This window comes from Maylandia zebra, linkage group LG12 (genome assembly GCF_041146795.1).
Source record: "Maylandia zebra isolate NMK-2024a linkage group LG12, Mzebra_GT3a, whole genome shotgun sequence".
Taxonomy (NCBI): Eukaryota; Metazoa; Chordata; class Actinopteri; order Cichliformes; family Cichlidae; genus Maylandia; species Maylandia zebra.
Window position 1 is genome coordinate 20428289 of NC_135178.1, and position 123394 is coordinate 20551682.

The window sequence follows — 123394 nt, forward strand, 5'->3', positions numbered from 1 at the left end:
CCGCTTATATCAGCTAGTTTTTCTTCCCATGTGAAGTGGATGTTTCTATCTTGCTCCAGCTTTCCGCTCTGAAGACTCCAGTTTAAGATTTCGCTCTGATCTTGTTCATACTTTGTGCTTTGACTTAAGATGTCCTGCTGGGAGACTTAACCTGCTTTCAACACAGACTTTCAACCTGCTCTCTCATTTCTGCCTAAATATTTTGATAGTTTATTCAGCTTATTTTTAAAGGGTAAATCTTTATGTCTGTGAAGCAGCCCCTCATCGCAATAGCACAGTGAAATGTTCAGCTTTAAAGTGTCTATAATCAACAGCCTTTTTTACTACATATTGTTATAGAACAATAGCTAACGCTACAGTCATACATACAGTGGTTGGATCACCAAAATAACTGCGGACGTTTGGAATGAACTTGTGATCTCGTTGGTTGAAAATGGTTCAGTGATGGGAACCATGCCTGCTACTACTTCCAGTCAGTTGCCGTCTTCCAAGTGATTTTGGTGCATCAAGATGGTGATAAAACAGCAATAAGATGGACAGTCTTCTATCAGGTCATGATTAAATGGATTGGCATTTACATGCAATTTGCTTGCGAGAATATGGTAATAACCAAAATCTGTGGCTGTCTATGTAAATTTCCTAATAGTATAGACTCTGTATGGAACTTCACCAAACCTTTTGAGACTTGAGTTTGTCATTATTTAAGTTACATGTTTTTTCATCATGAAGTGACCATGTATGGAAGAGAGCGTAGAGTGCTATATTTTCAGCTAACACTGTCCATCTGTAGCTAATGTTAGCTAGTCTGAATAGCAACATTGCTATGCAAGGATTTTTTTTTTTGATAACTTTTTAATTTTACTTCCTACATTTTGATACAAACATCTATAATTTCTACTCCTTGGATTTTCAAAACAGGCTCCTTACTTTATGTTCAACTGTATCATTTATAGTGTTTTATTCAAGGATTAAATTAAGTGAGTTAGATTAAGTACCGGTGTCCATAAGTGGTGGCCTTTGTACTTTAGCATTTACAGGGAGTGCAGAATTATTAGGCAAATGAGTGTTTTGTCCACATCATCCTCTTCATGCATGTTGTCTTACTCCAAGCTGTATAGGCTCGAAAGCCTACTACCAATTAAGCATATTAGGTGATGTGCATCTCTGTAATGAGAAGGGGTGTGGTCTAATGACATCAACACCCTATACCAGGTGTGCATAATTATTAGGCAACGTCCTTTCCTTTGGCAAAATGGGTCAAAAGAAGGACTTGACAGGCTCAGAAAAGTCAAAAATAGTGAGATATCTTGCAGAGGGATGCAGCAGTCTCAAGATTGCAAAGCTTCTGAAGCGTGATCATCGAACAATCAAGCATTTTATTCAAAATAGTCAACAGGGTCGCAAGAAGCGTGTGGAAAAACCAAGGTGCAAAATAACTGCCCATGAACTGAGAAAAGTCAAGCGTGCAGCTGCCAAGATGCCACTTGCCACCAGTTTGGCCATATTTCAGAGCTGCAACATCACTGGAGTGCCCAAAAGCACAAGGTGTGCAATACTCAGAGACATGGCCAAGGTAAGAAAGGCTGAAAGACGACCACCACTGAACAAGACACACAAGCTGAAACGTCAAGACTGGGCCAAGAATTATCTCAAGACTGGTTTTTCTAAGGTTTTATGGACTGATGAAATGAGAGTGAGTCTTGATGGGCCAGATGGATGGACCCGTGGCTGGATTGGTAAAGGGCAGAGAGCTCCAGTCTGACTCAGACGCCAGCAAGGTGGAGGTGGAGTACTGGTTTGGGCTGGTATCATCAAAGATGAGCTTGTGGGGCCTTTTCGGGTTGAGGATGGAGTCAAGCTCAACTCCCAGTCCTACTGCCAGTTTCTGGAAGACACCTTCTTCGAGCAGTGGTACAGGAAGAAGTCTGCATCCTTCAAGAAAAACATGATTTTCATGCAGGACAATGCTCCATCACACGCGTCCAAGTACTCCACAGCGTGGCTGGCAAGAAAGGGTATAAAAGAAGAAAAACTAATGACATGGCCTCCTTGTTCACCTGATCTGAACCCCATTGAGAACCTGTGGTCCATCATCAAATGTGAGATTTACAAGGAGGGAAAACAGTACACCTCTCTGAACAGTGTCTGGGAGGCTGTGGTTGCTGCTGCACGCAATGTTGATGGTGAACAGATCAAAACACTGACAGAATCCATGGATGGCAGGCTTTTGAGTGTCCTTGCAAAGAAAGGTGGCTATATTGGTCGCTGATTTGTTTTTGTTTTGTTTTTGAATGTCAGAAATGTATATTTGTGAATGTGGAGATGTTATATTGGTTTCACTGGTGAAAATAAATAATTGAAATGGGTATATATTTGTTTTTTGTTAAGTTGCCTAATAATTATGCACAGTAATAGTCACCTGCGTAGGTTCAGTTGCTGTATTTAAAAGGGAGCAAAACGAGTGTGAGATACTCAGAAATGAAGAAAGATGTAAAAGTCGACTGGAGCTCACAATAGAAATTTTTGTGAATTGTGATTCTTTTCCCCACGCTGAGCCATTACCACCAATCTCAGGGTTCTCCCACTTGCCAAATCTCACTTTAACTCCTCACTGCACTTATTTTCCTTCTTAAGTGTGGAGGCAAACTCCCCCTCTACAATGTAGGCAGCAGAAATGTTATTTTTTCAAAATTCTTCTCCTACATAACAGATTCCAGATGAGAACATTCATTTAAAGTAGAATTTAGATTTTAATCACATTTATATTCTTATGGATTAATATAATTTTATTTTCATATTAATATATATTAATTTCAGCTAACGTTGCATAAAAATAAATAGAATTGTTCTTCAAGGAGTTCTTACCTCGTGTACATTTCAGAGCCTGTACTTTTCACTTTTACCTGAGGAAAGAAACTGATTCAGTACTTTTACTGTACTGCATACTGAGTATTTTCTTTAACACAGGTATCTGTACTTCTACTTAAGTAAAAAATGTCTGTAATTATGCCACCTCTGGTAGCTTGCATATGTTGGCATCACCCCTCGAAATACGTAATTTTTTTTTTTGTTTTTTTTGTGCCTGTCCCGTTTGGCTCTTTTGCCATCAGAATTGTCGTCTAAAGGCAAAGAAAGATGCCCAACGGATTTATTTTACCAAATTGACCATCCCAGGCTTGCCGTAATGGTCCATTTGATTCACCTTTTATTGTTTATTTTATTTTCACTTACTGAATACGGGACAGACTTGACTGGGGGAAAGAAGGGGAGAAAGAAAGAGGGGAAGAGAAACAGCTGAGAAGAGGGACGGGGGAGAAGGGCAAAAGACAAAAACCAACAGAACGGGCAGAAAAAAAAAGAAAGAAAAAAAATGCATATATCAATCACCTGCTGAGAAAGAAAAAAGAAAACAAGCAGAAGAGAACAAGAGTAATAGAATAAACAACATCACAATGATATATGGGAATATGACAGTAAATACTAAATGTTAAACATTATTGTGCAGCACATAAGATCAACAGAACACAGTGTGCTTTGAGGTAGGAGCCAAAAAGGGTGTAGTTTGTGGGTGTGATCACCCGTGTGTACACCTGTGAGCATGGACGCGCTTGTTTTTTTTTTTTTAAAAGGTTCCTTCATGTAATGATCTGCTAGAGTGTGGGGGGGGGGCACAGCCTCCTCTGCACCCTGGTGACATACCCCTACTCCAAGGTCCTGCATGTGTGGGTGGTTGTGGTGGAGCGGGAAGAGGGAGGCAGCTGGAGATGGGGAGGGAAGGAAGGGAGGGGCAAGTGACCCCTCCCTGGGGCCAGCTCCCCCGCTGACCCCAGTAGGCACCCCCATACTCCGCGACCCGCCAGGGAAAGGGGGCCCAGGCCCATCCAGACCGGGGCCCAGTGCAGCAGCGCCTCCCGGCCCCACAGAGCCCGGGACAGTCCACCCAACCCCACCACAGAGAAAACTGCACCCACCCCACCATCCACTCATCTTCCAGACTACATAAGACAACAAACACCCAGGCTGAGATCTTCCTCCACCTCTCCTGTATCTCCCCCTCCTGCAGAGAGAGCTCCTGAAGAGAGGAAAGCTCCTGCAAGATGTGACAATCTCCCCCACCAGTTGAAGAGCCCCCCAGGTGGCTCGATGCACCGGTGGCACCCTGCTCCAGGGCTGGGCCCCCATGCACCCACCCGCCCACAACCCCGGCAACACACCAACCTGGACCCAAGCCCCCGAGGCCCGGCCCGGGCCCCAGCCCAGAGACGGAGCGCCCCCAGAACCTCACACCCATCCCGGACCCACCCAGGGGCAGCCTGGGTGGGTCCGGGATGTTAATAAAAAGAAGTCCGAGTTAGTATATAACATTTTATGCCCTGTGCAGTTTTCACTGGAGAAATACATAAAATGACTATAAAGACTAAAACCATTTTTGGCACTTCATGTTGTTTCTTTTTCAGTCACAGAGGTTATAGCTTTCAAAAAAGTTAGCCATATCAACTTTAAAATATGCACATCAATGTCGCGTTGACATTCAGCTTAAGAAAATTATGTAAGCCACATAAGACAATAGTGACAGTAGCATAAATACTATATACTATAATTTACCAAAGTTGTCTACTCATTGCAATAACATGGCAATGTTTACCTTAAATATTTAAGAATGTGGTATTAAGTACAGATTTCTGTTTATTGTAAAGCTGTTATAGTGAAAAATTATCATATAAACAATGTAAATACGAACAATTAACTTAAACATAGTATTTTAATGATGATCATTATCATTATCACCGTATAGCAGCTAAAGCTCCTGTAGTGTCAGAGAAATGCAGTCATCAGAGCTCACATTCCAGTTGCATCAAGGACAATTTGTATGGAGTTAAGTAATTGAACCAAGAATCTGATGAGACAGTTTCAGCGTGGTGATTGCTTCCAGGAGACAGCAGTGCCCCAGTGTTGTTGAGAGGTTGTCTTTAATGTGATTAGCTGTCTGTTTCAAATTAAACACAAGCCAATAATGAAACTAGGGACAAAGTATCCCATTGTCCTCAACATCACTACAGATATCCTCAGTTCTCTGTTTCTTTCTATGCTTTGACAGCTTTTGTTTCGCCTTTCATTTTCAGCCGTCATCCTTTTAAGACACAGACAGTAGAGAAAAATGTGTGTGCGCTTGTGTGTGTGTTTTTTGGGGTGCAGGGTGGGTGAAAGGAGGGAGCACTCAAATCCCAGTGGCTCTGGGGAGCTGTCAGAACTGATAGTGCTCTATCACTTGCAAACGGAGGTGCAAAATTGGGCAGAGCTGAGCACTGCGCAAAGCAGAGGATGATGGTCCCTCTGTCCACTGGAGCCTGACTGACTGAGATGGAGAGACGCGGAAAGTGTTCTGCCAGCTACCTCACAACTTGAATTGAACAAGCCAGGGAAATTCTAAAATTGACACAAAAAATTCAGAATATGGTAACTGGCAAACGGGATTACAAAATCATGTGAATCTATTAATGCAAATAACTGAGCGCAGCCAAGACTAATATTAACAGACAGACAACTTTGCTACTTTACAAGACCTTACAATGAAGTCACGATATGATTAATTTCTTGCAGAGCTAGGTGAACAGTTCAATGTCAGTCCCATATTTGTACGTTAATCCTTCAGCTTCAGCTGGGAAATGGCTAATTTTGCTTAAAAGAAAAACAGTCTTCACAACACACAACTCCGCCTACTTGGATTGTTCTTTGTAACTGTTGTACATTTAACATGACACAATATTTAATGAACTCAATATGTGCTGTCACAATAAGACAGACAGAATGGCTATTTTCAGTATCTGTTTACAGCTTACTTCTCACTCCAGCTTCATGAGCAGAAAAACAGCGTTGGCAAGAAGATAGCACTAATAGACTTATTACACAACATGTTTAAATATGGCTTTAAAATGTTAAGTTAAAAAGAATTTGGTCCCCTTTGCAGTGCATGGGCTACAAGCATTTTGACATTATTCAACAACCCCAATTCTAAACAAAGTTGGGGTGCTGTGTTAAATGTAAATAAAAAGAGATACAAGTACAATGATCTGCATAACTCACAAACCCAGATTTTATTTACTGTAGAACACACAAAGCATATCAGATGCTTAAACCTGAGACATTTTATTATTTAATGAATAATATTTTGGCTCATTTTGACTTTGATTGCAGCAAGATGTCTCAAAAAGGTTTGGACAGGGGCAACAAAAAAGCTGAAAAGTTGCACAAAAAGAAACACCTGGAGGAACAACAGGACAGAGGTTCACTAATAAATACCCACATCTACAAATTGCAGAACAATTTCAGAATAAGGATCATCAACATAAAATTGTGAAAACTCATCATGTCATCATCTACAGGGCGTATTATCATCAAAAGATTGAGAAAATCTTGAGAAATCTCTGTGTGCAGCACTGGATGCCCGAAATCTTTGGCCTTCATGCAGGACTGCATTAAAAACAGGCACGATTTTGTCATGGAAATCACTGAATGGGCTCAAGAACACTTGCTGTGCCATCAACAAATGCAGGTAAAAGATCTATCATACAATAAAGTAGTCCAGAATCCCTGGCATCTTCTCTGGTCAAAGCTCATTAAAATGGATTTGGGAAACTATTATGTGGTCAGTTGAATACAAAGTTAAAATGCTTTTTGAAAAACATGAACGCTGCATCCTCTGGACTAAAGAGAGAGGGACCATCCAGCTTGTTATCAGCACTGGGTTCAAAAGTCTGCATCTCTGATGGTATGGGGCTATTGCCAATGGAGTTGGCAGCTCGCGCATCTGGACAGGCACCATAAATGTTGTAAGATGTATACAGGTTTTAAAGCACCATATGCTCCCATCCAGATGTCGTCTTTTTCCTGCGTATTTCAATAGGACAACGCTAAACGGCATACTGCAGCAGCAGGATTTGATGGTAGAAGAATCCGGCTGCTGAACTGGCCTGCCTGCATTTCAAACCTTTCACCAACTCAAAACAATACAACAAAGAAGACCGAGGACTGTTGAGCAGCTAGAATCCTGTTTTAGACAAAAATGGGACACCATTCCTAAAAGCCCCAAAACTGGTCTCCTCAGTTCCCACATGTTTATAAACTGTTGGTAAAAGAACATGTTTTGAATTTGCCACTATCAAATTCAAAACAAGCTAACATTTTTCTTTAAATGGTACATTTTGTCAATTTAAACATTTGATTTATTTTCTATGTTAAAAATAAAAAATTGGGTTATGATTCTTGCAAATGACTGCATTCTGATTTTATTTACGTTTAACATGGCATTGCTGCTGTTTTGGAATTGTGGTTGTACTTGCTGTGTTCATAAAACGAAGTACTCTTTGGAAATAATGACTGTAGAAAGCAACTGCTGAGCCTGGATGTCAAGAGATTCATCTAAAGGTTGCTGAAGAACATGATTGAAAATGCCCCAAAATGCAAAATCTGTGTTGGCAACAGCTGTGAGCGGAGCAGTTATGTTTTTGGTATGTCAGTCAATCGGATTCTTCTGAATGCAATATCTCAGAAACACCTGGAGGAAATTTCATTACATCTGCCAAAGAGGTCAACCTGGACTAAAGAATGAACTTATTAGGGTGTAGTGGGCAAAGGTCAAAGGTCACTGTGACCTTACAAAGCACATTTTAACCATAGGCCAAGGATCCATAGGTTAATTATGATGGCACTTCGCACAAATGTCTAATAGCATAAATTGATGGGTTAGTGATGAGGTTAAAGGTCACGCCTTGGCAGACATGGAGAATTGCAACTCAATTGAATAGCAGAAGCACATAATTCAAATTCTTTTTCGAGATGCTCCTGCAGCTTTCACTGTTTTTGATGACTGCGAGAACCTCCTGCAGTCGCATTAAATTAAATTTGTATTGCAAATTATACATACAGAACCACACTCAAAAGGAAAATTCAGCATATGTACACACGCTCATTTTGAGTCCACCTCAGTGAACACACTGCATACTTGAAATGCTATTAGAATGAGTCAAATCTAATCAAAATCATTTTAATACAGAATTAACTTTTTAGTGCAAACACCATCAGAAAGTGTTGCTTTTGAATGTACACACAGATGAAATTGAGTAAATGTACTGGACCAACTGAAAATGATACTTACAGATATAATGCTTGACTATGGAAACCCATCCCATGAAGCTCCTGGCATGCAGTTTTTGTGCTGATATTAATGCCAAAGCTCTGCAGTTATTGAGTCAGCAGTGCGCTGGGGACTTGTGCACACTATGCACTCAGTGACCTCGCTCTGTAACCTCTGTGGTTTATGGTGGAATATCTAGGACAGAACAAATTTCACACACTGACTTGTTGCAATGGTGGCATTTGAGCGTGGCAGTACCACACTCAAATTCAGTGAGCTCTTTAGAGCAAAGAGTTCTTTCACAAATGTTTGTAAAGAGTACATGACTCTGTGCTTGATTTTATGCACCTGTGGCACTGGGACTGAAAACACCTGAAATCAAAGATTAAGAGGTATTTTTGTACATTCAATTCATCTGTAATTGATGTTTCTGTATTATATGTCATGCAAAGTGGTTTCATGGTGTTGATTTTATGTGGAGTTAGGAATGAATAACAATGCACAAGTTGCCACCTACATGAGTAAATGATAGTGATACATAGAGATCTTGTAAGATTAATATGTAAAATGGAGGAAATTGTAATTTACAACTTTTTAAATGTATTTTTCTGATTTTTTTTCCCCAAACATATTAACAATGAATCTTTATGTTTCTTATTGCTGTTCCTAGGCCCCTTTCTCTAAAGCAGTCCTTTACTTAGGTTACATTCAGTGGCCCCTTGGCTGCTACATACAGTGGTGCTGCTGTGACATTGCATTGTATGAGGGGAGAGGTGATACAGCATGTGCAGCTGTCAAACAACAGGAAGAATAGCTGTGTTCTCGGCAGACCTGCCTTAACCAGATGCTGTGGGGAGGAAAACACTGTAAATGTGTGATTTCAAGAGCGCCTCTTAATAGACAAGAGTGTGAGGTAAGTTGCTAATATTTTGTACTTCCAGTTTTGTAAGATTCTGATATTTCTATATGATCCTGAAAAGCTTTAAGTAGATGTAAAATATTTAAATCCACCACATTTAGATTAACGAATAAAAGAATATAGTTAAATTTGTCGTTTTTTGATATCCTGCTAGGTAGTGCAGCTACTATAAAGATGCTGACAGACCCCGTGGAGGTGGTAAAAGTTGTTTTATTTTCTTACTGCAGTGACAGCTACAAGGAACAACTTCTGCTTCAAAGCCTTCCAATTACTGGAATCTGGTTTCCTACCTTAGGTGTAGCAAATTCAAACAGTTTGGGCGTCTGCTTCCCCGTGTTTTTTGTTTTTATGAGGAGGACGAGATGCCGTGAGATTTTACAGGGCGTGACAGGGGGTCACGCTGTGAATGATCTTCCCACACTCAAGAGCTTTTATGAGTCCCTTTAATGAAAATGTGCAAGGATCTGGCTACGTGAAACAAACATCATATTTCATCTCTGATCATCTGTGGGTATCTGTTTCATACTCAACATTGTTATTTCTCATTTACAGCACAGTTTCTGCTTTTCACACCCTTATGTGGTAACAGTAATTGGATTTAACTTTTGTTTTTTTTAGAAAAATCAACCTTGGTCGCATGAATAATAACAGTCATCACGCACAGCACAGTTGCACCAAACACAGGGCATGCATTAGATAACCTTAACTCAGCCTCCCTGCAAACGGCTTCCTGTGTGTGTGCGGAGGCACTGGGGGGGTTTCTCGTGAAGATATCACTGGTTGGTCACACACAGGAAACCAAGATGCTTTCCAGGGTTGAACCAAAACGCCGCTGAGAAAAAAGCAGACTTCTAAGTCAAACAAGTGTCATCTTGACTTAAACTGCACTTTGCAAAAAGGGAAAAAAATAAAATAGACTCGCTCTTAGCTAAAGCTGCTCAGGAACCACTTGAAGCCACGCTATGATTACACGACTCGTTTTAAAACACAAATAGGTGTCGGGCTTCTGGTCGAACAGCTACATTTTTACTACACACTGAACACAGACGCACAGACTTTGGGAAAGTAAAACAAAATATTTAAAAATGCTGCCACAATGGCAATGAAAAGAAACTATGTCTGCTTTTCTAAAATACCCCTAAACACACAATTAACATCAAACAACAGAAAATAATAGTTCTCTTTTAGCGTCGGCATAAACAGGAGACTGCCAGCAGTCACAGCAGAGGAAAAGGGATGTTGTAAAGATACCAAAGTTGAGCAATAATGCTTCTCTGCCTGTGTAGCTGCTCTGGCCTCTGATCTCTGTCCTGGCTTCCCCTCTTCTCAACAACATATGGCTGTCAGTATTAGTCTCTGAGGAGGCATCTATTTGCCAATAGTTGAGACTTAAAATATTGCAAAAGTTGCTTTTCTTGTCAAGTACTTGCAACAGCGGGATTTGATAAATGCTTACACACAGTGTTATTGTAACAACCTTTTACTTCTCACTGACTAAACTGTTGTTGCTCCGCTGCCTCAGCTGCTTATAATACTCTGAAATATTAGAGTCTGATGTGTTATTTTAATCTCAGATGTTTTTTATTATCAAACGGATAGAGCAGAGTGGATTTCAACAGGTGTCATGGCGGTGGTTTTAACTTGAGGTCCTTCGGGTCACTCGGTATTCTGCTTTCAAGTTGATCTCTCCTCGCTCCTGTCAGACATTTTAACACAACGCTATGGAGACTGGGGCCCACATGGTAGTGGTGTCATCCTTGCAACATTATCCCCTCTTATCAAGCCTTTCTTCTTCCGCCTTCTTTCTGTTTGATACTTCATGCCCTTGCTCCCACTCCAGTCTACTCTTCCTCCCCAGCCACCGCTCGCTGCGCCCGATCTCATCCTCCACCTCTGTGTCCTCCAACCACTTGACGCCTTTTCAAATTCATCCCCATCAGTTGGCAGACAGCGTGCATTTCAACCGCAGGGCACAATGCAGCGATCCTCGTGAATCAATGGCAGATAAATCAATGCTATCTCTTTTTTCCATGCCTCTGCCGCCATCGATTTTTTTTCCCTGTTACTTTGCTGTTTGCGGAGTCTTGAACTTTGCTCAATTAAACTGAGTTGACTTTCAGGAACAAATTGTAACAGCGTAAGGCTTTCAGCTCTGAGACAGACATTAATGTTAGCTCTGGATGGGGAGTATAAGAGCTTTATTTATGAGATGCCCCATTCAAAGAGATGCTGCAGTGATTTCTACTGAAGCAGAACCTGGATTTACTGGTATTGTGAACCCTCTTTCAGATGTGGCATGCAAAAGGCTTGCCTTGATTCTAGGTGTTTCATTTTGAACCAGAGCTAATACCTAAAACAGAGACAAAGCAAATATCCTTTGATCATATTTACTAAGAAAGAGGGAGGCCCAATTAGCATGTGAATAACCCTTGCTTTGGTGTTTTAGATAAACGCTCATAGATTTCTTGGCAGGGGAAATATCTAATATGATTTCATGTCCAATCTCCAGGCTCTAGATCCTGTCACTGGGAGGGAATGATTTCTGGGAAATGCACAGACTCAGGCATATCATTTTGAAAACTACATTTAATATAGCCCACAGAAAATTATCCACTGTGATATTTCACTAGTCTCCCCCATAAATAATTCATTGTTTTTATGTGCCCTCATGCTGCCTTGGGGATTGGAACAGCTGAGTGTTTTCACAACGTATTTGTGTCCAATCTTCTGCGTATTGGACGTACTCTAATCAAACCACAGTAAACATGCCTTGAATGTTTGTTGAGTCATCTGCTTATCAGCTAATCAAATGGCTTATTTGCCTGCCTGCCTGCCCGACTGCCTCACTGGAGCACAGCACAGGCCTGCTTGAGTATTTTTCAATTAATTGTTCATCTGTTTGATTGACTGCGCAGCCACACAGTATGTGTGATATGAATGAACTCCACAAGTTTTAAATGTATGCTTTTTAGGTCCACTGCAGCAATAAGCAGGAGATCTGATTGAGACTAAGTAAGTCAGGCAATCCATTGTTCTGGAAAGTCTACATTGCTTTCTCTCTCACACACACATTGCTTTATTATTTGACATGTAGGTGTAAGATCACATAAAAGATCCTATGTGTACATACAGTATGTGTCTGTTTTTCTGTGAAAGAACTAGCACAAAAGTGCAAGTCATAGAGAAAATTTCAAAGGCAGAAGCCAGGACAGCGACATGGAGCTGCCAGGGATTGGTGAGCAATCAGATAGGGCAGAATTGATGACCTGGCTCACGATGGATTTCTTGGAGCGGGCTGCCAGACCGAGGTAATACTTTCAGGCTCTTATCAGCACTGGCATAAGCTGAGTGCTGCATCACCCACTTCCCAGCGTCAGCTTATTATGAGAGTCCATGATGTGTGATTGCTTGTACTGCCTTTGTGTGTCCCAGGGTCTGTGTGCACCGGACACAGTTGGCAAGAAGAGGAAAAATACTAAGGGCTTCTGTCAGAGTAAACAGTCCACTTCCCCACTGTTGTAGTGACATTTTTTTTCTTTTTCTCTTCCCCCTTTTTTTCTTTTGGCAAAAATAGGTGTTTTGTGAGGTTTCCAGTGACTCATAAGCTTCTGGTGTCAGTGATGGAATTCTGCAAAGTTAAGCAGACAGTCACAGACATGTCATACTTTTTTAAAGATGTTCTTGCTGAAATGTGGGTAATTTAAAACGGGAAGCAACTGGAAATATGGGAATTTTGGTAGGAAAAAAGTGTTGTCTTAATATATCATGTAGAAAACAGCAAGCTCCATGCTTCCCGGGCTGTTGACGATCAGAAAAGAAGAGAACTTTGGATGTTTAAAATGAATTTTAAAAGATGTAACAGCTGTTCTATTAGATTTACAAAGCAATTTACAAAGCAATGGAGTTAAATAGCACTTGAAACGTTTACGTTTATGAACAGTGTAGTAATTTTAGCACACTGATCACACTTAATTTTATTCAAGCTGCATAACAATACTTAATTTCAGCTACAGGGGGGCCTTCCTGCAGCTTGAGGTCATTGTTGCTCAAGGGCACTTTAGAGATGCCTTCGGGTTTGAGCCCAGGTTTTCCAATAAAGCTGTTAACCTTTGACTGCTGGGGGGAATGGATGAAACCCTACAATGGATAAAAGAGTAATTACGATATTAATATGAATTCTGCTATGTTAAATTTCTAATTACGTTTTCTTTATTATTATTATTTTTCTGCGTATAAACAACGTGGTTTCAGACGCCTAGACGCCGAGGATCTCTATGGTAACAGTCCTCAATTACCAATGATTGGCTAACCCGTGGGAATGTTTCTATTCCCTCAGTGCGGTGATTGGTCGGTGGGCGGTCTGTGCAGCCTGACAGTCTGCAGCGTTCCGGGTTATTGTCAGTCTCGGCAGCTCGGCAGAAGGGCAGGACCGCATCCCGGAGCTGCCAGAAGTAGCTAGCTCTTTATCCAGACGTAACCTTTTCCTGTTTGGTTAATATTACCAAAGAGAGCCTTTCGGGGCTTTGCCGTCAAGGTTACTCCACAGCCTCACCTGGAAATTTAAGTCTGAATCGAGAGGCAACACATCTCAGAGCGTCTGCCGACACCTCGGATAAAGTGACGGACGGAGCAGAGCCTGCTCTCCGGGATTTTACATCGCATCAGTTTAGGATATTCAGGCAGCTACTTTGGCCCAGCCTTGATCTCTTTCAGGGTACCTTCACACAATATTGCCTAGATGAAAACATTTGAATGATACATTTCTCATAAGGTCGTCAAAATTGAGCAGGCGGACCACGAAACCCATGCGTAACAGCGGGGGGATTTTTTTGGAATACTGCGTAGCCGCTAAACCTACCCAGTGTGTCGGTTAAGAGTTCTGCTATTTGGAGATATCTTCAAGCGAGAGGAAGATCAACCGGGACCCTGTACCTACTTTGATTCGGAGGCTAAACGGTGAAAACCCGAAGCACACTTGGTGCGCAATCCTTCTGAGGACGCTCTTGAAATTGCCGACCTGCGCTTTTGCCCTCGACAAAAATTGGCAGCCGAATCGAGAAAAAAAGGCAAAGCTTATTAACTTTGCATGCTAGAGGCTAGAGTGTGGAATCTAATTTGCAGGGTTACCGCTACATTTGCATACCGTCGGAAGACGAGGATAAACTTAATCAACATTTGACATCGACAAAGCAGCATCTGGATTTTGGGGCAACAGAATGAATCCGTTTTAATTTGGACCGCAGAAGTATGAGGCAGATTGCTCAGTGAATGCTACGATCTGCATGGAGTTCTAGTGTACACTACGGAGCAATTTATGGTAAATATATTTTGCATGTCTGTCTCTCCCAGTCGTGTAGATTCTGAATGGTACGGGTCATTTATTTGTAACCATCATGGTAGTTTGTGTCAGAGCTTCGCTTCAATGTTTGGGGAGGATTGTCGCCGAAACAGAGAAACGCCTGAAAATAATGAATGTTTATAAAATGCCCCCCTCCTTTCCCCCCAGGATGCTGCCCACACGGTTGATGATGTCTCGGATTTAAACCCTTTGTTTGACCCATAGGAAGTGTTGTAAAAATCGACTTGTTAGAGAGCCGCTGCCGAATTGCTCGAGGAGCTGCTTTGATGTGTAATATTGGTCTTTTCAAGTATGGGTAGCAATTAAGTATATTGTCGAGGCCAGTGCACTGCAGGCAGGCATCACAGACACGGGGATGTGTGGCACTGGAAGAGTTGCGGCTCAGAGCAAAAGGTGCGAATTTCTCATCTGTACGCCCCCGTGCGTCACCGCGCACGGGTAGGGTAACTACAGTGCCTGCTGCAATTAGAGATTTTCACCCTGGTGTGTTAATGATACACAATCTCTGTCTTTTTTATTTTATTTTATTGTGTGCCTGTATGGTGTGACAGGCTTTCATAGAGAGACTCATAAAATTCACGAGCATGTGTGCCTAGCGCTGTAAAAGTTTTCACTTTATGCTCGGTGATATGGATGATCCTCAGTGCTGCACTAAGGTCGGGAGACAATTTGTCATTGTCCCGTGAATTCCACAGCTCACGTGCCCTCTGCGGCCCCAGCCTCTGGTGCAGCCAGAGGAAGTCTGAAAATTTGACTCGACTGTGAATTAGCTGATAAAGTTTGGATTGTTTCCCGTGAACTTTGAGCCTCGCTGGTTGCTGAGGTTGCTTTGCAATATTTAGTTCCATTGCTCGCATTGCACGTAAACGAGCCTCCACATTATGCTGACTGTGCAGTGAAAAAGCCACACACTGTATGTTTTATCATTAGACTACAAGCATCCTCAAATTCTTATCTTCCAGTCGTTCTCTCTCCAGCAGCCTTGCAGATAGGCAGCTTGCAGAATGTAATATGGGCCCCTACAGCAGGGCAGGCGCCCCCACAGTCAGGGCACCTGACATAGAGCCTTCCTGGCTGTATTGAATAAAACATCCAGTGATGTATGAGGCAGGAGCTGCACCCGAGGGGGCAGAACTGCCTCATTTACTTCCTCCACTCTGCGTCTATGACCTGCTGAGCAAATTGTGCTCATATTAGCTCTGCGGCTGCTCCTCACCTAAACAAATAGTCTCCCCAGCATAATGCTTGCCTTAACTCAACATGATGGTTGGACAAGGCAGGGGAGAGTGGAATGGCAGGGAAGCTTTAATATTTAGGTCACTGAATTACCTTTTTGAGATTGTAGTTGTTGTTCTGACTGCTTTTTTTGGCTTGCTTTTCGATTTTTCTTTTTTTGTAACACTGGAGCTTCAAGGGTCCCGCTGCCAGCTCAAGACTTGATCCACATTTCATTCCTCTCGCTTTCACCATGTTTGCTTTTGCTCTGCTTTCTCTGCGTTGGTAGCTGACAAAAGGATGGTAAAAATGGTAAATGGCCTGTATTTATATAGCGCTTTACTAGTCCCTAAGGACCCCAAAGCGCTTTACATATCCAGTCATCCACCCATTCACACACACAATCACACACTGATGATGGCAAGCTACATTGTAGCCACAGCCACCCTGGGGCGCACTGACAGAGGCGAGGCTGCCGAACACTGGCGCCACCGGGCCCTCTGACCACCACCAGTAGGCAACGGGTGAAGTGTCTTGCCCAAGGACACAACGACCGAGACTGTCCAAGCCGGGGCTCGAACCGGCAACCTTCCGATTACAAGGCGAACTCCCAACTCTTGAGCCACGATCGCCCTAGATATCGGTGCTTTGTGGGCTCAAAGTTAATTTCACGTGTTTTCCACATTATTTTTTACTTGATCATAAAATGAAACGGGCGTAAGTCGCCAACTTGAGTAAAATGTAATCTCTTGTACTTAATTGAGCTGCCAACAGCTGGAAGGTAGTGAACATATTTGAGCAATGAGTTAACAGAAACACGCCAAAATAACCCTGAAATTTTATAAGTTTGGAACTCAAATAGCGTATCAGCTTGATTGATTGATTGCATTTGGGCTCCTTGCTGTATTCTTTGCTTATTAAAGTGCCTGCCTGGAGTGAATAAGTGAGCTCCACTCATGAATATCGTTAAAGTCGCTGAAGTTTAATTTCCTGTGCTGTGTATTAATCTTTTTTAATCCCTGCATGGTTTGATTGTCTCAACACCTACCCAGAGGCACCAAAACTCATTTTGACAGTTAAGATGACTAAAATAGTAGGTAGGTGTGTGTGTGTGTGTGTGTGTGTGTGTGTGTGTGTGTGTGTGTGTGTGTGTGTGTGTGTGTGTGTGTGTGTGTGTGTGTGTGTGGGAGAGAGAGCGCCTTACTCAAGATCTACTGACCCCTCAAGTGTCTAAGCTTATGTCCATTCTTGTGCGGACTTCATTACTGAAAGTGCAAATTAAATCTTTTTTTTTTAAATAGCTTTTTCCCACCAAGTCCAATTATAGAATAATACACTTTGGATGAAAACAAACATTAAATTCATCTTCTTTTCCTGCCAAAGAAAAGACAACAACTCTTACGTTAACTGATATCACAGGAAAGCACAAAGCTTCTTACCTGGAAACATCATCGGACCCTCAAAGCCACGTCAACAGCAGCTCATTAGGTACCTGATCAAAGTGTTTCATATCAGCGAAAGTCTATAACAGTTCTTGTTTTAACGCTTTTTCATGTTAAGCCAAACAACAGAAAATTTGCCCTTTCTTGTTCTTTGCAGTTTTACTTGTTTTGATATAAACTCTATTGTCCCTGTACAGAGATTTGTTTTGCACATCAGTACCTGGAACAGTAGTGACAGAACATGAAAAGGGAAACAGAAAACAAAAAGCATTACGTGGAAGTGGGGCTAGAGAAACAGAGACACCTTTCAGCAACTCGGCGTGAACAAATACAGGTGAAAAGTGATGTCCACTTTCCAGCAGACTTGGTGGCGTTGGTGGGACTTTGCAGGCAGGATTAATAAGAGTCCTTCTACTTAGCTATTTAGCACATTTGTGTGCAGGTAGCACCCCCATACACTGCTAGCTGTTAATGCTATCTAATCTATATCGCCCTTTTTTGTGACCATTATTATGACTATTTCAGCGCTTAAAGATTAACCTTCATGGTTATATTAGCTGTACTGAGGAAGTCAAATGAAATGAGTATTCTTCCCAGTGTGTCCACACTGTCATGGTTATAAATGCTGAACTACAGTAATCAAAAAATGAGAACAAGAAGAAGAAGAAATACTCATTTTATCAACCATATACTCCATAATACAGTATATGGTAGGAGAAAAACCTCTTCATGCTGCTAGCCTTGTAAAAACGAATGAAATCACAGCACTTTATACCTAATGACATCAACACTTGTGCGAAATGTGATGCCAGAGTGAGATTCCATTTATACATCATAAAGCATTAAGTGAGACGTGGTAGTAAATTTTAAATACAGTGCAAGCTTCTTGGTTTTATAAACAGGCGCTCTAGCGTTTACATGAAAGTTGATTTTGTGTGATGCAGAAGAACTACTCTAACATAAGTTACAGCAGTGTGATTGCGTGCACTCTTTCTGTGTTTCTGGTAAGGGTGTCGGTTCTCTGCCCACTGATCATTTTCACTTATTTTTGTGAGTTGTACCTGCTCACTACTCTGCTCATGAGACCTTGGCAGCTCCTCATCAGGGTTATCTGCAACCACTTAGCGCATGACGGACAGCAATGATCCTCCGACCTCCTCTCTCTTTTCCCCTCTCGCCCCTCCGTCAGGCAGAATGGAAGTCACGTCTCAGCAGGGCTCGAGGTTAATGTCTAGTCTTTCATTTCTAAAGGTTAGGGACACCCAGCCCATTTTATTTATTTCTTTTTTTGGCGCTTGTGCAATATCGTGAGCGGGAACTGTGCTGTTCAAACGTGGTTAATGAGTACAGTCATATGGCGAGCCAGAGTACTGTGCAGTTTATAGTTTGTTCCACAGCACAGGCAGTAAAGTGAGGGGTGGCATGCTCCTTGCAAAGACTTCTTGGGGGGAAGAAGGAGAATAAAGCAAATCTGACAAGCTCTCCAACAGCGAATTTGCTCTCCTTAAAAACAATGCCGCTCTTGCCTTCCTCATGGTCACATTGATTTGTTCTGGGTGACAGTGCAGGCTGCTGTGAAATCACCCCAGCGCCATTGATCTCAAGGAGAAGAGGAGGAGAGGGAATGAAAGGCTGGCGACAGAGAGCAACATGGGAAAATCCACAGCGTGCCCTCCTCAACCTTAAACAGTAATAAAATGAAGGCCTTGGTTACTATCAGATCAGCCCCTGCTGTACTTCTTCAGCCACTGTATCGCAGTCTAGTCGGTGCTTTGATTTGTTTTGGAGGCCCCTACATGCTGTTTGATTTGCTATTGTGCCTCGCCATGTTTCATATTATCAGCTGAACTCTTTATTGCCACTGTTTTCCATGCCAGAAGCAAGGCTGTTTTTATCTCATGCAGGCCTCTGATTAATCTCTGCCTCTCTGCTGGTGTACTTTAATCTTGAATGGGAGATATCTGATTTTCCTCGGCTATTGAGGAAGATCAAACTTTAATGGAACAAGGAACTGCACATCATCCTAATCTCCATCTCTCCCTGCATTTTGGTTGACTGCTCTCCCTTGGGCTTTGTAGCTTTCTGCAGAAGCAGGAAATACATCAGACAGATAAGATGTTTTCTCTTCATGCTTTGGTAATTTATTCCCTGTTGACAATGGCCACCACTTTACATCTCTGCTGTTTGATTAGCTGGTTGAAGAAGCCGCGGGTAAAAACGTGGGGGAATTGATTGACGCTTACAAATGGTTGTCCTGTATGACCTAAATGTGTGAAACTTTTCTAGAGGCTTTAATTGGGGTTTCTTCACAGTTCAGTCCATCCACAGCCAAATGTGCTAGCCCTCTCTCTATTTATTGACACGCCAGAGAAGGGGGGCATGCGTAGCCTGAGGAGAGATATGTCAGCTGCATGGATGTATCCAGGTTCAATGCTTTTGATTACGCCACAGTCATTTCAGGAATTAGCTATTGACCGCTTTCCTTTTTCTTTTTTTTTTGTTTGGTCCGTTCTCTTCCTCCACCGTATCACTGAATAACGCTGTACATTATGCTGACCAGCATCCGGACTGCGACTGGCTTGGTGCATATTGTTGCAAATGGATAACACTTAAGGGGGTGTCACACCTCCCGCAGACGGCTTACGTCTGTGACAAAAAGAGGCTATTACCCAATTCTAAGGCGGTTGCTGTAAGGTAATGAAATTTCCACTGACTGGAGAAAACAATGTTGTCTGGTCTGCACTGTAATTGCAGAAGCCACCTCGCCATTTTCCCCGAGTTCAGCGTGAATGCAACACGATTTAATAAAACTCTGGAGATTTTTATCATTTATTGCCAGGCCTGGCAGCCGCATCAGGGAGAGTGAGCCGAGGCTTGCACAGATAAAACTCATTCAATTTACTTGTTGAATTTTAACCATGCGAGGCAGAGACCATTTGCAAAAGAGCCGCCATATGACCCGTAGGAGAATGTTTTTATAGGGATCATGCAGGTCAGCTATACTGTTAATATAAAACCACCATTCCTTTAATCTAAATGGCAGAGCACCCTGGAATTTCTGTCATTTTCTCTCCTGGTATTATTTGTGTCAAGAAAGGGTTGAAAATCCCTGGGATATTAGGCCCTGGGGCCAAAGAGCTTCTGTGTGCCTGCTTCCATTCACATACAAAAACACAGGAACATTGACATGAGGACATGTATGGACACACGCACACATACACACACTCCTAGCCCTGTTTTATTACCTCCTGCCTGCTGCTGGAATTGCTTTCCTCCCTCGAGTGAGCCAGGCAAAGCCGGCTTTATTGTGTTAACCTATTTGTGTGTCAAGAGCGATTGCAGCGTTCTTTATCTCTGTTTGTATTCGGACGGGGAGACGGCAGAGAGAGAGTGAGGGAGCAAGGAAGAGGGAGAGCCAGAGAGGGTGAATGGCGGAGGAAAGAAGGGGAAGAGAAGGTGTTTGTGGTGTGGGCGAGGGGGGGTACACAGGAGCCAGGCAAGCCACCGGAGTTAGATGGATGGCCGGTCACCTCGCTCTCTACTCTGGAGGATAATGACTGGTTGCTTAGCAATGACCCACCCCCACCCACTTCCAGACTTGCATCCACAGTAATCACTTTTTTTCCTCTAAAAGATTTCATATATAATTATAATGGGGCTTTTCATTTATTTAGCACAGTAGGGTGGAGGGTGTGAGCTGGAATTGGGGATTTTTGCGTGGTGGTGCTTATCGACTCCCGGCTTTTGTGCAATGCAAAATTGCACTTGCATTCATGTGTGTTTGTAGGAAAGTGTTTGTATGTGCTTTTGCTGTTGGAGTTTGGCCTGGATTACGACTAGGCCAAAGCTATATTTCCTGCCGCTGTACGACCTTTGACCGACATAATGCCACACTGGTGACGGTGCAGATGCACAAATACACAGACACACACTTTCATGTTTTCTGATGAGCGACCAGAAGCTATCAAGGGCTGCTTCATGTGAGCTCTTAGTTTTATTAACATTTTTTATTGAGTTGAACAAATTGCTGACCTTTTATGGTATAATGAAAAGTCTGGCCCGCTAAGGACAAATTCGAGCTTTGGCAGTGGTGACTGGCACCCGTCCCAGCTATTTAACTCATGATTTACAGCGTGTTTATTCAGCAGGTGACAACATTTAATACAGCGGAGTGTTTCCCAACATTTCAGCTCTTTTTTTTCATCTGTTCTGTTTTTTCAGATCTTAGTCTGAAGCAGTTCTGTTGTAATAGATACAGTCTACTCGCACTGTTCTCTTGCAGGTTTGAATTTAGGTTACTGGATTTTTAAGTGGCAGAGTAAAGGTGTAATATCTGAACATGACCCCCAATTTAAGCTGCCTTTCATCACCAGCAGCCTCGGTGTTGGCACAAATTCCAGAGTCCTTTAAATTATCTGCCAGTTATTCTCTCTGTTTCTGTTTCTTTCTTCTTTTTTTAATCTTCCCAGTTTTTTTTCTTTCCTTTCCTCTTTCATGAGATTTGAATCATTTGAACACGCCTGTGAAGTTCATATTAAACTTTTACTTGTTTATGATGATAAAAAGTCACGGCTGCTTAAACAGACCTTGTGGATCAAATTAAATGCTTTGTCTTGCGCTCGCGTAGCCAGTTGGTGGTGTATTTGTTCATTTCTGGATTGACGTATTATATCTACACTTAAAAAAAAAAAATCTGTTTTGTTATTGGAGCTTCTTTATAGATCGTCAGCCGCGTCTGATATTTGCCCATCTGTGCTCTTTCTCCATATCCTCTTCGGTGCCATCTTTTCTTATCCGGGCTCATGCACCAATGCTAAAATTGACAGCTTCGTATGTCCTGGGAACTTCATACAGATAAACTAAACATACATCCCTATCCTCCCCCTCAATCTCAGTGCCATGCTTCTGTAGCTGCATCTATAGAACAGCTGTCCAGCTGTCACGGCAGCCCACCAGTCAGCCGCTCTCCAAGGCAACATCTGTAGAGACTGAACACACAAGGGCAGCCTGCCGTTCCCCGCTTGTCCCCGAAGACCGTGGAAGTGTGTCAGGCCTTTTGGCTACACATTACCGCTGACCACATCAACCGTATCACTGGGTTTTGATTGAATGTCATCTGCTTCTGTGCCACTTAAATGAGCTCTGCGAGGCTTCAGACTGTTGTATTATTTTTTTCTTTGTCAGTGACTTACAGTGATCTGCCGCTGAAGCTTCCTGTTGTCACAACAGTAGTTAAAAACAAAACACGTGACTGTGCAGCCCAAAAAAACTGAAAAGCGACTCTGCATTATTGTATCCATTAATAGTCATCTGCCTCCGCATGTATGTGTGTGTGAGTTCTTGTGCACACGTGTGCGTGCGTGTGTGTGTAAACAAAATCCCAGCGAACAAGGTGCAATGGCCTGGAACTGACGAGAACCCACTGGGAGAGTCTCTCCTTGATGTAGACCCCCCCCACTCCCGCTTCCCCTCCTCATTCTCTACCATCTTTCCCTCTTGGCATCAGAGCACGATGGCGAGGCAGGCGGCGGTGGGGGGGACGCACAGAGCCATGTGAGTGGGGAGATGAACAGATCTGCGGTCCCCTCTGTCAGCCACAAACTAGGATCAGGGAGATCGTGTGGAACTCTCTCCTGGGATGAGCAAAGGGAAGAAGGGAGAAAACAGCTGTTAAGTGTTTTTCTCTCACTTCTTCACCAGCTCACTTGTGTTTTTCCCTACTCTGTCATTTCCTCTAAGGCTGTCATTAGCTTCTGTTACACGGGTTTTAAATAACTTTTTGAACAGTTAGGGGCATTTGATAACAGAGGTTCTGTGTATCTCTGTGTGTCTATGTGTGGTTATAGATGTGCCTTGTACGTTGTGTGATATGACCTCCAAGTATTGTTTTTTTGTTTTTTTGTTTTTTTTTTTTATTTAATTTTTTTTAATGGGTTTGTTGCACAGAATGTAAATAAAAGATGGACATAGTCTCTGGGTCTGAAAAGTGAGGCCAATGCAGAGTTGCTCTAACTCTACGTTCTTTCTAATGGCCAGCAGGGGGCGACTTCTTGGGGTGGAAAAAGAAGTCTGTTTGTATAAAGTCTGTGGGTAAACAAACCGACTTCTCACTTGATCTGTGACCATGATTAGCAGTTTTCCAGCTGTTTTTTGGTGTCAGTCGCTGGTTTCAAATCTTATTTATACAAGAAGATGTGAATTTTATACGTTACGGCTCCGTTATACTTAGCGTGCTTTAACGTCAAGTTTATGCTTTATGGTGGCCAGCAGTGTCCCTGGATTTTTCAGTCAGATCCACACCTTATATGTAATATCTGATTTCAAAAAAATGATATGATCAGCATTTAGGGAGTGCACAAACCAGTGGCCTTGTTCATCTTTTTTATACAGTCTATGCTTATCGTCAGAGGTCGAAAATCCTCGAGACACACAGACAATGCAAATGTACACATTTTGAAAGTGTGCTAATTGTTCCTATAGCTCTTCTGGAGTGTTTTAGGAACTATTAAGGATTTGATTTCTTTATCATCACTCTTAGTAGCTGGGGGCCTCTCAGGCATACTGTGCCTCTCCCCACAGACAGCTGCGGAGTCATACAGTCTGTGGGCGAAGTTTGATAGATCCTGTTTACTGGAGCTGAGAGAATGCCGGGGTATCTCAAATTAAGTGTCACTTAAAGCTTGTCATTTAGTCAGCTTTCCATTTTGTTCCCCCATCTCTAGTGGCAGCACTGTGCTGCCAATTGTAACAGGGATTGAGAGGAAGACATTTGGTGATTACACATTCTGTCATGATTGAGGGGTGAAGCCAGCAACTCGATGCAAAACCAAATTCCATATGGCTGCAGTGAAATCTCTGCACCCATAGTGAGTTACTCTGAAGCAGCCCCCGTCCTGATGACAGCGAAATCGCCTGCTCATGACTTATCGTTTTATCATTTAAATTTACCCCATTGATGCTCGCTGCTGTGATTGACAGCTGGGCTTGAAAGCCACAGCTATCTCAATTGAGCTCCAGCAGCCAGTTGGTAACCGTGACAATGGTCTCTCCTCTTTCCCTTGTTTTCACACATTTTCTGCTGTCACAGAAACCTCACTGATTGCTTCTCTGCCAAGACAGCATCCTATTAATCTTTTAAATAAGGGCTGCAGCCCAGCAGTATTGTTTGTAGAAAACCAAGAGGACCTTGTGAGACCACACTGAAAAGGGAAAGGGGGCAACAGTGCTGAATCTGTCTCACTGTGGCAGGAAAGCAGAGCCTCCTTAAAACCTACAATATTAGAACTCTAATAGGTGCTGCGGAGATGGATGATCCCGAAGTCTGAATATAGATAACGCTCTCTGGACCCACCTGATAACTCTGTGGGCTCTGTTGTCTTCTGCCTCTTTCAGCTTCGCTCTCCAGGTGCATTCTGTGCTTTCATCTACATTGTGGCACTCTGAATAAAAGCCTCTGTGTTTATGGCCATTTTCTTTTTCTATGCGCTTATTGATCCTTTTCAGCATGGTTGGAATAGTCTTTATTTTTTTCAATTCTGGGCTCAAATAGCATAACAGCAGCATATTCTGAAATGGCAACCCATTGATGTATTGTGATGTGACCTAGCGAAGGTAGAATAACAGTTCAGCCCTTTGTCCCAGTGTACTTAGCTGACAATTTGTTTGAAGGAGACGCAAACATGAATGAAATTGTGGCCTCCTTGCAATGTATGTTTCTTGCCACCAAGAAAACGCTCTCTCTCACCTCTGTCTTCAAATGGCTTTCTGCACTCTGATTTCATGGACTTAGGCTTTTGTGTTTAATTAGGTGCGATTTGTGAACATCCCGAGTGATAGGAAGTCTTCTTTTTTTTTTCTTCTTTTTTTTGCACTTTCTTGTCAAGTGGATGTTAATGGAGAATTGCTGCAATGCTCTTGACACCCTCTGCTTTATAATGAGTTCCTTCCTGTGCAAAATGGCCCCATAAACCAAACCTTTCAAGGATGAGGAGCATGTGGCAGCAGTATTTTGGCTTCTCTCTCCCTCAGAAATGTTCATGCCATATAAAAGAGACTGAAATTGTGGGATCACTGTATACCTTGATTGTGTCTTTGTCTCTGCTCCAGTCATAGAAATCCAGCGAGGCAGTGCAACCTAGCTGACTAATTGACTTCCAGGTCAGAGCAAAATAATAGCCAGAGTTCTGGTCAATGAAAATGGATATACTTTCCCCTGTAAAGCAAGCCACGAGTGCTTTGTTCTGATCTGTGTGGTCATGCACCTGTGCATGCACGCACACATGAGCGATTCAGCATGTAGCTATTCATAGTTTTCCTCTGTGGTTCACACAGTTAACTCGGTACATTTGAAAAGCACACACACACAAAACATTAATAAATTCAGAGCACTTTAGTGTCACTATTTATATAAGCTTTAGTCTGGAACTTTGATCTTATGTGATGCTTCTGTGAGAAAATTGAGAGCTTGAACAATAAGGAATAGTTGAATAGAAGTGTTTGCTTTTTAATTGTGTGCTTTCAAAACTAGAAAGCTCTCTGACCCACTTTTGTAATACTTGACACGAACTTTAAAAGTATACACATTAGTATTTTATGGAAAAAAATGTCTTCGGGGCACTTCAATCGTTTTCTCGCCTTTCTGTCTATAAAGCATCATTGCATGAGTTTTTTTTTTTTTCTGTATTTCCTTTTCTTTTTTGATCAAAAATGAGGTCCGCTTTTCTTTACGCGTGGCTGTGTTTGCAACGAGATGAGCGAGTATAAGTGCGAGTCCTTGGAATGTATGTTAAACTGTAAGTCTGTGTTTTCTTCTGAACAGGCAAATGTGTGTGCATAGGGATGTCTTTTTGTTCTTGTTTGCAGGTTAAACACAAACACTGCTGTCCCAGATTCACACGCAATCCTCCTCCACCTGAGCCTGATCCCCGGGAACTTGGCGACTTGCACGTAGCCGCGAGCCTCCTCCCCTCTGTCCGTTACCCCAAAAGATTCTCAGTTCCTCCGGTTTCAAAGCGCTCGCATAGCTCAACTGTGTCGAAGCACGCCCCTCCTCCCTGACCCCTCCTCCTGGAGACGGCACTCTTGACCTGCTGCCCCATTGTTTCCAGCGGGGATGGATGGGGAGCCGCCTCTGCTGCCGCGATCCTTCACTCAATAGCAGCTCCATCTGTTGACTGCGTGACTCTGGGTTACAAGCGGGGATTTTGCTCCGTCTGTGAAGGGTGTGAAAAGAGCTATCTCAGGGGGGCTTCCTGAATGGAGTTTTAAAACTGCAGACGAAGGGTGTTGCGATGCCTCTCACAACCCCACCCTTCTCCCCTTCACCTCTCCACCCATCGTCAGCCCAACACAGCCAGCTGGGTGTGTGCAGGATGAGAGGCCTTCATTGTGCCTGTTCACAGGCCCCAAGGCAACAGGGTCACCTTGTCCCCAAACAAATGCTGCCCTCAGTGGGATTATTGGCACTGTTCGTCTGTGTTTCCGTGTGTGTGTGTGTGTGTGCTTGCATGTAAAGGGGGAGTAGGTATTTGAGTAAAAGAACGCGTCATCGGGAAGAGGGCAAAGGCCTTGGCTATGAGCACATTTATCTAACATCTCTGCCTTTCACATCAAGACCTATTCAGTGCAACCCGTCTGCATCAGGTTTTCAAAGGACATCACCGATAAAGAAACACTCTGGGCTGCTTTGCTGCTCTCAGTGCACTCCGTAAGCATTTAGACCAACAAAGCTGCTCATGTAATGTTCTGTTTCTCTTGTATATTCAGCTTAGAGAGACAGAATCTATTTTTTTTTTTTTTTTAAAGGTTTGGAAACATGAAATGGTGCAAGAGTACTGCTTTGGGCTTTCGGGCATGGTCTGTTCTGCAGTTCATCCTCTTTAACGGAGGGTATTTGTGAACAAAAACGAAATGTGTGGCTTCGGTAATTAATGGTAAAATTGCATTCTGCCAGACGTTTGTGCTGAGGTCTTCTGTCTTTCTGTGTGGGAGTTGTTATTTGGCATTTCCACTTAAGTGAAAGAGGAAATGCCCGGTGGGATCCTCTTCTTTCTCCTGAAGAAGATTCTCATTAACTTAAAAAAAAAAATCCTTCTGGATGTGTTTTTCTTTTTAAGTCTTTTATTACAATACAGGTCCAATCATAGTATTTGTCACATCTATGCATTCTGTAAGGTTCTTTTCTGTTGACTTGCAGTTTGGTTCAGTTAACTCTTTCTTTTGCCCCTATCACACAGGGACAAAAAAAAAGTTCTGAAGTACTCAAAAAGTTCTGAAGAGGCACAGCCAAGCATCTTCCCCCCTAGTCTCCTGTTCTTTCCCCTGTCACAGAGCCACAGATCAGCTTCATCACCTAGAGCCCTCAGGTAACACAGCATGTCCTTAACACACCTTTACTTCAGTTAAGATGATTAAAGCAGCACAGTCCCTCTCCTCGTGCCTTCTACGCATGTGTTACACTCCCAGACTTCCCCTCGCAGAAGACAAAGTGAGCAACAGTATCAGACTGAGAAGCGCGCGGGTGGTTCGGGCATGGAGCCCCCTCAACCAGAAGAGACGGAACTAAAGGAGGGGGGGGGTTGTCGAGTGGAATGAGTGGAGGTGGAAAAGTGCAGTGACAGCAGAACGAATAAATTGAAAAATTCTCTCATTGTAAATTGTCTATTGCTCGTGACAAACGATCTGATAGGCGAGCGGCCCGGGTTTCCGACGCATCCGTCCCAATAGAGCTGTGAATAACTGGTCTATCTCCACACTGCTTAGCACTGGCCCCTCACTTAATAATTCATACAGTGTGAAATATTTTCCCCAGTACAGATATGCCAAAGAGCTGCCGCTAGCATGCGGGGGCGGTGAGGAGGGTGTCCCTGTGGTGCTAATTTGGGGACTGGTGACGTGCATAGATTTCTAAGGGGGCTTTAGTTTGGAGGCGATGTCTCAGACACATTTGTTCTCCTGTATGCTCTGTCTGCTATTGGAAGGAGCCGAGCTAGAGATGTAGAGAGTGAGAGAGCGCAGATGACATTTAACTTGTGGCTGATCTGCCTGCGACGAGGAACAGAGAGGGGAAATACATTTCCATTTACGCTGACTGAACACAGTTATCAGTGACTGTGGGGACAAAGGGAGGTTGTAAACCTGCTAAGTAGTTTTTGCTGTTTGCCCTGGTGAGTGTTGTGGTCACATCTTTGGCAGCAGGTGTCTGTGGACACCTGGTTCATGTCTCCAGTTTCCTTCAAGTGACTCCCCCTGCCTCAGGCTGCTTCAGGAGTCAGCAGCCAAGAGTATCTCTCGTGGTCCCTGACCTTATTGTGCCCTTCCCTCAGAGGTCGCGCCATCGTATTCACAGCGACAGTGAAACCAAAGCTGTAAAAGCCTCGCTCACATGCACGCTGCGATGTGTGTGCAGATGTGTGCTTGCATGCAATAGTGTCATATAGCCATGCACTTTTTGTGCAACAGTGTTTTGTGCTTTCGTCTAACTCGTTCTGCAGCTTAGCCCTGTACAAACTGGGTTTTTATGGTCCGCATTCAGGCCCTGATACCAATTATGCAAACTATTAAAAATTTAAGGAGGACAGTCTTTTATAATTTAATCCTAAAGTAATAGATTCTATTAAAAATGCATGAGAGGAGCTTTATAGATGGAGCTAGAATTAGTGTCTATCAAAGACTCCAGTCAAGGATGCAGGGGGAATGGGCAGCAGGAGTGGTGGTATTGCCTCATTATTCAAATAGGATATGATTACCATAGAGCAGGAGTCCCTCAGAGCTGAAGCAGAGCTCTCTGGCTACTGTGATCACTAACAGGAGGAGTCCAGCTCCTCGATGGAGGTCTCTGCTTTTCTGGCTAAATGAAAGCGGTTTTAGATTTCCTGTTTTAACTTTCACAAATGAAATTTGAGCTTGTTAACTCGAGCGTACTGCCACCGAAATACTTTTCATCTTACTAGGTGTCTTCACCCTGTTGATTCACTTCAGATTGTTTCTTGTCTGTACTGAAAGCATACAAATGGTATTCAAGCATAAAAACAAGAAAGCTACAGGGTTGTAGCTCTTCTTCACTAGAGACAATGAAGTCTTATGCAATGCAGTTCAGCAGCTCCACCCTTAAGTCTACTTTTACACTTTTTTGATGTAGCCCAACACCTGAGCTAGACTACATTGTTCCTTATATGCTTTCAGCCCGGTTAATGTGAGGGGTGCAACATAATAGAGTCTCCAGACAAATTTATGGTAGAGCTGTTGCATTAGATTTCACAGGTGTACCTAATAAAGTTTCTGCTGAGTGTAATAAAGCTTTTATTGTTGCTTATACTCCTTTGTTTACCCTGCAGAGCCTCCTAAACAGCAAACTAAAGAAGTATCAGTTTGTGTTTTGTTTCCTTTTCTGTTTTTTTGTTACGTTTTTAAAAGAAGGAAGCCACATTTGCGGCGTTGAATTTTTCAGGGCTAAATTTCCCCTTGTTTTATAATGCGCCTCGTACTACCCCGGCAGTGCAGCGAGCTCAATCGTTTTCCTGCATCATCAGGTTTATGGAGTACAGATAGCGGTTGAATTTCACTCTGTTGTCATTGTGATTTGCTTCGATAATTACAGCCGGAGAACTGCTGCGGTTCGGATACGGTAACAGCCTCCCGAAAAAGCTCAGTGGTTATTAATGTTCTCCAAGACGTGGATTGAAAAAGCCAATAAAAATTGGAATCCTCATGAAGCTTATATGGATTTTAAGTTCTGCCTCAGAGGTAAATTCCTCGCCTTTCTGATGTAATGGTTGCCTGTTTATGGAATAAATCCAACTGGCTTAATCGATCATCTCCGTGGAAAGGTCAAGTGGAGAAGCTGTGGTGTTTGAAGTGCTTATATCCCATGGAGGAGTGCCAGAAATGTGACACCTCCTTATGAGTGGGTGGTGGCGTGCAGATTAGTGACGGACAGGGTGGCCCAGGGGGATGATTTAGGGAGATTCAGCTCTAAATACTCTGTGTATATCAGAGAGAGAAACTATAAGCTGCCTTTCCCACAATCCCCATTTTCAACAGAAAAGCATATTAGTAGATTAAAAGAGAAATTTTGAAAAAGACTAGACTGAGAGAGAGACACAGAGAGAGAAAAGGAAACAAGGTGGCCACAGCTGGTGCTGAAAGGTGAACAAAAGTTTGGTTTTAACCTCCTGTCCACGCTTTTTGTTTAATGCTGCTTGAAGTTACCAGTTGGTTTCATCCCTCCACAGTCTAATCTAATCTGGAGTGGGTGGCTGTGGGCAGCATCTGTGCTCCAAGTTGAAATGGGGCTTTCTCACTGCCTAATCCTCTATCCAGGGATCACTCAGTAGGGTGAAGACAATTACCAGCCTGCTTTCTCATGCTAATGGAATCTCTAACTAGATCTTACGGAAAGACGGGAAAAAATAGACGGAGGAAGAAGAGAAGCGGGGACAATGGCGCAGAAAGATGACCTAACTAAAATGGGTTTTTAGATTACCATTTAATTATTGATAGAGACCCAGTTGTAAGGCCTAAGGTCAGGATTTGGAAAGCCTTTTCCAAGAAAGGAGACAGATTGGGACTCTATTCCAGTTTGTGTTAGGTCACAAAGTTGCTGAGACGGTACTGATGTCAGCGACATATCCGCAGCTCTGTGCCATAGTCTGGCTTTCACCCTTTTTATCACATGCCTCCAGCAAGGTGTCTGGAGTGGTTTTAAATTGCATTAATATGCAGGAATTTATAGATTGCCTCCCTTGGCATTTCTGCAGGGAGGGGAAGAGAGTATTACAGTCTCCATCTGCACTAATTACTGGGTCTTGGCAGTGTTACCTGTCTCTTGTGAAGGACAAACCACGGCACCAAGCAGTAACACAGAGAGCAGAAGGAGCTCATCTGCTGGGGAGTCTTCAAGAAGAGGGATGTCTCTGGGGCCTTTTTACTCTGATATGTTTGATGTGTTGGGAGCCTTGACTACCATAAAATAAAAAAAAATCTCTGCCAGCAACATCAATAAACTAAATGACTTCGTCTAACTTCCTTCATCCAGAGCTGAGAGAGAAGAGCTAACAGGCTTTACACCTGATTGGAGCGATAGCTGCATGCTTGTGCAAACTGTTGTAGTTAAATATATCGCCTGTTAATCCTAGTGAAAACTTAAATGGGCTCTCTCCAGCGTGTCAGGAGAAGTCATGGCAGCTCAGGGAGAAATCTTAACAGATGTACTACAGTCGTGTTCTCGTTGAAGTGCAGTCCTAAAACCTGAAACAGAATGCAAGTGTTTGGTCTGCTAAATAAAATCACAGAGGAAGAAGAAGTCAGCCTGCATGAGTGCTGCTAACTCTGCCATCGGCTCACAGCACAGTACGTTATTAGGCTACTCTTGTTGAGCAAAGAGTCTAAATTTTTAAATCATTACAATCTGCAATCAGCATCTTGCCTGTGAAAACAGCACAGGGATCAGTGCTTGGCACCTCAGGTTGCTCACTTACTCCCAGGTTGCCAACTTTCTGCATCAAACCTGCTTGCAGTGCTTCCTCAGCTTCCTGTGGGTTTCTCAGGTTTCTGTATTTGTTTGTCAGCCTGTCAGAAAGACTTCTTGGATCGCTGCTGCATGAACATCTTGCTGATGTTTGTGCCATCTGTGCCTTTAGCCAGCAGGTGATTACCAACCGCAGACTCACCTCCCACTCTGTCCAATTGGATTCCCTTTGCTGGCATGGTCGGGGCCAGCTTCGAGAGGGAAAAAGATGACAACAGCTGGATGGCACACATTATGGAGTAAAAGAGAGACTGCTGAGCCTCAGCGATATAAACTGCAATACGGAGAAAATATGTGGCAAAAACTGCCTGTTTCCTTTTCCAAACTAGCTGTGAGCACTCGTGTCATCCTCTCTTTTAAAGTCTTTAATATCCAGCAGAGCAAAAATGGCTTTGTCACACTTGAGATATATCAAATGAGATCAGTGTCAACATTTCAACGGTGCACTATTTGATTGCCTTGTGGGCTTCAAAACACGCTAATGTTATGCATGACTTAGTATTGGATCTGTGACACCCTCCAGTGAAAGACAGCGGAGTTGTCCTTTGGACCATGGGAATTGGGGTCACCTTAGGCCCTGCAGAGAGAGTGATATTTGGAGTCGGAGAAGAAATCACACTGTTTGAATTTAATTATATTCCATTGATTTATTGAACACCCATTAATAAGCATACATTCTGAGGCAGGGCCGTTTTGCATGAAGGTTCTCTCTCTCGCTCGTTCCCTCTCCGTCTTGCCTCTCGCCTGCTCACTCCATTTCATCATAAATTGACATAAGCCTTTCTTTGAAGTTCAGGAGCCAAGCTGAGGAATGACAGCACAACAAACAATGAACAAAACGCAGAAAAGACAATGAACATTTGAATATTCAAGTGAGCCACTATAGGATGGTTAGAAAGGGGGGAAAAAAGAGCCCTTGTTTTATTGTTGTTGTGTTAAGCCATGAATGGACCTGTCTGGGACAATAAAGGATTGTGTCACATTGGGATAAGAAATTTTGCAACATCAACAATGCTTTACAAACAGTGTGTAATAAGGTTTATGGAGGAAAACAGAAATCCCAGCATTAAAACCAAAAAAATCTTTGTTTTTTTCACATATTGCTGAAGTTAGCAGGGAGGGAGCTGGTTTATATTTGGACATGCTTCCTGGGTTTTGCATGGAGAAGCATTCTGTTTGTTTGTTTTGGATTGATATGCAGTTTGAATGTGTGATTAAACTTTAGTTAATTAAAGATCATCCATTTCAGTTGCCCTGTGTTTTTCAGGATCAACTTTACAGTCGGCCTCTACATTGTTCGATAATCATTTAGCTGGGTCTGTGTGTGAAAGTGGTATGAAACAACAACTGATCCTTTTGCTTTGTAGAACAATATAACAAAAAACAACAACGGCTGAGACAATAAGCGGGGAACAGGATGTGTTTCCACTGTGGTTTGTCTGACAATCTTAAGCCACACTCTCATTGCTCAAAGTCCCCCACAGGCTTGAGCAGGAGCGCAGGGACTCTGTCATTTTGGAAGAGTACATTGGTTGAAATGAATGAGGGCAGGTTCCCGGTCGGCTATTAGTGCAAAGGACGCTTTTCTAAAGGCTAAAACGGTATTCCGTTTGTACTGTTGTTTACACAAAATAAACAAACCCTTCAATCAACACAAACTCTTACTGTTTGATCAGTAAGCACGGTCAGAATTCGTTAAACTCAAATTATGCCCAAAATTACAGTTCCTGTGTAGTAAAATGTTAAATTGAATAAAATCTGTTCAAATGAAATGTATCTGATTGGTATATATTCACATTTCCCTTAATGATTTATTATTTGAATACATTAACCGTTGATTAGATATATTTCAGTTACATTTTACTCATGTTTATCGAGGCTGAAGAAACTGTCTCAGCTCTCAGGCCTGTTGAAAAGAAAACCGTTTCGCAAGTTGGCAGACTCTGTCAAGAACAATGTCCTTAACCCCTCGGTGCTCAAGGCCCCTTCACTGTCACATGTGATGTGAAGGTCATACTCATCGTGCTTGGCTTGCTGTAACAGCTCCGCGGTGATCACTCATTCTGTAGGTGTAAAAAGAGCAGTAATGTTAAGCCTTACATGACTAATGCTTTGGTAAGTCCCACCGAAAGCTGCACAGGTAATACCTCTGAGAACTGGAGACTGATTGCTTCCTAGTACTGCGGCGCACTATACATTGTTGTCCTCACTAGCTCGGATTGGCCGTGCTTTACAATGTTTCGGATATGTGGGGACATTTTTTATTTCGAAACCTTACCAGGCAGCGGAGCATGTTATGAACTCCATGTGCAGGAACAGCTGCAGGTGCAAAGAGTGAGCCGAACTATGCGAGCTGGTCTGCTCGCGGCAACAACAAACAAATAAATAACTAAATATAAGAATTAAATTCTTGATTAGAGAAGAATTCCCACTAGAAATAAGTCTAATTATCTGCCAGTACAGATGCTTTAGCAAGGTTTCTTGAAACAAGAAAAAATATGTAGGCTTCAGAAAAGTGAGATTAGTGATATAACAATTCAAGTCAATACAAAGCACTGGCATGCATCCCAAGCACTGTATTAAGTCAAATAAATGTAAGATGAATGTCAGTTATTTTATTGACGGTTACTTTCTTTTATGAGAGTGAAAATCTCTTGAAACCGGAGATTTTCTCTGTGAGGTGTAAGTGAAAAACAACACATTATAGCAAGTGATCAGGGATCACACCGCCAACCCTACAGTTAGTGAATAAATCTCTCTACAAGAGTGTAATATACCGTGTTGCAATCAATACAATGTTACCGTCTTTAACGTGACAAGTGTGGAGTGCATTATAGCGAAGAACAAAAGTTGTGAGGGGGGATCAATACCGTCCAACACTGTAACATGAATTATTGTCAGAATTATGGTAAAAAGTCCATCTATAAAACGATGCCTTCCTTTGAGCATTTGGTCTGTTGTTGATTATATTGTTTCACATCTCATCTTTGAGTTGATGTATGTTTAAAGGCTAGTGGATCCTCTTATCCAGAAATGTTAAATATTTATGTTTTAAGATAAAACAACCTTGATGATTTTGTTAAAAAATAGAAAATAATAACGATACTGGGTAAGGTTTTTGAGGGAGCGTGTTGCCTTTTGCAAATTAATGTGCTGATGTTGACACAACACCAGTATTTCGAATACTAATGTGACTTACCAAATCAAGTGTGATTATTAAGCAATTACTATGAGGGAGGCACAAAACAAGTTCTCGCAGCTAAAAACAGTCTGAAAAGACAAATGAAGCTTGATGTGCATGCAAAATGACTAAACGGGATTTGCCAAATAAGTCAGGAAAATAGACACATTCTTAAAAAAAGTCTTAATAATCTTTTACAGCCTGCTGTGTAATATTCTCAGAACAAGATCAGGAAGAATTTACAGCTTGATTATAAGATTGCACGGCTTGGTTAGATCTCATACTTATAATAATTGACATTAAACCCAGCAAATGGTAAACATTAACAACCTCTAGGCAGGTGTCTGTCAGTGCACCTTCCTAGAATAGGAGCGCAAACTGGTGGAAACACTGCCTGACAAGTCAACTTGAACCACCTTCAGATTTTACTCTCGTATTGCAGTTCATTTGGAGAAATGAGAGTATTTTTAATATGTCCACTCATAACTGGTTTAAATGCTCCTTAGTCTGTGTGGACATACATTTACTATCTTCTGAACTTCAGTCTCTTTTCCTCTTTTTTAAACACTGGAGTTTAGTTGCCACGTAACAGCTCAATGCTTCGTGAGGCTGTTATTTAGCACTAATGAAACGTAGCTCAGCACAAAGATGCAGTAGTTGGCTGTGAAGTCAATTAGTCCTCATTGCTATTATAGGCTTGACATTAGTCTAGGCATGCGTGTTTTGATTAGAGATGACAGACGACTCGCTGCTATTGGACTGCCAGACATTCCTCACCCTTCATCCCATGGGCGAAGCTATTGAAGCTGACTGGAATATGGAAAGCTAACAGCTGAGTGTTTTTGCCAAGTTGCCCTTCATCTGCAGGGAAACCTCTTATAAATATGACTGCTCGGCATACAAGGCCGTATAAGCCCCAATAACTGTGACATGCTGCATTATATATATAAGGCTCTGCTGCCAATATGTTATTCCAACACTGTATATCATGGCAATAATGCCCAAACTGTTGGCTTTTACACACAATGGCCTTTTGTTGTGCAGGTTATTTATCGCGCTGGTGTGAGGTTGTACAGAGCTGGTGGGTGAGTGCATCCAGGGGCTTGTATTGTTAGGGAATCAGTGGCTGTTGTTTGTGGAGCTGGGAGGGTTTGTTAACAATGCCTTTTTCATGTCCCAGAGTGCGTGCCTGTCGGCAAACGTCCCCTCAGAATTTTTGTTTGTGTGTGGTTTTGTTGTTGGTTTGTCTATGTGGATCAGGGTCGGCGAACATAACCCTCTCATTGTGTGCCACATCCAAATAGACCCCTTTTTTTTTTTGTCGGATACATGTGAGCATTAGTGAGTGGGTGTTTGAATATACAGTATGAGTGCAAATAATTTAATGCTGGTGTGTGGAAAATGCCGAGCCGAAAGGGGTTTACTGCCAGTCCTCCCTAATGGAGCCTTTCACTCTCCCTCCATTCATGTGACGGTATGGTGACGGAGAAGGGGGGAGCCAGGGATTAACGGGGTAGAGGCAGTGCCTTGTTAAAGAAAAAGAAAGGGTTTGAGTGTGTCGATTGGATTAACTTGTTTGGGCTTATTAAGAGGGGAGACACAGCAGCTTGTTAAAAGCACTGCATGGGGCGTCCCATAGTGAGACTGCAGGGTCACCATTCAATTAGGCTGAAGCCACGCCCCCCGCTTATTGTCGAGGCTGTCTGCCAGGCTCCCGAACCACTGCTGGGAGGGGAAATTTTCACTGCTGACGCTTAAGACGATTAACTGTAGAAGCTTGATGAGAAGTTTTCTGTAAACTGGTAACAACAGCAACATTAACTAGAGCTGGAAAATAGTTTATTTTGCCCGCTAACACTGGCAAAACATGAAATCAGCTTCTCGCAGATAGCGGTGCTGATGTTGTATCATACTACAAACCTTTATTTTGCAACACACTGAATACAAGAAAATTAAATAAGATACATCCAAGAATATAAATTTACTGTTTCAGTATTTCTTAGTAAAACAATGATCATAATAATAATAACCCAGTGGGAATAAAGTATTAAAATGAGAACAAAAAATTATGATAAATAAGCTTCTGTATATGGCTATCACTTACGACTTCACCTGTTTCTTCGGGGAAGGAAGGAAGCAGTTTCACTCTACACAGGTGAAGTGAAATAATAGAAGCAGAGTTGACAACAAGAAGTTATGTTGCTGTAAGTGCAATAAAAGCTTCCCAGCAAGTGTTACACTGAACGTAAGTGAGTGAGAGCGAGTGCGCTGCAGCTGAAGCGTAGTGTAGTAAACACGGGACAAAATAGAACTCGAGTGATTGATTGGAGCCATTATGGCCGTAACCAGTGCAGCTTTTTGTCAGAATCGGGATGATATCCAATCAATACATTGTTAATTATTCCAATCAATTGTTACAAGAAAGCGGTTACAGTTATAGGAGCCACGGACTAGTTTAGTTAGGTTTTGGATATGGCAGTCAAACCTGTTAATCACCCCAACAGCCAGATGCTAGCTTTCAGTCTTGATACGCGTGCCCTGTATTAATACAGAATGTTGCTGCTGGAGATGCAGACTGGCTTATATGAGCGTAAATCCTGTGATACTGATAAACTTTTCATATAGCAGTAAATAAGAGTTTACACATGATAAATGCTGTCTAAACACAAACAGCTGCAGAAGTGCGGTTCACATTTAATGCAAACGTATTTTAAACCAGCACCCATCTGATTACACAGTAAGCCAACAGTTCAGGTTGGACATGCATTTAATTTGGATAGTTTTTGCCGCTTGAGATATATTTTTAGAGCCATAAGTACCCGGCCCTGAGGCTACTTTAACTTTAATGTATTTATATTTATAACCAGATCAGCATTTTTGCACCAGCAAAGAAATAACCTTTGTTCATAAATAAACTCCTGAAAAAATGAACACTGCATGCCACCGGCACATAGAGCCAGCATGATAAGCACATTGCTGATCTTGATTTCTGATGGTACAGAAATCAAGGTCAGCAACACCTGATGTACCGTGTTAAAATAACCGCAGGTAGTCAAGACTGATGAAAAGCGTAATGTGACAGCAGCGTGATGAATCAGACGAGGACTCAAATCAAACTGCACATGTTGTCTCCAACATCGTTTCTCTACTTCAGACTAAAACACAGTCTGAGAGTTTTTAAATTAAAATAAAATCTCTGTTTTCAGTGCCCCCCAAAAAAAGGTAAAGTAGTTTGGATGTTAGGCAAAAAGCCGCAAAAGTTTTACATTTTAATTTTAAGATGAAAACCTGTTAGCACGGACATGTCCTGGGTATCAGCTGCCTCACTCTCTCTTTCACCTGGAACATGTATACCTCAAAAAACACACGCACACACCGTTCATTCATCCATGACCACCCTGTTACACCCCGCACTTGGCAGGATGCTTATCTGAGCAGACAGCTTTGGGCGCAGGGAGCCATCTCTTCTGATCTCCTCTGCAGTTTAAGAACCTTTTAACTAAGAAATAGCCCTCTGCCAAGCCCACCGCCTCTTGATTCCGGCTTATTCCCTCATCTCATGGGACTGATCTTCCGCCCCCATTGCAAACCCTGCAGCAGCGTTAGCAGAACGAGAAAGAGCCGATAGACATCCTGGCTTTTGAGATATCCCTGCACTGGTGTAATAGGAGACCTGTGAGTGGATTTGATGAGTGAGTGAAGTGCAGGTGGGTTTTTTTGGGGGGGGGGCAGTGAGTGTGTGTGCTCGCACATTCTTCAGCAGCTCCACGGGGTTTGACCTCAGGAAGACAGGCTGTTTTTTTGGGCAGCTGGACGATGGATCACAGGGTTTTAGTTTGGAGATTATTTCCTGCCACTGATAGACATCTGCTAAGTAGTACAATAACCTAATGGGAGGAGATGAGGGGAAAAGAGGGACATGACAAACAAGCTGAAGACTTGCACCTTCGGCTTCTCTCTTAACGGCAATAATAGGGGAAAATTGGTTCTTGAAATTGAATTGAAAAAAAGAGGGTCTCTTTCAGCAAGTATAATGCCTCCGAATACATTTGGTGAGCAGCAAATGGAGAAAAATGGAGGGTAGTTAGACGATTGTCTTTTATTTCAGAGAGGGGAAAGCGGTGGCGGTATCCCCCGTTAAGACTAGCTTTTAGTCTCAATCTACACCATGTGTCCCTTTCCACTCTCTCAACCACTATCTTTGAACAAATGGACTGTGAGGATGGGCTTGTTGTGAAATTAGTATCCTCACAGCGAGGACACAGAGAAAGGATTATGTGAATAGCCAGTAATGAGCTCAAAGTGCCAGTGTGTTTAGGCCAGGCCTGCCTGTGTGTGAGAGGAAATGGCACTGCAAGCGACCTTTTTTTGCTCAAGCACCTGGCGAGACAGAGAGTGGCCCCTCTCTTCACTGCAAATGTGTGTGAGAGAGGAAGAGGGAGTGGAGTCTTCGGAGTCTTCGGAGTCTAAAGATGCAGTTTACTCATATTTATTAGAGAGATGCATTTTTAGTGAACACCCTTTTCACACCGACAGGCTAAAAGAGTTGTTTTGTGCTGCTTCTAAAATGCTTTAAAAATACATGCGAGTGTTAAGTGCATTATACAAGCCTCGGGGTCTGAGGTCAAATGTAATTTCTTTAAAACTGTTTTATTTTTTTATTTTTTTAAAAGGCTTTTTATGGGTGAAAGACTGCATTCTGGGCGGGGAGGATGCATTTAACACCTGTTTCTGATCATTGCCTATTCAAACCAGGGAAGTCATTCAGTGTTAATTACAGGCAGCTAGATGTGTTTGCATATCGTAGTTCCTTTCTGCATTTTCCACCCTCACACTTCTAATCAAATTTTGCTTGAATCATTCGAAAAGCTAAATGGCTGTAGAACATTTGGATGCACTTCTTAAATCTCCTGTTTTTAAAAGGTAAAATATATGTGGGGAATTTCACAAGTTTATACAAATACACCTGTAAATACAAATCGAAAGTTAATTACTGCCAAACTTAGAGGAAGGATTTTGTCTATAATTTTCCTCTTTTTCACCTAAACTGTGCTGGGGATGTTCTGTTTTAAGGCCAGATAACGTAGCACAAATTTGCATTTGTGCATTTGGAAGTCATTGTCACAGATATTCAATAAAAGTTACAAAATTGACTTTGTAAGTGTTTGTCATAACGTAGCCTGCTTTAGATGATGGTTTTTCACTTTGGTCAAATATTACAGGAACATTGGGTCATTTACAAGCTTGATTTGTTTGGATTCTTCAATGACTGGTTTAATTTTTTGACGATTTTCACTGCTGGTCTGTGTTTTGCTTTATTCTTTAAATGAATGAGACAGGAGCCGGCGCTTTGCTGCCATTAATTGATCTTGTAATCATTGTAATTGCATTCTTTCATATTAAAATGATAATCTATAAAACTAAGTAATGGACTGATGGCAGGTGGCTAAATGTTCATTTAGTGATTCACTGAGAAAATAAATAACAGGGGACAAGCCTGTGACAGGCGCATGAGAAATCATTTTTCAATAATCTGCCACGCATCATGGCGGGAGACGCTGGCGCTGACAGCATAGATGAAATATTTGCCTCTGTTCTTTGTTTTAATATGAGAGGAGACCAGCCCAGATGGAAACAATAGTGTTTTATATTGATGCATTTTGGACAAGACATTCAAACACAGGCTGAGCTAAGATTAAGGCCACAATCCTTTTTATAGACACAGCCATTATCCATTGTAGGTGAGACTGGGCTGCAAAAGTGTTCAATACAGCGAGAGCGTGTGGTTCCAGGAAATGAACGGTATCTGCTGCGTAAACAATGGTGAAGTGAATCTCGATCCTTATCATATAAAATCACTTCTGGAACCTCAGCGGTTTGCTTTAGCTGTTTTCATCTGGCCTATAAAACCAGTAGAAGTAATCAGTCATCATTGACACTCATAAGTTTCTAATGAATGATAACCTGTATCTGCATAATATATGTAAAACTGTGTCCTGTGCTTTCCACTAGGACTAGGATGGGCTTTTTCAGAAGAAACTAGCAGCAACTGCTTCCCTGTTCCTGAGTGAAGGTGGCTGTGGGGGAAAAATGGAAGTGTAGAGCTGGAGATTTATAGCCTAGAGGGAGATTGATTAGTGCCGTCACTAGCCCTGATGTACGGTTGGCAGTCTCCCCCTCCTAGCCCATCGCATTTGCTCACACACACACATGCAACCATACGGTTCAACACACGGCTACACATACATGCAGACACCACTCAGTCCCCCCCAGGCCTTTCCTGACAGTCCCCCAGAGCTGTTGCATGTTAAGTTGTTGCAGGCAGACTGCTGTTTTCTCAGCATTCCCATTTTTTATTTATTTATTTATTTTTTAGCTGTCCATAGATAACGCCATCAATCACCACGTACACACTGGCCTGGAAGGAATGTGTCTCAGTGTGCCTGAGTATTGCTACTTTGTGTGTGAGCCCGTGTGTTTGTTTTGACGATGGTTTCATGGACAGGAGATGCGGTTGAATGGCTTTGTGGATGTGCTGTTTGAAGCTGCAGAGTGACTGGCCTGGACTGTGCTCTGAACCCGTGTCAACTGTGGTGCCCCGATGCAGGTGTGTGTTTATCATTCAACACACAGCTGAGGGGCAGGCAGCCGTAGGCATGCTTTACCAATTAAATCGTGAGTGAGAAACCTAGCCCATCTAGCCCAGAGTGAGTTCCTGCAGCCTTACGAGACACGGCCATGACCTCGAATCATCCTGCTTAATTCACTGCAGTGTTCCTCTTTTTCTCTTTCTCTTGCTCCTTTTCTACTCTAGGTTGGCCGCAGAACTCCCCCGGCTGTTGTACTGTGCCCACCTCGCCATGCTGGCCTGTTTGCAGAGGAGGCAAAACCCTCAACCCCAGCACCCAGTGTGTGCCAGCAAGACCCTGGAGCCACCACAAGCCCTTGGACGGAAATGTAAGTTAACAAAGAGAGGGTGCGATGGAGGTCAGGAATTCTTGCCTGAAGCAGTGGAATGAGAACGACGTTTGTGTTTGATCTTCATGCTGAAGGACAGAAACTTGTTGTTAACCCTAACTGAGAAGTTACAAAAAATAGACTTTTCAGTTTCTGTTGTTGGCACTATTTTCTCTCAATACTCTGAGGAATTCTAAACACTTTCATTCACTTTGCACTTAGGCCTTGGAATGCTATGTTGTTTGGCTACTCATTGTGAGGGAGGCTGTTTAGCAGTGCTGATTGTGCAGTCGTGGCAACAGGGCCGAACAGACAGTGTTTAACGTGCCTCAGTGGCCCTGGGTGACCCTGAGGGTCTGTAAACATTTACAGTGTCTGGCCCTGGTTGTGCCGGCCGCATGTAAAGTGTGACAGCTGCTCTGTTTGCTCCCTAGCACCACCCTCTGTCCACCCACAAAATGGTGTAAAGGGACAGAGATGAGCCAGGGCTGAAAACCGCTAAGAGTGCTGGCGAAACTAGCTCTAACCAGTTTGGGATTAGAGAGAGCTGCAGCGGTCAGGCCTCTGGAAGGTGAACTTCTCGTTAACTTTGCTGAAGCTTTGAATAAGCCTTTTTTGTCTGACAAGTGGAGGAAAGGTCTTTCCTGCTTATTTAACACTCCTAGACTCTTTATTGGCCTTTGTTTACATGGCAGGGCTACGAGCGACCTCAAGCTGATTAAAAAGGCTGGCGGATGGAGAGCAGGGGAGTACTAACCTTGCAGTTTTTACCCAAGCTTACAAAGGCTTAGTGGAAATAGAAGGATCTGGGCTTCTTCATCAGAGGAGCATTGTATCAAGCCTTTAACTAGCCCTGTGAAAGGCTTGAAACTCTTGATTGGCGAAGAAATGAAGCACTGCCCAAATTCTTTTTCAGCTCCTCACTGTCCAATTAGCTACTCTTCAGCTCAGCATCACTTTCCAAATTCCTTATGCAGAGGAGAGAAGAATCATAAACAAAAAGGTGACTGTATAATATATGTACTCAGACTTTTTTTTGTTGTTTTTTCTAGTCTGTGTGGATATGGAGGTGTATAGATGTGCATGAAACAGGGAGGAACAGAGAGATAAACAAAGCCTTGGGTGCATTTGGAAGGGTTAGCTCTTTAGATTAGTGAACCAACCACAAATCGCTAATGAGGTTTTAGAGAAAGAGGCACAGTGAAAGGGGGAGGGGGAAGGAGAAATTGTGAAAATAAAATTAGTGAAGGTAAAGATGAAGAGGAAGGGAGAGAAATGGAAGGAGTCTTCAGCAGTCTTCTTAATCGATTCCCTACTTCCAATTTTGCAGGATTAGCCCACTTCCTCTCAAGGTCCTTTATTGAAGAGCAGCCAGTGGGAGTCAGGACTCAAATCAATAGAGAAAAAGAACAGTCTCCAGCTTTCCCTTTGCCCTCCCTCTCGCTGACCCTCTCTGTCTAACTCTCCCTGTCACTCCCTCTCCTTCTCCACCTGTTAAACCCTTTGATTGAAGGACTACCGCAGTGACTGACTTGAGGTTCATAATGAGGATGTTTGAACATAATAACCTCCTTTCTGTCCTTGGACTGGAGGGAGGGGGAGGCAAGTGTTGGATTTCCACCATCGTGCACCACTTGGCCTCAATAAGGCAATTGTTTGTCCGGGCCTAGAAAGGCTGCAGAAAAGCAGACAGTGGGTCTGGCTGCAGAAGTGGGCACACTCAGGTCACCATGCTGAGCAGGTCCCATGACTGATTGGTCGTGGCCAAGTTTGTGCCAGAATGGAAAGGGTTTGTGGGTAAAATGACAGGGCTCTCAACAGGAAGCTGAATATAAGAATACACCCTTGAAATGGACAGTAAGTAAAAGTGCAGGAGGGGGATTACGTGGCAGCGAAGGTAGAGGCGAGCTCTGTCATTTGCATCTGCTTTCCTTTACACAAAAACCTGTCTGCATGTGTATGTGTGGGTGTGTGTGTCAGAGAAAGTGGAGGTGGGGTGGCAGAGCATTGGGATAAGAGGGCGAGGAGGGTTTTAGAAAAAGCCCCTGCATGCAGATGCCGAGTGGCTGCACAGTTCATTGATGCGACTCCTATTGAATCCCATTAAAAATCCCTCATACCCTCAATAAAAAAGGACTTAACTGGCTCTACCATCAGCTGGAAGCGTTCAGATCGGCTCGCCAGACAATCAATTTCCCCCAAGCGCACAGAGCTTAGCAGGAGAAACAGGAGGCGGAGAGCGGGATGTTTCCATTATCACAGCCCGCTCTGTGTCTGTGCTCAGGAGGGTGGGGTGAGGTACTGTAGAGCGGGGAGAGAAAGGAGGCAGGAGCAGAGAGAGAGACGGGGAAAGACAGACAAGTAGAGGAGAGAGAGAGAAGCAGAAAGGGAGACAGAGAAGCTGGCTTTTCAAAAAGCTATTGACCGCCTGCCCTTAAAAATATCATATTGGATTAGCCTCACAGGGCAGCCTTTTGATAGTTTTTTTTCTTTGGCCGTAGAATTAAAAGGAGTGCGGAGCATTACTTGAATTATAAATCATAGGCACTTGCTTTCACTGCGCCCAAATTCCGCACATATGTGGCTGCACTCTCCAGCGCCAGCCCCTGTCATTTTTAATTAAATCCCCCCTTATGGGTGACATTTGTAGCTTGCCCCCTCCTTCGTCCTCCCCCTCCGCGTCTATCTACCACTGCCCTATATGGAGACATGAAAGGCAGAGATGGCAGCGGAGCCAGGACCTCTCATCGTGTTGTGCCCCACAGAGAGGGCACCCATCCAGGCAGATGAGAGAGAAAGGCCCTGCAGGGGGAGAGGGGTGAATGGATGCCACTGACCCTGGCCACCCTCAGCCGGTGGTGACCTCCCTCTCCACCCATTCCTTTCCTTGATCATCCTTCGATGTGGTCCGGAAGGTCCAGGGAACACGGGTGAGCGTTAAAGCCCCGCTCTCGGAGGGGAACGGGAGGCGGACCAGTCCAGTGAACACTGAGATGGCTGGACAGGAGGCCCAGCAGCCCCCACCACTACCCTGCCTCCCCTCTTGCCCAGACAGCAATTACTCTGTCGCATGTCAGCTAGAGAATAACAGGTCCAGAATCCTTCACTTGAGTAGTTGATGGGGGTATTTCTGCTGGCTATTTTCCAAAATAATATCTTTTCAAATTTCAGCAGGTTTTAATTTGTTTATTCATTCCTTAGCAGTTGCGTTTGTGCCAGCATGACATTTTGTAATGATGCAGTTGTCAAAATGGGTGTGCATATTTGCACATTTTGTGCAGACATGCTGTCAATGCTACAGTACCCTTGTTAACAAAACAGCTTACTGCCACTCCCATATTTGTCCAATGATTGGATCAGACTTTGGGCTAAACCTGGGTGTTCCCTTGTGTCTCTAACCTCAACAGGGCCTGGTTGCGACTCATGAGCACACAATGGTGATTTATAATTACTTTTGGTGTCACTGCACCTAAGCCTAATTAAAACAAAAATGATTTTCCTTTAAAGATGAACGCAATTCTACTTATGTCCAAAACATAAAGCTACTTTTTTAAATTATTATTTAAAGCTAAAGCCACTCTTCAATCAACTGTTGTACAGCCCAGAATTTTTCTTGTAGCAGAGATGTGTACACACACATTTACACAAGCACACCTGCAACCATAACCCTGTGTGACACCACCCAGGAGGCCCGGGGGTGCCAATCAGCCAGGTGTAGATGAAAAATTCCCAGAAGGCTTGGTATCCCAGGTTCATGCTATGTCAGGCCAGGTTCGGCCCTCTTCCAGCTTGATCGACAGAGACAACCTGGCCTTGTCACATACAGCCTTAGGACATGACATAGAGGTACACCTGGGGATTGTAGTTTTCCTAATAGCCCCATGCTTTTGCAGGCAGAGCTGCCAAAGCCATTATTTTTCTTTGCTTTTAGCTGCTTCTCTTCCTAAGCCACATTGCCATTGGGAGGGAAATATGCTCAGGTAATGACCTGCTGCCACCTCTCCTCCACACTTGTCTGAGGCAGTACGAGACATAACAGTGGAATTAGCTGGCCGTATCAAATTGCACCACAATACTTCAACAACTACTATCCAAGGGGGAAAAGGGGGAGTTGGCAAGAAAGGGGAGGGAAGGGACTTTTTTAGTTGAATATTTAAACGTGGTCACTTGCGGCAGCAGAAATAACAGCCTTTACCCTGATTGCCTCAGTACCCTGGAGGTGGCGGGGGCTGGAGGGTGTAAAGCGAAACTGGGAAAAAAGGAATGGAGACTGCAAGGGAGAGCAAATCTGCATGCACTTGACCTTTTCCCGCTGATTGAACTACCTCATTTCTAACTCCCATTTGGAATTCCACAGAGGGTCCACAGAGACTGTCATTATTCCACTGTCTGCAGCAAGGAAGCAGAGGTCACGAGGTGTTTTTTACAGTGCAAGGTGATTGACAGCTATCCACGTCTTCCTCCATAACTCATCCACGATTCCTATTTATGCAGTTTCATTTTGAGGAATCGCTGGCTTTGCATAGCTGCACTGATTGTGTAATTTGCACTTCTGTAATATTGCTAGATTGTGAAAAGCGGAGAATTTTGAGTCGCAGTTTATTTCAGAGAGACGGCCATATGATATTAGTTGTACATATCTTACCTCATGCATACCACAGCCTCTTCTGTCGTGTTGGCGTCTGATTGCTGGCACACAGAGAATCATTTCCGGATGGTGACATCCAGCAGAGCCATGCCTTCCCTCTGCCCTCTGCCTTCTGCTGTGAACACAGGGGGTGAAGCAATCTTATTGCCTTGAGAGGTGAGCTTGAGGAAAAGGGACTCTGGTGTAGTTTTGGTCGCAGCAGGACTTGGGTTCAAAAACAGGTTCCTTGTTCCAAAGCCTCCGAGCTGGCATTTGGGCGTCCCAGGTGCAAGGCAGCGACACCCTCTGTCTTCGCCTGCCAGAAAGTGGGGGTGGGTTGGACGATCTGAGCGAGGGTACAGAGAGTGTCTGCAGGCTCTAGCTGTCCCACAGGAAATGATCGTGTCTTCATAAAGCTAAACCCAGCACAGCCTGGCTGTGAGAGGCGTTCAGGAGGTTTGGCACACTCCTGGCAGGATATTTTGTTTTTGAGCATGGACGTCTTAACAAAACTTAAAATAAAAACGGAATTTTGGTCCAGTAATTGGACTTTAAAAGTGTGCGAGTTGGAAGAAAAGTTTGAGTTATTTTTTAACCAAACTTCAAGCCATTAATTGCTCTATTTCTGTCTAGTTGCTTCATCCAAATGAAAATACTACAGCAGATTTGAAAGTTTAAATCAAGATATTATTATTTACCTTCTTAAATTCTACTAAACTGGCAATATTTTGCATAAAAGTAGTCCTCTTTGGAGGATTCACCAGCATTTAGTTTTAAGTGAATTAGCCAACGCATTTTAACCTCATAGCTATTATTGAGATTCACAGAGTACTTATTGATCAGTATGTTATTGCACAAGTTCTTTGAAGGGTGTAAACATGATTAGAAAATGCACAAGAAGTCATGTGTGAGCAATTTGAAATTAGAGAGCCATTAGCAGTGTGTAGTTTTGGTTTGAACCAGAAATGCACTTTTAATACCACTCCTGCCTTTGGTTTTTCATTCTGCCTAAGCAGTGCAGAGGTTTTGGCAGAGAGAGCATGGGAGTGCAAACTGACCACAGCACAATAATCAAATCATTGCTCCACTGGGACATTTAACTGCAGTCTGCTGTTTACTCATTCTAATGAAGCCCATTTTTGTCATTTTAGGATCTTCATATTTGAATATTTACTTACATAGTTAAAGATTTGACGCCATGGTCTGACCCTAAGGTTTTATCCTAGACCTCTTGCTACAACCCTCTTCCATGGTTCCTTAAAGACTTTAGAGACTATCCCCAAGAATCAGTTTCCCCTAACCAATCACAATTCAAAGGACAATCTGCAAACTCAGATTGTCAGATTGGTCTTCAAATGAAAGTGGCTTCTCAGGAAATTGATCATGGCAGTGACCAGATGGTGCCAGTGATACAAATATACAGGTTTCATTTAGAGGAGTGCATTGAGTAAGAAACAAAACATTTACTTGCAAGAATACAACTCAAATTTGATATCAGTAATAGTTTGTAGTGGCCTATAGTCACTTCTTTTTATGCAATAAAAATGAATCTATTAAATAATAATGAATAAGAGCCATGGGTCTGCGAAGACCATACAGCAGTCAGTATGTTGCTTCTACACTACCTGTTACATCATCTAATGGTGCTTTCACTTGCACTCAGACTGCTTGGTGAATCTCGCCAGCAAGATAGTGGGTGACGATCTACTCACAATGTTCTTGTAATGCATTTGTATCTCATTTTCTCTGTTAACTTTAAGGTGTCATCGATCTAACTTACCACATAAACTATATAAACTAATTTTGTCGCTTTGGTGACGGGGTTCCTTGACACAGTTGTGCATCATTCATGCCAATAAAGCATACTGAATTCCGTTGAACTGAACTTTAATACTTAAAACAAGTTTTTAAGTTTGACCACAGACCCATAGTTGGATAAGATGGAGCCTTATTGATGAAAAATAAACATTAAAACATTCAGCTTTAAGCGATGGTTAACATTATAGAACACTGCATCTATAAAATCCTTCCTTCAAAAACTCCACTGACATTAAATCTTTTACAAATTTTGATTAATCTTTTTGACAACGTTCTCATTTATGCATGTCCTTTCAATGGTTCTCTCCTCTCCTCTCCTCTCCTCTCCTCTCCTCTCCTCTCCTCTCCTCTCCTCTCCTCTCCTCGGCATGTGTACTGCCTTGTTGTCTGTGCAGTGTTAAATATTAATTGGGAATCAGTGGAGGACTTGTCTCCTAAATGATAGAACAGAAGGGCCCAGGCTTGCCTCAGGCAGCCTGCAGGCGCCTTTCTTCTTCCATTTACCTGCAGGCCTGCGCACCAGCACTTCCTCCAGTTTGACAGGCCTGCCCAGGCCCCTCCAGCCTTCCTTCATCTCTCCATCTCTCTCCCGCTCTCTCTCCCTTACCTCCCCGTCTCCTCTGCTCTGTGCACTGGTTCCTTTTCTTGTGCTTATGTGCTTACGATCTTTACCTCTGGGTTTTTCTTTTTTACTCCAAAACTGTGTGTGTGTTGTTGCTGTGTCCATTTGTGTTTGTGCATGACTCTGAATGCTGCTGGCTCTTTGCTGTACATGTAGCCCTTTGAGAAAATGGTGTCACAGCGTGGCATATTCTCTTAAAGACAGAACAAGGAGGGCCTGACATAAATCTTTCAGGTCAGGTTTTTAGCTTGTTGGGTTTTTTTCTTGGCTCTGTGTCCCGCATTGCTCTCTGGCTCATCGCTGAATGGTTTAATCTCTGTTTCCTCTTCCTGATGTCTCCCCATAACGGGCCTCATAGTTTGTCTTTCTGTCTTCCGTGAGCTGTGCTTTGTTCCTCTCTATCAGCCTTGTCATCTGGAGAGGTGTACCAAGACAAAACAAAACAACTGGAGCCGTCTGCTCCTTTGTTGCTCTGGCTGGCTCTAACTTGTGGATGACCCTTTTGGCTGGAGTGCTGTGCTCTGTTTTCAGCAGAGCACAGCTTTTCACAAGGTTCACTGAAGGTACGCTGTGAAGCGGCAGGGCTGAATGTAAAATGGGAAGAACCTGGGGAAGGAAGGAGGAGAGGGCAGCAGAGAGGAATGGATGTAAATGGAGGAGAGTAGGAGGTGAAGTTGACTTTGATGCCATAGGAATGAGTTCACAGGCTCATGAGCACAGGCCTAATCGCACATGACAATATCGGCTGGTGTGCCAGTCGCAGCACATAACCACCCCGCTGCTTGTGCTGACTCGGGGTATTTGCTGATAAAGCTCTGCTTTCTAGACCATGCTGTATGCACAATGAGGGTGGCCCAGGCAGGCCTGAGGGCTGGCTCATCACAGAACCTGCTTCTATACAGAACTGTGCACTCAACTAAGCCCTTTGGCAGGCCTTGATTATTAAACAGAAAGCAATTTTTGCGATGAATATAGTTATTTTTTCCATTAATCTATTATGTTGCCCATCCAGCCCCATAAATTATTGCAAATGGAAAGAGCCTGGTGAAACTTGTTCCTGAAATGACGCTGTGGCTGTGAGCAGCTCTCTTCACAGTGTGAAATATTCAGGACGGTTATTTTTCCATTGAAATGCCTTTTCTTTTTCTTTTTTTTTGGTGTTGGCTGTCATGGGAACAAACACGGAGCTTGTTCTTTTTGTTTGGGTGTTTTTTTTTTTTAAATTAATTTTGTTGTTGTTGTTGTTGTTTATGAAATTCAGCGTGTAGTGTGAGGTAAACATGTTGCCCCAGTTTTTCTGTTTGTTTGGTGCACGGGTGTCCTACAAAAGGCCTGACACGGCTGCTGCCGGCCTGCATTCCTTTGTGGCTCAAAGAGGACTAAACTACCCACTGGTGTTGTGTTGACCAGACTCTCAGCTAGATCATTAGTAATTAACATGTGCAGTGATCTCCGGAATTAAAGGGAGGCTCATCTGCTTAGTTCCCTTTCATGCACATTAAGATATCTTCCCCTAGACTCTAAGGCTCCTGCCTAAATAGCTTGTCATATTGTAAGATATTTCAGAAAGGTCAGTGTTGATAATAATGTCTTAATTCCTTTGAGAGGCAGCAGGTCTGCTCTGGTGCTGCCAGTGGTGTTAATGGGGCAGGAATGCAGGGCGAGTGCTTTCCCACGCTGTTAGTTTTCTTCTACTGGGTGCGTTTGAGATGAGGCTCTGGGCTGGCAAGGCTCTGCTAATGCAGCCAGAGTGCAGACAAATGGAAAGTGACACTTGTGTGTGTAGAATGGTATTTGTGGTGACGCTTTGACTACAGATAATAAAGTGTTCGCCCTGAGGTGATTTCGCCCGGCAAGCACCCCAGATGAAACTCACTTACTCAGAGAGGGAGACAGAAGAGACTGAGAGGGGGATGAAGAGACAGAGGAGACGGAGAGGAGGATGAAAAGACAGAGAGGGGGATGAAGCGTGAGAGGAGCACAAAGAAATGAAAAGGATGGGGAGAAACAAGAGAAAGCGGTGAAAAAAAGATCCAAAGACATGCAGAGGGAGAGTCAATGTTTTTTTATGGGTCAGAGGGCAACGCTATTATTTCAGAGAGTGGTGGGTTTTAGAGGTCAACACACTCAGGCTGAGAGTTGTCCTTTTTTCAGACTAAATTGTGTTTATTCACCTGTTTGGTGGTTTTTAATAAGAAATCAGTTAGCTTGAAGCTAATTCTGATTTATGGATTTTATTGATGAATTGCTATTGATGTTATTAAAGAGAAAAAACATCAGTTTCATCGGGAGGGTAAAATATTAGAATTAGTTGTTAGTGGGATCTGTGTGTGTGTGTGTGTGTGTGTGTGTGTGTGTGTGTGTGTCTGGCTGGCAGGCCATGTGTACAGAGGAGTCCTTCAGGATCAATCAGTTCTCAGTAATTTCCCCTACAGCCCATAAAAGCCAGGTCTGTCTAGAAGGAGCATGAGGCTGCCACATCAAACCAGCTAATTAATTTTCATAGCTGATTCAGTAACATCTGGCTTTGGAGATAAATTCTAATGAGAAAATGTAAACACGACAGTGTCCTGATGGTATAATATTTCACATTTCTTTGGTAGAAACCTTTATAATAGAAATCCAATTAGCAGTTTTGATTTGGACACGTTAGCCGCATATGTAAAACATTAAAAAACGTGTAACAACATGCGGAACAGAAAGTGAAAAACATTTCTGTTTTTCTGCTGCTCCTTTTCACTGTTATCCAGTACCTGTGGACCCCATCTCTGTATCAGCGTACTGTATTTACCGCACACGTGTGCCGCTTCACTGCAGGCTAAACAAATGACCTCATGCTGCAGTGAGGAGGAAGCCCAGATTAGTCTTTCAGTTTAGTATTTCTTCCATCTGCTTGTGTGGAAAATAGATAGATTAAATCTTGGATGAGATTGTCTTTAATGAAATGAAAGATTAAATGTGGGAGTTTTGTCCAAGTTTTGCTTAAATCTATTTTAACAATTAAATCCATTTTTGACATGGTGCCATGCCTGCGTGCCTGTGAAGGATCAGTGTGCAGATTGCTTTAACATTCTCATTATCCGCTTTGCTATTTGTGAAACATGTTGGCAGGTTAAAAGCCCAATATGCAGTGCAGTATGGTATCCCCTGTTGAAATATCTTGTCCAGCTACTGCTTTTATTTACATAGAAATTAATTTGATTAGAGAAATAATTTTCTTGTAAGTTTGTGTGCGATGTTTGATAAAGTGACGGCAACTGGAAACAAAAAGCTGCGTTAAATAAACCGATTTTGATTCAACAAAGTCGTATTAAAAAAACATCCAATCAATAAGTCATGAAGTATTTAGAAAAGAGTTATCTGGTGAGCACATTTTTGTTTCCACTGCCTCACAATATGCATTTGTTTGATGATTGTGATGACACAAGCAGCTGCTGAATTCAGACAGCTCTATCCTCTGAGAAATCATTGCAGTGATTGATTTTTATCTTTGCAATTATAGATAGCAGAGGCCTGACAAATAATTGCCTGGATTTTTTTTTCCTTCCCTGTGTTGTTGCACAGAAAATCAACCTTGAGATGAACAGAGAGAGATGAGTGCTTGTAAAAAAAAAAATGCTTTTTTGATATCAAGCAAGCAGCAGGGTTTCCTTTCCCCTCACGTGCACTTGAATTGATTAGTACTTTGGTTGAGGGCATATTCAACATGTCTGCCCCCCTGCAAGGCTGCTCTACCCTGTTGATCACTGGCTCATACATGAGCTTCCTCCGCTCTCTCCCTCTCCTCAGGAAGCTCCTGTGGGGCACCGAGGCTTTGATTGACTGGCGGCTGAGTCCACAGGACGCCTCTATTATTATCATCTCTACCTCGGCAGAGGGGCGGGGGTCTATGTCCAGGGGGTCTGGACGAAAGCCCCTGCTTTGTGTGCCCGATAGTCAGTTAGAGGCAGCGCTCTGCCGGAGACGAGTGGGATGCAGGGTTAATTGCAGAGGACCAAACAGCTGGCTCTATCAGGGCCCATTGTGTTTGCAGCAGTTGTCACGGCAATTGAGGCCTGGCTGTAATCGCTGACTAATCAGCCTTGTGCCAGATGACACCTCCATTAGCACAAGGCAGGTATTGTTCAGGACGTGAAGCTGCCTCTGGCTTTCCCCAGCCTGCCCATCCTTTTACAGCAAGTTAAGGGACGCTGATTCTATCTGCTAAGAGATAAACAATAGCCACAGGTCAAGGGTTCCTTCAAGGGACAATGCTGTTCAGCCTGCCCCGTGCTTGACAGGTCAAACCTTTTCCAAGCTGGGAGATTGTGATGTGAAGGATTTGAATTGCCATGAATTATTAATTTGAATAAATTTATTACAGTGAGATTAATGGCTGACTGTACATTAGTGCAGGAATGGGCTGCGAGAGTGTGGAAAAGGAGCATCCCGCCAGCCCAGTCCTCAAAAAGACAACCCAGATAAATGAAGAGCAAAGGCGAAGAAAAGAGGCCCAGCACACATGAGTGCATATAGGTTTACGGTATATATGCTGAGTATTTCGAGGACGTGCTTTTACTTAATGTGGACTGTCATTATGAGGGGAAATGGTTCCCAGCGAAAGTAGCGGGTGCTGAACTAAGACTGACCTCTCGCTTTCTTTCGTCTTCCTGGTCATCTCTGTTCCTGTAGTTTGCCCTAACCTCATCACAGGCTGCTCTGTTTGTTTGGCCGTAGTCTGAGTGTATTACACACTCGTTGTTCTGTGAAAACCTAATTGCAGTTCAACCAAATGGTCCTCTTCCTTCATCTAAACAAGCGCTCTTCTCCCCTGCTCACCAGTGTGCATGGTCAGAGGGGATCAAAGCGTGTGGTAAGTAGGGACGTAGACTTTGCAGGAGTGAGTGAGGAAATGCTGAGGGCTTTTTGATGTTTTGGAGCGTTTTCTCCGCTAATAAGAAGAAACTTCTCCAACCTGCTCATAATTTTAGAACACTTGGAACACTAATAAATGGGAGCAAGGGCATCTCAGGCAGTTCTCTCAGACTTTTTCCTCCGCTTATTCATTTAAACCTCTAATTAAAATGCAAAGCATTCTCGTGGTCCTCTGGATTTGGTGCTGCACTCTCGCACAGCCTCTGACTCCCTATCTCCTCTCCTTTTTTTTGCTCCTCTCCCCTGCTACCCCTCCTCTTTTCACCTCACCTAACTCCATGCTCTCATACTCTCTCTGTCTGCCTTTGCTTCTTGTGATCAACACAATTTGACCTCTCACTTGGAAGAAGTGCACAGAATTTAATGGATTTTTTACAGTCTAATCTAACCAGTTCCCTCTTTATTGCTGTTTTGTACCCAGTGGACCTCATCTTTACCAGGCCTCCCCCCTCTGCCGCCTCTTCCACCGTCACACCAAGAAAATTAGTTCATCAGAATTCAAAATGTACTGCTGGCTAATTAAAGGAGTGTTAATTGAGTGTTCAGAATTGGGTACCCCCTTCACCAAATGCACACAGACACACACACACAGAGCAATCACACAAAAAGCACACACGCAATCACAGTGACAGCACCGGGTACACCAAGGACGTTGCGCTTGGGGAGTTTCATGCCAATCAAAAATGGAGAGAAAGGAGAGTGCCCATCCTCCAAGTGAAATGGGATTTCTAGATCATATCATGGCCTATTGCAGCTCAGTTCAGTGCTGTGCTGCCATGTTATCCAATCCCTGCCTTGCTATCTCTGTCTGACCGCTGGAGAGTGGAGCACTGCACAGATAGCCCCTCTCTCACGGCGTGCATCGTGCTAATGAGGGGTGGCATTTAGAGATGTGCTGCTCTGACACATGGGCATTGTGTGCCAGGCACTGGGTGATTAAGGACGAAGGTCAGCCCATTAATTGCCTCCCTGCCATCTCCGCTCCCTGGCGCGTGATCTCTCAGTACTAATGCATGTGTTTGCCTGAGCTTTTATCTAATCTCCAATGCAGTTCAATCACACTATGCTTGGTTTGTTTACATTCCTTTCATGTGAAAGTTTTTTTTCCGCTCTTACTTCTTTTCAAAGCAGCGCTTGCCCAGGTTTTGCTGTTCATTTACTGTGAGCTATTTCATGTGCTTGTGAGTGCACATAGCCTCCTGCTCTCAGGAAGGGAAATAGCATATTCTTCCATCCCCAGGGGAAATAATTAATCCTTACAAGGCTGTCGCATGTTGAAATGAAGCGAGTGTGAAGCATTTAGCCCAGGAGGCATTGCAGGCTGTCGCCCGCACAGGCACCTGTTGTTGTCCCTGCCCTACATTTCATGAGAGAGCGCTGAGCAGAGGATAACAACATGCTCCACTGATGGCAAATGAGACACACAACTGCCGATGCAGGTGTGTGTATGCATGCGAATGTGCCTCCCCCCATTTTTTTCCCCCTGTTTTTCTGCATGATGTTTGCATGCACGACCACGCTAGAGAGTGTGCACAGGTGCAGGAAACCCCCCCTCCCACCTTATGAGGAGGTAAGGGCTCGCACAAAGGAGGCAGTACTGGCGGCCTCAGAGGGTGTTTATCAGCCCGCACCATCTGTATGCTGCTGCTCATTGCTATGATCTACTGCAGCCTAAACCAATAAGTCACAGAGCGCCAGCCTAAAAAGAGACTCACTCCTTTAACCTCCATGTCCTCACTTATAGACTTACTGCTCTGGAGGAGAGAAATGCAGAGACCCCGCACATCAAACACACAGTGTGAATAACAATGTGTGTATGAGAGTGAAATATGCTCTGGTTTGTGGCCATACTTAGGCTACTGTAATCAACTTTGCTATAAAATTTTTACCGTGGAACTTTTTAAAGAGGAAGCCAGAATCAGAAGCATCCAGATGCTCATTTGCCTCCTCCTCCTCCTCTTCTTCCTTTATGCCCATGGGTTCTAATAACCGGAAGCCTTTGTGGAGCTGAGATGGGTTTTGTAGGCCTGAAAGGCCTCTAATCCCTGTGGCCTGTGAAGTGTGAAACCCTTTGATGCCAGGTTGGTGTGCCAAAGGCTCTGCCTATTGACAAACAAGGGCCAAGCTGGGAAAAGACGGAGGGAGAAGGCTTTCTCCTCTCGCTCTCTCAGAAGAAATGCAGGCTCAGGCATGGAAAATATGGGCTCAGTCAGTGAGAAGGAATAGAATTAGCCACCCTTTAATGAATTTCCTGGCTGTTTTTATAGTTTTTTTCCTCATGTGGCAGTAATTAGGTGGAATGATGGGCATACTGCAGCTGGGGGCTTATAGGGGCGGCAGGGCACAGGCCCTTGATATGCCTGAAAGCCAAGTATCTTTCCTCATTTAGACCATGTGATGATCAAAGATGTTTTTTTGCCCTCATGTAAAGATGATCAGAAAAAATGCTGCCATCCATTTGCATGTGGACCAGCAATGTGCTTTGAAATGAGCATGTTTTTTTTCTTCTGAGCAAATAAGTCTTCTGTCAGTTTTCCTCTGCAAGTCAGAACATCAAAGCAAATGGCACTGCTGTCACCAGGGAAGCAGGGCTTTGCCTCAGTAAGGTTGGTTAGATCTTAGATAGGCTAGCCTGGCATACTCAGACAAGCCCATTAGAATGACACTCTAAATTAAAATTAAATAATTAATGTCAGCACTTTTTTTTTTCTTTCTTTTACAAAATTTAAAGCCTAATTTGATGCCATAGAGTTTCTGATCTGGAAAGCATGTTGCCTGTCGGATGAAACAACACGCGTATAATAGTTCAGGCACTAAATTTGGCTTGGAATATTCACAGTTTCTCCAGTCTGCTGTTAAATTCCCAATTTATTTCTTTTATGATATGGATCTTGTAGATTTAATCATTTTCACAGTTGGAGACCCATAGGGTTTTTGAAATGAACTCCCCATGCTTTCTGTAATGGGAGCAAAGAAATGAGAATTGTGACTACTTGGCTGTGGAGTCTCTTTAAAATGATTTTGCAATCGGAAAGCAAATGGAGTGAGTCCTAGTCACAGCCTGCACCCTGCAGACTGCCTTGGGTCGCCAGGACATTTGCTGACGGCACAGTTATGGCAGTTAAATTTTTGTGCATTTTGTTAGCTTTTGCATAAAAAAGTCATTTTTGAAGGGGTTGCAAGTCATTTGTGGCAGCTGATATATTGCTTGTAAATTGAGTTCTTTTCCCACCCCCATACCCTTTTTGTTGCACTGAGCTAAGTAGCCATGAAATTGCCTGAATAATGTTGTTTAAATCCAATCTCACTGCAGTGCCTCACCTCCGTGCCCAGCCCCCCCCAAACAATGACACATGGTGGGGTTTTTAGAAATTGCATTTTTTCCTGTTTGCCACCTCAGTTCACAATGGCCAACCCTTGGTTCAACGACCGAGGACCATCGCCAGTCTCACTCAACACCAGTGTCCAATTGATTTTTGAAATGAGTGGTTTCACTGGTCAAACCTTAGAGAGAATTTGGACGTAAAGTAAGAGGAAGACATTTGCTATACTGGCGTCTATTTATCTTTTTTTCCTGTTCAATCAAGCATTTTTGTGTAGTTTTTGTAACATCAATTTATATTACAAGGATACGGAGGCCAGCTTTTTACTTCTCTAACCTCATACTGGAAATATTTCATTGTCACGTATGAGCATACCATTTGTAAAACTAATGTTTGATTTATTTCATCACTGAGTTTATGTTTTTCTGCCTTTTTAACAAATACTTTCAGCAAAAAAAAAAAATATCACTCAAGTATTCTGGACTTGGCTCTGCTCTCATGTAGTTCACCTTAACCAGGCTACTAATTCCCCATGGATTTTTAATAGGTTTTTGCTAGGGCCTCTCATGTACTCCTGGACTGAATAAAAAATGTGAAAATTCTGTGGCCAAGGGTAAGACCCAGTAAGTGATAGCACTTATAAATCTCAAATGTGCCACTGCAATTAAACAAGCTTTTATCCCCTCCCCTTCATCCCTCCTTGCCTGGTATCCAAGGCTAACCCAATTCAATGCTAAAGAGAGTCCGAATTAATTTCACAATGCACTGATTTAACAGCGCCTAAGGTACCAGGCTTTGACAGAATGAGTTTTTAAAAAGATCCATTTGTCTAGGGATGAACTTCCACAGGAGGGTGAGAAAATGAGATGGGAGGAAAGCTCAGATGGAGGACGAGAGAGAGAACGCAAATGAATGCCAGCCCTCATTTACAATTTTCAAACTCTGTGTGGGTTTGCTCTGAAGTGTTTCTGCTGTTTGTAATCTTGTGTTATTCGCCTGCTCTTGTGTCACGATGACATCTTTTAACCTGCTTTCAATCTAGCCGTGGTGCTGCTGCCAGATCTTACTATTCCAGGAGAACAGTGGTTATTACAATTGATTGACCCGGCTTTGTGAATGCCATTGCTGTCAGGCTCTTTGATATTTCTGGTAATTAAACCCCAGGTCTGCTGTTCGCTTCTTCTACAGGCATTTGTTCATTTAAGTCATTCTTTTTTTTCTTCTTTTTTGTGTCTTGCAGGTGAACTAGTAGTGCCCACACACTCCCCTCGCTACCCCACTGCGGCAGAACTTGATGCCTATGCTCAGAAGACAGCCAACAGCCCGCTGTCCATCAAGATCTTCCCCACCAACATCAGGGTTCCCCAGCACAAGCACCTTAACCGGACTGTAAATGGATATGACACCACAGGCCAACGCTATAGTCCCTACCCACACCTCCACACAGGGGGCTACCAGGGTCTCCTTGCTATTGTTAAGTCCTCCTCCTCGTCATCGTCATCATCGTCAACATCCACCTTCGTCTCTTCAAAAGGTGTTCTCAAGAACTCCGAAGGCAGACGGACTAAGCTCTCTCCAGCCCACATAGCTGTTGCCCCATACCCGCCCCCTAGTAGTAGCACTTTAGCCAGTGGCCATGGCCAAATGGTATACCACACTGGGCCCTCAAAGCCTCCAGAAGGCCCCAGACTGTCAGTGCCCCCAAATGTCACTGTAGCTGGCTCAGTGATCCCTGTAACGGGGGGCCGAGGCCTGGCCTTGCCCACGCAATCCAACCTTCCCTCCATTCAGAGCATCATCTACCAGATCAACCAACATTGCCAGGCCCAGGCTCTGCAGCAGGTGTGTCAAGGGGCTGCCACCGCACCATCGAATTCCAGCCCTTCCAAGCAGGGCGCGGCTGTCATGGGGGTCTCTTCTAACTCCTCCGGTGGAGGCTATGTGGTAGGAATGGGTCCCCAGGCTAACATGGTATATACAGGTCAGGGGCTGCCGGCTCAGAACTCAGAGGCGATGAAGACTGGTGTGTACGCAGATGGTATGGACTATATACTATGGCAGAAGCAGCAGCAACATCAGCAGCAACAGCAGCAGCAACAGGCTGTGCTCCGCATGTACAGTGGAGGCAGTGGAGGAGGGGGCGCCATCAGCAAGTCCCCGGAAACTTGTGTTCCAGGAGGAGGGATTATGGGTGCCCAGGTGTCCTCCTCTTCTTCTAGACCTTACCACCTGACTGCCAGTGCCAGTGGAGGAGGCGGGCTGGACAAAGTCAGCTCTTCCCCTTTGAACTGCGTGGGTATGCACGGAAACTTCTCAGTGGGTCAGTACTTTGCGCCGCCGTGGAACAGCGTGCTGGTGACACCTGACAGTGACTGCTACAATCCCCAGGAGCTTTTGGGCACCTCCACCGGAGGGCCGGCCACAGGGCACAGAGAGATGGGCTACCCTCACCACCATCACCACTATCACCATCACCATCACCACCCTGCTATAGACAGCGGGGGAGGTTTGTGCTGCAGCCTGCCCAGCAAAAGCTTGTGCAACACGTCTGTGCTGAGCAGCAGCTTGCAGTCTCTGGAGTACCTGATCAACGACATCCACCCACCCTGCATCAAGGAGCAGATGCTTGGCAAAGGCTACGAGACTGTGTCTGTGCCACGTCTCTTAGACCACCAGCATGCACACATCCGCCTCCCTGTTTACAGATAGAGGGGGAAGTAAAGGAAACGAATCAAGAGTTGTGAATTTGTGAAGATTCTCCAAGTTTAAAAAAAAAAACAAAAAAAAAAACCAGATGTTTTTTTTTGGGAGGGGGGGCAGGGGGTTGATGCGAGTGCCACTGCTTTAACTAGTGTGGGTGCTTAGAGAAGAGCAGTTGTCGTGCTGTGTGGCCCTAGGTTTGGTGGTTTCAAGGTAGGCTGTGGAAATCCCAAATACAAAAAGTGGTAGTGATTGCCAGTGGGAATGAAAAGGGATTTCATGATTCTCCTGATGTTCCAGCTTGTGGTTTGCCAATAGGATTTTGAATTAATTATATTTTTGGTCTCCTGTTTTTGTTTTGTTTCTTGTTTTTGTTTTTTTTCTCATGCCTGAACTTGTTTTGACCAGAATCATAGCTTGACATGAAGTGCATAAGCCACTTGTATCCCCATTCTAAATACTAAGGATGAAGCTACTGTGTAGGTTGTCACTGAAATGGTCACAAAAGGGCCAATATTTAGGGCTGCTCTCAAAATCCAAACTCTGTAACAGTACACACACGTGAACACGTACAAAAGACAAAAAAACAAAACATGTACTGACAAGTGAGAAGACTATAGGCTGTACTCGGGTGTTATGTACAAGGATCATAAGGTTGAGTTAAAAGGCTAGTACGATATTAGTTATTATTGCTGTTATAATAATTGATACATAAATTGCACTGCTTGAATTTTGTTAACTTTGAAGTTTGGAATTGGGTAGTTTGGATATGATATATTTAAGAAACTTGAAAAACTTGAACCTATTTTTTGTTGTTTGATATATTTGTAGGTATATTATATGTATTTGGCTGCTATGGGGAAAAGTGTCTCAAATGCTTGCTTTTTTTTTTTTCAATTTAATTTTATTATTTTCCACTTTTTGTTTTGATGACTTAATAATTTCTCCTCTGGCTGACGTGCAGTTTCTTATGTCCTGGTGTGAGGCATAGTTGCTGCTTTGGTTCTGTAAGAACCTGTTTGGAGAGCTGTTTTTTTTCCTAACCAACACTGGAATCATACAATACAATAAATACTTATTTAAAAAGAAAACATTGCAAAAAAGAAAAAAAAACATTACAAGAAAAAGAATTGTTACAATGAAGAATGTGACTGGGAGGTTATCTGCATAACCTTACATGTATGTTAATGCGTGTATGTGGCTGAGTGCATGCGTGCGTGCTTTGTCTTTTTCTTTTTTAAATTTGTGTTCTTCAAAATCCTCAGACTTTTTTTTTTCTTCTTCTTCTCAAATTCTGTCATTACAAGATTTTTACCACCAAGACCGAAAGACTGAGTCACCGGTCCCATAAACATTATATCTGCATAATGTACGGGAGATGGTTTGCAAATTCAACCCCTCTTATTTAATTTTTATTTTCGGAGGCTTTAGATTTTCAGTGGAGCTAGAGAGCATTTTCTCACGTGACTCCTTTATGACTGTATTTACAGCACTACAGCCTCTTCATCTGTCAGGTGCTATCATCATGAGAAAGTGGTGGAAACAAATGGAGATCATATCTTCGGGGTGCTATTCACCCCTAATCCTGCAAACAAAAACAAATGAAAACAATCATGCCCTGTCCTCTGGCATCAGATGAAATGAGACTCAAAGCTCACTGCTTTTCATTGTCCATTTCAGCCCCTGGTTGGGATGCGTTTAGCCGAGGCCAGTCTTAACTTGATGATTCAGAGCAGTGAAATATTTATTATGACTGTGAGATTCCCTTGAATGTACTGCACTTAAATTACTGCGATGTTTTATTGCCTAGTGGGACTCAAGTGAAAGAGAAAAATTGGATCAGTGCAGCAGTCCTCTGGTCTTAAATTAGCATTTCTTTTGTCAGTCAAATTTGAGTAGTAAATTGAATTTATTAACTGCAGAGGAAGAAAGAACCAGAGCTTTGTTGTGGGGAAATACTGGCATTAGTCTAGATTTATGAAGTGCAATTATTATGACTGTATTAACATTTTTTTTCTCTGAGCTTACACCAAAAAAAATGTAAACTACAGTTGTCAATACATTCCCAATGTACCACATCCCTAATCCTTATCCATCTTTTGTTTTGAGGTGTAAAATAAATTTCTTTAAAAATGTATTCAGAAGCCACATTTCGGCTTTGAAGTCTGTGATTATTTTTTAACATGTGACCTCTAAAAGGCAGTGGGAAGCTTGGGATATTGTTACAGCAGCTCTGTGAGACCCAGAGTGGAATACGGTGTGTGACATCGCTCGGATAATGTGCTGTAATGATAAACGTAGTAGTAGCAGTGCATTTAGATGATCGTCTTTTAAATGTTTACACTTTGGCCATCCAAAGATACGGGACAGACAGCACTGCTGAAAAACATTAACCGTTAATACTGAAATGCGACGGATATTTAAAAGAAGAAGAAGCATCGTTATGATTTGATCTTTTCCCTTAATTATTAACGATGAGCCTTAAATTTTGAGGTAATGGTGTTCGTAGGCATGCCACTGTATCTGAACGCTGACAGAGATTCCAGTCTAAAGAGTACCAAGCCCCTTGGCTTAAATTTGCACAGTAAGCCTCTTTAACATTCCAGTGAAATTTTTCATGTTGTTTCAACAGCTTAATGCCCCAGCCGCGGTCTGATTCCAGCATATTTTCTGTCTTGTAGAAATATTTTGACAGATTTACAGATACATCCCTTCCCAAAATCCCTTCCGTTTGGCTTCGGCATCCAAGCATTAAACCCTGTCACATGATGTTGAAGTGAAGAGGAGACACTTGAGGCAGTGGAGCTTCTAGTGTCTGGCCTTTCCCACCAGTGGAGGTCTGAGGCACCAGGCCTCTCTACTAATGGGAATATTGGGTGACGTCTGGCTACAGGACACAGCCAGCAGAGAGTATTCATTCAGTCAAAGGGTTGAAATCAAACACCTTTCAAATAGTAAAGGATTTCCTCTTAGATACTGAGAGAAATCTGGCCATTTGAAGCCAACTTCAGCCGAATAAACAGAAAAAATCCACGTGAATACGATCATTTGTCATTTAGAAAAATACAAAGTTAAAAACAACAACAGTTTTATTTAGCGAAAGGTGACTCTGTGCCTTTGTGGCCACCGTTCATTATGTACAGGCTCCAAACTGTCTGTCCCCTTGGTCCTTTACACACATTAATGAGCTTCTATTGATGGGATGCATCTTATCCCTGGAACTGTGGTCCATTCCTCTGTTCCTGATTTGGACAATGGACGCTTAGCCCATATTAGGATAATAGAATTAAATTTCAAATAGATTTGTGCCTGGGCTGATCCAGCCATGGCTCACTCAGCTGCAGAGGCAGAGTGGCATATGGCATGTCATTATCTAAGCCCACCCTCCCGTTGTCCGGGGCCAACTGGGTTCAGCAGTGCTTAAACAAACTGAAGGTTAGGACTGGCTGGCTGGCGTTAAAGAGGAGGATAGAATGGTTTTCTGTGGGTGAGTGGGTGGGGGGAGGCTGCTAAATCACAGCCTCCGCGGCTTCTCTGAGGGCCTCAGCACTGCACCCTGGCACCTGGGCTCAGAGGCCTGCTTTAAAGGCTGGGCTGTGTTTGATCGAGGGGATTTGTTTTCTGTTGGATTATATATGGTTATATGGTTGTTCTCTGCCTGGCTGATGGGTCCTGTGCAATGTGACAGGTCTCAGCAAAAAAAAACAAAAAAGGGGGGTTTGGAGAGAGGAAAGGATGTGGGCAAGGATTTGGGGGCCAGAGAAGCCTCGAAGCATCAGTAATCAGGATAATTGCCATATTCCTGGTGCCTGGTTGAAGCTTCCCCTATTTGGCTCTGCGGTCACATATCAGATTGAAGGCCAACTGAAATCACCTCTCTGGCTGAAAGACTTATTGAGCCTCAATCTGATTTTCCTAAGTAAAAAAACAAACAAACAAAAACTTCACTTTAAACTTTTTAACACTTCAACAAATATTTTGTCCAGGAAATTATTAATGACACAGAAATCTCCGTCTGAATGAGGACATTTGGATCTGTAATTTATCGCTGTAGCAACAGACCGATATTGACTGTTAACACATTTTCAAGGGCAGAGAGATGCTCTCACGGATGGCCCGAGGGCAGAACGAAGGTGAAATGACTTATGCTGGTTGTAAAAATCCCTTAGTAAATCCCAATAAGTCCACGAGGACCTTTACCCAGTGTAAAGGTCTAGTTGCATATTATGCGCCTTAAATACTGCTGAGAAGAAAAGAGAGCAGACGGGGTCGTTCAAAGCAGGGTCAGCTCTTTCACTCTCAGAAGAGAGGGAACGGGAGGGGAGGGAAGGACAAAAAAATATATAGGCAGCTGCTCACTCTGTAGAGTCTTGGCGCTGCTCTAATCTACAGATGACAGGAGGGGGAGAAGGCCCAAGCGCCCCCCCCCCCCACCCCCTTACTTCCACAATGATTTGGTCAACCTCAGTCATGTCCCCTGGCTGCCCTTGGGCCCCTGGGGCTCTCATCTCAGAGTTCTTCCCAGCATCCCTCCTTAACGTTACATCCACAAGGCCATTCCTCTCCATTTGGCTCCTACCTAGCAAGAAAATACCTTAATCAATAGTTCAGTTGGTTTTGAGGAGGCTTGTATTGTTAATCCACCAGCCTTATTGCTGTATTGCACAATACCATTAAAAGATTTTTCTGTGTTTTGTCACAAACGTTGAGCACACTGCTGTCTCTTTAGTGCTGTCTGATAGAACTGGATGGGTCACATGTGAGCGCCGTAGAATTTAAATTTTGTTTTCAGCACCTGTTAAATGCACCGCAAGGTAAAAGATCAGCACAGATGAAGAAATAAATCAGGATCTTTATCCCAAAAGGCACAGCCTCGGAGCCCTTTTCTGAAAGGCAATGCAGCGGGGCATAATTCCAAGAGCGTTTTTATTTCTTCAGCGCCACAAGTATGTATGTTCAGCTGAGAAAGCTTATGGCCTCCAAATATTCATCTTGTTTACGCTGTGGGGATATTGCTGTATCCAATCAAAACTCAAAAGTCTGGGGATTTTGCTTATTTTCTTCCTGATTCCTTTCACTGTTTGTGAGGCTCTCCGAATGTTCCTGTGGACAAACAGGGCTGTTTTTCCCGAACGATCTCAAATGCACCAACGCTGCCAAAGTCTGAGGGTGCCGCAACCTTGAGAAAATAATATATATGGAAATGGGAAATCTATAAAGCATCTCTCTTATTGTTCTCCCTGCAGTGTTGTATTTATGTTTAAAAATGATTTTGTCTCCTCAGGATGAAAATATGTAAAGAATATCTTCTTTTTTTCTTTTTTGGAAAAATTATAATATATGAGACTCAGATTTTGAACTAAGAAGTCTGAATATTTAAAAAGAAAAAAGAAAAAAGAAAAAAAGCTGTAAAATCCTTTAGTAGTGGGGTTTTCAACTTTTGAATGTGCCTACAGCCAAGCATCCCAGTGATTGCTTACCCTCTCCAGTTCTGCAATCTCCCCCTAATCTCCCCACAACCATCATCTTCAATTTGCTGAAACTGCCACTGTCCCTCCTCCATCCCAACGATCACAGTAGATATTTTGTCTGTTCTCCCTGCTTTTTGTCAATCTCAGGACTGAAATTTCTTTATTTTAAATGTAGATGGTTGGTTTTCTTTTGACCTCTCGTCTCTTATGTATTATTGTTTGACATAAGTAAATAAAGCAGATGACTTCTATGTCTGTCCTGTTATCCGCATTACTCCTTACTTTCATTCCTTCTTTCTTAAACAATTTTTAAAATCCCTGAAGAAGACCTTGCTGTAATGAAGATAAGCATATCAGTCTTAGGATTCACTTTGTGCATCACCGCCATATGCCGCGGCGACAATCCTTTTCACCTTTACAGCAGTCTATTGCAGCATCGGTAAGGCCTCGCAGTTCATGGCGCATGTGTGGTTTGTGCTTTTGTTGCCAGGCAAGCTTTGGGACACAAAAGAAACAGTAATTTAATAATGTGGGACTGCCTGATTTTTTTTCTTATGTTTTTGCTCTCAAGCAAAGACAAATGCAGGCTAAGTCACAGTATACACAAATTTTCAAAGTGAAAGCATCTCCTTTGATGGTTGGACACACAAGCTGCGGCATAATGAAAGAACAGACCTATAAAATAACCACTGAAAAATTCCCTCCAGTTAAAACACCAAAAACCATTTACACTTGTTTTTTTCACTATATTTAACTCCATCGCTTATATTATATAACAGTCTAATATCAACTCATCTATAGGAATTGTGTGTTGAGAATTTTCCAGCACTCGAAGTAACTCAGCATACACTTAATCTAAATGTTGAACAACACAGGTACCTTCAACACCTCAATATTGACACTTTTCTTCTCTTTTCTCTCCTCACTGCCAGCCTCTCCACCCACCTAAAACATCAGATAAGTCGTAGACTGATGAGCCAGCTGCCTCCACCAGAGCGTGTAGTAGTGGGAGACTGCACACTGATTTCATACACGCTCGCTCAGATAGAAAAAGAGCTCTGTGGAGCAGAAATGCTTCTCTTATTAGCAAAACTCATTCACCTGCACGCCACATTGAGTCCCTGGCAATTTCACAATAAATCATGAGAGATGCCTGTGGAGGCCGGGCAGCCGGCTGAAACTCTGCCATGGCCATGCCCTCGCCTGTCAGTTTAGACACTCTGAATCATTTCGGGTTCAGCGGCCTCGTTTCATCTTAGATGAACTGAAAGGTCATCTCACACGCCGCCTAACCAGTATGTTCCTGGCTCCTCCTCTTCATCGCCCGGTGCGTCAAGTGATTGCTCGCTACGTTTAGAAGCACCCCACTGCGGTGAAATATTTCACTGGGGATCATGGAAGGAATTATTTCGAAAAGACAATTAGCTCTGGCTGAATACAGCAGAAAATGTGCTCCTGGAGTTATCTCTCAGGTCTGAGCCTGACATAATCTTCCCTTGTAGAGCGTCATTCAGTAACGATTTATCATCTCTTTTGCAATGAAAGTTGGAGAAATGATTAGTGGGAGTGTCACCAATATGAGCTTTCTTCTCTGTGCTGGTCTGCTGGACCTCAGGCAGACAATTAATGTTGTACTTTAAGTCATCAGACAGTCTGGGCTGTTGTTTGGTGATGAAAGAATGAGCTGGCCCAAGTCCAGTTCAGTATCCACTCATCAGCCTGAACACCTTAAAGCTTAACTGGCCAGACAATAGCGGAACAATTTGTTCTGCCAGTATCTAAGGTGGTTAGTTTACTTTAAACTTTGCTGAGACTGGCAACTTTTCCTTTTGTGTGGTTACTAAATGAAGGGCAGTTACGACATGATCCTTCTTGGCTGTCACTTGGTTTGTTGAGACACATTTGTGGCAGCAAGCATGCACATGCTGCAAGAGAGTGAGCCATTTTGTTAACAGTTCACACTTCCTGTGTAAGTGTGCGGTTCTAGAGTTGCTGACAGTGACACTCGCAGGACCGAGTCCTGCCCTACTTAACAGGCTACAGAGAGGAGGGAAGGCCAAGTTGTCAGCAGCGCTAGGTGCTCACTGCTTAGATAAACCTGGAGGATTAGTGGCCCAGTTAAAGTTGGGGCAAAGAGGATTAGCCTCTTCTCTGAGGTGGCGAGAGATTCCCTGTGTCCTTCAGCGCTGCTGGCCTCAGTGAGCGAGGAGAGAGAGGAGAAGGACAAGAGGTGTCCAGTCAGGCTTTGGTTATCATTAGTGAGAATTGCCGTTCCAGCTCCTCTTTAAATAGGGAAAGGTGAGGTGTAACGATGAAATGTGAAAGGCAATGAACCAGTCCATAAATTGTTGCCAGCTTGTGCTTTCATTAGGAAGGCAAAAGCCCATAATCACTGGCCAGGTGTTTCCAAGGGCATCAATAAGACCTGAGGTCCAGTGGGAAAATATATTTCATTGGCGAACCGCATTCTGTTCACTTTACCATATGTTTTTATAACAGTTAGCCCTCACAATTGATTATTTACAGCTATAATTAAAATATACTATATATAGATGCCCTAGAGTCACAACGGTAGACATGGCTAACACTCTGTCAACTGGAATCTCAACTTGCAACAGCGGTAGAGGAATTTAGAGCTCTGCAGCCATCAGCAGGCCAGAGAAGGAACTGCAAGTGATGCAGATGAGGATTGCAGAGGTCAGGAATACTGCATGAGTTTATGAAAATTAAGGTTCATTTTGACTTTTGTATACATTTTATGTAATTTTAAAACACTGTAGATAATGCAGATCTTAGATTGTAGAATTGTATTTTTTTCATGGAAAGAAAGGGAATATTCTTTATAACTATTATGATAATAGCCTAACTACATATGCTCACTAGCCACTTTGTTAGGCACATATGTTCAATTGTTTATTAATGCAAATCAGTCAGTCACCTCCCGGCACCTCACTGCATTTAGACATGCAGACATGGTCAGGATGACCCGCTGAAGTTCAAACTGAGCATCTGAATGGGGAAGAAAGGTGCTTTAAGTGACTTTGAACATTGCATGGTTGTTGGTACCAGACGGGCTGGTCTGAGTATTTCAGAAACTGCTGATTCACCGGGATTAACCCACACAACCGTCTCTGGAGTTTAGAGAGAATGGAAAGAGAAAAAAGAAAATATCCACTGAGTGGCAGTTCTTTGGGTGAAAATGCCTTTTTGAAGTCAGAGATCAGAGGAGGCCAAACTGCTTCCTGCTGATAGCAAGGCAACACTATCTCAAATAACCACTCATTACAATACCATCTCTGAATGTGCAACACGTCAAACCTTGACGCAGATGGGCTACAGCAGCAAAAGACCGCATTCTGTGCCACTCCTGTCAGCTTAAGAACAGGAAACCAAGGCTACAATTTGCACAGGCTCACCAAATTTGGACAAAAGAAGATTGCAAAAACAGATGAGTCTGAATTTATGCAGCAACCTTTGAATAGTAGGATAAGAGTTTACCATAAACAGCATGAACACGTGGCTCCATCCTGCCTTGTATCAATGGTTCATGCTGATGCTGGTGATGTAATGGGGTGGGGATATATTCTTGGCATGCTTTGAACTCCTTATCATTGTTCAAACCTCACAATTTACCTTGGTATTGTTGCTGACCATCTGTATCCCTCTATGACCAAAGTGTACCCATCTTCTAATGGTTGCTTCCGGCGAGATAATGCACCATGTCATGAAGTTCAAATCATTTCAAACTGGTTTCTTGAGGATTATAATGAGCTCACTATGCTACTGACTGCCTCCACAGTCACCAGATCTCAATCTAATAGAGAACCTTTGGGAGATTTGCATCATGGATGTGCGGCTGGCAAATCTGCAGCAGCTGTGTGATGCTATCATATCAACATGGACCAAAATCTCTGAAGATTACCTTGTTGAAACTGCGCATTAAAAATTAAGGCAGTTCTGAAGACATAAGAGGTCCAATCAGGTACTGGCAAGGTGTAACTAATAAAGTGGCTGGGGACTATTATTAAATGCAAACTAAACAACAGAAGTCATAAACTGATAGCAATTATTGGCACAGAAGAAAAGGAATCCTTTCAGCATTTCCTCAGATGGATTAAACCACATTAGACCGTCGTCTCACTCACTGTGGTCTAATGTCAGGTTTTATTTACCTTTGGGAGTAAAATAGCAACATGGATTTTTAATCATTCAAAACCTAACTGGAAAGTATTTTCTGTAGAAAAAGCACCCAAAAGACAAACAACATATAAAACACAGTCAGTGTTTACTGTTCTGTGCAGCAACGTACAAACAGTATAAAAATGAACAGTCATAGATTGGAAATGTAAACATAATGTGACTTTTAACAGTAATGAATAAGTGAAAATGAAATGTACAGCCCATCAGCTGTTGTGTAATGCAGTAACACAAACAAGCAGTGTTTTTAAAAACAAGCTATATAGGGCAAGGAGCCAATTGCAATGAAAACACTGCAGCAAATAAGGGGAAGTACATAATGGAGGGACTGAGAGTTGATTATGCAAATACCCCAGCTGCAAAAGAACACGGAAGGCTATTGTCTTCCATTTGCATACTTGCTTGACAACTATAACCTGCTCATCATGCCCACCATGTTCAGAATAATGTCTCTGTATACGTGTAATAATGTAAATAGTGTTTCAGTCCAAATGACGGCTGTGTCTGCCTAAGCTGGAATTCCTAGCCTGAGATTGTCAAAGTTTGGAAACTATTTAATTAATATCATATAAAAATGGAAAGAAATAGACTTTCTATAATAGATGTGTCCTCTTTGCAGACACTGCTCCCCTACACTTTAGAAAATGAACATTTAAATCAGCATGTGGAGCGTAATTAAGAACACACGGGGGAGGACTTTGCAAAACACAGTAAGAAAATTAAAAGTGAAAAAGTTCTATTCTATAAGTCTATAAATATTTATTGATATGTTTTCATAAAGAAGTATCTCTTATTGTAAATATAGGTGCAAAGTTTTATTACTATCACAAAAAATGCAATAATATTGTAATTATGCTTCTGCTAGCCTGCTACGATTGTGTTTTCGAAAGTATACGGCACTGTAAATGCTGAAATATTCTCGCTTTCTTATATCCCTGAGTATTCTGACACTGATGTCTGAAAAGTGGAGGTACAGTACATTTTTTTGAGATTTTCCATTCTTATGTGACAAGTACAAAACAAATTACAGCTCCCTGCTTACAAAACACATTTTTTGTTATCCTTTTTTGGTCTCAGGGTTAGTTTCTAACAGCATTTAATGTCTTTAACTCGGCAATTCTTTATCCAGTGTCTCTGCATGTCGTCTGTCCTGTTACACAGAGTGTGCTGCTTTTATATTCGCGACAGCTTTTCTGAACAAAAGGCACAGGAGACGCGTGCAAATTAGTACACTTATTGGCCAAATCGTTCCCTGCAGAGTGATTTCACTGATGCTGATGGCTTTCTGCTGTCTCCTCATCACAAGGACAGCACTCATCATCTGCGGGAATCAGTGCCTGGGTGACAGCGGCTCCATCTCCACCGCGAGATCATGAGACTGAGAGCCTTTGCTCAACTCCACCGCCCGCGGGACCACTGTGGACCAGCGATCTAAGGCCGATAACAAGGAAGATTAAATGAATGTGTGGTCCAGATGAGTGTACATTGTATCTGTCTTTTTATTTAACCACGAGAATGCAACGAGAATCTCTCACCTCTCCTCAAAGCTCTAACGCCCTGCTGCAACCCGTTGGCTTGGATGGTATCACTCTTTCCCGGATCCTCGTTAATTATCGCCAGGTTCTGATTCCAGTGACACCAGTTAACCTCGTCCACCCTGATTACATAAAAGGACCCCATTAGCAATGAGATTTCTTAGTTGTAGCGCCGGCGCTGTTGAGTGGCACAGATTACGAATCAGACAGATCACCTGAAACACCAGCGCCGATCAGGTGTGCCATCATAGTTCTTCCCCACCGTCACCATCTCTCCAACTCGAAAAGACTTGCGAAGACAGACCGGGAACGAGCGCTCGATGTCCAAGATAGTCGTTGCCCACTGGGAGTACAAATTATGAAAAATATTTGAAGTAAACAGAAACTATCATAACAAAGCAGATTTTGAAATTCAGCAGTAAAGCTGTAACCACAAGGGCAGCTTAATTACTGGTGGTTGTAAATTAGGGAAATATAACACAACATTTTGTCAGTGCTCGTTTACAGTTAAATACTCACAGATTTGGAGCACTTTGCCAAATAACAACATGAAGTGATCTCATAAGTTTTAAAGTAAAGGTAAAATTATAGCCTAAAAAAAGTACATTTGGGATCCCAGAAATGGGTCTTCTATCACTGTTAATTGTTCTTAAATGCTGGATTTACTTGTAGTAGATGCTGTCTGTTATTATTATCAATATTATTATTATTTGCTGCTTTTTGAGTTATATTTGTATTGACATATTGTGTCTAACCAGGGACAAGGTCTGCAAACTAGCGAACTCCTGCATCAGCTGCATTTTTGTTTAAAGCAATGTTAATATCTATTGTCCCTGTTTTATGTATAAATAAATATCAAGAAGTTCTTGATAGTTTGCCATAAAAAATTTGTACATGTTATTATCATTATGTCTAGAGAATAAATCTTTGGCAACTATATGCTTCACAAACTGAAGATTTCCACAGGATGAACTGCAGCCTGATCTCACTGACACGTTTGAGGGATGCTGCAGCCCTCTTAATCACAACATAGTCATATTCTGAACTCTGTCATCTATTTGACTCCACCAGTGTATGCCCATGCTACCGTGTCGTTTTATCCGTTTGTGCTGTTGGCATACTGATATGTTTAATCACAACGAGGAAAGTAACCAAATACGGGTGGCAGGTGTTCATACACTAAACATGGGTCATTTTAGGCCGTTGTTAGGTGGTTGTTATGCATGTATAATTCAACTTCTCTGGATATGAATCAGACGTTACTGTGTGAATTTAATACGATTCAGTGCTTTCATCAAGTGTTGTAGGTACATTAAAGCCAAAAAACAGGTGTGAGCTTGTTGCTAGGTGGTTGCCAAGTAAAGTGATGGTGTAATAATATACACCATTTTCTGGATTTAAATATGACATTAGTTTGGTGAAATGAAAAATGATACAATAAGGTGTTATAGGTGCCTAAATGCTAAAACAGGTTATTTTATCATCATCATCTTTATTTATAAAGCACTTTAAAAACAACCACAGCTGACACAAAGTGCTGTACTAAATTACTAAATAATACAATTACATTAGATAAAAATAAAAGCCAAATTAAAGAAGAAAAAAGGTAAAATAATTAACTAGTTAGTTAATAAACGGTTTAATTTAAAAAAAAAAACAAAAAACAAAAACAAAACAACTAAGTCTCACTACGGTCAAAAGCCAAAGAATAAAAATGGGTTTTAAGACATGTTTTAAAAGTGGACAGTGAAGGGGCCGCTCTAATGTGCAAGGGCAAGTTTTTCCATAATTTAGGAGCAACAATAGAAAAGGCTCTGAGCTTCCTCCTGGATCTCAGTACTTTGTTACGTGTTCTCTTTTACAAGTTCCTGTTATGAGTTGTGCTGCGGGATTTTGAACCAGCTGCAGACGTGAGAGCAACGACTGACTGACCCCCACATAAAGTGAGCTACAGTAGTCCAAACAGAAAGAAATTAAAAAAAAACGGGGGAAATGAAAGCATTTTAGTCTGTTGCTAGGCAGATACTGGGCAACATGATGCTGTGCTAATAGCTGAGTTAGATAAGAACCTTCAGGGGCCTAAGATGCACCTGTGCTCAAGTCTGGTTGATCATGTAGGAGGAGCGGGCAGACAAAATAAAAAGAAGAAAGACACAGACAGAGGTGCTTTGTATTACAGTAAGTTATGGTTCTATAATTTTAAATAATCATCATGCTCTTTAAAATAAAACTTGTCAGTAGACACTGAGACCACAAATGTGTTAGGAAAGTCAAAAATCCAGAGTGCAGGAAGTTTATTTTCTCATTGGCTTCTATGTAATCAAACTCGTTTATGCTAGCAGAAGCGTCGCCCCCTGCTGGCAGTTATAAGGCTTTCATTTCTTTTCCATTTAAATTATATGTTTAAATGAGCCTCGTTTTTCGTCGGCTTCCACAAACAACTGACTCACCTGAAGCTTCCAGATTTTTTTGCTCTCCTTGGAGACCTGACCCACTGTCTCCCCCATCAAAGCGATCAACATGTTGAGTAGCAGCACGAAGGTGAGAATGATGTAAGTAACTAACAGGATGAGAAAGACGACTGGATCCTGTGCACTGTAGATCATGTCCAGGTCTCCCATCCCAATGGTGAGCTTGAAGAGGTCCAGAAGGAAAGTGCTGAAAGTGTTATTGTCCCTGCATGCAGGGTAGGTTGTTTGGTCGGTTGGGCAACTACCGTTACACACTGGGCACACTGTCAGCAGAGATACCAAGGCTGTGGGATGGAAACAAAAGGCAGGTTGGCTAAGAGTCTGTGAGCACTTACATGAACATTAACCTGAGAGGCAAGTTCTACCAGTCTGATTATTATAAATATGATGCTACAGCCAGCAGAATGTGTGATTATCATAAGGATTGAAAGCAGTTACTAAAAGTGTGACGATTGTATAATTTTTTTCAAGGTGCTGTTGTCCCGGTAGCTTACCTGATGCAAAACCGATCATGAAGAGCACATACACCAGCAGAAACCTGAAAAGGTCCTTGATAAGAATCTAAGAAGAAAACAAATGTTAAGACACACACAAGCCTTTGGATGTCTTGCATTTTTTTAATTAGCTGTCCATTTTCACAGTCTAACCTTTTGTATCATGATGCTGTAGGTGCCCGTGAGCTTCAGGCCCCTGGTGAAGTAAAGTGTGTTCATCCAGCCCAGGGCGAGTGCAAACACCATGACAGAGACGTAGGCCTTAATGCCAGACAGGTAGAGAGCAGCTGTGACTATGATCAATACAGAGTAGATGAAGCTAGAGAGGACAGAGAATAACTTTGTCAGTAAACCAGTATCACTGGTGAATTGTGTAATACTGAAGTAGGGATGATGGCAGGAAGATACGACTGCTGGCATTTGGCATTTTAACAGAATGTATACATCACGGCTAATGATCTAAATCAACACAGTTCAGAGAGGATGCTCGACATCCTCTGCTCTGTGTTTGGATCATGGGTTTAATTAAAGATTTAAAATATAAAACATGCCAGCGAGGAGGCTGACAAATTAATTAGATGACTCAATTAAAAGGATGCGAAATTTGCCTCGGGTAAAAGCCAGCAAACGATATAGCGGAGGTGAGGATCAGAGCCTGTGAGTACAGAGGATGGAGACTTACTACAGCAGTTGAAAGGATCCATCAATAAATAAAGACTTCACCCCAGGGCACTTTTTCAGGAAGAGGTCCTTAATCTGCAAAAAGAAAAAAAAAGTGAGAGAAACATTTCCACAGTGACAACAACACTGCTGAACAGGCTGAAAGAGACTGGGAGAAAGCATCAACCAAGCGATGGTCAGAATATAACAAGAGGTCGGAGGGCACACACTAACATTTGTGAGGAAGAAGAAGATTGCTGATGCCAGTGTGACAATCTCCCCGGCCATCCGCCAGTAGTCAGACGATGTGGTACGTGGGTATGGAGGCTGGAAGGAAGAACATCTGAACATCTTAGCAAAACACACAAGAAAAGCATCATATGCAGAATGTTTATAAGGAAAAAAGTGACTATGACCAAAAATTAAAGGATTAGTTTATCTTTTTGGAGGCCTATGTGGCTTCACTTCCTCGCTGAGAGTTGGATGAGAAGATTGCTATCAATCTTATATCTATCAGAATAAACCCCAAGCCTGCAGCTTTTATCTTAGTTTAGTATTAGCATGTAATCCCCCGTAAGATTTCAATTTGTCACATTTTACTCTGGAGTTTCACATTTCAAAGTTTGGATAGAGGTATGCTCACTGTTTCCCTCCTGCTTATGCTAAACAAAGATAACTGTCAGCTGCCTGTAGCTTAATATTTATTGTAAAGATATGAGAATGCCATCAATCTCCTTATCTGCCTCTTGGCAGGGAAGCAGATCCCCCGCACCCCCAAAAAAGTAAATATTCTTATAATGTAGAGCACTGAACTCCTGTTAGTGCAGAACTGAGCAAATATGGGACATAAAATTGCTGCTATAGCAGAGGATGCATTGTATTTTATACATGAGACAGAACATAAAATTAAATCCCTGCAATGATAAATGAAAATATTCAAGTGGTGTCTTGAAAAGTCATTTTCAGTCATTTCACACCTACCTTTCCATCTGTTGGTTGGTAATAAGCCACCAGGGTGAATATGATCATGGTGATGAGGTAGGAGAACACACTGATGTAAAAAGTGACAGCAGCAAACCTTTTCCATTTGGCCCTCAACAGCTCATTGATGGGCTCCACTGCCAGCATCTCATGGCGGTTCTGACAACAGAGGACCAAAAACATGATGCTAATAGATGTGATGAAAACATAAAAACATAAATAAATCCTGATATTTGTATATGTATACAATGTGCCAGGTTTCCCGTGTATTTTTTATGCTTAGTTTAGATGTTTTAATAATCAAACGGTGGGCTCAAAAACCTTAATTTCAAGTTTTGAAAGAAAAAAACTAAGAAAATACTGTCTTTGTTTACCTCATTGTGACTGGTGTAGACAAGGATTTCCAGCACAGATGGCTCCTCGCCACATGTATCCAGTGAAGAGAGATCATAGAGGGAGGAGTACACTGGACCATAGGCCCAGTCCTTAAACTTACGGGACAGATGACGAACTTCCTCGTCTTTGATCTCACGTCGGATAATGTGTTGAAAAATCTGGAGGAACATGAACAAGGTGGCCTAAGCATCTTTGATCTGGACTTTCTATAATAAGTGAAAATGATGCTTAAAACATTTTATCTACCCCTATCTTGCCCAATCTGGCAGCCATCATGAGAGGCGACATGCCATCATTGTTCGGCACTGTCTCCAGGTTGCAGTCTGGGTAAAGCTTGGCAGTCTTGATTAGCAGCAGGTCGTACATCTTTGTGAGGAAACGCGTGTTGTCCTTGGTGTTGTCTGCAATGTGCACCAGCGCGTGCAGCACCGTGTTTCCACGTGAATCCTGGCGTCGCAGGTCAGCTTTCTTGTGTGGATTCTCCGTCAGGTAGTGCACTATGTCAGGCTGGTTCGTGCAGGCAGCCAGAGAGAGAGGCAGCTCACCTGGGCAAACAGACAGAGAGTGTGTGTGTGTTCACTTAATTCTGAAATCACAGGAGATTATTAGGAAAGCTGCATTTCAGATTAAAAATAAGCAAACCAACAGGAGGGTTAATTAGGAACTGTAGCTGGTGTCTGTATGTCCCTGCAAAGCATACAAAACATGGATCAAAGATCTGACTTAAATCCCCCCTATGAAAACAGCACAATTAGCAGTTGTTTGAGGGAGGGGCGCAATGGGGCCAGAGTGCCAAAAGCAGCTGCTGAAAATGAGCCGTTGCCATGGGTGACAGATTACTTTGTCACCCCGCATAGAAACGCTCCTCTTCATGGATTTGCACGGGTGCATGCAGAGTGTTAGCGTGAGTCTAAATCCCATTAGCCATCAGCCCTGCCAGGTTCCTGTACACCTCACTGCAAAGCTCCGCAGCAAATTACTCACACTGTGCCCGGACACGCTGGGATTTGGGAATGACAGCCATGCTAAGTGCAAATAGAAATCATCCCCTGTTTGATGAGTAAGGAGTGTGATGCTCGATTGTGACCATACAGACAATTTTTAAATTTGGTTTGGGTAAAAAATACAATAAAATTTTTAAATAAAATTAAAAATAGAGCCCATAATGTAGCAAATCTACTTGTCTTTTGACGTTTTAGGAGAAAAACAATGTGCATCATTTATATTGTTCGATTGCAATTAAAAATGATAACATGTATATAAAGACATTTTTTTCTGGGTACTTCACACAGCTGATGTCAAACCTGTTATATGCTGTCCCTTAGTAAAATCTGAACATTACCCAGCAGAGGGCAGTGTTGGGTTTACTTTACCGGCTCTGATGTAGTTCCCCTACTGCTGTTAGCAGGTCAATGAGGTGCTTTGCACCAGCAGAGGATGTTTACATTTCTCAAATGCAGGACACAGACACCTTTCACTGGATGCAGTCCTTGAACAGCTGACATAAGGTTCGTCTTTTCATGTGTTTTCAGAGCGTGACTAATGAAAGCTCCTCAATATGTCAAAAAAATCTGGGTAGAGGTAAAGGTGGAGCTCACCGCTGGACCACAGCAGTACCCTGAGTGTATTGGCTCTGCCAAAATGTCACTTCATTTCTCCATGGAAACAGCTGTTTATTTGCCAGAAAAATACTCCATGCGTTAACTACTTGATCTTGGCAGCTCCTGCGTTGCGCTGATGTGAATTCTGCATTGTAAAAAAGCTGAATAACCGCTTATGAGCAAAGCAGTGAGAGTGGAAATTGAAAATGTGACCGGTGAAGTCATACAAACCTCAAACAAACCTCCCAATTATATAAAGATTATATGCATTTCCAGGACTCTGTATGTGTGGCTGACTGGGACTGGGAATAGGTGCGCTAAAAGTAGAAAAACAGAAGCACATAAGTTTTTATGTGCTTACAAAGGTCTTTACCAAAGTAGAAGTAACCACCCTCGTCTTTGGGCTGGAAGAAGCGTCCCCTCGCCTGGGCATGAACGTCAGCTCCCTTTTCCACCAGCAGCTTCACATACTGCTTACAGCGTCGTTCGATGGCAATGTGGAGCGCTGTCTGGCCTGAGAACGCCACCGAACCCAGCAGAAGAAATATTACGTTATGTCATACCACTGCTTTGTGTTAATTAAATCAATGTGGAGTAAGGGTTGGGTTTGTGGACAGGTTTTCAGGAGCTCAAAGTTTTAGTAACTGTCTTCTACAATATTTCCCAAAAGTGCAAAAAGGAGTAAAAGCTCAGAGGTTACACTGAGTGACCTAACAACTCATTTTTTGTCACAAGGTGCTACTGTCTCACAGCTAACAGTGTAAGGAGTGAAAGCCAAACAAATGGTGTCTGGACTGTAAACAGTTGTTGTTTACTTCACCATTTCTCCAATTCAGGGTTCCAAGACATTACAAACATATTAACTATAAACACATTTTCCCCTGCCAGCTGTAACTCAGGGCAAGAAGAAGGGACAGCAGCCCTATATACTAACCGCAAAATTCACATTAATTTAAAGCACAAATGCATTTTCTGCAACTGCATGTGGTCGTTTTGGGATTATTTTCATACCTCTGTAGTAGACGTCCCTGAAGGGCGTATTTATGAACTCTCTGAGACTCCCATTCTTCTCTGCTATGTCCACCAGCACTGGGATGGTGTTGTTCTGACGGCCATAAAGGTTCATCAAAGCTTTTGGCAGACATGTCTTACCTGTGTATGGCTCTGGTAGAAAGAAAAAAGTTTACCAGAAAGAAAAAGAAAAGACTTTAATCCAGACATATTTTGTTTAGAAAGGGATTTTATTTCTTTATTTAATCTAATCTAAGTGTGATACAAAAGCTTCCAATACCCCTTTAGGCCTCCAGCATCCAAGGCTACCCCAATCCTATCAGATGTGCTGTAGTACACCCCAGAACATGTACACGATAAATTAGCCCAAGTTTTGGGAAATAAATCAGTATTTGGGATTTACAGTAACAGGCTGTTAAAGACAGGGGTCAAACAAGCCCTTTTAAACAAGCTATTATGAGATTCTGAGCCTAAAAATAAAGCACTATTTAAACTCTCTCACAGAGGCCACAGTTTGCTGTGATTTCTCTGTGCTGCCTGACATAAAGCTCCTCAGACACACACAGGAAGCTTTGCACTGGGTCACACAAAGACTCTAACGTCATTCCACCTTTTCCTCTTAATATTGTCAGAGTCAAAACCAGATAGAGACAGGGAGAGGCGAGGAAGTGCAAAAGGTCAAAGGAGCCGGAGGACAAAGCTGAGCGCAGAGCTGACAAAACTTAAAAAACCCCCAAAAACATTAGAAAGAGTAGGAAACAAATATGAATCAACTGCATCTTAAAACGTACCTCTGAATTCCTCATCGGTTAACCTCTTGTTGTTACTTTGCAGGTACTGCAACAGGCCCTCGAGTTCCGCGGGGTCTCCACGTGACACACAGTCGAAGAGAAGCCAGCGGTTGAATACTTTCACGACTTTTGGAGGATCAGAGCTCTGGCTCTCGTCACAGGATGCCTCTGTTTTACTGAGATGACACAGAAACAGGATTTACGTTGCGTTACATGTTCCAACTGAACTGATGATCCAACAAGAGCAGGAACTCCCTGTGAACCAGTGAATTTTTAATATTTCACTGATAGAACATTAAGATTTTTTTTTTACTTACAAACTACCGTATATAAGCAATCAAACAGCCTTCACTGCTCCAATAAATAGACCTCTGTGCGTATGGGGCAGGTAGGGCAGCCAGGAACAGACAGCAGCCTTAATATTACCTCAGCGGCTGCAGGGGAAACAACAACATGCTCTCTGTTGGCTTTTAGGGACTGTGCTTCACACACAGTGCGTCTCTATGTGTTCAAACTGCACCACTTCATGTGGCACACCTCTGTCTGCAGAGTGGCCAATGTGGGAGGATTTTGTTTTTAATGACAAAACTTTTCCAAACTAGCCCTTTTGTCCACGGATAAAAATCCAGTATATTTTAACGACAGAAAGGTAAACGCCTAAGGCGAGATGTTTGAATCATTTGAATCATTTTCCATGTTTCCTGGAAGCACACAAATGTTGCAGTTTGAGAACAGCTTAGATCTTTTCTCTCACCCTCTTGGGAGCTTCTTTCTGCGTCTCTTCTGGTTGCTTGAGCTTCCGTAGGTGCCATAGTCAAAGAGTGAGTCCATGGGTGCTTTCTTGGGAGCAGGAACCACATTTGACTCATATATGGTGGATTCCAGGAGGTCCATCGGGTTGGATATGCCCTTCTTGAAAGCACCGTGGAACTTCATCCGTAGGTACTGTCTGCTGTCTGCGGGGTGGCCCGGCTGGGCCGGCTCCAGAATTGACTCCTGACTCGAGTCCTGAGTTGCTGGGGATCCATCCTGGCTCTCGAACAGGTGTGAGAGCTCAGATAAAGGGAAGGCTCCATCACCCTCAGGCTGAGCAGCCTCACTGTCTCCCAAATCCACCGAGAGAGTGTCTCTGGTTGGTTCAGAGCTGATGGTGTTGGCCTTGGGCAAGGCAAGGTGCCGCCTTTTGAAGATAGCAGATCGCCCCTGGAATACAAATGATAAAAATATTGTGAGGAAGCAGCAGGTTCTTTAAATGTCACAAAGGTCTTGTTTAAAACAAAAAGATAAATATTAAATCTGTTTATTTATGTAGAAAAATAACTTTTTCTAATATATTAATAAAGAAAGTCCCAGCTAGAATATTTGATAAGGATCTTTGGTCATTTCATTATTACTATTATTTTATTTCAAGCTCTTGCTTACTATTACAAGAGAGAGAGCTGAGCTGTATTTAATTATAGTGGACCTGACCATTTTCTGAGGTCACATTAGGAAGGAGGATATAAGACACAAGCACAGTCTCCAGTGGTCACCATCGCAAAGCTGCTTGCTGAAGGGTAAAAGCCTTAGAAAGGCGTCAGTGACTCCCATTTATATGCTGTCTGTATGAAATGGTATTAGACATGCAATTTTAAAAAACAAGTTGGTAAAAATCCCAAGATACTGATCAATACATTAAAAAAAAAACCCAGATTAAATACTTTATATGGCATTTGCTGTGCAGGGTTAAATTAAACTGTAATATGCCAGTTTTATTTAACGCTGCACAGCAGTGCTTTTAACATTAGACAATATGATGAGCAAACTGCACTCAGCAACACATTATTCTGACTAAAGAGAAGATGTATTAAGACTGCAATTACCACAGTGGCACTTGAAATCCACATTTAAAGCGTAAAGTAGATTTAACATCATGCATTTAGGAGTGCTCTGTACCTCATTCATCCCTTTTATCACAATGATGTGCCAAATTCCTCTTCGGGGGGAAACTGGAAATGATGCTGAAGCATGTGGGCGCTGTGCAGAGCAAAGAAAAGTAAGCATCAAGTGAAACAGTGGCACAAGAGTACAGACGAAACATCGGTATGTCCCTAGTGATACAACAAGAGTGTCTGTGTTTAGAGGAGGAATGTATGGAAAACTTTAAAAAAGGAGCAATGCCAACATCAGTACGAGTCTTGACTCCCATTGGTCGGTTGAGCGTGTTTTCTCTAGAAGGCAGAATCACACCACCTTCCTGTTTAACACGGGACATTTAGTAAATGAATGCTCTGAATGTTTTCCTATTACAGATGCGTATATTATAGTATCTCTATGCAAAACACATGCACACACACAGTACAGCTGCAGCATACTCTCACACTTTGTGCAGCATGGACTTTAAAAAAAAACAACAGGTCTTTATGAATTTGCTCAAGACAGCCAACCAATCTAAGCCAAACTCTGCTGTAAAATAAGCAATACAAACAAGAAACCTGGGGTCCCACTGAAGCAGGAGAAATGACTCACAGCCCCTTTTGACACACTGGATTATCATGCCTTTACACCTCAGTGGGCATTTGATGGTAAAAAGACAGGCATAACAAAAGGCTGGCCCTGATTATTAGAAGACTGAAACACGAAGAGCAAAGACTGCTTTACTAAGGGTTTAGTGATAGGATGGGATCATAAAACATCAAGTTGATCCAAGGCTCATATCATCCATTAATGGGGTCGAGAAGTAGAAATTCACTTTTAAAAGTTTCTCAGTGTGAGTGACACTGAGGGTCCCCTCAGGGATGTGGGATTTCCTGCTTTGCCAGAGCTAACGTGACATTATCCAGAGCCACAGAGCGTGACGACTGTGCCAAACGAGCGCAGGAAAGAAGAGCAAGCAAAAGAACAAGATTAGAATTATGATTTTGAGTAAGTCGTTAGTTGAAATACATTTTAAGAGTTCGAAAGATAATAGCGTAAAAAATACAAACATCTCTTTTATATTTATTCATAAGTGAGAAAATAAAAGAACACGGGAAAATATTTTTATATTTTTAAAAGCACAAAAACGACGTTAAAAATAAATTATGATGAAAACTAATAAGAAGAATAATGAACATACAAATTCATATCACTTTTTCTATACTAAGGTATTATTATAAAAAAAAAAGTTTGTGCGCAACTCTCATTAATTATTCAGCTAACACAGATACAGTAATATATATATATATTTTAATTTCTTTAGCAGAAGAAGCCGTTAAAGAGTATGGCATATTCCTTACCTTCCTCTAACCAGTAAATCCAGTTTTCATTTTCTTAGAAATGTTTACAGCCTGCTCCGTAACTTTATCCCATAGAACGTTTGGACGTGTTTTCTCTGATCTACTGTGCGCTCCTTGAATGCATCTTCTGCTTTAATGCAACTCCAGGCATCCAGATGAAAGTGAATTACCTAAAACAGTTGCCCTAAAGTCTCACAGAACAACGGCCGCTTTCACAAACTTTGGGTGGGACAAAGTGACCACATCCTTGCCTCAAAGCAGGAGCCAACACGGAAGTTTTGAGGTGAAGTACCACGTGTGGCCGCCAGGTGTTGACTCCAATGCCGCTCGAGGCTGACTTCACTGAAGTCTCCGGATTTTTCCTGGAATTACAAAGACACCTGAGCACAATTTACATGCCATTACAAGCCACTATGGTGCACCAGGAATTTTCTCCTCTTCTTGTACCGCCATAAACAACAGTTCCGAGCTGACGTTATCTGTTTCCTTGTTTGTTTGTTTTATGTCTACAGTACCTCTCATTCTGTCATATCAACATTACTGTGCAAAAGTCAGGAGTCATTCTTTATATTTTGGTTACAGTGAGCAAAAATATAAAGAATGGAGCCAGAATTCATGTCATTTTTTAAAAGTAGTTTTGAGCAATAGTTCTCCAGGCTTTCTGAAAGTCTTTTTTAAAAAATTATTTGGACATTGGATGCTTTTTGAGTCCAGTCCTTGCACCATATCATTTTCACAGGTACAGTATGCTTTTTGTTTGTTAAGCCACTTAACACTGACCTATGACCCTTCCATGCATAAAAAGACACCTAACTCAAGGGATCAACCAGTGTTTTGTTTGACAGCTTAGGAAAGAAACTATTTTAAATTCTATCTTTAGTCTCTTTGTTAATAGCAGCCTGTCACAAAACATATAATTTGTGCTGATTTACTCAGCTGAATCTATTGAAAATGTCAAGATAACACAGTTTGACAGGCACAAAATAGTATTTTTGCATTAACAAGGTGGTCTCAGTGAAAGGGTGGCTGTCAAGAAACCATTCTTATGGAAGGGAAAGAGAGAGAAAAAGGCTAAGGTATGCCAAATCATACAAGAACTGGACTGGGTAGGACTTATGGAGTACTGAATTTCAATGTGAAATTTTTGGTTCAAATCATCGTTGTCAGAATGTACAGAGGAGGTCAGGGGAGAGAGGTGCAACAGTGTCTACACCCATCTGTAAAACACAGAAAAACTTGGTGCGTTTCAGGCCGGGATGTTGTAATCTTGTCAAAACTGATGAATTATGAAAGCAAAAAAGTGCAGTCAGACTTTGATCCACCCTGCAAAACCATCTGGAAAGCATCTGATTGGCAACAGCTTCAATTTTCAGCATGTCAATGATGAAAAATGTAAATTTGATAGAATTGTGCAAAGTCTGCTTTTTGCCTTATATGCTGTATTTCCATGAATATTTGCACACAGTTCAATAAATCACTGCACTTGTTTTCTTTTGCACCACACTATTCTGGAATTTTCATTTTATTTCGAAGGCATCTAATTTTATGCTAAACCAAAGCAGAGATTGAAAGTTAAGTTAATTGTTAACCTGGTTTTCTGTGCCAAAAACACATGAATGCACTGCTGAAACAACATACCTTCACACAGCAGCAGTTTGTCAGATTCTGACACTCTATTCCACTCTTCAAACTCACACAATGGAGCGGAGAAGAGTTTACTAAATTCCTATGAGGAGGGTGTGGCAAGACCAATAAAAGGAACATGAGGCGCTATACAAAAGAATAAGAATGTCTGAGCAGTTATCAAAACAAAGAGCCACTTCTTTTGATGTTGTGATTTACTGCTTTTAAAGCTGCTTCACTGTGTATAGTTTATCACTGACCCTCACATAATGTAAAAAAGCTTTAGCATTTAAGGTTAGCCCAAGCACTGAGATTGCTGTAAAAATAGAGATGTCTTATTGTAAAAATATTGACAAACAAAACTGTCGTTGGTGGTCACAGAGAAGATTACTATCAAAAAGTATTTCATTACTAGTATAGTACAAAATTTGAGCCACCCTTCATTTCTTTTATATTTTGCTAGAAAAATTGGAAACAAGTGCAGCGATTTAGTATAAACATTAAACGTGGAAACACAGTATATAAGGCAAAAACTGAGGTTATAAAATTCTAATGAGTTTGAAAGTCAGCATTTGGAATGGCCATCTTTTTCTTCAACATGACCTGGAAAGCCAAGCTTCCCTGTATCTTAATCCATGTTAAAAAAAAATCCCGGTGAGGAAATCCAAGTAAGTTGATTCTGTTACTGTAACTAGAAACGTCACATTTAGATTCGTCACTCCATGAAACCTGTTGCCACTGATTTTCATTCCAGTTCTTGTGTAATTTTGGCTCTCTGTTTCTCTTCCTTAACAATGCCTATTTGACAGCCACCCTTCCACTGAGATCACCTTATTGGTGCAAAAATACTATTTCATGCCTATCAAACTGTGTTAGCGTTGGCATTTTTCAGCAATTCAGCTAAAGAAATAGGGAGAAATTATATGTTTTGTGACAGGCTGGTAGTAGACAAGTTCCTAAAGATAGAATTTAAGATAGTTTCTTTCCCAAGTTGTCTTTTAGGTGGAGCGACAACACTGGCTCATCCCTTGTGTCGGGTGTCTTTTTTATGCATAAATAGGTCATAGGTCAGTGTTAAGTGGTTTAGCAAACAAAAGCACTCCTTTGAAAATGATACGGTGCAAGGACTGGACTGAAAATGAGTGAAAAATCAGCCAATGGTTAAAGAGAAACTTTGAAAGACCTTCTGAAAGCATGGAGAACTATTGCTCAAGGCCTCCTTTTAAAAAATGACAAGAAAGTCTGGCTTCTTAGAAGCAAAATATAAAGAAATGGGGGTTGAACAATACACATTAATTACACACATTAATTACACACATTAATTACACACATTAATTACACAATGATAGGGAACAAATTAAAGAAGACAAATAATTTCACTGATAATCACACAAATTGTCATTTTTTTAATACATAATATGAAAGAACAATATTCGTTTTCTTGTACAGTACACACACTGCAACATAATGCAAGAAGACACACCACACTCATCAATCATTTGACATTTACTTGAAATTACTCCTTTAGAGATGTCAAAAACTGGAATGAAAAAGCTTTTTAAAATTATGCTTAAAGGGTAAAAAGCACCTTTAGAATGAGAAACATTGATGAAGCACTGCTTTAGAAAGACAGCACAACTTAGCATAGCAGCTAAGTATATGTTAGGCAGACTTTGCCTTTAATAGTGACGGACGTATAAAACAATAAAAACAATCAAACACAGAAAAGCTGACACAGTCGCTTAAATGAGCTGCACCTCCAGCTTAAGGCACAAACAGGTGTGTGCAATAGAGAATGTTCACGTAGAGCAGGAATAGAGAGAGGAGCCCTAAATACTGGAAGTCATGATAGTGATTGCTGGTTGTAGTGCAGGTAATGATTAAGTTTAACTCCAATCACAGACAGTGTTTGGTGGATAAGCTGAAACATATGGATTCTTCTCTCTCTGTAGTCACTTCAGTGTAACTACCATAGAGCCCTGTGTTAGAGAGATATTGCTTAAAGGTAGCATGACACTATGACAGTCCCATTATAATGGCAAAATTAAACCGTTTCCCAGTTTATATTGTTTCCTCCGTGTGATTAGAAACTTTCTAATTCATAATTAATCTTATATTTTGTGATGACTTGTTACAGGCTGATTAAATATGTCAGCATCAGATATCCCACACATTAACGTCTTGGTCCTGTCTGGTTAAGTTAACTTTGTATAGTTCTAACACATTTCTGTGTACTGAGTACTCATAAGAATAGATATAAACACCCAACAATAATTTAAAACCTGAATGCAACACGAATGTTCAAACACAGAGTAAAGAAATGCAATTGTTATGTAAAAACAATATTTACTTTATAGCTATATTTGGATTTCTCGTCCCAGAATCAAATAAGATTGAGGAAAAGATTCACCAGCAAAGCCGGAAGTGAATATTATGCTCTGTCACAGTGAGCTGTCTTTTAAACATGCGGACTGCAGAGCTGCTGAACATAAACGACTTAATGATTACATCACTCCCACTGAGGAAAACGCAGGGAAGTCCTGCATTCACACTGTGTAGTCTAGATCAGCATTCATCTTATTGTACATGTCGTATATAGCATCAACAGTTGCAGAGAAGTTGATGAGAAATTTTCTGATTTTTTCCAAGCAGTCCTCTTCCTTGACATCCCGACCCTTGGAGAGGGCTCTCAGGAAATCGGACTTATACGGAGCAGCAAAAAGAGCCGCCTATAAGAACAAGCACAGATTTTACTCACAAGCCTACGCGTCTAATGAGCTTATGACACATTTATTGTATAAAGAAAATTTTTGTAGCTACTTTGAATGCACCTTGAACAGTTGTTGCACAAACCAGCCGTGATATCTTTTAAGTGCTATTTCATAGGCTTTGGTGACATTGACTCGGATAAGGTTTGGATTGTTCTCGTCCTTTTCACCGTCCACCAGGCTCTGAAGGAAAACTTGGATGAATTTTAGACCCCTTTTGGACAAGAAGACATGCACAGTGATTATGGATGAGGACTTTTCTCAGCTTGACGAAGCAAGTGCAGCACAACAGTCTAAAACAGGGATGTCAAACTCATTTTACATCGATGGCCACATTAAGTGGCATTGACAGAAGAGTGAAACTCCACTTTCTGTCAATGTAAGGACTTTTAACTACACAGTCAGTCCCTAAGATATATTAATAAAAGATGAAGAAGTGATGTTTCAATAGAAAATCTCAGTTTTTATAATGATAAATGTGTAAAATTACAGAAAAAGTTCTGCTAGCACTCTGGGCTCAGAGTGCTAGCAGAACTTTTGCCGTGGTATTAATGGCTGTTGGGGATTCTTTATCAGCAGGAAAAGATGTCAAATTGATAGCTGAAAGTATTTTTAAAACAACATTTTAAAATATAGTTAAAAGTTTAAAATATATGCCCTCCTTCATGTTTTAGAAAATTGTCCACCGGGCCTACTTGGAGTCTTTGCTGGGCTGATTCTGGCCCCTGGGCCTTATGTTTGACACCCCTGGTCTAAAATGTAGAGTTTCTCACACCTTTTTAGCCACATAAGTGCCAAAGTTGCTCCAACTTTGGGCCATTCTCCTCCATGCATGTCCTTCTCTGCCTCCAAAATCTGCTGGAGAGTCTTGAACCGTCCGGGGTTGCTATCATAAACAGACTTGATTTTCTGTTAAATAAAACAGTTATTGTATCATTGTATCATCCATTAGCAATGTAGAAGTCAAGGGGCATACTTACTGTGATGTTACCCGATATGTCAGCCTTGATCGGTGCGAAAATAGTAGAGCCGAGGCAGTCTGAGGAGGAATATTTACACAGGCTGTGACTCGCAATTAAAGAAGTCAAAACTTATTTCCCCACACATGTGAACAAAAACTACGGAGCTCATATGAGATGATGAACATTCTCTTTGGAGGTAATCAACATCTCCTACTAATTAACACAAAAGCTCAATTTGAATCTGTATTAAACTTGACTTAAACTCCAGTTTGAATGCACAGGATCATCTGTGGGGACTTACGAACAATCTCACAACCCCTTTAGAAGTTAGATTTTTTTAATTATAGCTGTCCTTCAAGATTACAATGGAATCCCAAGAGCTTAATCCCATGTTTGCTATTTGACCTGTCCGTACTTGTAGACTGTTGAACAGTAATGTCTTTAAAAATCTAAGTGGTTTACACATTCGTCCCTGATTTGTTTCTGAAAGCAGACACAAATCCCTTTGGAGTTGCATCAGGCATCTGGTTTTTAAAAGAACTGAAAACTACCAAATCAAATAAATAGAGCTGTGTGCTGTGGCGACCCCTCGTGAATAATGATATAGCTTTAGTAAAATGATGGAAAAAGCATGTGCAAACTGCCAGTGGTTTTTTTGCACCCTCTGGTTAAAAGTTTTAAGCCTGTGTAACCTCTGACCGCACCCTGCATCAGTGCTGCACGGCAGGTATGTTGTAGGGTGACAGGTGAGCATTGACTCTACAACTATGATTATAAATAAATAAAGTGCAGGATTGTTTAGTGAACATTCGTTAAGAAAGTGTTTTTCCTTTGTTTTCCCACCAGTGACAGGTCAAAATGTCTGCGGTGACAAAAATCTGCTGTTGGACAGCGAGTATCAGACACATAACACTGTTTTCATTTGGTATCTGTTAATTAGGCGATGCTGAGTGAATAGTAATAATGAACAACAAGACATCTCGAGTGCGGACCTCCCATGGTTCATGGCTGACCTGCTAACACAACAGACAGCCTTTAGCTCTTGAGCTGTTACTGGAAACTACCCATGACTAAGCCTTTTCTATTGTGCAATGCAGTGTAATGCATCACCACAACACTAATGGCATCATTTAATGTTTCAGATCCCTTTAATTTCCATACACTCCACGGGGAAAAGGTTTTTGTACTAAATATTGGACTTCTGAAACTAATTATTTAGCTACTAATTATTTATTACTAATAACAAGCATAAAGTAAAACTTACTAATTGAAATGACTCAGAATGATTTGAGGCAAAGCCATGATGATATTTTACTACTAACTTTTACTACTACAGGTTAAATAACAAGTCTCTATTTAGATATAAATAAAAATAAAATACACTGGTGTGTTGAAACAAGACTAACAGGAGAGTGAACGTGCCAGTGGAGTGAAGTCTATTAGGACACTAATTAGGGAAGAGAGTTTCAGACACCTGTGTGAATGTACTATGAGTGTGCGGGATGGTAATGGCCTGTAGGAAAGTTGGCTCAAAAATTTCTGGGTCAGGAAGAATAATGGTGACAAGGAGGAAAGAGCCTAATATCGACATCAGACTTGGTTCATCTCAAGGGTTTCACGTGGCAAATTCAATGGAGGGACTTTGGCATATTAATAGAGAATGAAGCCGCACAAAGATGCCCTGGCGCACTGCGGCACCGGTGAATGGGCATGGGGAACTCAACACCGTACTAATCAATTTTCACAACTTAAAATCCAGGCCAGTGGAGTAAATTATGCATGCTAAAGGATTGTGGACAGGTTGGTGGAGAGAAACACGATCCAGAAAAGATTATCATTAGGAAGAGCAACATCGTTTTGTTAAACGAGATGGAAGTGTTGTGACAGATTTATCCTCACCACAAGTTCAGTGTTTAATAATCAGACAAATTCCAAATGAAGATTCACAGCAGTGGAAAAAAACACGTCCATTGCATGGGTGGTAATTTTAACGTAAACTGCACATTTTGTGCCTACTGGACCAGTTTAACAGTCCTGGAAGTATAAAGCACGATCGGTCCGTGGCATTAATCTGGAAGCCTTTGAGAGGTTAATCATAAAGCACCACAACTATACATTTTCCCTGCTGTCATCTATTTTTAAAATTCACAACTTCATTTGCAGTCCCATTAATGTAGTCTCCCCTGTGTTACACTGTGGAAACTTCACTTACCAAAGAATGGTGGAAGGTATGACACAGCTTCCAGAAACGGTCTTGTTTCCACTTGTCTGTCAGCTGGCAGCTGTCTGAATTGGTGCTCCATTAGCAGAGCCATCTCTTTAGTCCGGATACACTCCTAACTGTTGAAATGATAGCAACAGGCTGTCAGTCCTCCACTGCAGCTTCACAGTGATAGGAGGAGGAGAACACACACAGAGAGAGAGAGAGAGAGAGAGAGAGAGAGAGAGAAAGAGAGAGCGACATCTCTCTCTCTATTCACACACACACACACACACACACACACACACACACACACACAGATAAATCTCTCTCTCACACACACACATAGAGAAACCTCTCTCTTTCTCTCTTTCTCACCCTTACACACACACACACACACACGCACACACACACACACACACGGACAGATCTATTCACACACACACACACACACACACACACACGCACACACACACACGCACACACACACACACACACGGACAGATCTATTCACACACACACACACACACACACACACACACACACACACACACACACACACACACACACACACACACACACATCTCTCTTTCTCTCTCTTACACACACATGGAAGTCACCTACACTGAACTCCTGGCTGCAGAGGAGCTCATGTGATCGACATGTTAGTGATAGGTCCGGGCCATCGCCACCTGCCGGGGTAAGAGGGCGGATAAACGGTACCAGACAGAAGAAACAAGTCCAGAGTAAACAGCACCTGATGTGCTCCATCAGCTGACGCTGGTCTTCCTCTGCGTTTAATCGCATGTGCTGCTTTGCTGCCAACTAATGGAGTCTGGTGGAATATCGCTCTTTGGTTCCACTTAATTTATCTGTTTATCTGTTAGTTAGTTATAGTTATCCCGGGATTCGTGCAAGCATATAACAACTATGTAATATCTTACTGTAAGAGACAGACAAAATAGTATCACACATGAACTCCGCAGTTTGGTATTTTACGTAGATTATTTTATTTTAGTCCTTTTTAGTTTTAACATTTTGTGTTAAATATAGTTTAGTTTGCAGAGTAGGTTTGCTAGTTCTTATTGTTAATTATTAGTTTCATGTAAGTTCTAATTAATATTAATATTATTAATATCAGTGGTAGTAATAGTATTAGTGGTAGTATCAGATAGATGTGTCGAATCATATCTAACGAAAATTTAAAGGAAAGTTACAAAATTTCAACACACTGACCGAAGAGATAATCACATAAAATCATGACTTATCGACGACGACAAAGACAAAGAAAATTCAGTGGCGGAAACAAACTTCCAATTATGCGTTTCGCGTTTTCCGCCGCTAACTAAATTTGACCTTCACTTCATCCCGTAGCGTATGAGTAACTAGGAAGTGTATGTATCGGTAACTAAGGAAAGCTGTAGTGAGTAAATTTGAGCTTTCCTTGTTTGAAAGCAAAACGTCGATTTTTTTTTAATTAAAAGCCAAGGGGAGGCAATCCAAGGTAGCACCGAGAGGTAAAGTGGCTGCTATCGGTGTAGCTAAACGCTCCTTATATCCGAGTGCAGACGGGTAGTTGGAGCTGGTAGTCTTTTGTTCTTATTGTTTTCTTTATGGCCATGAAATTATAATTTTTTCATGGGCAGATCACCTATAACAGTGGAGATATTGAGCTGTCTTCGGCGTCAGTATTTGTTAAGTAACTAGTTACTTTAAAAAAGCAGCATTAGTGAATATATGATGGGGCCAAGAGACCTTTGACTTGTGATGTCTGCATTCGTGCATACTGACTGGCTACATGCCCTAATGAAACTATGTCTGCACTGTTATTTTTAGCAAATTTAATATCAAGCTTTCATTTGTGCTAACTGTTCAGGTTCATGGCTCTGCCGACACTTTCGACCCGTGTGCCCAGTCGATCTCGGGTCTTGGCCGACCAGCTGGCCCGGCAGCGGGAGCAGGAGGCCCGGTGGCGGCAGCAGTGGGAGCTGCATGCTCAGTACTTCAGAGAGCAGAGCATCCGCAGCCAGAAACAGACGGTGTGGAGCTCCCGTCAATCCTACCAGCAGAGGTAACTTCCTCCAGCATAGATGCTCTCACTCACACGGTCTCCGAAACGTTACACAAATATTGAAGCAATCCAACTAAATAACTACACATTGCTTTATATTTGGTGATTTTATTTTTGTATCCTCCTTTCATTTTCTTGTCATTAATTTTACATGATTGCCATAACGTACTCCAGCATTATCATCCTGTTTCTCCTTTATTGCCCTCGGAGATGGCTCTGTAAGTAATCACGCCATGTCATATATAAGTTTTGTGTTATAAAAAAAAGTGATAGTACTTGACACTACTCCCTACCTATGGCAAAACTAGGCTAACCTTTATGTTGAAGTCTCGATTTTACAACAGCCAGATTAGAAAAATCTTAAAATCTAAAACCTACAGGAATCCAATGTGGTAAAGCCAGGAACATCCTGGAAATACCATAAATACTGAAATTACAATAAATAAATGTTTTCATGAATTTCTTTGGCCTATTAGAATATGCTGGTATGCTAAGAGAAGTAGTGTTAAGTTGTTTGTTGTATTGTGAGTATACCATAGTGTATCTTCCTTTAAATCTGTGTAACAACATATATATATATATATGTATGTATGTCATATTTGTTTGTCTGTATAAATTAGTTTAAAAAATAGATAAATAGCCTTATGTTATTATATTTACTGTGTTGCTCTTTGTCATCAGTTGACAAAAATGCTAGTATTTATTTAATTTTTTTACCCAAGCATTTTTCTTCTTTTTGTTTTCAGTATGTCAGCATACCATAAAGACAGACTGAAGGAAGAAAAGAAAGCCAGCTTGGAGCAGCGCAGGAATCGACTCAGGGTAATGCTGCAAGAGGAGCAAAACCAACTTGAGGCAGAGCTCCGAGAGATGGTGCCCGACAGGAGCACGTTGGCAAGTCAGTTGGTGCAAAAAAGTGAAGAGCTTCGCACGGCAAGAGAAGACAGAAGAAAGAAAGTTGGTGGAATATTGCCCCATAAATATTCACCACAGTGTTGTGCCATGTAAGTTTGCAATCCCCGTTCATTTTTTTTGTCATGCCTAGCTTGCACAGGAGCTGCTGAGGGAGCACTGGAAGAGAAACAACCAAGAGCTGAGAAAGGTAGGCAAGTTTAAACTATTGATGCAAATGTGACAAGTTGCCGAGCCCCATACCTCAGACCTCGAGGTGTTACCACTGATGAAGTGTTTGACGGCTTCAGGAATCTAGTGACCATCCCATACGTCTAGAGAGTTCACCAAGTAGAGGAAACAGACACTTTTTGTCAAGACATCCATTTGATCTGGAAACCTATATGGCCTGTGATGCAGATATTCCATGACTTTCTGTTAACCTGATTCCAGTGTTGACTTAAGAAAAAGAAATGTTCTGGTATCCCTTCCACCCAGGGTCAAGGTCATCAGTATCTCTGTCTCAGCTTTGTCACAACTCACTCTTTCAATCTGTCTGCAGCTGGAGTCAGGATTACATAAAGATCACGTTGTCAGCCAATGGCAGGAGCAGATATCTGAGAAGAAACAGGTAGGTGGATCATTCCAGGCACCAGACAAAGTCAGTTATGTTCATTTCAGTGTTTTAATAACTTTGATAGCCAGTATTGAAGAAGTTGCTTCAGTACTTCATAGTATAGCCCTTCTCAGGCCGGTGTTGACACATATGACCCACAAGTCATTATCTTTTTATGTGGCCAAGTTTTTATGTAACACATCTATTTTTAATTGAACAGTGTTCGTGTACTCTGTGAGCACAGTATCACGGCCGCAACCTACTCTGGTCAGCCCCTCAAAGGTGGTGCATAATTAAGAAAGCTTTGACACTTACTGTAAGTGACCCAGCTTGTCAAACATGCAGAAAGAAGTGGCGTACCAGGAGGAGACGAGACGCTTTGAAAACGAGTACGAGAGGACCAGAAGAGAAGCTCTGGAGAGGATCAAACAAGCGGAGGAGAAAAGGAAAGACGAGGAGCGTAGGAGAGGGGAGGAGCTACGCAAGCAGATGGAAGAACTGAAGCTGAGAGAAGAAGAGGTATTCAGAGCATCAGCAAACAATTTCTTCTGTGCAAAACCACCTTTGCAGGCTTTTTTTTTGTAAACAAGATTATTTTTTATTTTTCTCTTACAGGCCACTCGACTGAAAAAGGAGCAAGAGGCTCTACTGTTGCAGCAGTGGGAGCTGGAGAAGATAGAGGAGGACAGGAGGAAGGCGGAGGAACAGAGGAAGAAGTTTGAGATCGGGTATGTGAAGCTTATTCTCCAGATGACCAAACAAAAAGAGTGGTATGATATTTCAATCTACTGAGGTACTTTACATATGGGATTCATGTTGCACTAGGCGTTTCTTGATCCGTCAGTATCGAGCTCAGCTGAGAAGAAGAGCCCAGCAAGTGCAGGAAGAACTGGTAAATACTTTTTTTACCTGCAGATTTTACTGTGTGATCATCCAGATAACTTCCCCAGACCTTTTCTTTGAAATCCTTTTTACGACACCAGGAGGCCGATCGTAAGATCCTGGCAGCCTTGCTTGAAGGAGAGGAGGAGGACAGGAGGCTGGAGACTGCAAGAAGGGAAAGAGCTGTCGCTGATGCAGCCTGGATGAAACGTGTGATTGAAGAGCAGCTGCAACTGGAGCGTGAGAGGGAAGCTGAGTTTGAAGTCTTACACAGGTGAGCGCCAAGATTTAGTAAGCCTCAACTCTCCAGAAAGGCGCACGTGCGGCTCTGTGAATACAAATCAATGCATCCCATTTGTTCGTAGGGAAGAAGCTCAGCATGTTTGGGAGAAACGAGAAGTTCAGTGGGAGAAAGAGAGGAAAGCCAGAGAACGGCTCATGCATGAGGTAAATTTCTCTTGGAGTAAAACTTGAAGTAAAGCTTAAAGATGTGAGTTCAAATAAAAGTTGTCCTGTTTTGGGTTTTTCCTGTCTTTTTTGATAAGGTGCTTGTGGAGAGACAGCAGCAGATAGAGCTGAAAATACAGAAGAACCGTGAGGCTCAGGAGGAATCTCTAAAGAGACGAGAAGAGCTTATCAAGGAGCTTGAGTGGGAGAGGAAATTCAGACGTCGGGAAAAGGAGCAAGAAGAGGGCCGAAGGACAGCGCGGATGCAAGAGATAAATGCTCAGGTTGGATACTTTTTATTTTGTTTTTTATGGGAGGGGGTTCTCAGGTTTATTTCCCCAACTATGCATTAACCTCCTAGGACCTGGCGTCCACATATGTGGACATCACATTTTGGGTTATTAAGACCAAAATACTCAATTTTGCTCTACAAGGGCCTTGATATCTACTTACGAGGACATTATACTGCTACTGTTCGATCGAAATTTTATACGAATATCCTCATTTGTGGCTCTCATTTTTCTTAGAAACAAAAAAAGGTAAAAAAAAAAAAATCTGGTAAATCTTTGTTTTTACATTCATCAGGTCCCAATCAGCCCAAATATCAAAGAGAAATTAAAATTGCATGCCATGAAAGAGTTTGGTCTTAGGAGGTTAAATAAGAAATCATATGTGAAGCTGTTTGTTTTCATGTTATGTAGGTGGAGCAGCAACAAGAGGCGCAGTGGGAGGAGCGGTGTAGGAAAGAACAGGAGGAAGAGGAAGAACGGGAAGCCCTTCGAATCCAAGAAGAGGAGCTGAGGCTTGAGATGCAGAGGATCGCCAAGAAAGGATACCAGGACAAGGTGAAAGAAGAGTGAGGCAGCCGTATTCATGATTCCAAGCTTAAAATTGCTCTTTAATATTAAAATATGCTTGAAACCGTCTCTTTCAGATTCACAGCAGGCCACGATCAGCCTGGACATGAGAGACCTGCCAGACTGAAGTGAAGCCGAACATGAGCTGTTGTATTTTTTCTGTTAGGAATTAGCCTTAAAGGATATTTCATGCTTTTTAAAACAGCCCTATGAAGACTTAAAGGCCATTTGTCACAGTAATTACGCTGTTGGTCAACACTGAGCATGAAGCATTATGTGTTGTCAAATGATTTCAAAGTGACAGATGCACAAAGAAACTCTCCGTCCAAATTCAGGACAAAAACGTCCAATGTTAAAGTTAAAATAAAAGCTCTCACCCATTGCAGTCTTTGAACACATCCTGTGGAAGCAGGCCTGCAGTGGAATTTGACTTTTGTTGTACATTAGTGTTTTTTAACAGCCAAAAGAAAACTTTGTCCTTTGAAAGGATAAAACGTAAAAAAAGAAAAAGAAAAGAAAAGTAGGCCACATGTGCCTCCTGTCATGCCATATTGATTTAATTTCTATTTGTTGGACTCGAATCGATTCGTCTCTGCTCTTAGAGCTCTTGAATGTCTATAAATTTTCTATTCTGTGTGTATTAAAGCTGTTGCAATCAAATCATTTGAGCATTTTGTATTTACAAACCACAACCAGTTATAGTTATAAATTAAGTTTATTTAGAAAATAATTATTTCCCCAAAATGCACCTTCTGCTGCATCACGCATCCCTGCACTCCATGCAAGCACAGAGATGGACGTTACTTAGAACAGATTTCAGAAGGAAAATGAAATCTGCAACACCTGGCGATGATGAACATTGGCTAGCACAGTATTACAGGATCCCATATGTTGCACATTACACACAAAACTAGCAGCAACAGAACGGAGCACAATACACATGGACATACATACAGTATGGTTACTAGCACTAAATATTAACACCAAGAGTGGCTGTAGTGTACAGTGCAATGGGTAGCCTATTAGAAACACACCAAATAATCCTAACTTGATGCAACAACATCTCGGTGCTGGTGAAGATGATAACTTGGCCCCTGAACAAGTGTTTCTTGCATTTATTGACTTGACAAATGGGCACACATAAATAGCTGCAGTAAGTGCACTGCAGACTGGATTACACTTGGGCAGGGAGCAGGTCATATTAATAACTTTTTTTTCCCCTCAGTGTAACAAACATTATCAGCATTGCGCTGAAACTGAAATGTGCGTAAAGTCTTCAACTTATGGAAGCTAACAAAACCGTACGCTCGTTTTTTCTTCCTTTTTTCATATTAAAACTTTACAGTGTAGTGATGCTTAAACAGTGCAATATATTAGAGGAAGCTCCTTTTGCTACAAGAGTGTTTGTAATAGCATCCAATGATAACGATTTCATGGCTCATTTATGGTTTTTCAGCATCCATGCATGGCTTTGGTTTGATAACACTGACCAGTATCATATCGATTTACTGTGCTCTTTGTCCTAATGCAAGGCATTAACTCTTTAATGATATTTTGTAATTCTAATTATCAAAGACAGAACAAGCTATTTCCCCAGCATGTTAGCTGGAAAGTCATATCACCCCCCCCCCCCATCAGAAAATGTGCTTCTACAAAAGCTGGCTAAGTTTCTGACTTTTCCCTTGACACCAAGACTTTGTCTTTAAATATTGTCAATGCTTATTCATAAATAATTAAAAAACAAGGCATGCATATACCACATATACAAAAAACAAAAACAATAAAATAACTATAAATGCGTATAAAAACAAAACTGAGATGCTGACTTCTTTGCAGCCCTGTAAGTGCTGTTAGTTGGTATTTTCCTTTGTGGTGATGGTGACAAGCTGCTTGGCGGCCTTGGCAATGTCATAAGCACATTGGATGACCTGCTGGGTGACCAGCTGCATGTCCGGTCCTGGGCAGCCCTCCGAAGGCACCGCCTTCCGGCACTCGCCCTGGAGCCTGCACGCACTGGAGGTCAACAAGCGCAGAGAGCCTCTCACCGTCTCTGAACGCGGCTTCTGCAGAGGAAGATTAAATGATCTTAATAAACATAGAAAAAGTCTGCTCACAGGCCTCTTCAGAAACGGGGTGCAGTGTGCATCCAGGTGTCAAATAACAAACAATTAGCAGATCCATTCTTTGCAAGAAAAAATCTATTTACCTTAGGAAATAGGGCAGCCATTTCTGTTACAGCCACATGTATTCTTTCTGAGCAGGGTATGAAGCTGTGAGGTGAAAAGATTGAAGTCACAGTCAGAAAGTAAACTGAAAGTAACAAATACAATGGTTATAAAAGTGATACGAATGATCAATTAGCTAATCACCACTGAAATCAGGTTACTTCACAAAGTGGAGGTGCAATTTAGTTTTCAGAACACACCATGCACCATCATCATCGACAGATTACCTACAAAACATGCCATTTAAAAGACATTTTAAACCTTGTAAGTAAACAGCACTTTAATTCTACAGTAAAAAACGTCAAGATCAAAAACAAATATGCTGTCAGCTATAAGTCACTGCACAGATGCACCTTACCTTTTTTACCTAACTAAAGCAAAGTCAGCGCTTGAAGATAAAACATGAAATGAATTGATGTTTGAAACTCGGCATACTCAAGCATGCAGCACAATATGACAGAAAAAGAGACAGCTTGTTAGCAGGTGAGGCAGACCAGAAGAAGAAAGTGTCTGAGGGAGAGGAAAATAAAACTGTGCCTGGGAGGCAGGGACAGAAGCCAGAGTACCAGGAGGTGGGGTCGGGGGACCGGAGGCTGAGCGGCTGAAGGGGAGAGGGGGCCTTCTCAGCCCAGGGTACCAGAGTGCTGAAACATCCCAGGCTGTGCCTGAGCCGACGCACACCTTCACGCTCACATGGTCTGATGGCAGGAGTGATTGGTGGCGACACCAAAACAACATGATAACAGCGGAGCAGAGAGGAAGTAGAGTGAGGAGGAAGAGTGACAAGAGCAGGACAAAAAAAAGGGGGAAATGACAGGGCTTACATGGAACTAATTATAACAGAGTAGCTATGAATGTAGGAGGAACTTGAGGTTTAAAATGAGAGCAAGGAAACGAAAGTTTAAAAAAAAAAAAAACACACACATATATATATATATATATATAAATCAGTTGCAGAACTCGTAAAAAAACCCAAAAACCTTTCATCTCATTCTGACCTGTCATGTTTGTTCTCCTGAGCAGCTCGCAGCAACTCCTGGATATTCTTGGTGATCTGTTCGGTCTTGCGGATGACGTCCTCTGTGCTGGGAAGCGTGGGGTCAGAGTCCATCTCCAAATCATCAAGTTCAGGGATAGAGCTACCCTCCCCCAGCCAGCCACTGCTCCTCAGCCTCCCTCTCCTGCAGAACCTGCTAAGTGGGTGAAAAAAAACCCAAACAACAAATCAAGCCCCCTGCAAAAACCTGTTTTTTCCTATTGAACTGTACATGAAGACCACTTTGCCTCACTGACTTCTGGGTGATTTTCTTACCCCGAGTCATCCATCTCCGAGTCATTGAACGTGTTGTCATAGTCACTTTCTGGCATGCTGCTTTGCTTCTCCAATTTTGAAGCCTGGGAGGGAAGAAAGAACAATATGAGAGAGATCCAGTATTACTCACGGCAAAACCCAGCAGCAACTGTGGTGAAAATACATTTTCTTCATCTAAAAAGCAAAAACATAAGACTCATCTGTGTGCTGTGCCAACAAGAAACTGCACAGCCACATCAAAGTGGAGTATAAACAAGTAAAGGTGATGCAGAGGACTGAATCAAACAAGCCAGTAAAGCTATAAAGCAAAAGCACATCTACAGTTTAAAGATTTCACATTAGTAGAGCAGATTATGCTGAGATCATATCATTTATTTGCATTAGTATGACACTTGTTACCTTTCCTAATACCTTATGAAACCTCTTGAAATGCCAAAGCAAGGCTGGATTTACATGTGACATTTGAAAACAGCCACACAGAAAGCAACAAACCCTAAAACGTTACTTTACAAGTGCGGCACAAGCTTTTCTCCTCTAAAATAAAGACAAGTAAACCCCAGAGGGCCCACACTTGCATATGTGAAGTCAGAGCTCAGTGGTGCATGCCACACAACATAGGCACGCTATCTTCATACCATATAGGGTTTGCTGTGATCTGATAGCGTGACTTAACTTTATGCAAATTCACACTCAACGCTACATCTAAAAAAACAGGAAGTTCACTGTACTACACAACATGTTCATACTCTGACAGTCTGCGTTCAAGAGTCTGAGCAAAATCCTCTCTGTGCATGCAATACTAAATGCAGCACATTGTGGGATTATCTCATGCTTACATAAATTGTCCTCTTAGCAGATGATCAATCGCTTCACACTGCAAACCACTCACAGATTTCCACTGTTTGGTTGTCAGAGAAGTAAAAGCAAAGTAGCTAAGATTTTGTAAGAAACAGGGCAGAAGGAAACTTTGTCTTATTCTTAGAGTATTTCAAATGAAAAAAAAGTCCAACTAAAACAATATATAATGTGCAATTTCTTTCCTTTGTCTTCACATAGATGCTAAAATACTTTAATATCATCTCATATACCAGTTTCTAGAACACAAAAAAAGCAGCGCTGCATGACAAGCACAGATTTCTGCTCAATGCTCAGCAGTGACGCAGAGGTTTTGCCTTTACAAAACCCCACAAATTCCATTTGTTTAGTAGGACAATGAGGATGATGCTGATGAAGGCAGGTATCTGGCGGTGAGGACAGCCGATGGAAGGATGGCTCATGCAGGGCAGATAAAGAGCAGGAGAACAGAGGATGAACGGGTAGAATTGGGCTCCGAGGAGATTTGCGGCGTCCCGCGAGACGCAGACCGAGTTAGGATGTACTTAACCTTTTGAGCACTGTCGTCCTTCGACCAACACAAGGTGGATGGAAATGAGGGAAGGGATGAAGAGGTGGTCACAAAAGCGCCCCTTTCCGTCTAAAGACAGGGTTCAAATCATAATGTAACACAGACACACACACACACAGATTTCTTAAAATGAAAAGACCTGTTTATACGGACTTACAAAAAAGCTGAATGGATATTAAAAAAATACTGTGTATGGACTGGAGTCGATGCAAAGCTGTGCAAAGACCGTGAGCACTGAATTCAAAATAATAAAAGTCTTTCTTAGCTTAGGATAAATCAATAGTACAAAGACAATGCAATGGAGCTTAATCCTCCTATTTTTATTCCCTGAGCTCCACTGTTTCCTTTCGGTGTACAGTGCTTTAAAAAAAAATATCACTGAATAGTCTGGAAACGAGCTGATAAAGGGAAAAAAATATCAGAAACTATAAGTCACAGGCTTGGATTAAAACCAAACAGAGCAGATGGACAGTTAAAGTGAGTGTGTAAATGTATGGTGCATTACAAAAACACAGAGTATTTGTATGGCAGTTTAATACTTTATCAACATAAAAAACACAGTACAAACCAACACAAACCATGACAGCATGTTTCTGCGTGTACAACTAAGTCTTGTCTAGCAAAAAAATTAAAAAGGCAGCACTCCCATTAACAACAGATGTTTGCAGATGTGTGTGTTATTAAACTGGACACATATTGCGATTGCTCTGGCTCTATCTAACATTGCATCGCATTGTGGTTTTTAATGAGTCAGTCTTTGAAGAAGCCAAAAATTAAAAAAAAAAAACCCCAAAACAAAACAAAATAAAACGTGCGTAGTGGAAAATGAGTAAGGAGAGACACAAACACAGGCAGGGGAAAATGTCTGCAGACAGGATGAAGACATGAGGGACAGTCACTGAGTGGAAATGGCAAAGGAGAGCAGGGAACAGGTCTTACTTACATGAGTTGGGAAGGATTGAAGGGTGGGGATTCCCTCCTCTGAGTAGGGAGTTTCCCCTTTAGGGAGATAGGGCTTCAGGCCTGAGCCGGTCTCATACATAGACATGGGCCGACTGGCCCGTGCAGACTGCCGGCGTTTCAGGGCAGAGGGACTGGAGGGGTCAGGGTAGTCTGTACCGCTGGGGATCTGATAGATATTGGTAGTGACCTGCCGCCTGAGAGAGGTGTTCTCGCTTTGCAGAGATTGCAGCTGGAAGAGATGTCAGTAATACACTAAGAGGGGCGCTTTAATGCCACTGTTTCTCTAGATTGCTATCTATTTAAATTTTGATAGATTGTTGCCGCTCCTACTGCCAAGGTTATAATTTGGCAGAAACCACCAATCTTTCCAGATACAGAGTTTGAAACATGTTCTTTTCTGGCACGTCACCAATATACAAAACCTGAAGCTGTTTTCACAACTATGAATGAATTATAAAAAAAAAAGTCCATAGCTATGGAGAGAATGCTCGCTCAAAGCTCTGATAGATTTTCATCACAACACCCCTCCTATAGAAAAGTGTCTTGCTGAGTACCCTTCACTAATCATTACTAACCATTGCCATTCATATTCAAACAGCTTTAGATTCTGTTTACTTGATGACAGTATCCAGTAGTTAAGTATCTATAGTGCAGGGAAATTCAAATTCAAGGTCTCGTCTGAAACAGCATCAAAGGAATAACATGAATTTTGGTTTGGGTGGATTCTTTTTGCCTATCAGTGCAAAGCTCAAGATAAGCAAGCAAAAGATCATTGTACAGGTAAGAAACACAGGTGCAGTTCAAGTCAAAGATTCAGCTGCAAGGAAAGGTTTGTGAACACTTTGGAATAATCATGATTGCTGCATGAAAAACTAATAAACATGGTCTGATCTTCACCCAAGTTACAATTATAGACCAACACAATCTGACGAAACCAAAAAAAAAACAAAAAAAAAAAAAACACTCCCTCCCAGTATAAGCAGGAAAAAGTAAGTGAACCTCTATGACACAGATTTCTCCAGAAGTACTTTAAGTCACGTGATCCAAGTCAGTCTATGAACAATATCTAGGAGGACTATAGAGGTTTAGGAGGACTAGAGGTGGACAAAGCTGGAAAATACTACTAAAGCATGGATGAAAAAACAATTTGGCTTAAATTAAACAGAAAAAGTATGGTGAAGAGAGCATCATGGTTTGGGAATGCTTTGCTGCCTGAGGGTCTGGAGGCTGAGGTTGAATGACTTAACAAGGCAATGGAGACAGACTAATTGAAAAAGAGGACAAGGTTTTTCAAGTTTTTGAAAAAGCTTCAACCTTTTCAGATGTTTGCTCTTCTTCTTGCACCTTGGGTGAAGTTGTCTCAGAAACCTTTACCCTGTTTCCCCACCTTTTTCAAAGATCACGTGAGAATCTGACTTAACCCAGATAAGATGTTGTAGCACAGCCCAATGCAGGCTGTTCTTCCAGAAATCCTGATGAACTTCCGAAGAAACTGTCCAAAATTCCTCAATGTTGTGCAAATCTCATAAGAAGCTACAGGAAACACCCGCTAGAAACTATGGTTGGTAAAGGAAGTTCAATAACATTAAAGAGTTCACTTATTCCCCCCCAAACCTGAAGTAAGTGCTAACTCGGTGTCAACGAAAAATACAACAGTTTGTGTATTTTTGTTGCATTTGTGGAGAGTCATTGTGTTGGTCTATACCTGTGACTGAGATCATTATCGGACCACATTTTATAGCTTAACCAATGCAGAAATCCAAAGCTTTCCACGGTTCTTCTTCCAGGTTTACAGCACTAACAGACTGACTCAGGAATTATAAAGGGATTCAGGGATGCTCTAAACATCAACATTTGATCAAGAATACACTGGCCTTAAATACTACAACTACTTTAAAACTGTGATGAAGATTAATAGCGATAAAGCTAAAGATTGTGCTTATGTGATCATGAACTGATATTTAAATATAAAAAGCTAACAAAATAAGAAACATTTGTACTTTTGAAACTACAAGGTACAACCACAGTAAGCCAAGAAAAGCCACAGTGCTGCACGTTTTCTCCACTACATCTTTATCTAAATGATGCTGTGTGCTACAGTTTACTGCAGGGGGAGAAACAACAGCAGACTGAGTGCAGCTACGTGAATGCTCTAGATGCTCTTCATCAGCTCTAAAAGTAAAACGACAACATTGTAACATCACTGTTACTTTACCCTGGGTAAACTTTATACCAGGTTTACTTTACCAAATAAGTAAATAGTAACTTAATAACTTCCAATTTGGTTTAGTTTTAGCAAGCTAAAACTGTATAAATCTCAAATGTCTCCCATTAAATCATCAGTTGAGTTTAACAGTATAAGGTGAGGTGTTCTGTGAAAAATAGCCAAACAAAAAGTCCACATGTGCTAAAGTATGTTCCCCCAAACAGCTGGAAATCATCCAAAAACATTCATTGCAGTAAACACAGTATATATGACAAAGCAAGGCACACACATACAATTTCAGTTAGTCACTGTGTGTTATCAAAGGGATTAAAAACAAAACAAAACAAAACAAAAACAAAAAAAACACCATCATCAATTATATCATGCTTTTTCTTCAAACATGCTTGTTAGTAACATTAGACCGGCTTTAACTTTAATTTATAAATTAGGTGGGAAAAGTGACCTTGGTGTTAAACCAAAACACACACACACACAAAAAGGAAAAAAAAACAAAACAGAAATCTCTGGTTTACATTCAGACTCTGAAAATTGAACATGCTGGCCATAACAGAGGGTGGACCAGCAGGGTGTCACAGCAGCCTTATCGTACCACAGAGCATTCCTATTCAGGTGGTTCGGCCATGATTACTAAACACAGGCTGGGCCTCCACACCAGAGAGCGTTCGCACTGTGCAGGAGAAGTGCTCTGCTGACCGCTGTGCCCCCGCCCCTTCTAGTCCGGCCCTCGATGTTAGTGATCTTACGGGTGGAGCGCGGTGGGTACCTTTTTCTGCATGAGCCTCAGCTCATCGCTCAGACTGTTGTTTGCTTTCATGAGTTGCTGGATTTTTGCTTCAGAGGCAGAGAGGGCGGTTTTCACCTCCAGGTATTCTTGCATAGTGATGGGTCCGTCTGAGAGGTCCGAGTCCAGGCTCTGTAAAAGACATGCCAAACAAAACAAAGAGGTGAATGATGCAAAAGAGATTTCATTCAGGGTTTTAGTTTGTGAAAATACTGTCTGGGTACCTTGGTCCTGTCTCCTTTGCTTGATGGGAGCTCTTGATCTGTATCCTCATCAGATGCCACACTATCATAGTCAGGCTGGTCATTGTCCTGGCTATCACTACAGTGTCTGACGGCCACGTTCTTCATGATAAGTTCAACGTTGTCTAGGACAAACAAGAAAAAAAAACCAACTTGTTTTGTTACTCTGTATCTTCATGAGACTCGGGTGTCGGGGGGGATTTTTGAAGAAAGTAACAAGAAGACACCGACCTTTGGGACTGACTATCGGATTCCCTTGCTGTCTGCGCTTTGCTTCACTTAATATGTCAATGACCAAAGTTGCAAATTCATGTGCATTAAATCTTGCAAGCTTTTGCCGCCCCTAAATAACACACAGAAAGAAAGAAAAAAAACACAAAGAAATTACACAAACAATGCACAACCTTTAAGGTAACAACAGAGAGAAAACCAACACAACCACGTTTGCAGGGGTGTTCTGCACAGCTGACTTGCCTGGTTTCGTGTCGATGAATACTCCGGATTCACAGGAAGGAAAGGAACCACAGTTGTCTCTGTGACCAGCGTGCTGTGATTCTGTGTTGCCAACCACACTGCAGAGAATGAGCAGAGTGCTGTTTAAGGCACGAGTACAGCTGCAATGCTAGTGGAGGTGTTGAAGAGTGCGTGTGAATACCACTATAGATGCATTTGAGTCCTCTGGTAAGGGGTAAAACTCTACCTGCATCAGTCTCTCGCCTGTCCACTTCATCATACACGTCCATGGCCAGCTCCTCAAATAAATGATTACTGAGCTACATTAAATAGAAAAGAAAGAAAAATCATACCTGAGCAAACTTCAGGGGAGAATATTTAAAATGAAACACAGTGAAAACACTTACAGACTGCAGTTTCTTTTTCGCTGCCTTTGCAAGTTCCGATAAATCTGCACTGCTGCAAACAGAAAATTGTGTTTGTGAACATTGCTTAATAAATTCGTAGGTCTGTAGGTCTATTGCTACTATAATGCAGTTTATTTTCAGTAATACTTACATGTTCCTGATCCCAATAAATGAAAGCAGTTAAAACAGATCGCATGTGTCATTTGACGTGCAAAAGTATTTTTCTGCTCTTTTTCTGCTTTGAAATTAGAGCTAATAATGAAAACTTCCCTCACTCTGTTTAAAAGACTGCAGCAAGCTTAACTTCATGTCAGAACAAGACTCACAACTAAAACAACCATCACTAAATGCCTCACTGCATTCACTCTGCTGGCTCAGTTCAACTTAAACTCATTCACTCAGGCGCATGTTAATTGGTAGACATGCATCATACTGACGTACAGCTTCTGCTTTCTTACCTGTCGGCCATTTGTGGAACGATGAAGTGCTGGCCGCTTTTATGATCTGAAAGGAACAACGCGAAAGTTCTGGATAAGTGCCAAAATCCTTCGGGGCAATTACAGGAACTGTATTCACTTTCTGTTAATCACCATTTAAAATCTGTATTTAGCTCATAAGCAAATTTGATCAGCTGTAGAGCCACATCACTAAAACACCTACAGCACTGTGCAAAAGTCCCGGTCTGTGCTGGATTGTTTCACATTTCTTGAGGATATGACTTTTAGATACTGTTCGTCTGCTGTTTTTAGGTCTCCCACTTCTTCTTTTGCCCTCCACTAGTCCAGTTTTCTCAAAATTATTAAGTCCACACTGCACAGCATGCTCGGATATGCCAAGCTTTCAGCCAGAAGCTCTTAGAATCACTTTGTTGGTGCAAAAATACTATTTTATTTTTACAAAAACATCAAGAGTTCTTGCACATTACTGCTCACCCAGCAGCAGCAAATGCTGCTTTTTCAGCTTTTTAAAAAAAATTTATTTTAAATGACACATCTCCGCTTACCTGGTTTTCGTCCACACAAGTAAAACGCCAGTCGATCGGTTAGTTCATACTGAATTTCCACCAGCCTGTCTGCCAGGTCGTTGTGGCCAGCTTCTCTACAAAACCATATTTAAAAAGTCAAATTAAGCTTAATATTTTGTCTTATATATAAATAATTATTTTACATAATAAACACGTAGGCTTGCCTTGCACAGTCAATGGGAGTTTTGCCTCTGCTGTCTGGAGCACCAGGATCTGCCCCATAAACGGTCAACAGTTCAACCTGAGATACTTGCCCAGCCTTTGCAGCTACATGCAAAGGAGTGCTTCCCTTTTCCTGCCCAAGACAATGATCAACATAACAAAAGCCAGAACATGAGCCAGAATTTGACAGAAAAAAAAAACACATGCAAAAACACGGAAATGATACTTTTAAATACAGAAGGTCTTACAGGATGAAAGAAATTTGCTTGAGCTCCGAGTGTCAGCAGCCTCAAACAAGTCTCCAGATTACCAGTGCGTACGCTTGAGTGAAGTTGCTGGGGGAAAAAAAAAAGCACAACAATAGAGCTCTGTTCAAAAACATGCTTCCTTTCTTTCCCTGGTGGATCACTGCACCCAACCATTTCTCCTCACCTTGCTTAAATCCTTGGCTGTTGAGCTGTCATCCTCTCGGCAAGGTATGCGATGGACAAACACCAGCATTTGATATTTGGCTCTTATAAACTCTGATTTGTTTGGACTTTTGGGATGCCATGAAACACACACACACACACACACACACAAAAGACATTGAGAGACTATGAATGAGAAAGCAGCAAGAGAGTCCATTGTCATTTTTTAATTAAAAAACAAAAAAGTACTCCATAATCATTTCCAAACATTTATGACTCACTGGAGTTTGTCCTGAGGGTTGGCCTTGCGTTTTCCACTCGTCACAGACGCAGGGTCCAGAAGGGAGTGCTCCCAAATTGAATTCGCACCGTTGTTGTATAATGTCTGAACCATCTAGGTTAGATTAAAAAGGAAAGCATCGTGTATAATTTCTCATATTGATTTAGACCTTCAAATGGTGAGGGGAAAATAAATAAATAAATAAATAAATAAATAAATAAATCCCCTTCCTGTGCTGCACTTGCTATATTTGGACAAAAATCAATACACCTCAGGGGATCTGCTGCACTTGATGTCATACAGCTCTACTGAATTTAAAACTGAAGTAATACTAACCCAAACTCAAGTATAACATGTTCTAATGGCTTTAGTTCAGCATCTAAGCACAGAAACTACAAGTAAGACAAGTTCACAGCCAACAGAATAAATATGCATGCAACAGCTGAATGATCAAAATATTTCTGTTGAGGATTATTTACCTGCAGCTGCGTAGGGGGCCATGGCGTGTGCGTCAGGTGGCGCACTTGGGAGCTGTGTCTGCCCAGGCTCCGATGTACACTGCAGCACTCGTCGCAGATCAACACGCCTCTGTTCACCGAGGCCCAGCGAGGTTCTGAGCGAGAACAGAAAACAACCAGGTCACAATTATGATAGATAAATTGTGCACTTAGAGTATAATCTTGGAGTTCGAGCAGTTCACTGGTTTTACTTTGATCAAGCTGAGGAAGTTAATCTTTCTTTCTCTTTTTATCATATTCAAATCAACTCAGTGCTTCTCTTTTGACAACAAGCTGGACCCAAAGAGTCTCCTGTTACCGCTGTTGTAAGATGACTACTACAGGCAGGTGCTTACTTGGTAATAATTATGATATTTTGCTTTTTTGTCCAAGGAAAAAACATCATTTGATAGTTCTTACTCACAAGTACTGCTAATTTACCCAAAGTTTAATACAGTTTATTCTTCTGTGCCATAGGACTCTTGAAAATTATAGCCAAGCCACAGTGATATCAGTACTTCACACACACCATTACGCACCTACAAAAATGAGCTCTCAAATGTTTAGAGGCACAGAAGTAACCGTTTTACATGGATCCTTCATAATTCTGACAGATTTAGCTGGATTGGGCTTAAGACAACTATCTTTTAGGTTCCTAGCACCCTAAAAAGAGTTGTGATTTCATGACAGAAAGGGATAATATCGGAGTTTCGAGACAACATAAGAATTTCAGTTGGGCCAAAGATCCCACAGAATGAAATAATCGACAGAATCTGATTGTTTTGATAGCGTAAATAGTCCCCATATGTATAAAGTATTTAGTTTTTGATTGCTATGGCATGATTTTATGAGTTAAAGCATATTATTTTGAGGACCCCTTAGCACAAAGCTGTCCCCAGACCCGCTCTGAGAAAACAAACATATAGTTATCTATAGCTGAGAAAGGTCCCTGAAAAATATGCTGTTTAATCCTGCTCAAGTGGCATTCGCTGAAAACTAGTGTCCTGCTGGAAGAAATAGCTGAGGCTTTTCAAAATAGTTATTTCATATATTTTATTTTTTTTAAAAATCTTCATTGGCTTTCAACACATGGGATTAACAAAATGTTGGTGTTGGCGTTTTCATTAAATTTCTGGACACTAGATCACAATGTATTATATGTTATATAATTAAACATAATAATATCACAAGATGCTGAGTGGATGCTTTAAGATCTAATGAAGAAAAACACAATCCAAGAAAGAAAGAAAAGAAAAAGCCAAACTCAAAACAGGCTGTGAAAAAGGTCACATTCATAGTCATGTATCGCCTTTCTGACTGCAGATTTAGGTGAAGCTATGGGTTGCGTAAAAAGGAAGTGAAGACTAACAGAGCAGCTTCCTCTTTCAAAGCACTATAAAGAAAATACCTGAAGAACTAATAATCTTAGAACTGAGCTGCAATATTAACCTAATGCGTGGTGTTTTTTGCCCTATGAATTAAAAGTGTACTATGACTCTGTGACCAAAATAAATGTGTTTACTTAACCTTGGCCTATTTTGCACGGTTCATGCAGTGCAAAAGTCACAGAGTTGTCTTCCATCTGTGCACAGACTCTTCTTGACAGCAAACATCAAGACTAGAAACACTGTAAAATGATACAACACTAAAGCCCACTGAGTTTCAAGCAGATAGAGTGACGGGACAGGCGCTGTAAAAATCCCAACAGCAGCTGCAGTGCAAGAGCAACAGATGCAGGAGGTCGCTGGACAGATTGTGGCTCCTGGTCCCAGAGTTTTCAGAATCTCTTTCTAACAACTGTCCCTCAGGACCTCCCGAGTCTCAGTGCTCTCCTCAGCACGTGCTGCTAAATTTAATACCACATCTTGAAACGCTAAAAATATTCACACCCAACAACTGGTAGCAGCCATAAAGTGGGGCAATCCAGGGCAGCTGCTGAGGAGAGCTCAGGGTTAACTAATGACATGAGTGACATGATGACAGACGAGCTTCTTAATATTTGCGTTCCGCTGAATGATGCAAAACAAACCAATGTATTTTCTATTATTAGACTTTGCTTAATTTACAGTGCATTATGTCGCCACAAGAAGAAGAAAAATAAAATCTCTCCTGCATTGAGTATGCAGTCAATTCACTCAGCATCCTGTTTTGCTTCCTGTGCCTGCTGAACAGCATCACGTCATTTCTATACAAGTGGAACTTCTGTAAGTACAGCCTCAGACACAATACAACAATTGTATGCTCAGCTCTCAGAGCTTGGTGCCATTGGTCCCGAAAAACAAAGCTCTGTTAGAGAGTGCTCGTGTACCCTGATGCCATATAAGTAGTTATAGCACTATTTTTTTTTACTCTATTACATTACAAGTGACTGGTTACAGATGACACGGACTGCAGATTTGGGTTAATGATGCAGCGACTTTTTTAAATAATCAAATCTTTATGAATACAGTAGGAAATACAATACAGTCATTACTCATTAATACCTTTAGTTCAGCTGAGTTCCATCGTGCCAGAAGACCACTGTTATGCCCCCTTTTTTATTGCACTTTACTCATGAGAAACAGTTAATCCCAGCAGTTGAAAGTTAATTTTATAACGGGCATATAAAAGGGACATATCATATAATTATAATAGGGTTTTGGTTGGTTATTAAACCAAACGGCACCCTAAAAACTCCTTTCATGAAGGGAGCTATGGCGTTAGATATGAATACTAACTAGGTAAACTGGATACCCTAAATTACTGTAAAGAGAAACCAAAGTGTTGCCAGCGCTGCTAATCGGATTTATTTGGATTTGGGGTGTTTCTTAAGCACCAAATGTCAGCTAACAGACAAACACTGCATAGATGGTGTGAGTTTTACTTACCTGGGACACAGCAATCTGCGCAGACCTCAGTGTTTCGCAGGCGTTTAGACATCCTCAACTCGGGAAGAAACGCCTTTTAAAACTGAGTAGAGGAAATTGTGTCCGTTATGCTAACCATTGATTACTCCGTTAAGATGCCTTCCGCGTTAGCTAAACCCAGCAAATTAAAAACAATCCAACAACTAACTATCGTACTTACTTCCTTTTAACCGTTGCGAGCCTTTTCGTTTTTTGCTAGAGTTGGAGTTATGACCATGATAACGTTTCCTCCCGCTACAACGCCGCTCGTCTGCAAGTGAGCTGACTGAGCAGCCACCTGATTAGCTAACTAGCCTGTGCACACTTGGTAGTTTACTCCTCTGCCTCTAGACAGCAGCATTTAGCGCTAGCGCGATCCCAGAGGCAGTTGTGACTGTGACCTATAATTGTGGTTTACTCTGCCCATAGTTTTGACTCTCAGGAAATAAACCTCTCAAAATAATACGAATAAGTCCTGCTTGAAATTTGTTCCGATTCTCTAATTTTATAGCTACGGGTAAACATGAAATATGAATACAACACAATACTTGTGGAGCTCGTTTTTGTCGGTACACAACCTGACAAATTAAAATCAGGGTTTTAATTTTCCCTAAAAGAGGTGAGTTTGATCTACTCACCTTGGAGTACACTGTAGTATTTTTTATGTCTTAAATTAATCTCCATACATGTTCACCTACCGACAGCCTTTTAAATCGCGCTTTGTACATCTTTAACACTGATGCAATTTTAGATTAAAAAAACAAAAACGGCAAGTGACCAACCCAGATACAAGACGTGAAAACAGTCATGTGTATTAAATCATGTATTAAAATTTGACTGCGTAGAGCAGAAAAAGGCACCGAACGTAACTGAGACAGATGAGTTTTTAATTAATATTGATTTGTGAAGTTTTAAACAATAAGCCGGATACATACAACGTTATATACTATCTTTAAATTTAGCAGGCGTAGTTATGTACATTATAGTACAGGAGATGTGATTCTGTTCTGATTGATTTAATATGTCGCTTGTCTCTTTGAGATTGTCATTGTTATTGTTCTAAATAAAGTTCATTTTTTTTAAAAGTTATGTACATTATAACCTGGCGGTACAGATTTAGATTTTTAACCCGCATCCACCCCCTCTCTCAAAACGTAATATTGCCAATCCCATTTCAATGTTATAGGGCATAATAGGACAATTAACTTTATGGGAATTTACATGGTTTGTTTAGCTAATGTCTGCACGATATAGCAGCGCTACATTTCAAGAATTCAAAATATGGGAACCAAAGTTAGACAATATAGAAATCACTTTATTTAGTCATAGTACTAACAATGAAGGTTCTGCAACCCCCACGTCGACATGCTAAATGGTTGATTCCAGACTGGGACTGTCTATTATTTTTTTAAGGCGATGATTTTAACTACGAGTGCTGTTTCATTTGTTTTTAGCCTAAATGATTTTTTTGTAAACCGTATATAAGGTGTTCCTTTAAAATTGACCATTAGGTTACCTTAATCAGGCGATATTTAATGGACTGCGAGTCTGTTTCTATATAGAACACCCCTGTCGTTGCTGGGAACTACTCCTGGCACTTCCTTGTTCAAAAGTTTTATTTAGGGGAAGGCTTGGGGGGGAAAGTTGGTCACCGGATTGGTTATTCCTTCGACGCTGCTGTCAGACATTAAAGGCATGGATCAAAGCTTTTTGGCGTAACTACTGTGGCTGTCCCAGCTTTTCTCATGGCTCCAGTTGTTAGAGGGTGGCTAACGTTGCACTGAAAGAAAGAGGAAGATGTCCATGGCTAACATTAGCGAAGACATCAGGGTGAAGTTTCCCCTACATTCCGCAGTGTGGGAGAATGACTACAGGAAGCTGGAGCAGCTATTAACATCAACGCAGGTTGGTTAAAACCACTGGCGAGGTTGGTAACTTTGGCACCGATACTCAGCTAGCCGGACTAAGCCAGGAGTGAGCTGCTGAATTTCCGCAGGCAGGCAGTTAAAGAAGGCCAGTGGTGTTTACAGATGCTCCGCAGGCAGCCACATACACATGACACTGAGTAGCGCAGCTTTTTACGCATCTATAAGTTTGAAAGCTTTAAAAGACAAAAAAAACCAAAAGTCTTCCGGTACAGACTGGTAGCTTGTTTCCAGTTAAAATGTAAGCTTCTGTCCCATTTCACTGGATTCCTCAAATACACTGATTAACAGACAGCAGTACGTGTTTTATCACTCGCATGCATAGATTTGTTGTTTATTTTTGCACTACCTACAGTAACTCGGCATTGCTATTTAGCTTCAAAATGGAGAGATCCAGTAGCTCAAACAATAAGAAGTGTTAGGGATGGGTATTGATAAGAGTTTATTGATGCAAATGCCATTATTGATTTTCTTTATAGGTCAGATTGGTTTTTACTGTCAACTCAGTTTCATTTTCACTGCTTGGACAAAGTGTAGAGGGAAATAAGCTTGCATGTGACTCAGGTGTGTAAAAAGTGCCGCTATCACGAGTCTGGTGTCACTGTTGTGCAATCTGCAACTTTTGGAAAAACATGCCATGTGTCGTGAAAAGATTCGATGTTTTGGGGGGTTTATGATAATCCGATGAATAGTATAAGCTCTAGATTCCCATCCCTACGCCGATAATTACCTCAATACGTGCTTGAGAGTGTATTTTATTTACTTAAAATGGACAATGCAGTTTGACATAGTTCCAGTACAGAGCATGAAACTGATGTGCCGCACAAAGAGTTTATAGCTGTTCCTAATTTTCAGCCCTTGTTGGGCTTATACATCCAAACTATACAATTATTATGATTCCTCTGTACTGACTCCAGCAGTTTTATATCATTGTTAGCCATGACCAAATTGCATGTTGTTGACTGCACTGGTTATAGTAATCGCTTGGAGGTTGTTATGTCAGCTCGGTAGTATTTAATCTAAACAGGCACCTTATTATTTTTCAGAATGACATCGAGGCTGTGGATCCCAGAGGCCGAACACCTCTGCACCTGGCTGTATCACTCGGGCACCTGGAGTCAGTGAGAATCCTGCTGAGACATGGCGGTCAAGTGACTAAAGAAAATGCCAATAATTGGACAGGTTTGTTACGAAGCTAGCTACATAACAGACAAGGAGGGCTAGGATTTGGATTGGTTTGTTGGTTGATTTTCAATCCCTGCTGTCGATAACTCTACCCGTCATCTGCTGTTGATGAGGTTTCTTGTAAATATACTTATCCAAGAATATCAACTCCTACCACAGCAGTAAAATGGTTTCTTTGGTCTTTAATTTCATTGCTGAGGTTTTTAATGGTTAATCGTTTCTCAGGAAACGGATGCTGTTGCATTAAAAGGTTTAGTGGTTTGTTTCTGCTTGACTTTCTATGGGCAGTGCTGCAGGAAGCAGTCAGCACAGGAGATCCAGAGATGGTTCAGTTAGTGCTTCAACGCAGAGACTACCTCAAAGCCTCCACTGCCCTGGGAGGAGTGCCTGAGCTGCTGTCAAAGATCCGAGTGGTGTGACTTCATATATTTTTGCCTTTTGCTTGTCATCATTTGTAAGTGTGCCTGGAAACATTTATAACATTTCTTTTGCTCTTTCTAGTCTCCAGACTTCTATATGGAGATGAAATGGGAATTCACCAGTTGGAGTAAGTTTTTTTTTTTTTTTTTTTGTGAGTGGAAATATATATTTTTTAAGTAGATTTTTAAAGTAGACAAGTGTATAAATAGTATTATGTTCATGCAAAAACAGCTAGTTTATCAGAAATCCAGTATGCAAAAGAGGGATGGTTTCAAAAGTTGTTTTTTTTTTTTATTTAAGGCAGCAGTCTATTTTTAAAGATTGACACTTTTCCTGTGCGGCTTCATCAGGTCACACAGGAAAAACTACATACCTGCCTGATGGCAGGTGAAGTATTTGTTTGCTTAAGTGGTGTTTTTCACGTATGGATGCTTTTTGTTTCTGTATCCTGTTGTTTCGCAGTTCCTCTCGTGTCCCGGGTTTGTCCGAGTGATGTTTGCCGCATCTGGAAAAACGGCGCCTCGCTGCGAGTGGATGTTACTCTTCTAGGCTTTGAGAACATGACCTGGATCAGAGGGCGTAGAAGCTACATCTTCAGAGGAGATGGCATGTGTTTACACTCCCTCACACAGACGAGTTTTCTTTGCTGCTGTTTTGATTAAAATGGTCTAAGCGACTCCCTGTCTGCGTGTCTGCAGATTCATTTGCAGAGCTGATGGAGGTGAACCATGATGATGAAGTCGTGGACATCGAACGCTTCAACATATCCCAAGAAATGGAGGATGTGACGTTAGAGTCAATGCAGCCAGCTGAGCAGGAAGTTGCAAAAAGGTTGACGACTCCTATTGTCAACACCTACTTGGACACAAAGGATATTGCTTTTGAGAGGTAAGAGGCATTTATTCCTCCTTGTTCCTGTTTTTCCTCATGTCAGGAAAGGATCTAAATTTGTTTGATAAGCTGCGACAGAACTCCAAAGCTATGCTACTTCACGAGAGTTGGCTTCTCATGGCATCTTGTTTCAGTGGAATTACTGCCTGAGCCAGGTTACTGTGTAACCCATTAGAGTTCATGATCACCACCTCTGATCTATGGATGACATTTCCAGTAGTATAAGATAATAAATATTTTGAGGCCTTACATGAAATATTCTTAAATTTTTCAAAATTAACACGTCAAACCAGAATCTAACATGTTAAAATAGCAGGGTAGATGATTCTCTATTATACAGTATATTGAGTTATTATGGAATTTTTACATGAGATATTCAAGCTTTTTCTTGTCTGTCCTTCTGGAAACTGTAGCATCTAAATGCAATATTTATATTTAGTACTTTTTTTTTTTTTGTTGTTTATTCAACATCCAGCTAGAGGACATGTTATCACAATGATGATGACGACACAGGTGACAGACGGCATCTTACTTCAGCTATCCTTACATTAGTAGTTGCTGTTGCACTGTTGGATTGTGAATGTATTTGAATCTAAAGAACAACGATGAATCTCTTCTATTATGATGTTTTATGTTTTCTGGATATATACCAGTCTTTTGTTTTGTGTTTTTCCTACAGGACTAAGTCTGGCATTTGGGGCTGGAGAGCTGATAAAACTGAAGTAGTCAATGGATTTGAAGCGAAGGTATAGAGAAGTTATAAATCAAACCAGAATGTGTTTATAAAATGTGCTGGTTTTATTACCTGACATTGTATTTTTGTCATTTTCTCAGGTTTTCAGTGTGAACAATGTAAATGTGGTAATCAGGACACGGACGGAGCATCTTACAGACGAGGAGAAAGCCAGGATAAAAAGTACAGTTTTTAAGTATTTCAGTATATATATTGTTTTTGTTTGCTTTTGGGGGGGGTTTCAGCACATAGTTTAAATGAACTGATCAGTGACAGCATTAATTATTAAGTATCCTTTGAAAGAAGCTCAACACAGCCGGGCTTTCTTTGTGTTAGCTGGCTCACAAAACCTAGAACCTAGTTGATGATAACGGATCTGTTAAGCCAGACTTTCTGCTTCAGGCTCTGCACAGACAAATAAAGCAGACATGGAAATTTCTTTAATTTGTCAGTGGATCAAAGTTGTATTTATTTTTTTTAAGTTTAATAAACATTTTTGGTGTTTGTTGTGTGTTCTAGCAGCTGCAATTCCTGCAGTGTAAAGGAGACTTATCAGCAGATTGGAAGCAAGCATAAAAACATTTATACGTTTTCTGCATCGCCAAAACAATATATGCAAATTTTAAGGGACCTGCTGTGATTTTACAGCTTTACTTTTCTTTCATTATATCAGTAAGGTAGGGCTTAATAACTTAACTTCCCCCATCCTCCCAGCAGAGAAAACAAGCTGTAAACAAGAGCACTCAGGGAGATCTCCTTCTGCAGGGCGAGGGCTACACTAAACTTCAATGTTTTATGATGTCTTTATTACAGCACACGGTTTTCAGTCTGTTATGGTGTCATTGTGACATCATAGCGTGTCGTATTTGGTTCATAGCTCCCTCCATGCCCTTTCATATGAATATAACTCTCATGATATATTCTAAGAGTATATATTTTGACAGGTTCCTTGGAATGCGTTTTTCACAGTGAACTTTAGCCTTTGGTGCTAAGAATGAAGGTGAAGGCAACCTGGGTACTTATGTGAAGTTTGAAGATGATCTATAAAAATTGTGGGTAATATAAAGTTTTTACAATTAATTTTTCACACTTGGTGTGACCTTGACCTGATTGTTTTTTTTTTTTGTTTTTTTTACCAAAATGACATCAGCTCAAGAAAAAGGTATCTTGATAAGAATGCTAACAAACACATACTAAAAAAGAACCAAATCCATACACCTACCCTTCGGGAGGAGAAAAAAGAATCAATGAAGTCGTGGTATATTTTAAACTGAAACTCTAAACATAACCTTTGCCCCACAAGATTATTCATTCAGCACAAGTTACCATAGTGATTTAGCCAGGTAAAACGAGAGCTGCTCTTGTCACACCAAAAACTCCAACTTTAAGCTTGACATAGCTCGCTAACCAATTGATCTCGCGTTGTAGCGCTCTAGTATTAATGTGGCTATTATTTTGCCTTGTATCACTCACCTAAACACCAGCACCAACACTGGCAGGGTCGTCCTCTCTGACATGTATCCCTGACTGATTGAGGCAGATCCATGGATGCCCCATCCACTAACCCAAAGGACCCAAAGTGTCAGCGAAATAAAATAATAGTAATAATAAAGTTTAATTGTTGATGCCTTTCAAAACAACATGAAATCTGCTGCCAGTTCAAAATGTCAGGGAAGTGGTTTGAATGTTGTTATAGTCAACTTTTCTTTACACTCATAACAGAACTGAATCTGAGTGCTGATTGGCTGCTTTTCTTTTGTTTTTGGTCTTTCCAAAGGTGAAAGAAACATCCTGGAGTCTCTACTGGGGACTGTGGAGCAGCACATAAATGCGCAAGGAGTAAGTTGTTCCTTCAGCATTATTGTAAACGTGATACATTTTGTTGCCATGCACCTGCTTATTTTTTGCGACTTCATCATTCTGTAGGACCTGACTCTCGAATATGCAACTGCCAACAATCCCACTGCGATCACTCCAGAGGAATACTTTGATCCCGACTTTGACCTTGTGAAACGAGACATCGGCCGTCCTATTGAACTGAGCATTCGAACACAGAAGTAATTTCAAGTGTTCTAAACTCCAGTCCACTCATTTTCCTAGTTGTATTGTGGAATTTAATGCTTCACTTTATCTGCAATCTCCTCTCACGCAGATTCAAAGGAACATTGTGGATGAGTGAGGACCATCCCCTCTCCCTGGTGGAGCAGGTAACCCCCATTATCGACCTCATGGCTCGCACGAGTTCCCATTTTGCAAGACTACGAGACTTTGTAACCCTGAAATTCCCTCCTGGATTTCCTGTTAAAATAGGTATTTTTGCAGTTTTATGATTTTTATTTATTGTTATTTTTTTCACTAGAAATTTTGGATTTGCAGAAGCACTCTGATACCCTTTCTGTTGTCACTTTGGTATCTCATGTGGCCCTCTCTTTCAGAGATTCCCCTGTTTCATGTGCTTAATGCCAAGATTACCTTTGGTAGTGTAAATAAATGCAGCACTGAGGAGGAAGCGAACACATCAGCAGCAGCCACACCAACATCCACAGGAGACGATGAAGCAGCAGGTTGGAAAGCAGATGGTTTATCCAGAATATTTAAACACAAAACGCACGATTGTCATTTTAAACTGCTCAACTACTGGTTTTTTTTTTTGTTTTTGTTTTTTTTTATCCACCCTACCCAGCACCACCTCCTTTCCAGGTGTGTCCCTCGGTGTTTGAGGTACCTGCGAGTTATCACCGTCGTGGGGGAAGCCGCCACATGCCTGTGTCCAATAACGATGAGGAGCTCTTACAGTACGCCATCCATCAGAGTCTCCTGGAGTCTCGTCAAGGCACTGGCCAGGTCAGAGCAATCGTCACTGACACAAACTTCTTTTTCATGCAAATTTCCCCCCCCCCTCCCCACATGCTGAAGACTGTAACTTCCCCTGGTGTTTGTGTGTTTGTAGGAGGGGCTCTGGGATCATGTTGATGGGGACTTCGCTGATGTAATGCCGATTAACCAGAGTGACAGGTAGGAACAGATTAACAGTGTTACAAGTAACTCTGTTACTGAGTGTTTTAATAGAAGGTGCTTGCAGCTTAGGAGGCCTAGGGATTCACATGGTTGGTTTTGTAGTGTTTTTAGTCAAACTTTATCACATATTTATTCTGCGCACCTTAAGTCTGTTCAGTGTCCACCTGTGAGGATGATATTCTGCCTCGCTGCCTGTAAGCATCAGTAAAGGCAACAGGAAAAAAGGTGAATCTCAGTTTTATCCTGTTGACCTTCTAGGAGTATCCCAGAGGGGGTGCTGGTGGATTATAGAGACACCTCCAGCCCTCCCAGCTCTGCCTCTGCCTCTAGCCCTGATTCAGACCTGCGTCTAGCAATGGAGCTTTCTGCAAGAGCTCAAGAGGAAGAAGAGAGAATGAGGAAACAAGAGGAAGAGGAGCTGGAGAGGATATTGCAGCTTTCGCTCACAGAGAAATAAAGGGAATAAGAGGGAAATATAAATATTAATAATAATTATAATAATACAAATTCTGCTGATCCAGAAAGCAACCACCACACCTCAGTTTTCCTTCCTAACCACTCTCATCAACTATGCAACTGCAGATCTCTTTCTACAACAGATAATTCTTACACAGCCAAAATCAAACTGTCTGTATCCAATATTTTTCAGAAGGTATTTTGGTAAGAGTATACTCTTTTTTTTGTATATTTCTATCTCAGTATAGTGTCTCCATCGTCACGCTTCTTTCCTGGACTGTTTGAGATCATTCTGGATGGGTTCTACTTTTTATTTATTCAGTTTCTTTGTTTCAGTTCAGACTCACAGCGGCAACTTGCAGGTATTTCTGTCACTGTTGTCTCGGGTGAGGGTTGAGTCAGTGTAACGTGGTTCTGTGAACAAAAAAAGTTTGACTGACTGCTCAAAGGTGACTTCATATAGTGTCGGCACACAAATGTGATATTCGCGGCCCCGGCAAACAAACACAGCAGTGCTGTCATTGTAAAGTCTCCCTACATAGTCACTTGGTTGAAGATATTGGACTCACTGAAAAGCAGAAAACTCAGGGTTAGCAGTTTTGTTTTGTTTTTGTTCCTTTGCTTTGGAATAACTTTGTTAATCAGCTGTAAAACTGACAGAAGTTAGCCAGGTAAATGATTTTAATATGGTACCACTCTAGCATATCGTTCTATAAGAACACTATGCCAGTGTTAAGTTGGAAAGGTTTGTTGGGTTGATTCAGATGTTCATATGTAAATGTGTCTTCTTGTACTTTGTGAATGTACTCTCTACAGATGGAGTAGAGCATTTTGCTTTGAAAAAAATTTGAAATTAGCCGCATGGTGTAGTATCTCTTTGCAAAAAGGATAAAGGGGGTGGTTGGCTTTCCTTTCCTGTCTTGAGCTTCTGGTGAAAATTGACTTCTCTTTTCTTTTTCTTTTTTTTGTAAATTCTCACTGAGCAACTTCACCTCAATTCAGAAATGCAATAGCAAAGACCATTTCTGTCTGTGGATTTATAATAGTCATGCAGCTGGGAAGCAGTAGTTCCAAAGGGCAGTCTACATTTTGTATCCATGAACAACTCAACACCTCTGTGCGGAAGAAGGAAAGCAGCACAGACCCTGAGGTCAAGCATGAGCGCCATACGTTGGGGTTTGATTTTTTTTTTTCCTTTTCTTTTCTTCAGCATGTGCCAAGGATTGCTTCGCTCTGATAACACGTGGTGGAGCTGAAGCGTGGCAAAATTTATATGCAGTGCAACTCAGACTAAACTGTTTAAATGAGTTTCTTTAAAATTTTGTAGTTTGAAAAACAAGGTGTCTCAGCTGTGTGATGCCAAGTAACACTCATTAACCACTGTCAATGATTTTTACTGACAACCAACCACTTTATCAGAGGTCTGTGCGACTGACTGCATCAGAAGCTTCAGCTGAACAGCTACTAACTGTAAAGATCAAGTTGCCAAACTGCTGAAAAGTCAAATTTGAAAATGGTAGCTTTAGTTAATTTAATGAAAATCTTTGCAGTGCGCCATTTGAGCTGTAAGGTTTTTTTATAATAGGTTGAAAGTTTCAGAGAATGTGTCAGTTTTCAAAATGTTGTGAAATAAAAGCACTTTATTTCCATTACTGCATGCTTCTTTTTTTTTTTTTTTTAATGTGGTGTGTGTGACCATGAATAGTTGCCTGTCTCTATGTGTGAACTCTGTGATGGACTGATGACCAGAGTGTGAGTCTTAGATAGAAAGTACTTACACAGAAAAAGCATAGAAGTGCTTGTATGAATGAGTGAATGAGGCGAGCTGTATGAAAGTGCTTTGAGTGCGCAGAGTAACAAAGCACTAAATAAAAACCAGTCCATTTACTGTTTGATTTTATCCTGCACATCAGGTTCAGTCATGACCAGATCAAAACAAAGACAGCAATGATAACTTGCTCTCACTTTTTAATCTCAAAGTTTAATGCTTGCAGAACTTTTGCTTTTCATCAAACAAAAAATACAACCAATCACAAAATTTCCAGCTTTGAAACCCAAATAAATAACACATGGTGCTCTCTTTTTATAAAATACAGGCCCAGATTACTACTTGTGCCATTAGGTGAGCATTTTAAATCAGTTTTGTCTCATTCTATTTACAAAAGCAATTTTGCATAAACTAATATGCAGTGGAGCCAAAAAGCCTTAAAAATGAATCTGAATTTCAGTATATCTACCCCCTATTTGAAAATGATAACAGCTAATAGCAAATGATTCAAGGAGTTTCTTGTGATGTGTATCATCTTAAAGTAGTTCCTGCGAGCCCGGTGTGTTGGCTCCTTAGCAGTAATAATATTCTCCAAAACCAGAAGGGTGAAGGATGTCTCTGATGAAACCAGTGGTTCTCCTTGGTCAGGGTGGAATCAACTCAGTACAAGTATCCATCTCCAGAGCACTTTGGGTTTAATGCACTGTTATCCTTCTCTCTCTCTCCGCATATACCCTTGTGCTACTGACACAAATCTCGCATTTACACACCTACCCAACCCAAGAGACCACCGCTCCTCCTCTGAGACCAGACTAGGCGTGGTTATTTCAACTGCACTTTTTATTCTTCTACTTTTTATTTAGAAATGTCCTTATCTGTGATGGAGTTGCTTTTAAGTGACAGTGAACAGTGAGGTTTAGATGGAGCAATTTCTGGAAAGTTTTAATCTGCGATCTTTGTCTAGTCATAAAATGTGATTCAGTTTCTTTTGCCACTATCACCTGAAGATGACACAGGTGATAGTGGTAAAGCAGTTTTCTGCTGGAAACATGAGGCCCAGTCTCAGATGTTTGATCTCCACTGTATCTGTGTTCACTTTAAATTATATTAATAATTGACCTGAGATCAAGATAAATTAAAGACATTAAAGATACACTGATCAGGCATAGCATTATGGCCACCTGTCTAATACTGCGTTAGTCCTTTTCCTACCAAAACAGCCTTGAACCATCAAAGCATGGACTCCACTAGCCCCCCCGAAGGTGCAATTTGAGCTACTGTAGCTCAAATTGCACCTTCGGGGGGGCTAGTGAAAATGTTGCATTGGGCCAAGTTGGCCAGCCGTTACTCTTGACGTACATCAGTGAGCCTCCATGCTTGGACCACTTCTGATAGAAACTGACCACCGTACACCGGGAAGAGCCCAAGAGACCCGCAATTCTGGAGATGTTCAGTAGAGTTGGCTATCACAAAGTGGCCCTCAAACTCACTCAAACACCTATGCTTGCACATTTTCCTGCTTCTAACACACCAAATTTGAGGACATAATGATTACTTGCACCCTAATATAGCCCACACTCACCAACAGGTGCCATGATGAAGACATAATCACTGTTATTCACCATCAGTGCTCACAAAGTTACGCCTGATCTGTGTTTATAAACTAACTGCGCACACTGGGCTTTTTGGCAGCTGCTTTTCCCTCAGTCGGTTCCCATCTGCACATGGTTACGGCAACAGAGCGGGTGTAACTTTGCAGACAGAACAGGATTGTCTCTCGGTTCATATGTCCTCCAGATTTCAGC

At 41.8% G+C, this 123394-nt stretch overlaps 6 protein-coding genes across 15 annotated transcripts; 3 read left to right on the top strand and 3 right to left on the bottom strand.

Moving 5' to 3' along the window:
• Positions 1 to 13467: 13467 nt before the first annotated feature.
• fam222aa (family with sequence similarity 222 member Aa) lies at positions 13468 to 65464 on the top strand. Its single transcript, XM_004544543.3, has 3 exons — positions 13468 to 14370; positions 41592 to 41734; positions 58279 to 65464. Exons 2-3 carry the CDS (start codon positions 41638 to 41640, stop codon positions 59745 to 59747), a joined length of 1566 nt encoding a protein of 521 aa, XP_004544600.2. The 5' UTR covers positions 13468 to 14370; positions 41592 to 41637; the 3' UTR covers positions 59748 to 65464.
• A 3890-nt stretch (positions 65465 to 69354) lies between these two features.
• Positions 69355 to 82861, bottom strand: trpv4 (transient receptor potential cation channel, subfamily V, member 4). Its single transcript, XM_004544544.3, has 17 exons — positions 82604 to 82861; positions 81282 to 81362; positions 80101 to 80549; positions 79347 to 79522; positions 78556 to 78708; positions 77918 to 78058; positions 76190 to 76488; positions 75922 to 76101; positions 75548 to 75706; positions 74801 to 74893; positions 74589 to 74662; positions 74060 to 74225; positions 73907 to 73973; positions 73392 to 73696; positions 71157 to 71284; positions 70942 to 71063; positions 69355 to 70837 (listed from the first exon to the last, which is right to left on the bottom strand). Exons 2-17 carry the CDS (start codon positions 81288 to 81290, stop codon positions 70737 to 70739), a joined length of 2622 nt encoding a protein of 873 aa, XP_004544601.2. The 5' UTR covers positions 81291 to 81362; positions 82604 to 82861; the 3' UTR covers positions 69355 to 70736.
• Positions 82862 to 85600: 2739 nt separating this feature from the next.
• On the bottom strand, positions 85601 to 90926 carry gltpa (glycolipid transfer protein a). Of its 2 annotated transcripts, XM_004544545.4 has the most exons (6): positions 90781 to 90926; positions 90169 to 90296; positions 87975 to 88033; positions 87770 to 87903; positions 87058 to 87208; positions 85601 to 86955 (listed from the first exon to the last, which is right to left on the bottom strand). In XM_004544545.4, the coding sequence occupies exons 2-6, from the start codon at positions 90269 to 90271 to the stop codon at positions 86773 to 86775; spliced, it is 630 nt and encodes a 209-aa protein (XP_004544602.1). In that variant the 5' UTR covers positions 90272 to 90296; positions 90781 to 90926; the 3' UTR covers positions 85601 to 86772. The 2 variants fall into 2 exon arrangements, with proteins under 2 accessions (XP_004544602.1, XP_076746581.1); XM_076890466.1 differs by lacking the exon at positions 90781 to 90926 and having other exon boundaries at positions 90169 to 90397.
• A 610-nt stretch (positions 90927 to 91536) lies between these two features.
• Positions 91537 to 96583, top strand: tchp (trichoplein, keratin filament binding). Of its 2 annotated transcripts, XM_004544546.3 has the most exons (13): positions 91537 to 91673; positions 92033 to 92227; positions 92974 to 93184; positions 93273 to 93329; positions 93681 to 93749; positions 94080 to 94253; positions 94350 to 94462; positions 94560 to 94626; positions 94718 to 94890; positions 94982 to 95063; positions 95162 to 95347; positions 95765 to 95908; positions 95998 to 96583. In XM_004544546.3, exons 2-13 carry the CDS (start codon positions 92037 to 92039, stop codon positions 96028 to 96030), a joined length of 1500 nt encoding a protein of 499 aa, XP_004544603.1. In that variant the 5' UTR covers positions 91537 to 91673; positions 92033 to 92036; the 3' UTR covers positions 96031 to 96583. The 2 variants fall into 2 exon arrangements, with proteins under 2 accessions (XP_004544603.1, XP_076746955.1); XM_076890840.1 differs by lacking the exons at positions 91537 to 91673; positions 92033 to 92227 and adding an exon at positions 92236 to 92445.
• A 33-nt stretch (positions 96584 to 96616) lies between these two features.
• Positions 96617 to 111559, bottom strand: git2a (G protein-coupled receptor kinase interacting ArfGAP 2a). 8 transcript variants are annotated; one of them, XM_012917339.3, is made up of 21 exons: positions 111375 to 111559; positions 111176 to 111257; positions 108291 to 108424; positions 107813 to 107925; positions 107554 to 107659; positions 107370 to 107456; positions 107124 to 107254; positions 106939 to 107033; positions 106394 to 106439; positions 105936 to 105984; positions 105776 to 105848; positions 105550 to 105647; positions 105307 to 105418; positions 105058 to 105200; positions 104816 to 104965; positions 101806 to 102054; positions 100842 to 100931; positions 99458 to 99540; positions 99144 to 99335; positions 98127 to 98190; positions 96617 to 97983 (listed from the first exon to the last, which is right to left on the bottom strand). In XM_012917339.3, the coding sequence occupies exons 2-21, from the start codon at positions 111225 to 111227 to the stop codon at positions 97771 to 97773; spliced, it is 2280 nt and encodes a 759-aa protein (XP_012772793.1). In that variant the 5' UTR covers positions 111228 to 111257; positions 111375 to 111559; the 3' UTR covers positions 96617 to 97770. The 8 variants fall into 8 exon arrangements, with proteins under 8 accessions (XP_012772793.1, XP_076746950.1, XP_004544608.1 ...); XM_076890835.1 differs by having other exon boundaries at positions 99144 to 99338; positions 111375 to 111558; XM_004544551.4 differs by having other exon boundaries at positions 105936 to 105987; positions 111375 to 111558.
• A 1052-nt stretch (positions 111560 to 112611) lies between these two features.
• ankrd13a (ankyrin repeat domain 13A) lies at positions 112612 to 121473 on the top strand. The gene is made up of 15 exons (XM_004544553.3): positions 112612 to 113098; positions 114165 to 114300; positions 114592 to 114716; positions 114805 to 114850; positions 115186 to 115329; positions 115422 to 115611; positions 116294 to 116360; positions 116449 to 116530; positions 118125 to 118186; positions 118274 to 118404; positions 118500 to 118657; positions 118783 to 118911; positions 119031 to 119191; positions 119298 to 119362; positions 119624 to 121473. Exons 1-15 carry the CDS (start codon positions 112991 to 112993, stop codon positions 119820 to 119822), a joined length of 1803 nt encoding a protein of 600 aa, XP_004544610.2. The 5' UTR covers positions 112612 to 112990; the 3' UTR covers positions 119823 to 121473.
• Positions 121474 to 123394: the final 1921 nt, after the last annotated feature.

Bases quoted from the DNA above. Each gene is read 5' to 3' on its own strand.
- fam222aa (XM_004544543.3), top strand. From the start codon at position 41,638: ATGCTGGCCTGTTTGCAGAGGAGGCAAAACCCTCAACCCCAGCACCCA. The intron at 41,735-58,278 runs GTAAGTTAACAA...TGTGTCTTGCAG, and splicing joins ACAAGCCCTTGGACGGAAAT to GTGAACTAGTAGTGCCCACA.
- trpv4 (XM_004544544.3), bottom strand. The intron at 73,697-73,906 runs GTAAGCTACCGG...TCCATCCCACAG, and splicing joins CATGATCGGTTTTGCATCAG to CCTTGGTATCTCTGCTGACA. The intron at 70,838-70,941 runs GTGAGAGATTCT...TATCGGCCTTAG, and splicing joins CGTTAGAGCTTTGAGGAGAG to ATCGCTGGTCCACAGTGGTC.
- gltpa (XM_004544545.4), bottom strand. From the start codon at position 90,271: ATGGCTCTGCTAATGGAGCACCAATTCAGACAGCTGCCAGCTGACAGA. The intron at 87,904-87,974 runs GTAAGTATGCCC...TTTATTTAACAG, and splicing joins ACATATCGGGTAACATCACA to AAAATCAAGTCTGTTTATGA. The intron at 87,209-87,769 runs GTGTGAGAAACT...CTTGTCCAAAAG, and splicing joins GCACTTATGTGGCTAAAAAG to GGGTCTAAAATTCATCCAAG.
- tchp (XM_004544546.3), top strand. From the start codon at position 92,037: ATGGCTCTGCCGACACTTTCGACCCGTGTGCCCAGTCGATCTCGGGTC. The intron at 94,254-94,349 runs GTATTCAGAGCA...TTTCTCTTACAG, and splicing joins TGAAGCTGAGAGAAGAAGAG to GCCACTCGACTGAAAAAGGA. The intron at 94,463-94,559 runs GTATGTGAAGCT...ATGTTGCACTAG, and splicing joins AGGAAGAAGTTTGAGATCGG to GCGTTTCTTGATCCGTCAGT.
- git2a (XM_076890834.1), bottom strand. From the start codon at position 111,227: ATGTCTAAACGCCTGCGAAACACTGAGGTCTGCGCAGATTGCTGTGTC. The intron at 105,988-106,393 runs GTAAGAAAGCAG...TTCTGTTTGCAG, and splicing joins GTTCCACAAATGGCCGACAG to CAGTGCAGATTTATCGGAAC. The intron at 100,932-101,805 runs GTAAGTAAGACC...CCCTGTCTTTAG, and splicing joins TTCAATCCTTCCCAACTCAT to ACGGAAAGGGGCGCTTTTGT.
- ankrd13a (XM_004544553.3), top strand. From the start codon at position 112,991: ATGTCCATGGCTAACATTAGCGAAGACATCAGGGTGAAGTTTCCCCTA. The intron at 114,717-114,804 runs GTGTGACTTCAT...TGCTCTTTCTAG, and splicing joins TGCTGTCAAAGATCCGAGTG to TCTCCAGACTTCTATATGGA. The intron at 118,405-118,499 runs GTAATTTCAAGT...CCTCTCACGCAG, and splicing joins CTGAGCATTCGAACACAGAA to ATTCAAAGGAACATTGTGGA.